The following is a 144,179-nucleotide window of genomic DNA, read 5'->3' on the forward strand; positions in this document are numbered from 1 at the left end:
CGTTGGGCCAGTAACCGAAATATTTCTCGATCGAATCCCCGAGCTGGCAAGATACAAATATGTCGTTTTGAACAAGGCAGTTAATTGACTTGCCTAGTTAAATAAACAAAAACATGTTATTGAACAGACCGTGGGGTACTTTTGGTGGGTGTGGCGGACTGGCTTGAGGCAATGCGTGACGTCTTTAAAGGCCAGTGGCCATGCTGACAGCGTTCCCAACCCATAAACCAAACCCTACCGCTCTTCAACTGGTCGTTCAGTACAGCATCGTTTCCGTTCAATTGAGCATTCCAGAACTCAAAAACATACAAAACGCAGGTCACGTCAAAAATGTATTATATTATACATATATACATTTTTAAATCAACACAGATCACCACTGTTCATCATGTATTCAACACGCTGCGACGCAACTACTGTATTCTTACAGCAGAGGGTGGCATATCTTACTACAGATTTGAGAGAGAGATAAGGATGTACACATTTTTTGGTGCAAGAGTTTATTAATTCCTTGATCAAACAAAACTATTATTACCAATCCCAAGGATTGGACGCAACATTTCTTGTTTACTGTTATTATGTTGGTAACTAGTTTATAATAGAAATAAGGCACCCCAGCCGTGACCTGGAGTCCCATAGGGCAGCACACAATTGTCCCAAGTGGCACAGCAGTCTAAGGCACTGCATCTCAGTACTACAGACACCCTGTTTCAAATCCAGGCTGTATCACAACTGGCTGTGATTGGGAGTCCCATAGGGTGGTGCAGCATTGTTGAGTTTGGCCAATTTAGGCCGTCATTGTAAATAAGAGTGAGATCTTAACTGACTTACCTAGTTAAATCAAGTTTACACATTTTTACGTGGCTCTAGCGACTCCTTGTGGCAGGCCGGGTGCCTGCAGGCTGACTTCAGTTTTCAGTTGAACGTGTTTCCTCCGACACATTGGTTAAACACATTGGTTAAACGAGCGGCTTTTAAAAGAAGGGATTTAAAAAAAGAATAATAATAAGGCACCTGTATCCAGGCACTCCTCATTGTGTCATGCATTTTTTAAACCTTTATTTAACTAGGCAAGTCAGTTAAGAGAAAACTGCAAGACTCAATAGAAGACAAAACAAGGAACAAACCAAAAAAGACAGGCTTTTGAAAAATTTACTATTTTTCATAAAATTGTACAGTTATCTTAGCTAGCTGAATTGCTAGCAGAATTGTTTACTTGTTGCTAAGCAGTTGCTAGGGACTCTCCTGGAAGAAGCTAGCTAGCTTACAAAGAATAACAACAAAAATATCTAGTTAACAGAAGAAAGGAAGACAAAATAAGGACAAAAGAAGGACAGAAGAAAAAGGAAAAGAAAGAGGACTACAAAGTGAAACAGTCAGCACTTCTATTGCAACTTCGTATTTCGTCGTCCTAACGTAGTCTACACTGCTATCTGCCCAGCAGCTAGCCAGCTAGCAAACGTCCACCGTCTACCGAATAGCAGCACTGTAGAAACTATTACACTCAACTGAACGACTTGATTAGTGTAGTGTTAGCTAGCTACATAGTTGTCTTTGCTGTCTTCGTATCCAAGATAATTGTGTAGTTTAGAGCGTGTAGTCTTAGAGTGATTATCTTAATTTACCGAGGTTAGCTAGCCAGCTATTTGTCGTCCTTAACGTAGGAGACACTGCTAGCTAGCCAACAGCTAGCCAACGTCTACTGAATATAACTTCCGCACTCAACAACCCGGTCGCATTCCGCTTCGCTCCACAGGTCTCCACAGGTCTTCTCCAGAACATTTCCGGAGACCTTCTCCCTTACCTCACCTCGCTCATCAAATCATTCCTGACCGCTGGCTACGTCCCTTCCGTCTTCAAGAGAGCGAGAGTTGCACCCTTCTGAAAAAACCTACACTCGATCCCTTCGATGTCAACAACTACAGACCAGTATCCCTTCTTTCTTTTCTCTCCAAAACTCTTGAACGTGCCGTCCTTGGCCAGCTCTCCCGCTATCTCTCTCAGAATGACCTTCTTGATCCAAATCAGTCAGGTTTCAAGACTAGTCATTCAACTGAGACTGCTCTTCTCTGTATCACGGCGGCGCTCCGCACTGCTAAAGCTAACTCTCTCTCCTCTGCTCTCATCCTTCTAGACCTATCGGCTGCCTTCGATACTGTGAACCATCAGATCCTCCTCTCCACCCTCTCCGAGTTGGGCATCTCCGGCGCGGCCCACGCTTGATTGCGTCCTACCTGACAGGTCGCTCCTACCAGGTGGCGTGGCGAGAATCTGTCTCCTCACCACGCTCTCACCACTGGTGTCCCCCAGGGCTCTGTTCTAGGCTCTGTTCTAGGCCCTCTCCTATTCTCGCTATACACCAAGTCACTTGGCTCTGTCATAACCTCACATGGTCTCTCCTATCATTGCTATGCAGACGACACACAATTAATCTTCTCCTTTCCCCTTCTGATGACCAGGTGGCGAATCGCATCTCTGCAATTGTGTGGATGACGGATCACCACCTCAAGCTGAACCTCGGCAAGACGGAGCTGCTCTTCCTTCCGGGGAAGGACTGCCCGTTCCATGATCTTGCCATCACGGTTGACAACTCCATTGTGTCCTCCTCCCAGAGCGCTAAGAACCTTGGCGTGATCCTGGACAACACCCTGTCGTTCTCAACTAACATCAAGGCGGTGGCCCGTTCCTGTAGGTTCATGCTCTACAACATCCGCAGAGTACGACCCTGCCTCACACAGGAAGCGGCGCAGGTCCTAATCCAGGCACTTGTCATCTCCCGTCTGGATTACTGCAACTCGCTGTTGGCTGGGCTCCCTGCCTGTGCCATTAAACCCCTACAACTCATCCAGAACGCCGCAGCCCGTCTGGTGTTCAACCTTCCCAAGTTCTCTCACGTCACCCCGCTCCTCCGCTCTCTCCACTGGCTTCCAGTTGAAGCTCGCATCCGCTACAAGACCATGGTGCTTGCCTACGGAGCTGTGAGGGGAACGGCACCTCAGTACCTCCAGGCTCTGATCAGGCCCTACACCCAAACAAGGGCACTGCGTTCATCCACCTCTGGCCTGCTCGCCTCCCTACCACTGAGGAAGTACAGTTCCCGCTCAGCCCAGTCAAAACTGTTCGCTGCTCTGGCTCCCCAATGGTGGAACAAACTCCCTCACGACGCCAGGACAGCGGAGTCAATCACCACCTTCCGGAGACACCTGAAACCCCACCTCTTTAAGGAATACCTAGGATAGGATAAAGTAATCCTTCTCACCCCCCTTAAAAGATTTAGATGCACTATTGTAAAGTGGCTGTTCCACTGGATGTCATAAGGTGAATGCACCAATTTGTAAGTCGCTCTGGATAAGAGCGTCTGCTAAATGACTTAAATGTAAATGTAAAATGTAGTTAAGAACAAATTCTCATTTTCAATGACAGCCTAGGAACAGTGGGTTAAATGCCTTGTTCAGGGACAGAATGACAGATTTTTACCTTGTCAGCTCGGGGAGTTGATCTTGCAGCCTTTCGGTTATAAGTCCAACACTCTAACCACTAGGCTCCCTGCATAGGAACATCCCTTATTAATGGTATATTGGCCATATACCACACCTCCTCGAGTATTTTAGCTTAAATACACCACGGATAGGGGCTGTTCGTATGCTGCCTTCATAACCTTCATTCATAGACGGTATTAGGAAAAATCATGAACGCCCCTCTTACTGGTAATCCCTGAGCTCCGACTTCTTCCACATGCATATACTTATACATTTTTAAATTTGTTGGTATTTTGATCCAGTAATATTATTTTAATTAATTTTATCCACTTTAAAATGGATATACCTCAATAATTTCAAATCTCACTACATTAAATCACACAGCATTTAACATCCCAATTCATAGAGAGTGTTACAAACTGGACTATATTTAGTAACTTTGAAGAGATGGTGATTAGGTCTAAATAGGCGTTTGGCGTTTGTTAGTCTAAATTCAGTGTATTTGTCTTTAACTGCCATTTCCTGAAAGGCAGACTCTTCCCACACGCCAACTCATTTTTTCTCAGCTTCAGAAGCATCTGCATTCATACAATTTTTTTATGGTTGATATGATGTAAATTGTTTATTGTAAATAACACTTTCTTTGTAAAAATACAGCAAAATTGCATTTGACTTTTTATGTCTTTAGTATTTTACAGATGGAAATTTGAAAAAATTATTTATCCACAATCTGCTCTGGACAAGTCCGGTCCTGGAGTGTCTCAACAAATTGAAATCAAAATATTTAGGCTGACTTCATTCAGTGTCCAGAAAAATGGATTTGCACGATATGCATATATTTAATGAGATTTCACCTCATTTGCATATTTTAATAAAGTGTTTACTTGAATGTGTAATATAAAATAGTCTTATATTTGTGTCTACATTCAACTGGTAAAAGTTGATTATGATATGATTAAGGTTGAAAAAATTACCCTATGAATTAAATGCAACAAAACTTGATTTATAAAAAGCAATCCATTAAATTATGTGAGCATGATAGCTGTAATTTTAGTTTATTGTTGACCCAGCTTGTTTGCCATGAGCTAATCAGCATTTCTCAACAAGTTCAAAGCGCATGAATTCATTCAACTCATATTTCCTACTTCACAACTGGAAATGACCAACTTCCCACTTGGTTATGAATATGAATGCAGCATTAGGCAGAACGCAAAGTTGGCAAGTGCATCTCAGTCTTGGCCTTAGTTCACTCCAGCTATACCGGCTCTCCTGAAGTAGAAGGATGGTCTGGGTGGCCCATGGCCTGGGTGGCTGAGGAGAAGATATTCTCTTTCGAGTTCTCATTTTTAGCACACAAATCTGAGGGACCAACATCACTATACTGAGAGTATTTCAATTTTTAAAATGACATATTTGGGTATTTTTGGAGCATTTGTTCATGTTTTTTCAGAGCCCCCGTACTGCACGATGAGGATGAGGAAGTGAATTGCCGGTTGGGGTAAGTGTCTCAAAAATAAGTGAAATCACCAAAAAAAGTGGTCTTCTTGGGTCCAAAAAGTTGGACCTGGACCCAAACAGACCCGATCATCAACAAAAAAAAAGGAGGACGTTGACCGGAGAAAATCCGACCTGAACCCGAATAGACCCGACGACAACCAGACCTAGACTCGACCTGAACCTGTATCTAACGGGTTCCGGGTCTAGACCAGAACCGATTGGAACCGAGTGACCCAAAAATCAGCCAAGTTGCTATTTTTGTTAATAAATATGTATTTATATGTTAATAAATATGTCAATAAATTCACCATATTAGCGTAACATAAATATGCTATAGGCTATACAAAGCTGTGGTCAGGTCCATTCGGTTCCACTCGGGTCTATCAGCTATAGTTACATAGACCCAAGACCCAATGACAAACAAACAGGACCCGACCCAGACCCGATGGAGAAGATAGAGTTTTGGACCCATACCCACTCGGTTCCCGGGCCAGGTCTCTGGTATTCGGGTTCAGTCAGAATAGTGAAGACCTCTAGTCTGGACACTTCTATAACATTCCATTTAAATCAAAAATGTTGATTTGGTTGTAAAAAAAGCTAAATTCTCCTTTAATGAAATGGCACATTATGGCATGATTATTATTCTGTGCACAATAATAGCCCTCGTTCTGCACATTCAGCTATCTGTATGATCATCTAAGACATCCAGCTTACATGGAGTCACCTCAGGACACTTCTTATCAGCTCCAACACACACACAGCCTGCTAGTCAAGCCCACTTCTTCCAACAATAGCTAGTCATCGCTCTTCACTGTCCCATTTATCAATGTGTGCCTGCAGCTTCTGTGTCTCCTCGTGGTAGTGGACAGCTGGAGATAGGGAGGGAGAATGGCATCTATATTTACCATACACACCTCTGGGCACAATGGTTGCACCATGTCCTGCTATTAGATACCACTTTTCAATTGCTGTGTGGATCTCCATTTTGTTCACTACAATACATTCTGTTCGTGAGTTTCGCTGCACCACAATACTGACCAATATGGACAATGAAAGTCCATTTCTATAGGATACTGCAGGCTATTGTGTTTTCTCTGAAGAACATTTTCCTCCACCTCATCCATCCATGGATGAACCTATCTATTCAGGATCTTCATGAATTACTCGTGTTGACTCGAGCAATCCATAAGTCCTCATAGAAAATGAATGAACACACAAAACCCTACTATGTTTACCTCAATTGGCACCTTGGTACCCGGGTTGTCGCATCCGCTCTTGTGCAGATAAAAAACTACATGGCAACGGAAGGACGCTTGGAGATAGAATGAGGGGAGGGTACTATGGTCCCACGTGTCCTCATCACCGCAGACCCAACGCAATTCTGTTCATTTTCTATCTACCATTTCCACATACCGCAGATTCGCATACACTCATGCATACATACAGCTTACACACACACAATCATGTAGGATGTATGCATACGTGCACTCAAATCTCCCCATTTGACCTATTCTACATAATCTAGGCTAATTTGACAATTCCAATATTGATCGGCTCTGGCATAGGCTATTAGGCCTGTATTTTTTCTTCATTTGGTGATAGGCTATTTAATTCCATTGCCTGATATCGGTGAGACTGTATGCTACGAGTTGAATGGGGAGATGAGAGGACGAGCGTCAGCTGTCCACCAGATTCATTCGGTGTTTTTTCTCTCTCGCCATAATCGTTTGAGCATCGGTTTTCTTTTTATCTGCGCCTGTTACATTGTAACGCACTCGATGTTAATTCGGGGGAATATGTGAACATCATGCTGGCGGTGTGGTGCTTGGTCTTTGCTGCAGTGGGTGAGAGGCTTTCCGTGTCAGGTAAGAGGGATGACGGGAGAGGGAGGAAGCACCCTTTTCATTTCCAAGTTTACCCCTGCCCGATGTAGGCTTTCCCCAATTTTTGCATCTGCAATCACTTCTTCCTCTGTAGACTAGTCTACAATAGTGTGTGTGGGGGTAGCGCGCAGCTGGAGATAGTTGCCCCTGTGCCAAGAACGTAGTGTTTTTAATAAGATCCCTCTCCTTCAGTTCTACGGATGCGGTAGATTTGCTGCATCAACACATTTTCACCGCAGCGCTGTCGCCTTTTATATCAAGGGCTTGCACGTACTGTAGAACCAGCGCCTGACGCGGTGCCTTATCAGCCTATTTATGTCAAATGTCATTTAAAAAAAATATATATCGTTTTTCTGTGTGATAAACCGTGTGTGGTTTAAAGTTGGCAGTTATCAGGTCTCCTGCGTTACAGGCGACGGCAGGTCGACTTTGCTGCGGGATGCGAGTTTGTGGGATTGGTTCTCGCCAGAGGAGCGGGGAGACCGTAACGACATTGCGGTCGAAGTCGCCTATCCAAAGCGGCTGGTGCAGCAGATGGAGTCGGAGGAAGAAATGTCCCACGGCTATTTGGATACTCGCATGAAGAATACCACGGGAGGTACCCCCGTAAGTATAGACCACTGTCCGCAATGGAGAAGTGGGTGTGGCAACCCGTTCTTATTGGGGTGTTATTTATTCGTTTTCGTTCTCTCTCTTGCATTAAATTCCCAGTTCATTGTTGACACTGTCATGGTTTCTCCCCACCCAAATTACTTGTGCGAACCCTGTCTTGCCTGTTTTGGCCTGTCTCTTGTTTTCAAGTGTATCATAAGATCCATCCCAAACTGCACAAGTCTATCATCAGTCCCATAATGCCATAACTTCAACTCTGTGACTGGCAGGTGTGCTGTTCTTACTCTGAACCTCCAGGTGTCTTCAGCTTGCTTGTATATACACTGAACAAAAATGTAAGCGCAACATGTGTGTTGGTCCCATGTTTCATGAGCTGAAATAAAAGAACCCAGAAATGTTCCATACACACAAGTAGTTTATTTCTCTCAAAATTTGCGCACACATTTGTTTATATCCCTGTTAGTGAGCATTTCTCCTTTGCCAAGATAATCTATCCACTTGACAGGTGTGGCATATCAAGAAGCTGATTAAACAGCATGATCATTACACCTTGTGCTGGGTACAAGAAAGGCCACTCTAAAATGTGCAGTTTTGTCACACAACACAATGCCACAGATGTCTTAAGTTTAGAGGGAGCGTGCAATTCACATGCTGACTACAGGAATGTCCACCAGAGCTGTTGCCAGAGAATTTAATGTTAATTTCTCTACCATAAGCCGCCTCCAATGTCATTCTTAGAGAATTTGGTTGTACGTTCAACTGGCTTGACAACCGCAGTATGTGCGTTGTGTGGGTGAGTGGTTTGCTGTTATGAACAGAGTGCACCATGGTGGTGGTGGGGTGATGGTATGGGCAGGTATAAGTAACGTACAGGCAACAAACACAATTGCGTTTTATCGATGGCAATTGGAATGCACAGAGATACCGCGATGAGATCCTGATGCCCATTGTCGTGACATTCATCTGCTTCTGGAAGCTGAAAATGTCCCAGTTCTTTCATGGCCAACATACTCACCAGACATGTCACCCATTGAGCATGTTTGGGATGCTCTGGTGTCTGGATCAATGTGTACAACAGCGTGTTCCAGTTCCCGCCAATATCCAGCAACTTCACACAGGCATTGAAGAGGAGTGGGACTACATTCCACAGGCCACAGTCAATAGCCTGATCAACTCTATGCGAAGGAGATGTTTTGCATTGCATGACGCAAATGGTACTGGCTGGTTTTCTGATCCACGCCTCTTACCTTTTTTAAAAATATATATCTGTGGCCAACAGATACATATCTGTAAGCTGTCTTAACAACCGCTCCACAGGTGCATGTTCATTAATTGTTTATGGTTCATTGAACAAGCATGGTAAACAGTGTTTAAACCTTTTGCAATGAATATCTGTGAAGTTATTTGGATTTTTACGAATTATCTTTGAAAGACAGGGTCCTGAAAAAGGGACATTTATTTTTTCACTGAGTTTATGTCCCCATCAGTGATTCAACAGGCCTGTGTGAGAAGTGCTACTTGGGCTAAAATCTCCACTGGTACAAAATCCCCCTCTTTTTTCCCCTTTTATCTCTACCTCACCCTCCAATCCCTTTCTTTAAAGAAAGAAATCATACACCCACTCTCTTTCTCTGAAGAGGAAGTTGTAAGTGGGATTGAGGGTGTGATTCTATGTAGGTCTATATCTATCAGTGGGACACCAGAGATCAATGAGTTAACAAGATAACTCACCTAAATATTCGGAAATAACTTTGTTTTAAGGATAAGCTTGAAATGAGTATGGTCGAAGTGATTCAACAACCAAAAACACATTTCTAAGTTAAGCTCTTAAAGAATCAGAAAATCAATAGCTATTTCTGGTTGTTCATCAATGTTACCTGGCTAACTTATTGATCCTGCTTTGTAATATACCCTTCTGGTGGGTTGAGTGTTGAGTTGAGTTGGTTGAGAGAATCATTACACTCATCTGGAGATAAATCTGTCTCTCATTACGCTGCTTGGTTTAACCTACCGTGGGATGTGATTGAAATATTTAAAGAGGCTCAAGGGTATTTGGATGGGGATCGTGTAAAAGCCCGGTGCTGTTGTTTTTGGAGATGTTTTTGACAAGTGGTTTAATTGGTAAAGGGTGATATTTTTACTTAATTAGGAGGGTTCTGTTGGTTACAAGTAATACTTTTTTTAACCTTACTTCAATTTTTTTTAAGTGATACTTTTCTTCTTTATTTCTTTTTTTTTTTACAGAGGATTCTAAATAAGTTTAGATGGAATTTTCCTAGCTGTCATTCTGACTCATGAATTGATCAACTTTTCCATAGGTACATTTTGATTCCAAGTTGTACAGCCTACTGTTTCCTCAGATGTCTTTATTTAATCAATGGACTGGAAGTGAAGATACCTCTGTTTCTACAGCATGTTTCAGATTGATTTTACAATCACTGGTTGTTACTGAGTAATGAACCTGCTATCCCAAGGTTCCCGGAGGACTGACTGGCATAAGAACAGTATCAAGATGCCTTGATGTTACAGACAAGGGTGCTGTTGGTTGCCACCTAAATATCCTGAGGGATGTTATGATTCAGGGCTGGTAAATACTGATCGATTCAAACAAATCTACTGATCTATTGATTGACCAAAATAAACCGTCTTGATTTCTTCACACATTAAAACGTTACAGAACTCCTTGGATTGATATCCATGACACCACATTTGAATCCTTCCTTTAGCCAAGCAGAACTGCCCTCGCCCTGCTCCAGCTGAAGTTGAGTGGTGTGGAATCATTGGAGGGAATGGTTTCCGAATGGGAGTCTTGTCTCAGTGAAAGTCCAACGATTCACTGCAGCCTGTATCCTGCAGACAGAATTACAGTGGGTTGGGATTGAATGCTGGCACTGTTTGGGCTTTTGGCGACACTGTGTTTTGACTGCTATAAATCTCTGGCAGCCAGTAAAGCTCCTCATTGCCTTCTCCTTACCTCTCCATTTATTTTGGCAGCCGACAGTAGGAACACATTGGCTTCACACCAACTTAATGTAGATGGAAATGTACAGCTTTCTCCTTTCCCGTAAACCCTCTTCCCGTCCATCTCTATCGCTGAATACAAATGCACTTCCTGGATGGCTTCCGTACTGCCTATTGGAATGGATTCAGTCCAGCCAAATCAATGGACACTTTATCAATCCGACTATGTTAGCTGCTAAAGTGCTTTTGATACATATGCAGTATTGCGCTGGCAGAAATGCATTTGTACAGTACATATGTTGGTTTGTGATACTTCTTACAGAATGAAAGCTTTCATTGTGACTCACCAAATGGGCGAACCGCTATTAGAGTGGTTTACTTTTAAGTGGTTCTTCCTGTAATGTCTCTCTCTCTCTCTCTCTCTCTTTCGATCCTCATCTCACCTTCTCCCTATTTAAGCCAGTCCATTTGGCCCAGAGTTGTTTCCAGGTGGAAACCTTCGGACACACCTTCACCCTGGACATGGAGTTAAACCAGTGAGTACATTTGATTTGTCAACTTGATTGACGTATTCGCCACACCCCATTTCCATCAGTCTGTATTTCCTTAATCGCCACAATCATCAACGTTGGCATTTCCATAACTGCTACTGTTAGCAAATACACTTTTCTCCTTCCATGTATGACACATGATCAAATGCTTAGTGGAGCGTCAGGGACACAGAGACCCCGAGAGCTCCTTCAATACAGCTACCCACCCTAGAGAGAGAGAAGAGAGAGAGAGACGGAAGACAGAAACAGAGAAAGAGGGGAATGGGGGAACAGAGAGAGAGGAGACAGAAGACAGAAAGAGAGAAAGAGGGGGATGGGGGGACAGAGAGAGAGAGAGGAGACAGGAGACAGAAAGAGAGAAAGAGGGGGATAGGGGGACAGAGAGAGAGAGGGGAGACAGGAGACAGAAAGAGAGAAAGAGGGGATGGGGAACAGAGAGAGGAGACAGGAGACAGAAAGAGAGAAAGAGGGGATGGGGGGACAGAGAGAGAGAGGAGACAGGAGACAGAAAGAGAGAAAGAGGGGGATGGGGGGACAGAGAGAGAGAGAGGAGACATGAGACAGAAAGAGAGAAAGAGGGGATGGGGGACAGAGAGAGAGAGGAGACAGAAAGAGGGGGATGGGGGAACAGAGAGAGAGGAGACAGGAGACAGAAAGAGAGAAAGAGGGGATGGGGGGACAGAGAGAGAGAGGGGAGACAGGAGACAGAAACAGAGAAAGAGGGGAATGGGGGAACAGAGAGAGAGGAGACAGGAGACAGAAACAGAGAAAGAGGGGATGGGGGGACAGAGAGAGAGACAGGAGACAGGAGACAGAAAGAGGGGGATGGGGGGACAGAGAGAGCGAGAGGAGACAGGAGACAGAAACAGAGAAAGAGGGGATGGGGGACAGAGAGAGAGAGAGAGAGAGAGAGAGAGAGAGAGAGAGAGAGAGAGAGAGAGAGAGAGAGAGTGAGAGGAGGAGACAGAGAGAGAGAGAAAGAGAGAGAGGGGGAGAGAGAGAGAGAGACAGAGACAGAAAGAGAGAGAAAGAGGGGGGGGGCGAAGAGAGAGGAGCCAGGAGACAGAAACAGAGAAAGAGGGGGATGGGGGACAGAGAGAGAGAGGAGAGAGAGAGAGAAAGAGAGGGGATGGGGGGGAGAGAGAGGAGACAGGAGACAGAGAGAGAGAGAGAGAGAGAGGGATGGGGGACAGAGACAGAAAGACAGAAAGGGGGATGGGGGACAGAGAGAGAGAGAGAGGAGACAGAAAGAGAGAAAAGAGGGGGATGGGGACAGAGAGAGGAGACAGGAGACAGAAAGAGAGAAAAAGAGGGGATGGGGGACAGAGACAGAGAGAGGAGACAGAAAGAGAGGGGGATGGGGGACAGAGAGAGAGAGGAGACAGGAGACAGAAAGAGAGAAAGAGGGGGATGGGGGAACAGAGAGAGAGGAGACAGGAGACAGAAAAGAGAAAGAGGGGATGGGGGACAGAGAGAGAGAGGAGGCAGAAAAGAGAGAAAGAGGGGGATGGGGGACAGAGAGAGAGAGAGGAGACAGGAGACAGAAACAGAGAAAGAGGGGGATGGGGGGAGAGAGAGAGAGAGAGGGAGACAGGAGACAGAAAAAGAGAAAAAAGAGGGGATGGGGGACAGAGAGAGGAGAGAGGAGACAGAAAGAGAGAAAGAGGGGGATGGGGGACAGAGAGGAGACAGGAGACAGAAAGAGAGAAAAGGGGGATAGGGGGACAGAGAGAGAGAGACAGGAGACAGGAGACAGAAAGAGAGAAAGAGGGGATGGGGACAGAGAGAGGGGAGACAGAGACAGAAAGAGAGAAAGAGGGGATGGGGGGACAGAGAGAGACAGAAAGAGGGGATGGGGGACAGAGAGAGAGGAGAGACATAGGAGACAGAAAAGAGAGAAAAAGAGGGGATGGGGGACAGAGAGAGGAGAGAGGAGACAGAGACAGAAAAGAAGAAAGAGGGGATGGGGGACAGAGAGAGAGGAGACAGGAGACAGAGACAGAAAAGAGGGGATGGGGGGACAGAGAGAGAGAGGAGACAGGAGACAGAAAGAGAGAGAAAGGGGAGAGGGGATGAGGGGGGGACAGAGAGAGAGAGAGACAGGAGACAGAAGAGAGAGAAAGAGGGGATGGGGGGACAGAGAGAGAGAGAGACAGGAGACAGAAACATAGAAAGAGGGGGGATGGGGGACAGAGAGAGAGAGAGAGGAGACAGAAGAGAGAAAAGAGGGGGATGGGGGACAGAGAGAGAGAGAGAGAGGAGACAGGAGACAGAAAGAGAAAAAGAGGGGATGGGGGACAGAGAGAGGAGACAGGAGACAGAAAGAGAGAAAAGAGGGGATGGGGGACAGAGACAGAGAGAGGAGACAGAAAGAGGGGGATGGGGGACAGAGAGAGAGAGAGGAGACAGGAGACAGAAAGAGAGAAAGAGGGGGATGGGGGAACAGAGAGAGAGGAGACAGGAGACAGAAAGAGAGAAAGAGGGGATAGGGGACAGAGAGAGAGAGAGGAGGCAGAAAGAGAGAAAGAGGGGGATGGGGGGGACAGAGAGAGAGAGAGAGGAGACAAGAGACAGAAACAGAGAAAGAGGGGGATGGGGGGCAGAGAGAGAGAGAGAGGAGACAGGAGACAGAAAGAGAGAAAGAGGGGGATGGGGGACAGAGAGAGAGAGAGGAGACAGAAAGAGAGAAAGAGGGGGATGGGGGACAGAGAGAGAGAGAGGAGACAGGAGACAGAAAGAGGGGGATGGGGGCAGAGAGAGGGAGGAGACAGAAAAAGAGAAAGATGGGGATGGGGGAACAGAGAGAGAGAGAGAGGAGACAGGAGACAGAAAGAGAGAAAGAGGGGGATGGGGGACAGAGAGAGAGAGAGGAGACAGAAAGAGAGAAAGAGGGGGATGGGGGACAGAGAGAGAGAGAGGAGACAGGAGACAGAAAGAGGGGGATGGGGGCAGAGAGAGGGAGGAGACAGAAAAAGAGAAAGATGGGGATGGGGGAACAGAGAGAGAGAGGAGACAGGAGACAGAAACAGAGAAAGAGGGGATGGGGACAGAGTGAGAGAGAGAGGAGACAGAAAGAGAGAAAGAGGGGATGGGGGACAGAGAGGAGACAGGAGACAGAAAAAAAGAGAAAAAAGAGGGGGATGGGGGACAGAGAGAGAGAGGGAGACAGGAGACAGAAAGAGAGAAAGAGGGGGATGGGGAACAGAGAGAGAGGAGACAGGAGACAGAAAGAGAGAAAGAGGGGATGGGGGACAGAGAGAGAGAGAGGAGACAGAAAGACAGAAAGAGGGGATGGGGAACAGAGCGAGAGGAGACAGGAGACAGAAACAGAGAAAGAGGGGGATGGGGGACAGAGAGAGAGACAGGAGACAGAAAGAGAGAAAGAGGGGATGGGGGGCAGAGAGAGAGAGAGGAGACAGAAGACAGAAAAGAGAGAAAGAGAGGGATGGGGGACAGAGAGAGAGGAGACAGAAAAAGAGAGAAAGAGAGGGATGGGGGACAGAGAGAGAGGAGGAGACAGAAAGAGAGAAAGAGGGGATGGGGGGAGAGAGAGAGAGAGAGAGAGAGAGAGAGAGAGAGAGAGACAGGAGAGAGAGAAAGAGAGAAAGAGGGGATGGGGACAGAGAGAGAGAGGAGACAGAAAGAGAGAAAAGAGGGGGATGGGGGGACAGAGAGAGAGAGGAGACAGGAGACAGAAAGAGGGGATGGGGGCAGAGAGAGGAGGAGACAGAAAAAAGAAAGATGGGGATGGGGGAACAGAGAGAGAGAGAGAGGAGACAGGAGACAGAAAGAGAGAAAGAGGGGGATGGGGGACAGAGAGAGAGAGAGGAGACAGAAAGAGAGAAAAGGGGGATGGGGGACAGAGAGAGAGAGAGAGGAGACAGGAGACAGAAAGAGGGGATGGGGGCAGAGAGAGAGGAGGAGACAGAAAAAAAAGAGAAAGATGGGGATGGGGGAACAGAGAGAGAGAGAGGAGACAGGAGACAGAAACAGAGAAAGAGGGGGATGGGGACAGAGTGAGAGAGAGAGGAGACAGAAAGAGAGAAAGAGGGGGATGGGGGGACAGAGAGAGGAGACAGGAGACAGAAAAAGAGAAAGAGGGGGATGGGGGGACAGAGAGAGAGAGGGGAGACAGGAGACAGAAAGAGAGAAAGAGGGGGATGGGGGAACAGAGAGAGAGGAGACAGGAGACAGAAAGAGAGAAAGAGGGGATGGGGGACAGAGAGAGAGAGAGGAGACAGAAAGACAGAAAGAGGGGGATGGGGGAACAGAGCGAGAGGAGACAGGAGACAGAAACAGAGAAAGAGGGGGATGGGGGGGACAGAGAGAGAGACAGGAGACAGAAAGAGAGAAAGAGGGGATGGGGCAGAGAGAGAGAGAGGAGACAGAAGACAGAAAGAGAGAGAAAGAGAGGGATGGGGGACAGAGAGAGAGGAGACAGAAAGAGAGAAAGAGAGGGATGGGGACAGAGAGAGAGGAGACAGAAAGAGAGAAAGAGGGGGATGGGGGACAGAGAGAGAGAGAGAGAGGAGAGAGAGAGAGAGAGAGAGAGAGAGAGAGAGAGAGAGAGAGAGAGAGAGAGAGAGAGAGAGAGAGAGAGAGAGAGAGAGAGAGGAGCCAGGAGACAGAAAAGAGGGGGATGGGGGGGCAGAGAGAGGGAGGAGACAGAAAAGAGAAAGATGGGGATGGGGGAACAGAGAGAGAGGAGACAGGAGACAGAAAGAGAGAAAGAGGGGATGGGGGACAGAGAGAGAGAGAGAGAGGAGACAGAAAGAGAGAAAGAGGGGATGGGGGACAGAGAGAGAGAGAGGAGACAGAAAGACAGAAAGAGGGGATGGGGAACAGAGCGAGAGGAGACAGGAGACAGAAACAGAGAAAGAGGGGGATGGGGGGGACAGAGAGAGAGACAGGAGACAGAAAGAGAGAAAGAGGGGATGGGGGGCAGAGAGAGAGAGAGGAGACAGAAGACAGAAAGAGAGAAAGAGAGGGATGGGGGACAGAGAGAGAGGAGACAGAAAGAGAGAAAGAGAGGGATGGGGGACAGAGAGAGAGGAGACAGAAAGAGAGAAAGAGGGGATGGGGGACAGAGAGAGAGAGAGAGAGAGAGAGAGAGAGAGAGAGAGAGAGAGAGAGAGAGAGAGAGAGAGAGAGAGAGAGAGAGAGAGAGGAGCCAGGAGACAGAAAGAGGGGGATGGGGGGGGCCAGAGAGAGGGAGGAGACAGAAAGAGAGAAAGATGGGGATGGGGGAACAGAGAGAGAGGAGACAGGAGACAGAAAGAGAGAAAGAGGGGATGGGGGACAGAGAAAGAGAGAGAGGGGAGACAGAAAGAGAGAAAGAGGAGGATGGGGGGACAGAGAGAGGGGAGACAGAAAGAGAGAAAGAGAGGAGACAGGAGACAGAAAGAGAGAAAGAGAAGGATGGGGGGGACAGAGAGAGAGATGAGACAGAAAGAGAGAAAGGGGGGGATGGGGGAGACAGAGAAAGAGAGAGAGAGAGTGGCCCGGATTGTCATGACTTTATTATTAATGTGCTTAATGTACTGTAACTCCCCTACAGCACAGTAAAGGAGTCAACACAGCAGCCAGACCACCGCTACTCTGTTACGGCTACTGCCTGGCTACGATAACGTCATAAATCACATCCATATGCTGTACGCTACAGCCATGCATTACACAACGCCCTCATGCATGAACTCTGAAATGGAATTCCGTTTAAGAACGGACCATATTCGTACAGACTGCGTATCTATTCCCAAGCAGAATAGATATGCAGAGAACGAGGATAAATCATAAACATGACGGATGCGCCTCGTTGTCTTAGACGTAGCGTAGAGCTCGGCTTGCGGTATAGTTTGTGAGAGAGGTGTCTGTTCATAATAACAGAGGTGTCTCTGTGTTTTCTCTCTGCAGCAACCTCCTGTCCTCAGACTACGTGGAGCGGCACTTCCACCAAGACGGCAAACCCTCGCAGTCTATGGTAGTGTGCGTGTGTGTGTGTGTGTGTGTGTGTGTGTGTGTGTGTGTGTGTGTGTGTGTGTGTGTGTGTGTGTGTGGGGGGTATTTGTGTGTGTGTGTTATAATTAGGGCCCTGTATTTTGCACAATCATTTGATATGCCTGGATTTAAACCGTTGTTTAAAGCTTTTTCAACAAACTGTACCATTTTCTTTTTATGTCAAATCCATCCTCAGACAACTGCTTTCATTTTTGGTAGAAATCATTTTTGGATAAGGCTTAAAATAAAGGATAAATTCTTGCTATGTAACATGACTGTGCGAAACACATGGCCTTAGTTATAATGGAAGTTCTAACCATACCTCTGAAAAAGGTACTGTGTTTTCTGCATACTGTAGACATACTGTAGACATACTGTAGATGTACTGTAGACATACTGTAGACATACTGTAGACGTACAGTAGACATACTGTAGACATACTGTAGACGTACTGCTGACATACTGCTGACATACTGTAGACGTACTGTAGACATACTGCTGACATACTGTAGACGTACTGTAGACATACGGTTGACATACTGTAGACGTACTGTAGACGTACTGTAGACGTACTGTAGACATACGGTTGACATACTGTAGACATACTGTAGACGTACTGTAGACATACTGTAGACATACTGTTGACATACTGTAGACATACGGTTGACATACTGTAGACGTACTGTAGACGTACTGTAGACGTACTGTAGACATACGGTTGACATACTGTAGACATACTGTAGACGTACTGTAGACATACTGTAGACATACTGTAGACATACGGTTGACATACTGTAGACGTACTGTAGACGTACTGTAGACATACGGTTGACATACTGTAGACATACTGTAGACGTACTGTAGACGTACTGTAGACATACTGTAGACATACTGTAGACATACGGTTGACATACTCTAGACGTACTGTAGACGTACTGTAGACATACTGTAGACATACTGTAGACATACGGTTGACATACTGTAGACATACTGTAGACGTACTGTTGACATACTGTAGACATACGGTTGACGTACTGTAGACATACGGTTGACATACTGTAGACGTACTGTAGATGTACTGTATACATACTGTAGACATACTGTAGACATACGGTTGACATACTCTAGACGTACTGTAGACGTACTGTAGACATACTGTAGACATACTGTAGACATACAGTTGACATACTGTAGACATACTGTAGACGTACTGTAGACATACTGTAGACATACGGTTGCATACTGTAGACATACTGTAGACGTACTGTTGACATACTGTAGACATACGGTTGACGTACTGTAGACATACTGTAGACATACTGTTGACGTACTGTTGACGTACTGTAGACATACGGTAGACATACTGTAGACATACGGTTGACGTACTGTAGACGTACTGTAGACGTACTGTTGACGTACTGTAGACATACGGTTGACATACTGTTGACATACTGTTGACGTACTGTAGACGTACTGTAGACGTACTGTAGACATACTGTAGACGTACTGTAGACGTACTGTAGACGTACTGTTGATGTACTGTAGACGTACTGTAGACATACTGGAGACATGCGGTTGACATACTGTAGACATACTATAGACATACTGTTGACATACTGTAGACATACGGTTGACATACTGTAGACATACTGTAGACGTACTGTAGACATACTGTAGACATACGGTTGACATACTGTAGACGTACTGTAGACGTACTGTTGACGTACTGTTGAAGTACTGTAGACATACTGTTGACATACTGTAGACATACGGTTGACATACTGTAGACATACGGTTGACGTACTGTAGACGTACTGTAGACGTACTGTTGACGTACTGTGGACATACGGTTGACATACAGTAGACATACTGTTGACGTACTGTAGGCATACTGTAGACGTACTGTAGACATACTGTAGACGTACTATAGACGTACTGTAGACGTACTGTTGATGTACTGTAGACGTACTGTAGACATACTGGAGACATACAGTTGACATACTGTAGACATACTGTAGACATACGGTTGACGTACTGTAGACATACTGTAGACATACTGTTGACATACTGTTGACGTACTATTGACGTACTGTAGATGTACTGTAGACGTACTGTTGACATACTGTTGACATACTGTAGACGTACTGTAGACGTACTTTAGACGTACTGTAGACATACGGTTCACATACTGTAGACATATTGTAGACGTACTGTAGACGTACTGTACACATACTGTAGACATTCTGTAGACGTACTGTAGACGCACTGTAGACATACGGTTGACATACTGTAGACGTACTGTAGACGTACTGTAGACATACTGTTGACATACTATGGACATACTGTAGACATATGGTTGACATTCTGTTGACATACTGTAGACGTACTGTAGGCGTACTGTAGACATACTGTAGACATACGGTTGACGTACTGTAGACATACTGTAGACATACTGTTGACGTACTGTTGACATACTGTAGACGTACTGTAGACGTACTGCAGACATACGGTTGACTTACTGTAGACATACGGTTGACGTACTGTAGACGTACTGTAGACATCCTGTTGACGTACTGTAGACATGCTGTAGACATACTGTAGACGTACTGTAGACGTACTGTAGACATACGGTTGACATACTGTAGACATGCTGTAGACATACGGTTGACGTACTGTAGACGTACTGTAGACGTACTGTGGACATACTGTAGACATCCTCTTGACATACTGTTGACGTACTGTAGACGTACTGTTGACGTACTGTAGATGTACTGTAGACATACTGTTGACATACTGTAGACATACGGTTGACATACTGTAGACATACGGTTGACGTACTGTAGACGTACTGTAGACGTACTGTTGACGTACTGTGGACATACGGTTGACATACAGTAGACATACTGTTGACGTACTGTAGGCATACTGTAGACGTACTGTAGACATACTGTAGACGTACTATAGACGTACTGTAGACGTACTGTTGATGTACTGTAGACGTACTGTAGACATACTGGAGACATACAGTTGACATACTGTAGACATACTGTAGACATACGGTTGACGTACTGTAGACATACTGTAGACATACTGTTGACATACTGTTGACGTACTATTGACGTACTGTAGATGTACTGTAGACGTACTGTTGACATACTGTTGACATACTGTAGACGTACTGTAGACGTACTTTAGACGTACTGTAGACATACGGTTCACATACTGTAGACATATTGTAGACGTACTGTAGACGTACTGTACACATACTGTAGACATTCTGTAGACGTACTGTAGACGCACTGTAGACATACGGTTGACATACTGTAGACGTACTGTAGACGTACTGTAGACATACTGTTGACATACTATGGACATACTGTAGACATATGGTTGACATTCTGTTGACATACTGTAGACGTACTGTAGGCGTACTGTAGACATACTGTAGACATACGGTTGACGTACTGTAGACATACTGTAGACATACTGTAGACATACGGTTGACATACTGTAGACGTACTGTAGACGTACTGTAGACATACTGTTGACATACTATGGACATACTGTAGACATATGGTTGACATTCTGTTGACATACTGTAGACGTACTGTAGGCGTACTGTAGACATACTGTAGACATACGGTTGACGTACTGTAGACATACTGTAGACATACTGTTGACGTACTGTTGACATACTGTAGACGTACTGTAGACGTACTGCAGACATACGGTTGACTTACTGTAGACATACGGTTGACGTACTGTAGACGTACTGTAGACATCCTGTTGACGTACTGTAGACATGCTGTAGACATACTGTAGACGTACTGTAGACGTACTGTAGACATACGGTTGACATACTGTAGACATGCTGTAGACATACGGTTGACGTACTGTAGACGTACTGTAGACGTACTGTGGACATACTGTAGACATCCTGTTGACATACTGTTGACGTACTGTAGACGTACTGTTGACGTACTGTAGATGTACTATAGACATACTGTTGACATACTGTAGACATACGGTTGACATACTGTAGACATACGGTTGACGTACTGTAGACGTACTGTAGACGTACTGTTGACATACTGTAGGCATACTGTAGACGTACTGTAGACATACTGTAGACGTACTATAGACGTACTGTAGACGTACTGTTGATGTACTGTAGACGTACTGTAGACATACTGGAGACATACAGTTGACATACTGTAGACATACTGTAGACATACGGTTGACGTACTGTAGACATACTGTAGACATACTGTTGACATACTGTTGACGTACTATTGACGTACTGTAGATGTACTGTAGACGTACTGTTGACATACTGTTGACATACTGTAGACGTACTGTAGACGTACTTTAGACGTACTGTAGACATACGGTTCACATACTGTAGACATATTGTAGACGTACTGTAGACGTACTGTACACATACTGTAGACATTCTGTAGACGTACTGTAGACGCACTGTAGACATACGGTTGACATACTGTAGACGTACTGTAGACGTACTGTAGACATACTGTTGACATACTATGGACATACTGTAGACATATGGTTGACATTCTGTTGACATACTGTAGACGTACTGTAGGCGTACTGTAGACATACTGTAGACATACGGTTGACGTACTGTAGACATACTGTAGACATACTGTTGACGTACTGTTGACATACTGTAGACGTACTGTAGACGTACTGCAGACATACGGTTGACTTACTGTAGACATACGGTTGACGTACTGTAGATGTACTGTAGACATCCTGTTGAGGTACTGTAGACATGCTGTAGACATACTGTAGACGTACTGTAGACGTACTGTAGACATACGGTTGACATACTGTAGACATGCTGTAGACATACGGTTGACGTACTGTAGACGTACTGTAGACGTACTGTGGACATACTGTAGACATCCTGTTGACATACTGTTGACGTACTGTAGACGTACTGTTGACGTACTGTAGATGTACTGTAGACATACTGTAGACATACGGTTGACATACTGTAGACATAGTGTAGACATACTGTTGACATACTGTAGACATACTGTAGACATACAGTTGACATACTGTAGACATACGGTTGACGTACTGTAGACGTACTGTAGACATACTGTAGACATACTGTAGACATTCTGTAGACGTACTTTAGATGTACTGTTGACATCCTGTAGACATACGGTTGACATACTGTAGACAGGGTGTAGACATACGGTTGACATACTGTAGACATGCTGGAGACATACGGTTGACATACTGTAGACATACTGTAGACATCCTGTTGACATAATGTTGACATTGTATGCTATTGTCCAGTAGGCTACAGAGATCTGTTTAGGGTCTTACTGAAATCAGATACGTCCATCCTGTTGGCGGCACTTATCAGATTGAAATGGCATTAGTATTGACCACCGTCTCACCAAAATGAATGAATGCTACAGTGATTGAGTGGCTTGTAGACTACTACAGGAATGTCAGTGCCTCTAGAAAACTGTAGACATACGGTTGACATACTGTAGACATACTGTTGACGTACTGTAGACATACTGTAGACGTACTGTAGACATACTGTAGACGTACTGTTGATGTACTGTAGACATACTATTGACGTACTGTAGACGTACTGTTGACATACTGTTGACATACGGTTGACATACTGTAGACATACTGTAGACATACGGTTAACGTACTGTTTACATACTGTTGACATACTGTAGACGTACTGTAGACATACTTTAGACGTACTGTAGACGTACTGTAGACATACTGTAGACGTACTGTAGACATACTGTAGACGTACTGTAGACGTACTGTTGACGTACTGTAGACGTACTGTTGACGTACTGTAGACGTACTGTAGACATACTGTAGACATACGGTTGACATACTGTAGACATACTGTAGACATACTGTAGACATACTGTAGGCATACTGTTGACATACTGTAGACATATGGTTGACATACTGTAGACGTACTGTAGACATACTGTAGACGTACTGTAGACATACGGTTGACGTACTGTAGACATACTGTTGACATACTGTAGACGTACTTTAGACGTACTGTAGACGTACTGTTGACGTACTGTAGACGTACTGTAGACGTACGGTTGACATACTGTAGACGTACTGTAGACGTACTGTAGACGTACGGTTGACATACTGTAGACGTACTGTAGACGTACTGTAGACGTACTGTTGACATACTGTAGACGTACTGTAGACGTACTGTAGACAAACGGTTGACGTACTGTAGACGTACTGTAGACATACTGTAGACATACGGTTGACGTACTGGAGACATACTGTAGACATACTGTTGACGTACTGTTGACATACTGTAGACGTACTGTCGACATACTGTAGACATACTGTAGACATACTGTTGACGTACTGTAGACGTACTGTAGACGTACTGTAGACGTACTGTTGACATACTATAGACGTACTGTAGACGTACTGTAGACGTACAGTAGACATCCTGTTGAGGTACTGTAGACATGCTGTAGACATACTGTAGACGTACTGTAGACGTACTGTAGACATACTGTGGACATACTGTAGACATCCTGTTGACATACTGTTGACGTACTGTAGACGTACTGTAGACGTACTGTAGATGTACTGTAGACATACTGTAGACATACGGTTGACATACTGTAGACATAGTGTAGACATACTGTTGACATACTGTAGACATACTGTAGACATACAGTTGACATACTGTAGACATACGGTTGACGTACTGTAGACGTACTGTAGACATACTGTAGACATACTGTAGACATTCTGTAGACGTACTTTAGATGTACTGTTGACATCCTGTAGACATACGGTTGACATACTGTAGACAGGGTGTAGACATACGGTTGACATACTGTAGACATGCTGGAGACATACGGTTGACATACTGTAGACATACTGTAGACATCCTGTTGACATAATGTTGACATTGTATGCTATTGTCCAGTAGGCTACAGAGATCTGTTTAGGGTCTTACTGAAATCAGATACGTCCATCCTGTTGGCGGCACTTATCAGATTGAAATGGCATTAGTATTGACCACCGTCTCACCAAAATGAATGAATGCTACAGTGTGATTGAGTGGCTTGTAGACTACTACAGGAATGTCAGTGCCTCTAGAAAACTGTAGACATACGGTTGACATACTGTAGACATACTGTTGACGTACTGTAGACATACTGTAGACGTACTGTATACATACTGTAGACGTACTGTTGATGTACTGTAGACATACTATTGACGTACTGTAGACGTACTGTTGACATACTGTTGACATACGGTTGACATACTGTAGACATACTGTAGACATACGGTTAACGTACTGTTTACATACTGTTGACATACTGTAGACGTACTGTAGACATACTTTAGACGTACTGTAGACGTACTGTAGACATACTGTAGACGTACTGTAGACATACTGTAGACATACTGTAGACGTACTGTTGACGTACTGTAGACGTACTGTTGACGTACTGTAGACGTACTGTAGACATACTGTAGACATACGGTTGACATACTGTAGACATACTGTAGACATACTGTAGACATACTGTAGGCATACTGTTGACATACTGTAGACATATGGTTGACATACTGTAGACGTACTGTAGACATACTGTAGACGTACTGTAGACATACGGTTGACGTACTGTAGACATACTGTTGACATACTGTAGACGTACTTTAGACGTACTGTAGACGTACTGTTGACGTACTGTAGACGTACTGTAGACGTACGGTTGACATACTGTAGACGTACTGTAGACGTACTGTAGACGTACGGTTGACATACTGTAGACGTACTGTAGACGTACTGTAGACGTACTGTTGACATACTGTAGACGTACTGTAGACGTACTGTAGACGTACTGTAGACAAACGGTTGACGTACTGTAGACGTACTGTAGACATACTGTAGACATACGGTTGACGTACTGGAGACATACTGTAGACATACTGTTGACGTACTGTTGACATACTGTAGACGTACTGTCGACATACGGTTGACATACTGTAGACATACTGTTGACGTACTGTAGACGTACTGTAGACGTACTGTAGACGTACTGTTGACATACTATAGACGTACTGTAGACGTACAGTAGACGTACTGTAGACGTACTGTAGACATACGGTTGACATACTGTAGACATACTGTTGACGTACTGTAGACGTACTGTAGACGTACTGTAGACGTACTGTTGACATACTATAGACGTACTGTAGACGTACTGTAGACGTACTGTAGACGTACTGTAGACATACGGTTGACGTACTGGAGACATACTGTAGACATACTGTTGACGTACTGTTGACGTACTGTAGACATACTGTTGACATACTGTAGACGTACTGTAGACGTACTGTAGACGTACTGTTTACGTACTGTAGACGTACTGTAGACGTACTGTCGACATACGGTTGACATACTGTAGACATACTGTAGACATACTGTAGACATCCTGTTGACATACTGTAGATGTACTGTAGACGTACTGGAGACATACGGTTGACATACTGTAGACATGCTGTAGATATACGGTTGACATACTGTAGACATACTGTAGACATCCTGTTGACATAATGTTGACATTGTATGCTATTGTCCAGTAGGCTACAGAGATCTGTTTAGTGTCTTACTGAAATCAGATACGTCCATCCTGTTGGCGGCACTTATCAGATTGAAATGACATTAGTATTGACCACCATCTCACCAAAATGAATGAATGCTACAGTGTGATTGAGTGGCTTGTAGACTACTACAGGAATGTCAGTGCCTCTAGAAAACTGTAGACATACGGTTGACATACTGTAAACATACTGTAGACATACTGTAGACGTACTGTTGACATACTGTTGACATACTGTAGACATACTATTGACGTACTGTAGACGTACTGTAGACGTACTGTAGACGTACTGTTGACATACTGTTGACGTACTGTAGACGTACTGTTGACGTACTGTAGATGTACTGTAGACATACGGTTGACATACTGTAGACATAGTGTAGACATACTGTTGACATACGGTTGACATACTGTCGACATACTGTAGACGTACTGTAGACGTACTTTAGACGTACTGTAGACATACGGTTGACATACTGTAGACATACTGTAGACGTACTGTAGACATACTTTAGACGTACTGTAGACGTACTGTAGACGTACTGTAGACGTACTGTAGACGTACTGTAGACGTACTGTAGACATACTGTAGACATACGGTTGACATACTGTAGACATACGGTTGACATACTGTAGACGTACTGTAGACGTACTGTAGACATACTGTAGACATACTGTAGACATTCTGTAGACGTACTTTAGATGTACTGTTGACATCCTGTAGACATACGGTTGACATACTGTAGACGTACTGTAGACATACGGTTTACATACTGTAGACATGCTGTAGACATACGGTTGACGTACTGTAGACGTACTGTAGACGTACTGTGGACATACTGTAGACATCCTGTTGACATAATGTTGACGTACTGTAGACGTACTGTAGACGTACGGTTGACATACTGTAGACGTACTGTAGACGTACTGTAGACGTACGGTTGACTTACTGTAGACGTACTGTAGACGTACTGTAGACGTACTGTTGACATACTGTAGACGTACTGTAGACGTACTGTAGACGTACTGTAGACAAACGGTTGACATACTGTAGACACGCTGTAGACATACGGTTGACATACTGTAGACGTACTGTAGACATACTGTATACATCCTGTTGACATACTGTAGATGTACTGTAGACATACTGTAGACATACGGTTGACATACTGTAGACATGCTGTAGACATACGGTTGACGTACTGTAGACGTACTGTAGACGTACTGTAGACGTACTGTAGACATACTGTAGACATCCTGTTGACATACTGTAGATGTACTGTAGACGTACTGGAGACCTACGGTTGACATACTGTAGACATGCTGTAGATATACGGTTGACATACTGTAGACATACTGTAGACATCCTGTTGACATAATGTTGACATTGTATGCTATTGTCCAGTAGGCTACAGAGATCTGTTTAGTGTCTTACTGAAATCAGATACGTCCATCCTGTTGGCGGCACTTATCAGATTGAAATGACATTAGTATTGACCACCGTCTCACCAAAATGAATGAATGCTACAGTGTGATTGAGTGGCTTGTAGACTACTACAGGAATGTCAGTGCCTCTAGAAAACTGTACACATACGGTTGACATACTGTAGACATACTGTTGACGTACTGTTGACATACTGTAGACATACTGTAGACGTACTGTTGACATACTGTTGACATACTGTAGACATACTATTGACGTACTGTAGACGTACTGTAGACGTACTGTAGACGTACTGTTGACGTACTGTAGACGTACTGTAGACATACTGTAGACATATGGTTGACATACTGTAGACATATGGTTGACATACTGTAGACGTACTGTAGACGTACTGTAGACATACTGTAGACATACTGTAGACATTCTGTAGACGTACTTTAGATGTACTGTTGACATCCTGTAGACATACGGTTGACATACTGTAGACGTACTGTAGACATACGGTTTACATACTGTAGACATGCTGTAGACATACGGTTGACGTACTGTAGACATACTGTAGACGTACTGTGGACATACTGTAGACATCCTGTTGACATACTGTTGACGTACTGTAGACGTACTGTAGACGTACGGTTGACATACTGTAGACGTACTGTAGACGTACTGTAGAAGTACGGTTGACATACTGTAGACGTACTGTAGACGTCCTGTAGACGTACTGTTGACATACTGTAGACGTACTGTAGACGTACTGTAGACGTACTGTAGACAAACGGTTGACATACTGTAGACACGCTGTAGACATACGGTTGACATACTGTAGACGTACTGTAGACATACTGTATACATCCTGTTGACATACTGTAGATGTACTGTAGACGTACTGTAGACATACGGTTGACATACTGTAGACATGCTGTAGACATACGTTGACGTACTGTAGACGTACTGTAGACGTACTGTAGACATACTGTAGACATCCTGTTGACATACTGTGGATGTACTGTAGACGTACTGGAGACATGCTGTAGATATACGGTTGACATACTGTAGACATACTGTAGACATCCTGTTGACATAATGTTGACATTGTATGCTATTGTCCAGTAGGCTACAGAGATCTGTTTAGTGTCTTACTGAAATCAGATACGTCCATCCTGTTGGCGGCACTTATCAGATTGAAATGACATTAGTATTGACCACCGTCTCACCAAAATGAATGAATGCTACAGTGTGATTGAGTGGCTTGTAGACTACTACAGGAATGTCAGTGCCTCTAGAAAACTGTAGACATACAGTTGACATACTGTAGACATACTGTTGACGTACTGTAGACATACTGTAGACGTACTGTAGACGTACTGTAGACGTACTGTTGATGTACTGTAGACATACTATTGACGTACTGTAGACGTACTGTAGACGTACTGTTGACATACCGTAGACATACTATTGACGTACTGTAGATGTACTGTAGACGTACTGTTGACATACTGTTGACATACGGTTGACATACTGTAGACATACTGTAGACATACGGTTAACGTACTGTTTACATACTGTTGACATACTGTAGACGTACTGTAGACATACTTTAGACGTACTGTAGACGTACTGTAGACATACTGTAGACGTGCTGTAGACATACTGTAGACGTACTGTAGACGTACTGTTGACGTACTGTAGACGTACTGTTGACGTACTGTAGACGTACTGTAGACATACTGTAGACATACTGTTGACATACTGTAGGCATACTGTTGACATACTGTAGACATACTGTAGACATATGGTTGACATACTGTAGACGTACTGTAGACATACTGTAGACGTACTGTAGACATACGGTTGACATACTGTTGACATACTGTAGACGTACTTTAGACGTACTGTAGACGTACTGTTGACGTACTGTAGACGTACTGTTGACGTACTGTAGACGTACTGTAGACGTACGGTTGACATACTGTAGACGTACTGTAGACGTACTGTAGACGTACGGTTGACATACTGTAGACGTACTGTAGACGTACTGTAGACGTACTGTTGACATACTGTAGACGTACTGTAGACGTACTGTAGACGTACTGTAGACAAACGGTTGACGTACTGTAGACGTACTGTAGACATACTGGAGACATACGGTTGACGTACTGGAGACATACTGTAGACATACTGTTGACGTACTGTTGACATACTGTAGACATACTGTTGACGTACTGTAGACGTACTGTAGACATACTGTAGACGTACTGTAGACGTACTGTCGACATACGGTTGACATACTGTAGACATACTGTTGACGTACTGTAGACGTACTGTAGACGTACTGTAGACGTACTGTTGACATACTATAGACGTACTGTAGACCTACTGTAGACGTACTGTAGACGTACTGTAGACATACTGTAGACATACGGTTGACGTACTGTTGACGTACTGTAGACATACTGTTGACATACTGTAGACGTACTGTAGACGTACTGTAGACGTACTGTTTACGTACTGTAGACGTACTGTAGACGTACTGTCGACATACGGTTGACATACTGTAGACATACTGTTGACATACTGTAGACGTACTGTGGACGTACTGTTGATGTACTGTAGACCTACTGTAGACGTACTGTTGACATTCTGTAGACATACTGTAGACATACTGTTGACATACTTTTGACATACTGTAGACATACTATTGACGTACTGTAGACGTACTGTAGATGTACTGTTGACATACTGTTGACATACCTTAGACGTAATGTAGACATACTTTAGATGTACTGTAGACGTACTGTAGACATACTGTAGACATACTGTAGACGTAATGTAGATGTACTGTTGACGTACTGTAGACGTACTGTTGACGTACTGTAGATGTACTGTAGACGTACTGTAGACATACGGTTGACATACTGTAGACATGAAGTAGACATACGGTTGACATACTGTAGACGTACTGTAGACATACTGTAGACATCCTGTTGACATACTGTAGATGTACTGTAGACGTACTGGAGACATACGGTTGACATACTGTAGACATGCTGTAGATATACGGTTGACATACTGTAGACATACTGTAGACATCCTGTTGACATAATGTTGACATTGTATGCTATTGTCCAGTAGGCTACAGAGATCTGTTTAGTGTCTTACTGAAATCAGATACGTCCATCCTGTTGGCGGCACTTATCAGATTGCAATGACATTAGTATTGACCACCGTCTCACCAAAATGAATGAATGCTACAGTGTGATTGAGTGGCTTGTAGACTACTACAGGAATGTCAGTGCCTCTAGAAAACTGTAGACATACGGTTGACATACTGTAGACATACTGTTGACGTACTGTAGACATACTGTAGACGTACTGTAGACGTACTGTTGATGTACTGTAGACATACTGTAGACATACGGTTGACATACTGTAGACATACTGTAGACATACTGTAGACATACGGTTAACGTACTGTTTACATACTGTTGACATACTGTAGACGTACTGTAGACATACTTTAGAGGTACTGTAGACGTACTGTAGACGTACTGTAGACATACTGTAGACATACTGTAGACGTACTGTTGACGTACTGTAGACGTACTGTTGACGTACTGTAGACGTACTGTAGACATACTGTAGACATACGGTTGACATACTGTAGACATACTGTAGACATACTGTTGACATACTGTAGGCATACTGTTGACATACTGTAGACATACTGTAGACATACGGTTGACATACTGTAGACATACTGTAGACGTACTGTAGACATACTGTAGACGTACTGTAGACATACGGTTAACGTACTGTTTACATACTGTTGACATACTGTAGACGTACTGTAGACATACTTTAGACGTACTGTAGACATACTGTAGACATACTGTAGACGTACTGTAGACATACTGTAGACATACTGTAGACGTACTGTTGACGTACTGTAGACGTACTGTTGACGTACTTTAGACGTACTGTAGACATACTGTAGACATACGGTTGACATACTGTAGACATACTGTAGACATACTGTAGACATACTGTTGACATACTGTAGGCATACTGTTGACATACTGTAGACATACTGTAGACATATGGTTGACATACTGTAGACGTACTGTAGACATACTGAAGACGTACTGTAGACATACGGTTGACGTACTGTAGACATACTGTTGACATACTGTAGACGTACTTTAGACGTACTGTAGACGTACTGTTGACGTACTGTAGACGTACTGTAGACGTACGGTTGACATACTGTAGACGTACTGTAGACGTACTGTAGACGTACGGTTGACATACTGTAGACGTACTGTAGGCGTACTGTAGGCGTACTGTTGACATACTGTAGACGTACTGTAGACGTACTGTAGACGTACTGTAGACATACTGTAGACATACGGTTGACGTACTGGAGACATACTGTAGACATAATGTTGACGTACTGTTGACATACTGTAGACATACTGTTGACGTACTGTAGACGTACTGTAGACGTACTGTAGACGTACTGTCGACATACGGTTGACATACTGTAGACATACTGTTGACGTACTGTAGACGTACTGTAGGTAGACATACTGTAGACGTACTGTTGACATACTATAGACGTACTGTAGACGTACTGTAGACGTACTGTAGACGTACTGTAGACATACTGTAGACATACGGTTGACGTACTGGAGACATACTGTAGACATACTGTTGACGTACTGTTGACATACTGTAGACATACTGTTGACGTACTGTAGACGTACTGTAGACGTACTGTAGACGTACTGTCGACATACGGTTGACATACTGTAGACATACTGTTGACGTACTGTAGACGTACTGTAGACGTACTGTAGACGTACTGTTGACATACTATAGACGTACTGTAGACGTACTGTAGACGTACTGTAGACGTACTGTAGACATACTGTAGACATACGGTTGACGTACTGGAGACATACTGTAGACATACTGTTGACGTACTGTTGACGTACTGTAGACATACTGTTGACATACTGTAGACGTACTGTAGACGTACTGTAGACGTACTGTTTACGTACTGTAGACGTACTGTAGACGTACTGTTGACATACTATAGACGTACTGTAGACGTACTGTAGACGTACTGTAGACGTACTGTAGACATACGGTTGACGTACTGTTGACGTACTGTAGACATACTGTAGACATACTGTTGACATACTGTAGACGTACTGTAGACGTACTGTAGACGTACTGTTTACGTACTGTAGACGTACTGTAGACGTACTGTCGACATACGGTTGACATACTGTAGACATACTGTTGACATACTGTAGACGTACTGTGGACGTACTGTTGATGTACTGTAGACCTACTGTAGACGTACTGTTGACATTCTGTAGACATACTGTAGACATACTGTTGACATACTTTTGACATACTGTAGACATACTATTGACGTACTGTAGACGTACTGTAGACGTACTGTAGACATACTGTAGACGTACTGTAGACATACGGTTAACGTACTGTTTACATACTGTTGACATACTGTAGACGTACTGTAGACATACTTTAGACGTACTGTAGACATACTGTAGACATACTGTAGACGTACTGTAGACATACTGTAGACATACTGTAGACGTACTGTTGACGTACTGTAGACGTACTGTTGACGTACTTTAGACGTACTGTAGACATACTGTAGACATACGGTTGACATACTGTAGACATACTGTAGACATACTGTAGACATACTGTTGACATACTGTAGGCATACTGTTGACATACTGTAGACATACTGTAGACATATGGTTGACATACTGTAGACGTACTGTAGACATACTGAAGACGTACTGTAGACATACGGTTGACGTACTGTAGACATACTGTTGACATACTGTAGACGTACTTTAGACGTACTGTAGACGTACTGTTGACGTACTGTAGACGTACTGTAGACGTACGGTTGACATACTGTAGACGTACTGTAGACGTACTGTAGACGTACGGTTGACATACTGTAGACGTACTGTAGACGTACTGTAGACGTACTGTTGACATACTGTAGACGTACTGTAGACGTACTGTAGACGTACTGTAGACAAACGGTTGACGTACTGTAGACGTACTGTAGACATACTGTAGACATACGGTTGACGTACTGGAGACATACTGTAGACATAATGTTGACGTACTGTTGACATACTGTAGACATACTGTTGACGTACTGTAGACGTACTGTAGACGTACTGTAGACGTACTGTCGACATACGGTTGACATACTGTAGACATACTGTTGACGTACTGTAGACGTACTGTAGACGTACTGTAGACGTACTGTTGACATACTATAGACGTACTGTAGACGTACTGTAGACGTACTGTAGACGTACTGTAGACATACTGTAGACATACGGTTGACGTACTGGAGACATACTGTAGACATACTGTTGACGTACTGTTGACGTACTGTAGACATACTGTTGACATACTGTAGACGTACTGTAGACGTACTGTAGACGTACTGTTTACGTACTGTAGACGTACTGTAGACGTACTGTTGACATACTATAGACGTACTGTAGACGTACTGTAGACGTACTGTAGACGTACTGTAGACATACGGTTGACGTACTGTTGACGTACTGTAGACATACTGTAGACATACTGTTGACATACTGTAGACGTACTGTAGACGTACTGTAGACGTACTGTTGACGTACTGTAGACGTACTGTAGACGTACTGTCGACATACGGTTGACATACTGTAGACATACTGTTGACATACTGTAGACGTACTGTGGACGTACTGTTGATGTACTGTAGACCTACTGTAGACGTACTGTTGACATTCTGTAGACATACTGTAGACATACTGTTGACATACTTTTGACATACTGTAGACATACTATTGACGTACTGTAGACGTACTGTAGATGTACTGTTGACATACTGTTGACATACCTTAGACGTAATGTAGACATACTTTAGATGTACTGTAGACGTACTGTAGACATACTGTAGACATACTGTAGACGTAATGTAGACGTACTGTTGACGTACTGTAGACGTACTGTTGACGTACTGTAGATGTACTGTAGACGTACTGTAGACATACGGTTGACATACTGTAGACATGAAGTAGACATACGGTTGACATACTGTAGACGTACTGTAGACGTACTGTAGACATACTGTAGACATCCTGTTGACATACTGTAGATGTACTGTAGACGTACTGGAGACATACGGTTGACATACTGTAGACATGCTGTAGATATACGGTTGACATACTGTAGACATACTGTAGACATCCTGTTGACATAATGTTGACATTGTATGCTATTGTCCAGTAGGCTACAGAGATCTGTTTAGTGTCTTACTGAAATCAGATATGTCCATCCTGTTGGCGGCACTTATCAGATTGCAATGACATTAGTATTGACCACCGTCTCACCAAAATGAATGAATGCTACAGTGTGATTGAGTGGCTTGTAGACTACTACAGGAATGTCAGTGCCTCTAGAAAACTGTAGACATACGGTTGACATACTGTAGACATACTGTTGACGTACTGTAGACATACTGTAGACGTACTGTAGACGTACTGTTGATGTACTGTAGACGTACTGTAGACATACGGTTGACATACTGTAGACATACTGTAGACATACTGTAGACATACGGTTAACGTACTGTTTACATACTGTTGACATACTGTAGACGTACTATAGACATACTTTAGAGGTACTGTAGACGTACTGTAGACGTACTGTAGACATACTGTAGACATACTGTAGACGTACTGTTGACGTACTGTAGACGTACTGTAGACGTACTGTAGACATACTGTAGACATACTGTAGACGTACTGTTGACGTACTGTAGACATACTGTAGACGTACTGTTGACGTACTGTAGACGTACTGTAGACATACTGTAGACATACGGTTGACATACTGTAGACATACTGTAGACGTACTGTAGACATACTGTAGACGTACTGTAGACATACGGTTAACGTACTGTTTACATACTGTTGACATACTGTAGACGTACTGTAGACATACTTTAGACGTACTGTAGACATACTGTAGACATACTGTAGACGTACTGTAGACATACTGTAGACATACTGTAGACGTACTGTTGACGTACTGTAGACGTACTGTTGACGTACTTTAGACGTACTGTAGACATACTGTAGACATACGGTTGACATACTGTAGACATACTGTAGACATACTGTAGACATACTGTTGACATACTGTAGGCATACTGTTGACATACTGTAGACATACTGTAGACATATGGTTGACATACTGTAGACGTACTGTAGACATACTGTAGACGTACTGTAGACATACGGTTGACGTACTGTAGACATACTGTTGACATACTGTAGACGTACTTTAGACGTACTGTAGACGTACTGTTGACGTACTGTAGACGTACTGTAGACGTACGGTTGACATACTATAGACGTACTGTAGACGTACTGTAGACGACGGTTGACATACTGTAGACGTACTGTAGACGTACTGTAGACGTACTGTTGACATACTGTAGACGTACTGTAGACGTACTGTAGACGTACTGTAGACAAACGGTTGACGTACTGTAGACGTACTGTAGACATACTGTAGACATACGGTTGACGTACTGGAGACATACTGTAGACATAATGTTGACGTACTGTTGACATACTGTAGACATACTGTTGACGTACTGTAGACGTACTGTAGACGTACTGTAGACGTACTGTAGACGTACTGTCGACATACGGTTGACATACTGTAGACATACTGTTGACGTACTGTAGACATACTGTAGACGTACTGTAGACGTACTGTTGACATACTATAGACGTACTGTAGACGTACTGTAGACGTCCTGTAGACGTACTGTAGACATACTGTAGACATACGGTTGACGTACTGGAGACATACTGTAGACATACTGTTGACGTACTGTTGACGTACTGTAGACATACTGTTGACATACTGTAGACGTACTGTAGACGTACTGTAGACATACTGTTTACGTACTGTAGACGTACTGTAGACGTACTGTCGACATACGGTTGACATACTGTAGACATACTGTTGACATACTGTAGACGTACTGTAGACGTACTGTTGATGTACTGTAGACCTACTGTAGACGTACTGTTGACATTCTGTAGACATACTGTAGACATACTGTTGACATACTTTTGACATACTGTAGACATACTATTGACGTACTGTAGACGTACTGTAGATGTACTGTTGACGTACTGTAGACATACTGTAGACGTACTGTAGACATACTGTAGACATACTGTAGACGTACTGTTGACGTACTGTAGACATACGGTTGACGTACTGTAGACATACTGTTGATATACTGTAGACGTACTTTAGACGTACTGTAGACGTACTGTAGACGTACTGTAGACGTACGGTTGACATACTGTAGACGTACTGTAGACGTACTGTAGACGTACGGTTGACATACTGTAGACGTACTGTAGACGTACTGTAGACGCACTGTTGACGTACTGTAGACGTACTGTAGACGTACTGTAGACAAACGGTTGACATACTGTAGACGTACTGTAGACGTACTGTAGACATACTGTAGACATACGGTTGACGTACTGGAGACATACTGTAGACATACTGTTGACGTACTGTTGACGTACTGTAGACATACTGTTGACGTACTGTAGACGTACTGTAGACGTACTGTAGACGTACTGTTTACGTACTGTAGACATACTGTTGACATACTGTAGACATACTGTAGACATATGGTTGACATTCTGTAGACATACTGCAGACGTACTGTAGACATACGGTTGACATACTGGAGACTTACTGGAGACGTACTGTAGACATACTGTAGACATACTGTTGACGTACTGTTGACATACTATAGACGTACTGTAGACGTACTGTAGAAGTACTGTAGACGTACTGTAGACGTACGGTTGACATACTGTAGACGTACTGTAGACGTACTGTCGACATACGGTTGACGTACTGTAGACACGCTGTAGACATATGGTTGACGTACTGTAGACGTACTGTAGACATACTGTATACATCCTGTTGACATACTGTAGATGTACTGTAGACGTACAGTAGACATACGGTTGACATACTGTAGACATGCTGTAGACATACGGTTGACGTACTGTAGACGTACTGTAGACATACTGTCGACATCCTGTTGACATACTGTAGATGTACTGTAGACGTACTGTCGAAATACGGTTGACATACTGTAGACATACGGTTGACGTACTGGAGACATACTGTAGACATACTGTTGACGTACTGTAGACATACTGTTGACATACTGTAGACGTACTGTAGACGTACTGTTTACGTACTGTAGACGTACTGTAGACTTACTGTCGACATACGGTTGACATACTGTAGACATACGGGTGACGTAATGTAGACATACGTTTGACGTACTGTAGACGTACTGTAGACATACTGTAGACATACGGTTGACGTACTGTAGACATACTGTAGACATACTGTAGACACACTGTTGACATACTGTAGGCATACTGTTGACATACTGTAGACATACTGTAGACATACGGTTGACATACTGTAGACATACTGTAGACGTACTGTAGACATACTGTAGACGTACTGTAGACATACGGTTGACGTACTGTAGACATACTGTTGACATACTGTAGACGTACTTTAGACGTACTGTAGACGTACTGTAGACGTACTGTTGACGTACTGTAGATGTACGGTTGACATACTGTAGACGTACTGTAGACGTACTGTAGACATACTGTTGACGTACTGTAGACGTACTGTAGACGTACTGTAGACGTACTGTTGACGTACTGTAGACGTACTGTAGACATACGGTTGACATACTGTAGACATACTGTAGACATACTGTTGACATACTGTAGACATACTGTAGACATATGGTTGACATTCTGTAGACATACTGTAGACGTACTGTAGACGTACTGTAGAAATACGGTTGACATACTGTAGACGTATTGTAGACGTACTGTAGACATGCTGTAGATATACGGTTGACATACTGTAGACATACTGTAGACATCCTGTTGACCTAATGTTGACATTGTATGCTATTGTCCAGTAGGCTACAGAGATCTGTTTAGTGTCTTACTGAAATCAGATACGTCCATCCTGTTGGCGGCACTAATCAGATTGAAATGACATTAGTATTGACCACCGTCTCACCAAAATGAATGAATGCTACAGTGTGATTGAGTGGCTTGTAGACTACTACAGGAATGTCAGTGCCTCTAGAAAACTGTAGACATACGGTTGACATACTGTAGACATACTGTTGATGTACTGTAGACGTACTGTAGACATACGGTTGACATACTGTAGACATACTGTAGACATACTGTAGACATACGGTTAACGTACTGTTTACATACTGTTGACATACTGTAGACGTACTGTAGACGTACTGTAGACGTACTGTAGACGTACTGTTGATGTACTGTAGACGTACTGTAGACATACGGTTGACATACTGTAGACATACTGTAGACATACTGTAGACATACGGTTAACGTACTGTTTACATACTGTTGACATACTGTAGACGTACTGTAGACATACTTTAGATGTACTGTAGACGTACTGTAGACGTACTGTAGACGTACTGTAGACGTACTGTTGACGTACTGTAGACGTACTGTAGACATACTGTAGACATACGGTTAACGTACTGTTTACATACTGTTGACATACTGTAGACGTACTGTAGACATACTTTAGATGTACTGTAGACGTACTGTAGACGTACTGTAGACATACTGTAGACGTACTGTTGACGTACTGTAGACGTACTGTTGACGTACTGTAGACGTACTGTAGACATACGGTTAACGTACTGTTTACATACTGTTGACATACTGTAGACGTACTGTAGACATACTTTAGATGTACTGTAGACGTACTGTAGACGTACTGTAGACATACTGTAGACGTACTGTTGACGTACTGTAGACGTACTGTTGACGTACTGTAGACGTACTGTAGACATACTGTAGACATACGGTTAACGTACTGTTTACATACTGTTGACATACTGTAGACGTACTGTAGACATACTTTAGATGTACTGTAGACGTACTGTAGACGTACTGTAGACGTACTGTAGACATACTGTTGACGTACTGTAGACGTACTGTAGACATACTGTAGACATACGGTTGACATACTGTAGACATACTGTAGACATACTGTTGACATACTGTAGGCATACTGTTGACATACTGTAGACATACTGTAGACATACGGTTGACATACTGTAGACATACTGTAGACGTACTGTAGACATACTGTAGACGTACTGTAGACATACGGTTGACGTACTGTAGACATACTGTTGATATACTGTAGACGTACTTTACACGTACTGTAGACGTACTGTAGACGTACTGTAGACGTACGGTTGACATACTGTAGACGTACTGTAGACGTACTGTAGACGTACGGTTGACATACTGTAGACGTACTGTAGACGTACTGTAGACGCACTGTTGACGTACTGTAGACGTACTGTAGACGTACTGTAGACATACGGTTGACGTACTGGAGACATACTGTAGACATACTGTTGACGTACTGTTGACGTACTGTAGACATACTGTTGACGTACTGTAGACGTACTGTAGACGTACTGTAGACGTACTGTTTACGTACTGTAGACATACTGTTGACATACTGTAGACATACTGTAGACATATGGTTGACATTCTGTAGACATACTGCAGACGTACTGTAGACATACGGTTGACATACTGGAGACTTACTGGAGACGTACTGTAGACATACTGTAGACATACTGTTGACGTACTGTTGACATACTATAGACGTACTGTAGACGTACTGTAGACGTACTGTAGAAGTACTGTAGACGTACTGTCGACATACGGTTGACGTACTGTAGACACGCTGTAGACATATGGTTGACGTACTGTAGACGTACTGTAGACATACTGTATACATCCTGTTGACATACTGTAGATGTACTGTAGACGTACAGTAGACATACGGTTGACATACTGTAGACATGCTGTAGACATACGGTTGACGTACTGTAGACGTACTGTAGACATACTGTCGACGTCCTGTTGACATACTGTAGATGTACTGTAGACGTACTGTCGAAATACGGTTGACATACTGTAGACATACGGTTGACGTACTGGAGACATACTGTAGACATACTGTTGACGTACTGTAGACATACTGTTGACATACTGTAGACGTACTGTAGACGTACTGTTTACGTACTGTAGACGTACTGTAGACTTACTGTCGACATACGGTTGACATACTGTAGACATACGGGTGACGTAATGTAGACATACGTTTGACGTACTGTAGACGTACTGTAGACATACTGTAGACATACGGTTGACGTACTGTAGACATACTGTAGACATACTGTAGACACACTGTTGACATACTGTAGGCATACTGTTGACATACTGTAGACATACTGTAGACATACGGTTGACATACTGTAGACATACTGTAGACGTACTGTAGACATACTGTAGACGTACTGTAGACATACGGTTGACGTACTGTAGACATACTGTTGACATACTGTAGACGTACTTTATACGTACTGTAGACGTACTGTAGACGTACTGTTGACGTACTGTAGATGTACGGTTGACATACTGTAGACGTACTGTAGACGTACTGTAGACGTACTGTTGACGTACTGTAGACGTACTGTAGACGTACTGTAGACGTACTGTTGACGTACTATAGACGTACTGTAGACATACGGTTGACATACTGTAGACATACTGTAGACATACTGTTGACATACTGTAGACATACTGTAGACATATGGTTGACATTCTGTAGACATACTGTAGACGTACTGTAGACGTACTGTAGAAATACGGTTGACATACTGTAGACGTACTGTAGACGTACTGTAGACATGCTGTAGATATACGGTTGACATACTGTAGACATACTGTAGACATCCTGTTGACATAATGTTGACATTGTATGCTATTGTCCAGTAGGCTACAGAGATCTGTTTAGTGTCTTACTGAAATCAGATACGTCCATCCTGTTGGCGGCACTAATCAGATTGAAATGACATTAGTATTGACCACCGTCTCACCAAAATGAATGAATGCTACAGTGTGATTGAGTGGCTTGTAGACTACTACAGGAATGTCAGTGCCTCTAGAAAACTGTAGACATACGGTTGACATACTGTAGACATACTGTTGACGTACTGTAGACATACTGTAGACGTACTGTAGACGTACTGTAGATGTACTGTTGATGTACTGTAGACGTACTGTAGACATACGGTTAACGTACTGTTTACATACTGTTGACATACTGTAGACGTACTGTAGACGTACTGTAGACAAACGGTTGACATACTGTAGACGTACTGTAGACATACTGTAGACATACTGTAGACATACGGTTGACGTACTGGAGACATACTGTAGACATACTGTTGACGTACTGTAGACATACTGTAGACATATGGTTGACATTCTGTAGACATACTGTAGACGTACTGTAGACGTACTGTAGAAATACGGTTGACATACTGTAGACGTACTGTAGACGTACTGTAGACATGCTGTAGATATACGGTTGACATACTGTAGACATACTGTAGACATCCTGTTGACATAATGTTGACATTGTATGCTATTGTCCAGTAGGCTACAGAGATCTGTTTAGTGTCTTACTGAAATCAGATACGTCCATCCTGTTGGCGGCACTAATCAGATTGAAATGACATTAGTATTGACCACCGTCTCACCAAAATGAATGAATGCTACAGTGTGATTGAGTGGCTTGTAGACTACTACAGGAATGTCAGTGCCTCTAGAAAACTGTAGACATACGGTTGACATACTGTAGACATACTGTTGACGTACTGTAGACATACTGTAGACGTACTGTAGACGTACTGTAGATGTACTGTTGATGTACTGTAGACGTACTGTAGACATACGGTTGACATACGGTTGACATACTGGAGACATACTGTAGACATACTGTTGACGTACTGTTGACGTACTGTAGACATACTGTTGACGTACTGTAGACGTACTGTAGACGTACTGTAGACGTACCGTCGACATACGGTTGACATACTGTAGACACGCTGTAGACATTTGGTTGACGTACTGTAGACGTACTGTTGACATACTGTATACATCCTGTTGACATACTGTAGATGTACTGTAGACGTACAGTAGACATACGGTTGACATACTGTAGACATGCTGTAGACATACGTTTGACATACTGTAGACGTACTGTAGACGTACGGTTGACATACTGTAGATGTACTGTAGACGTACTGTCGACATACGGTTGACATACTGTAGACATACGGTTGACGTACTGGAGACATACTGTAGACATACTGTTGACGTACTGTAGACATACTGTTGACATACTGTAGACGTACTGTAGACGTACTGTTTACGTACTGTAGACGTACTGTAGACTTACTGTCGACATACGGTTGACATACTGTAGACATACGGGTGACGTAATGTAGACATACGGTTGACATGCTGTAGACATACGGTTGACGTACTGTAGACGTACTGTAGACGTACTGTAGACGTACTCTAGACATACTGTAGACGTTCGGTTGACATACTGTAGATGTACTGTAGACGTACTGTAGGCATACGGTTGACATACTGTAGACATGCTGTAGACATACGGTTGACGTACTGTAGAAATACTGTAGACATACGGTTGACGTACTGTAGACGTACTGTAGACATACGGTTGACATACTGTAGACATACTGTTGACATACTGTAGACGTACTGTAGACGTACTGTAGACATACGGTTGACATACTGTAGACATACGGTTGACGTACTGTAGACATACTGTTGACATACTGTAGACGTACATACTGTAGAGACGTACTGTAGACATACGGTTGACATACTGTAGACATACTGTAGACATACGTTTGACGTACTGTAGACATACTGTAGACGTCCTGGTTGACATACTGTAGATGTACTGTAGACATACTGTAGACATACGGTTGACATACTGTAGACATACGGCTGACGTACTGAGACATACTGTAGACATACTGTTGACGTACTGTAGACATACTGTTGACATACTGTAGACGTACTGTCGACATACGGTTGACATACGTACTGTAGACATACTGTTTACGTACTGTAGACATACTGTAGACTTACTGTCGACATACGGTTGACATACTGTAGACATACGGGTGACGTAATGTAGACATACGGTTGACATGCTGTAGACATACGGTTGACGTACTGTAGACGTACTGTAGACGTACTGTAGACGTACTGTTGACGTACTCTAGACATACTGTAGACATACGTTTGACATACTGTAGACGTACTGTAGACATACTGTAGACATACGGTTGACATACTGTAGACATACTGTAGACACACTGTTGACATACTGTAGGCATACTGTAGACATACTGTAGACATACTGTAGACATACGGTTGACATACTGTAAACATACTGTAGACGTACTGTAGACATACTGTTGACGTACTGTAGACATACTGTTGACGTACTGTAGACATACTGTTGACATACTGTAGACATACTGTAGACGTACTGTTACTGTAGACGTACTGTAGACGTACTGTAGATGTACTGTAGACATACGGTTGACATACTGTAGACATACTGTAGACATACTGTTGACATACTGTAGACATACTGTAGACGTACTTTAGACGTACTGTAGACATACTGTAGATGTACTGTAGACATACTGTAGACATACTGTAGACGTACTGTAGACGTACTGTAGACGTACTGTTGACATACTGTGACATACTGTAGACATACTGTAGACATACTGTTGACATACTGTAGACATACTGTAGACATATGGTTGACATTCTGTAGACATACTGTAGACGTACTGTAGACATACTGTAGACATACGGTTGACATACTGTAGACATACTGTAGACGTACTGTAGACATACTGTAGACATACGGTTGACGTACTGCAGACATACTGTAGACATACTGTTGACATACTGTAGACATGCTGTAGACATACGGTTGACGTACTGTAGACGTACTGTAGACGTACTGTAGACATACTGTAGACGTACTGTAGACTTACTGTCGACATACGGTTGACATACTGTAGACATACTGTTGACGTAATGTAGACGTACTGTAGACATACTGTTGACCTACTGTAGACGTACTACTGTAGACATACTGTAGACGTACTGTAGACATACTGTTGACATACTGTAGACGTACTGTAGACGTACAGTAGACGTACTGTTGACGTACTGTAGACGTACTGTTGACACTGTAGACATACGGTTGACATGCTGTAGACATACGGTTGACGTACTGTAGACGTACTGTAGACGTACTGTAGACGTACTGTAGACATACTGTAGACGTACGGTTGACATACTGTAGATGTACTGTAGACGTACTGTAGGCATACGGTTGACATACTGTAGACATGCTGTAGACATACGGTTGACGTACTGTAGAAATACTGTAGACATACGGTTGACGTACTGTAGACGTACTGTAAACATACGGTTGACGTACTGTAGACATACTGTTGACATACTGTAGACGTACTGTAGACGTACTGTAGACATACTGTTGACATACTGTAGACATACGGTTGACGTACTGTAGACATACTGTTGACATACTGTAGACGTACTGTAGACGTACTGTAGACGTACTGTAGACATACGGTTGACATACTGTAGACATGCTGTAGGCATGCGTTTGACGTACTGTAGACATACTGTAGACGTATGGTTGACATACTGTAGATGTACTGTAGACGTACTGTCGACATACGGTTGACATACTGTAGACATACGGCTGACGTACTGGAGACATACTGTAGACATACTGTTGACGTACTGTAGACATACTGTTGACATACTGTAGACGTACTGTAGACGTACTGTTTACGTACTGTAGACGTACTGTAGACTTACTGTAGACATACGGTTGACATACTGTAGACATACGGGTGACGTAATGTAGACATACGGTTGACATGCTGTAGACATACGGTTGACGTACTGTAGACATACTGTAGACGTACTGTAGACGTACTGTTGACGTACTCTAGACATACTGTAGACATACGTTTGACGTACTGTAGACGTACTGTAGACATACTGTAGACATACGGTTGACATACTGTAGACATACTGTAGACACACTGTTGACATACTATAGGCATACTGTTCACATACTGTAGACATACTGTAGACATACGGTTGACATACTGTAAACATACTGTAGACGTACTGTAGACATACTGTAGACGTACTGTAGACATACGGTTGACGTACTGTAGACATACTGTTGACATACTGTAGACGTACTGTAGACGTACTGTAGACGTACTGTAGACGTACTGTAGATGTACTGTAGACGTACGGTTGACATACTGTAGACGTACTGTAGACATACTGTTGACATACTGTAGACATACTGTAGACGTACTTTAGACGTACTGTAGACGTACTGTAGATGTACTGTAGACATACTGTAGACGTACTTTAGACGTACTGTAGACGTACTGTAGACGTACTGTAGACATACGGTTGACATACTGTAGACATACTGTTGACGTACTGTAGACATACTGTTGACATACTGTAGACGTACAGTAGACGTACTGTTGACGTACTGTAGACGTACTGTTGACGTACTGTAGACATACGGTTGACATGCTGTAGACATACGGTTGACGTACTGTAGACGTACTGTAGACGTACTGTAGACGTACTCTAGACATACTGTAGACGTTCGGTTGACATACTGTAGATGTACTGTAGACGTACTGTAGACATACGGTTGACATACTGTAGACATACGGTTGACGTACTGTAGACGTACTGTAGACATACGGTTGACGTACTGTAGACATACTGTAGACGTACTGTAGACGCACTGTTGACGTACTGTAGACGTACTGTAGAAATACTGTAGACATACGGTTGACGTACTGTAGACGTACTGTAGACAAACGGTTGACATACTGTAGACGTACTGTAGACGTACTGTAGACATACTGTAGACATACGGTTGACGTACTGGAGACATACTGTAGACATACTGTTGACGTACTGTTGACGTACTGTAGACATACTGTTGACGTACTGTAGACGTACTGTAGACGTACTGTAGACTTACTGTAGAAGTACTGTAGACATACTGTTGACATACTGTAGACATACTGTAGACATATGGTTGACATTCTGTAGACATACTGTAGACGTACTGTAGACATACGGTTGACATACTGGAGACTTACTGTAGACGTACTGTAGACATACTGTAGACATACTGTTGACGTACTGTTGACATACTATAGACGTACTGTAGACGTACTGTAAACGTACTGTAGAAGTACTGTAGACGTACTGTAGACGTACGGTTGACATACTGTAGACGTACTGTAGACGTACTGTCGACATACGGTTGACGTACTGTAGACACGCTGTAGACATACGGTTGATGTACTGTAGACGTACTGTAGACGTACTGTAGACATACTGTAGACGTACTGTAGACTTACTGTCAACATACGGTTGACATACTGTAGACATACGGTTGACGTAATGTAGACGTACTGTAGACATACTGTTGACCTACTGTAGACGTACTGTAGACGTACTGTAGACGTACTGTAGACATACTGTTGACATACTGTAGACGTACTGTAGACGTACAGTAGACGTACTGTTGACGTACTGTAGACGTACTGTTGACGTACTGTAGACATACGGTTGACATGCTGTAGACATACGGTTGACGTACTGTAGACGTACTGTAGACGTACTGTAGACATACTCTAGACATACTGTAGACGTTCGGTTGACATACTGTAGATGTACTGTAGACGTACTGTAGGCATACGGTTGACATACTGTAGACATGCTGTAGACATACGGTTGACGTACTGTAGAAATACTGTAGACATACGGTTGACGTACTGTAGACGTACTGTAAACATACGGTTGACGTACTGTAGACATACTGTTGACATACTGTAGACGTACTGTAGACGTACTGTAGACATGCGGTTGACATACTGTAGACATACGGTTGACGTACTGTAGACATACTGTTGACATACTGTAGACGTACTGTAGACGTACTGTAGACGTACTGTCGACATACGGTTGACATACTGTAGACACGCTGTAGACATATGGTTGACGTACTGTAGACGTACTGTTGACATACTGTATACATCCTGTTGACATACTGTAGATGTACTGTAGACGTACAGTAGACATACGGTTGACATACTGTAGACATGCTGTAGGCATGCGTTTGACGTACTGTAGACATACTGTAGACGTATGGTTGACATACTGTAGATGTACTGTAGACGTACTGTCGACATACGGTTGACATACTGTAGACATACGGCTGACGTACTGGAGACATACTGTAGACATACTGTTGACGTACTGTAGACATACTGTTGACATACTGTAGACGTACTGTAGACGTACTGTTTACGTACTGTAGACGTACTGTAGACTTACTGTCGACATACGGTTGACATACTGTAGACATACGGGTGACGTAATGTAGACATACGGTTGACATGCTGTAGACATACGGTTGACGTACTGTAGACGTACTGTAGACGTACTGTAGACGTACTGTTGACGTACTCTAGACATACTGTAGACATACGTTTGACGTACTGTAGACGTACTGTAGACATACTGTAGACATACGGTTGACATACTGTAGACATACTGTAGACACACTGTTGACATACTATAGGCATACTGTTCACATACTGTAGACATACTGTAGACATACGGTTGACATACTGTAAACATACTGTAGACGTACTGTAGACATACTGTAGACGTACTGTCGACATACGGTTGACGTACTGTAGACACGCTGTAGACATATGGTTGACGTACTGTAGACGTACTGTAGACGTACTGTTGACATACTGTAGACATGCTGTAGACATACGGTTGATGTACTGTAGACGTACTGTAGACGTACTGTAGACATACTGTAGACGTACTGTAGACTTACTGTCAACATACGGTTGACATACTGTAGACATACGGTTGACGTAATGTAGACGTACTGTAGACATACTGTTGACCTACTGTAGACGTACTGTAGACGTACTGTAGACGTACTGTAGACATACTGTTGACATACTGTAGACGTACTGTAGACGTACAGTAGACGTACTGTTGACGTACTGTAGACGTACTGTTGACGTACTGTAGACATACGGTTGACATGCTGTAGACATACGGTTGACGTACTGTAGACGTACTGTAGACGTACTGTAGACGTACTCTAGACATACTGTAGACGTTCGGTTGACATACTGTAGATGTACTGTAGACGTACTGTAGGCATACGGTTGACATACTGTAGACATGCTGTAGACATACGGTTGACGTACTGTAGAAATACTGTAGACATACGGTTGACGTACTGTAGACGTACTGTAAACATACGGTTGACGTACTGTAGACATACTGTTGACATACTGTAGACGTACTGTAGACGTACTGTAGACATACGGTTGACATACTGTAGACATACGGTTGACGTACTGTAGACATACTGTTGACATACTGTAGACGTACTGTAGACGTACTGTAGACGTACTGTCGACATACGGTTGACATACTGTAGACATGCTGTAGGCATGCGTTTGACGTACTGTAGACATACTGTAGACGTATGGTTGACATACTGTAGATGTACTGTAGACGTGCTGTACTGTCGACATACGGTTGACATACTGTAGACATACGGCTGACGTACTGGAGACATACTGTAGACATACTGTTGACGTACTGTAGACATACTGTTGACATACTGTAGACGTACTGTAGACGTACTGTTTACGTACTGTAGACGTACTGTAGACTTACTGTCGACATACGGTTGACATACTGTAGACATACGGGTGACGTAATGTAGACATACGGTTGACATGCTGTAGACATACGGTTGACGTACTGTAGACGTACTGTAGACGTACTGTAGACGTACTGTTGACGTACTCTAGACATACTGTAGACATACGTTTGACGTACTGTAGACGTACTGTAGACATACTGTAGACATACGGTTGACATACTGTAGACATACTGTAGACACACTGTTGACATACTATAGGCATACTGTTCACATACTGTAGACATACTGTAGACATACGGTTGACATACTGTAAACATACTGTAGACGTACTGTAGACATACTGTAGACGTACTGTAGACATACGGTTGACGTACTGTAGACATACTGTTGACATACTGTAGACATACTGTAGACGTACTTTAGACGTACTGTAGACGTACTGTAGATGTACTGTAGACGTACGGTTGACATACTGTAGACGTACTGTAGACATACTGTTGACATACTGTAGACATACTGTAGACGTACTTTAGACGTACTGTAGACATACTGTAGATGTACTGTAGACATACTGTAGACGTACTTTAGACGTACTGTAGACGTACTGTAGACGTACTGTAGACATACGGTTGACATACTGTAGACATACTGTAGACATACTGTTGACATACTGTAGACATACTGTAGACATATGGTTGACATTCTGTAGACATACTGTAGACGTACTGTAGACGTACTGTAGACATACGGTTGACATACTGTAGACGTACTGTAGACGTACTGTAGACATACTGTAGACATACGGTTGACGTACTGCAGACATACTGTAGACATACTGTTGACATACTGTAGACATGCTGTAGACATACGGTTGACGTACTGTAGACGTACTGTAGACGTACTGTAGACATACTGTAGACGTACTGTAGACTTACTGTCGACATACGGTTGACATACTGTAGACATACGGTTGACGTAATGTAGACGTACTGTAGACATACTGTTGACCTACTGTAGACGTACTGTAGACGTACTGTAGACGTACTGTAGACATACTGTTGACATACTGTAGACGTACTGCAGAGGCGTACAGTAGACGTACTGTTGACGTACTGTAGACGTACTGTTGACGTACTGTAGACATACGGTTGACATGCTGTAGACATACGGTTGACGTACTGTAGACGTACTGTAGACGTACTGTAGACGTACTCTAGACATACTGTAGACGTTCGGTTGACATACTGTAGATGTACTGTAGACGTACTGTAGGCATACGGTTGACATACTGTAGACATGCTGTAGACATACGGTTGACGTACTGTAGAAATACTGTAGACATACGGTTGACGTACTGTAGACGTACTGTAAACATACGGTTGACGTACTGTAGACATACTGTTGACATACTGTAGACGTACTGTAGACGTACTGTAGACATACGGTTGACATACTGTAGACATACGGTTGACGTACTGTAGACATACTGTTGACATACTGTAGACGTACTGTAGACGTACTGTAGACGTACTGTCGACATACGGTTGACATACTGTAGACATGCTGTAGGCATGCGTTTGACGTACTGTAGACATACTGTAGACGTATGGTTGACATACTGTAGATGTACTGTAGACGTACTGTCGACATACGGTTGACATACTGTAGACATACGGCTGACGTACTGGAGACATACTGTAGACATACTGTTGACGTACTGTAGACATACTGTTGACATACTGTAGACGTACTGTAGACGTACTGTTTACGTACTGTAGACGTACTGTAGACTTACTGTCGACATACGGTTGACATACTGTAGACATACGGGTGACGTAATGTAGACATACGGTTGACATGCTGTAGACATACGGTTGACGTACTGTAGACGTACTGTAGACGTACTGTAGACGTACTGTTGACGTACTCTAGACATACTGTAGACATACGTTTGACGTACTGTAGACGTACTGTAGACATACTGTAGACATACGGTTGACATACTGTAGACATACTGTAGACACACTGTTGACATACTATAGGCATACTGTTCACATACTGTAGACATACTGTAGACATACGGTTGACATACTGTAAACATACTGTAGACGTACTGTAGACATACTGTAGACGTACTGTAGACATACGGTTGACGTACTGTAGACATACTGTTGACATACTGTAGACATACTGTAGACGTACTTTAGACGTACTGTAGACGTACTGTAGATGTACTGTAGACGTACGGTTGACATACTGTAGACGTACTGTAGACATACTGTTGACATACTGTAGACATACTGTAGACGTACTTTAGACGTACTGTAGACATACTGTAGATGTACTGTAGACATACTGTAGACGTACTTTAGACGTACTGTAGACGTACTGTAGACGTACTGTAGACATACGGTTGACATACTGTAGACATACTGTAGACATACTGTTGACATACTGTAGACATACTGTAGACATATGGTTGACATTCTGTAGACATACTGTAGACGTACTGTAGACGTACTGTAGACATACGGTTGACATACTGTAGACGTACTGTAGACGTACTGTAGACATACTGTAGACATACGGTTGACGTACTGCAGACATACTGTAGACATACTGTTGACATACTGTAGACATGCTGTAGACATACGGTTGACGTACTGTAGACGTACTGTAGACGTACTGTAGACATACTGTAGACGTACTGTAGACTTACTGTCGACATACGGTTGACATACTGTAGACATACGGTTGACGTAATGTAGACGTACTGTAGACATACTGTTGACCTACTGTAGACGTACTGTAGACATACTGTAGACGTACTGTAGACATACTGTTGACATACTGTAGACGTACTGTAGACGTACAGTAGACGTACTGTTGACGTACTGTAGACGTACTGTTGACGTACTGTAGACATACGGTTGACATGCTGTAGACATACGGTTGACGTACTGTAGACGTACTGTAGACGTACTGTAGACGTACTCTAGACATACTGTAGACGTTCGGTTGACATACTGTAGATGTACTGTAGACGTACTGTAGACATACGGTTGACATACTGTAGACATGCTGTAGACATACGGTTGACGTACTGTAGACGTACTGTAGAAATACTGTAGACATACGGTTGACGTACTGTAGACATACTGTTGACATACTGTAGACGTACTGTAGACGTACTGTAGACATACGGTTGACATACTGTAGACATACGGTTGACGTATTGTAGACATACTGTTGACATACTGTAGCCATACGGTTGACGTACTGTAGACGTACTGTAGACATACTGTAGACATACGGTTGACGTACTGTAGACATACGGTTGACATACTGTAGACATGCTGTAGACATACGGTTGACGTACTGTAGACGTACTGTAGACGTACTGTAGACGTACTGTAGACGTACTGTTTACGTACTGTAGACGTACGGTTGACATACTGTAGATGTACTGTAGACGTACTGTAGACATACGGTTGACATACTGTAGACATACGGTTGACGTACTGTAGATGTACTGTAGACATACTGTAGACATACGGTTGACATACTGTAGACATACGGTTGACGTACTGTAGACATACTGTTGACATACTGTAGACGCACTGTAGACGTACTGTAGACGTACTGTAGACATACGGTTGACATACTGTAGACATACTGTCAACGTACTGTAGACGTACTGTAGACGTACTGTAGACGTACTGTTGACGTACTGTAGACGTACTGTAGACGTACGGTTGACATACTGTAGATGTACTGTAGACGTACTGTAGACATACGGTTGACATACTGTAGACATGCTGTAGCCATACGGTTGACGTACTGTAGACGTACTGTAGACATACTGTAGACATACGGTTGACGTACTGTAGACATACGGTTGACATACTGTAGACATGCTGTAGACATACGGTTGACGTACTGTAGACGTACTGTAGACGTACTGTAGACGTACTGTAGACATACTGTTTACGTACTGTAGACGTACGGTTGACATACTGTAGATGTACTGTAGACGTACTGTAGACATACGGTTGACATACTGTAGACATACGGTTGACGTACTGTAGATGTACTGTAGACATACTGTAGACATACGGTTGACGTACTGTAGACGTACTGTAGACATACGGTTGACATACTGTAGACATGCTGTAGACATACGGTTGACGTACTGTAGACATACGGTTGACGTACTGTAGACGTACTGTAGACGTACTGTTGACGTACTGGTGACGTACTGTAGACGTACTGTAGACAAACGGTTGACATACTGTAGACGTACTGTAGACGTACTGTAGACATACTGTAGACATACGGTTGACGTACTGGAGACATACTGTAGACATACTGTTGACGTACTGTTGACGTACTGTAGACGTACTGTAGACGTACTGTTGACGTACTGTAGACATACTGTTGACGTACTGTAGACGTACTGTAGACGTACTGTAGACGTACTGTTTACGTACTGTAGACGTACGGTTGACATACTGTAGATGTACTGTAGACGTACTGTAGACATACGGTTGACATACTGTAGACATACGGTTGACGTACTGTAGATGTACTGTAGACATACTGTAGACATACGGTTGACGTACTGTAGACGTGCTGTAGACATACGGTTGACGTACTGTAGACATACGGTTGACGTACTGTAGACGTACTGTAGACGTACTGTTGACGTACTGTAGACATACTGTCAACGTACTGTAGACGTACTGTAGACGTACTGTAGACGTACTGTTGACGTACTGTAGACGTACTGTAGACATACGGTTGACATACTGTAGACATGCTGTAGCCATACGGTTGACGTACTGTAGACGTACTGTAGACATACTGTAGACATACGGTTGACGTACTGTAGACATACGGTTGACATACTGTAGACATGCTGTAGACATACGGTTGACGTACTGTAGACGTACTGTAGACGTACTGTAGACGTACTGTAGACGTACTGTTTACGTACTGTAGACGTACGGTTGACATACTGTAGATGTACTGTAGACGTACTGTAGACATACGGTTGACATACTGTAGACATACGGTTGACGTACTGTAGATGTACTGTAGACATACTGTAGACATACGGTTGACGTACTGTAGACGTACTGTAGACATACGGTTGACATACTGTAGACATGCTGTAGACATACGGTTGACGTACTGTAGACGTACTGTAGACATACTGTAGACATACGGTTGACGTACTGTAGACGTACTGTAGACATACGGTTGACATACTGTAGACATGCTGTAGACATACGGTTGACGTACTGTAGACGTACTGTAGACGTACTGTAGACATACTGTAAACATCCTGTTGACATAATGTTGACATTGTATGCTATTGTCCAGTAGGCTACAGAGATCTGTTTAGGGCCTTACTGAAATCAGATACGTCCATCCTGTTGGCGGCACTTATCAGATTGAAATGACATAAGGTGAATGCACCAATTTGTAAGTCGCTCTGGATAAGAGCGTCTGCTAAATGACTTAAATGTAAATGTAATTAGTATTGACCACCGTCTCACCAAAATGAATGAATGCTACAGTGTGATTGAGTGGCTTGTAGACTACTACAGGAATTTCAGTGCCTCTAGAAAACCATTGAGGAAAAGTAGTGTTTTATCTATTTGGTTCATTGTACTACACACGTTACTAACTGCCCCTCGCCCCCCAGCCTCAGCAAGAGCCTCCCTCTCATCCCCACCCACTCTCATTCCCAACTCTCCCTCTGCCCTCACTAGCCAATCAGGAACTTGTTCCCATGGCAACAAGTCAGCTCTGCAGTGTCATTAAGTTCTTGGCAGAGAGGAGAATGAAAGAAGACAGAGAGAGACAGGGAGACAAAGAAAGAGAGAGAGAGAGAGAGAGAGAGAGAGAGAGAGAGAGAGAGAGAGAGAGAGAGAGAGAGAGAGAGAGAGAGAGAGAGAGAGAGAGAGAGAGAGAGAGAGAGAGAGGTGGAGAAGTGGAGAAGGAAGAGGAACAATTTGAGTTCAAGGCCAGTGAATACAATGGCAGGATGGGTGATGGTATCAGAGAGAGTCCTTCTGTGTGTGTGTGTGTGTGTGTTTGCAGACAGTTGGTTCCTTTAGAGAGCAGTGGTGTGGGTGGGAGGTACAGTACAGTACGCCTGCAGGGATGGAGCAACATACTCACACTCCCAGACCAGGCAGAGCGCTTGACTCTATGCCAGCTGTGGTTGCTGTGTCTCTATCTCTGCTTTTATTAGAGTGGTTTTGTATTCCTGCTATCCCAATCTCATACTCATTAGTGGCTCAATGACTACTTTAGATCAGCCATTACGGGAAAGGTTTTCTAATCTTTTGAATGAGACTAATTGTGAAGGAGAGGCCTTCACCTGGGCTTGAGATTATACTCAGTGGCCACCCCGTTCATGAAAATGGTTCGCTCCTACAGACAGTGAGTCGCGTGGCCGTCGTTGCTATATAAAGTAGGCAGACAGGCATCAAGTCATTCAGTTACTGTTCAATTGAAAGTTAGAATGAGCAAAATGAGAGACCTAAGCTACTTTGAGTGGTATGATCGCCGGTGCCAGGAATGCCAGTTCCAGTATCTCAGAGACGTCCGACCTCCTGGGCTTTTAAGGCACGACAGTGTCTAGGGTATACCGAGAATGGTGCGAAAAACAAAAAACATCCAGTCAGCGTCAGTGCTGTGGGCGAAATCAGCCCGTTGATGAGAGGTCGAAGGAGAATGGCTAGCTAACAGATGGGTCACAAACAGGCAAATAACGGCTGAGTACAACAGTGGTGTGCAGAACGGACAACTGCGGAGTGAAAAAACATGGCCTGGGCCGATGAATCCCAGTTCCTGTGACGTTATGCTGATGGCAGAGTCAGGACTTGGTGTAAGCAGTGTCCATGGCCGCATAGTGCCTGGTGTCAACGGTACAGGCTGGTGGCGGTGGTGTAATGGTGTGGGGAATGTTTTCCTGGCACACGTTAGGTCCCTTGATACCAATTGAGCAACGTTTCCATGCCCCGAAGAATCTGGGCTGTTCTGGAGGGAAAAGGGTGGTCCGACCTATTACTAGATGGGTGTACCTAATAAACAGACCACCGAGTGTATAACTGTCCAAGCATGTAGCCTAATATGCTTGTCTTTGTATTGCTGTTTATTTGCCATTCAATTCAAACATTCCATAGCGTGTCCTGATTACTGGCTGCACACACCCCAACTGCTAATTGTCTTGTTAATTGTTACTGTGTTTAATTGTTACTGTGTTTAATTGTTACTGTGCTTTCTAACCATGTGTAATAAGTGTTTGGGTAGTTCTCCAACCAAGGGGATGTTTTTACTGCCGATAGTTTTATTTGCTCTGCAGTTTTAAAAGTCATTGTTTTAAACATTTTAAGTATTACAGTCGGCCAGCTCTTTCACACCAATGAAGGATGGGGCTCAGGTGGTTGCAGGCAAGGTCGATGTTTTACTCAGAATGAGCAATTAGTGTTGTAGCTGGATGCCCTCCTCCTCATCTGTGTTGAGGTCTCGTGTGTGTGGTCCTCCTCTTCCACACTGACATCCACTGCTCAATTTTGCATTTTAAACATTTAAACCTTTTTGAACCTTTATTTAACTAGGCAAGTCACTTAAGAACAAATTCTTATTTACAATGGCGGCCTACACCGGCCAGACGACGCTGGGCCAATTGTTTCGCCGCCCTGTGGGACTCCCAATCACGGCCGTTTGGGATACAGGTTTATTCTTAGCCAGCCCAATGCATTCTCGCTCCATGTTGTTCCTTCCAAGCTGTTCCCACTGTGGGGCAACATAATGTTGGATTTATTTATAAACTCCCTGCACAGAAGACCCCTCAATTGTCAGACCGGTAGCTAAAGTAGAGTGGAATAGAGTAGAGTGGAATAGAGTAGAGTGGAATAGAGTAGAGTGGAATAGAGTGGATTGGAATAGAGTAGAGTGGAATAGAGTAGAGTGGAGTGGAATATATTAGAGTGGAATAGAGTAGAGTGGAATAGAGTAGAGTGGAATAGAGTAGAGTGGAATAGATTAGAGTGGAATAGAGTGGATTGGAATAGATTAGAGAGGAGTAGAGTGGAATAGAGTAGAGTGGAATAGAGTAGAGTGGAATAGAGTAGAGTGGAATAGAGTGGAGTGGAATAGAGTAGAGTGGAATAGAGTAGAGTGGAATAGAGTAGAGTGGAATAGAGTAGAGTGGAAGGACAAGTAGGTCGCGTATAGTACATACAGCAAGCAGTATAATGGAGGGAGGGAGGAAGAGAGGGACAGAGAGAGAGAGAGAGAAAGAGAGAGAGAGCGACAGAGAGAGAATAGAAGTAGAAACTGTTTGAAGCACAACTCCTGGGGACTCCATGTTGTTTTTTAGGGGACTGTGAAATGAGCATCACCGTCCTCCTCAGTCAGTGTGTGGAACGCTGCAATCCAATGTACCACTACACAGTCAACTTACTTGAGCATGTGACTGTATATTAACAATGGTATGATCTTTGTGTCCACAGGGAGGGGAGCACTGCTACTACCAAGGGAGGTTGAGGGGCTTACCAGAGTCCTGGGCAGCTCTCTCCACCTGTCTTGGCCTATGGTGAGATTCTCCCCATAGCTATAAACTGTCTGTCAATGGCCTTGCCTCACCACACTGACTCGGTACATTACTGGCACTATGGCTTTGATAAGCTATATGGTATCTTTGATCTTCATGTACTAATATTATTGCTATACAATGGGAGTCTTACAGATATATAATGAATGTGTTCCCTCCCTCTCTCTCTCTCTCTCTCTCTCTCTCTCTCTCTCTCTCTCTCTCTCTCTCTCTCTCTCTCTCTCGTTCTCTCAGTGGTATGTTTTCTGATGGGATGTTCTCTTATGGGATTGAGCCTCTTTTCGACAGGACCAATCAGGTGAGTGTGTGGTGGCTGGGAGACAGCGGTATAGGTAGCCCTGTGGAGTAGTGCTGATGTTATTCATTCATTCATTCATAGTAACATGGATACAGATGAGGAATATGGAGCAACGTAGTAAAGATGGTATTGTTTTCTCCTGGTGTCTCATTGACTCCTCTCCAGACTGAGGGGGCCCACCTAGTGCGTAGGATGCCTGATGTCAGACTATCCTCAGACTGTCAAGGTACTGGCAACATCCTACATCCTCTCTCCTTTATACAATCATTCATGTTCATACCTACCAATGAGAAGACACATTGATATTGGTCGACCCATGCTCTTTGATGTCATTTCTCAGTCCTCCGTGTTATATTGTGTCCAGACTGCACACACGACAGTGGGGGGGATAGAGCCAGAGGTAATGGTGATGAGCAGATGAAGGATCCCCGGGTCAGTGAGGTGCTGAGGCGCTCTAAGAGACAGCTGCCGCGCAGGCCCACCGTGCAGTCAGAGACCAAATACATCGAGCTGATGGTGGTCAACGACTACGAAATGGTGAGTTGGCCATTTCTGAAAAGAACTGATGTGTGTGAGTCCGTGCGTGTGTGTGACGCGCACACACACTGTACCTAACGTTTGCTGTCTGTCTGCAGTTTGTGCAGCTGCGACGCTCCACTACCCAGGCCAGGAACTTTGCCAAAGCAGTGGTCAATATGGCTGATGCAGTAAGAGCTCTGTCACTTCATACTTACCTTTTGTACTGATTACCCATCGTCGTTTATGATGATATTGTTATGTTGAAGTTAAAGCCATATCAATAATCATAGGCTAAGTTGTAGCCTATAAGAACAATCGCACATAAACTCAGCAAAAAAAAATAAACGTCAACCGTCAACATCGTTTATTTTCAGGAAATTTAACTTGTAAATATTTGTATGAACATAACAAGATTCAACAACTGAGACATAAACTGAACAAGTTCCACAGACATGTGACTAACAGAAATGGAATAATGTGTCCCTGAACAAAGCGGGGGGGGGGTCAAAATCAAAAGTAACAGTCAGTATCTGGTGTGGCCACCAGCTGCATTAAGTACTGCAGTGCATCTCTTCCTCATGGACTGCACCAGATTTGCCAGTTCTTTCTGTAAGATGTTACTCGTCAGAGAAGAGCACTTTTTGCCAGTCCTGTCTGGTCCAACAACGGTGGGTTTGTGCCCATAGGCGACGTTGTAGCCGGTGATGTCTGGTGAGGACCTCCCTTACAACAGGTCTACAAGCCCTCAGTCCAGCCTCTCTCAGCCTATTGCGGACAGTCTGAGCACTGATGGAGGGATTCTGTGTTCCTGGTGTAACTCAGGCAGTTGTTGTTGCCATCCTGTACCTGCCCTGCAGGTGTGATGTTCGGATGTACTGATCCTGTGCAGATGTTGTTACACGTGGTGTGCTACTGCGAGGACGATCAGCTGTCCTTCCTGTCTCCCTGTAGCGCTGTCTCACAGCGTCTCACAGTACGGACATTGGAATTTATTGCCCTGGCCACATCTGCAGTCCTCATGCCTCCTTGCAGAATGCCTAAGGCACATTCACGCAGATGAGCATGGACCCTGGGCATCTTTCTTTTTAGTGATTTTCAGAGCCTCTTTAGTGTCCTAAGTTTTCATAACTTTGACCTTAATTGCCTACCGTTTGTAAGCTGTTAGTGTCTTAACGACCGTTCCACAGATGCATGTTCATTAATTGTTTATGGTTCATTGAACAAGCATGGGAAACAGTGTTTAAACCCTTTACAATGAAGATCTGTGAAGTTATTATGTATTATGTAAATGTATGTATTTTTACGAATGATCTTTTAAAGACAGGGTCCTGAAAAAGGGACGTTTCTTTTTCGCTGAGTTTATCTTACTTATTATGTCCATGCTCCTAGATATGAATTTGTGTATACCAGCAGTGTATGTTTGGCCTGCAGATTTACAGGGAACAGCTGAACACACGCATTGTGCTGGTTGCCATGGAGACCTGGTCATCGGCCAACATGGTTCCCGTGGTGACCGACCCGTTGACGACGCTGCAGAACTTCATGAAGTACAGGAAGGACAGTATTAAGGAGCAAAGTGACACCGTGCACCTCTTCTCGTGAGCGCCTCCCTGTCTATGTCCCCCTGAAATTAAAAAAAGAGGAGGTTGATATGTTCCTGTATCTAACCTGGGTCAGTCTGTGGCTTGCGTCCCAAATGCCACACCATTCCCTCAATAATGCACTACGTTTGACCAGAGGGCTCTGGTGAAACGGAGTGCACTATAAAAGGAATAGGGTGCCATTTTGGACGAGATCAGTATTGTTGACTGGTTGCAGCCGGTTTATATATACTACAATATGTCCTGTGGTCCTTTAGTCCAGGTTTGACCCCTGTTCTCCTCCATCTGCTCCAGGGGGCGTACGTTCCAGAGCAGTCGCAGTGGGGCGGCCTACACCGGAGGGGTGTGCTCTCTCACCAGAGGAGGGGGCATCAACGAGGTAAGAGAGACCTGTGTGTTTCCTACTCAGCTTCAAAGGACTGTGACTCACAACAATGGGCTCATAGTCCAGGCTCATGGTTTAGGAACTGACACAACTGCTACATTTAAGAATGACTCTTCTTAGACTTCTTTGTTTCTTCAGTGAAGAATGTGAGGATCGTAACTTCAGTCAAAGAGAACGCCATTGATACAGGGTGGATGTGTGTGTTTGTGTTCCAGTATGGGAACGTGGGTCCTATGGCCATCACTCTGTGCCAGAGTCTGGGTCAGAACATTGGGATGAGGTGGAATAACATACGCAGCTCTGCGGGTAAGGATGGTCAAATCAGGGGGAGGGAGGGAGGAATAGTGTAAAGACTAAGGCGAGAGGCAGGGACAGGAGACAGGAGCCCATGGATTCAGTAAAAGGAGGGAGGAAGGGATGGATGGAAAGAATGGCACAGGCAGCGATGGATTGAGTTTATTTCAAACTTTACTTGTGAAATTATTTAAACAATTTCTCAAGGATTTACCTCATTAAATAAACGTAAGTTCCTTCTAGTCAAGATTAATGTCATTAACCATCTCGTTTTTTCCGCACAACTTTTCACTCCCTCTTTCACCCTCCTCGTTTCCCTTTCCCTCCCTCTCTCCATCTCTCTCAGGAGACTGCAGATGTCCTGATTCTTGGCTTGGTTGTATCATGGAAGACACTGGGTAAAGATTGACTTTAGGACTACATATACTTGTACATACAGTACATCAGTCGACAGAACACATAATGTTCTCACAAGCGTTTGGCTTCGGCTTATTTAATACCAGATGGTACAATTGTGATTTGATAAGCTATTGTCAAATCCATCTACTACAATTAGCAGGTTTTTTTTACCACAGATAGTAACATTTCAGTCAGATTGCAAAATTGCAGAAAAAAATGGTCACATTTGATTTGGCACTTAATTTTGGAAAAAACACTATCATTGGCTTTGACCATTTTATCTCTCTCTCTTCTCTCTCCCTCTCCCTGTGTATGCATCTGTGTATGTATGTGTGTGTGTGTGTGTGTGTGTGTGTGTGTGTGTGTGTGTGTGTGTGTGTGTGTGTGTGTGTGTGTGTGTGTGTGTGTGTGTGTGTGTGTGTGTGTGTGTGTGTGTGTGTGTGTGTGTGTGTGTGTGTGTGCTTGTTTTGTGTGTACAGATATTACCTTCCCAGAAAGTTCTCTCGCTGCAGTGTTGACGAGTACATCCAGTTCTTGCTCCAAGGGGGCGGGAGCTGCCTCTTCAACAAGCCCAACAAGGTGAGGCTGGTGTGGGTGAGGGATGTGGGAGGCTGGCCTAGCCTGATGGTCTAGTGGGGAGTGGCGTGTAAGCTGAAGGTCCCAGGAGTGGCGTTATATATAGCCTAATTAATTATCCCAATGTCCTCATTTCTCCATATTAGATATTTACATACAGCTCTGTGCCCACCCTTGATTATCTCTCTCTTCCTCTTCTTTACGACCTTCCCTTGTCCCTTCTACCCCTCTTTTCTTCCTCCCATCCTAATTGTCTACTGTCTCTCCCTCCGTCTGTTCTCGCCTGCCTCTATCCCCCCGTCTCTCTGTCAGCTGTTGGACCCTCCTGAGTGTGGGAACGGCTTCGTGGAGACAGGGGAGGAGTGTGACTGTGGGTCTCAGCTGGTGAGGGTCTCTTTAAGGAACTGTAACCCATACATGATGAGGGACCAGAACCCTCCAGCATGGATGGGACTACTGCCACAGCCCTATGGGCCCTGGTTAAAAGTAGGGCACTATAAAGGTACTAGGGTTCTGTTTGAGACAGACACTGTCACGGTGACACGAGAGGGTTAATGTTGGTAGGAGGAACAGTCTCAGTGACTGTGTGTGTTTGTCTGTAGGAGTGTGCCCGTAGTGGAGGAGCGTGCTGTAAGAAGTGTACCCTGACCCACGATGCCATGTGCAGTAGTGGACTGTGCTGCAGTGGATGCAGGGTGAGTCCTCTCTACTCCACTCCCACCACCGCCTCATTTACATATTACTCATCACACTAGCTAGTCCACTCTATGGAGGCCGGTGCCTCTTCAGTATTTAACTCGTTCATTACCAAACATTTCATTGCCAAACCTTTTTATGAAGAAGTTTTAATAATAAAAGCATCCGATCTTGAGTATTACGGGTCTGTTGGTGCTACTACGTGGCCCACCTCTCGTGACAGTAAGAGGTCATGTGTGTCTGATGTTGTTCTTGTGTGTCAGTATGAGCTGAGAGGAGCGGTGTGCAGACAGGCTGTGAATGACTGTGACATCCCAGAGAGCTGCACTGGAGACTCCAGCCAGGTACGACGCTACACGATCTCCCTGGTGCATGCTGGGAGATGGAGTCTTTGGGAGCATGAGTTGGTCTGAGGTAAACCATACTGTATGTAATTTTCTTCTGTTGCAGTGCCCACATAATGTGCACAAGCTGGATGGATACATGTGTGGCAGTAGTCAGGTAAGGCACACCTTTGTTTGAATGGGGTTTTGCTCTGCAGTCAGTGTGTTGTTGAGATATGCCTGTCCTGCTGTTATCCTTTGTTTTCATCCTCTCTCTCTCTCTCTCTCTCTCTCTCTCTCTCCCAGGGTCGTTGTTATAGTGGTAGGTGCAGGACTCTCGATGGCCAGTGTAAGGGACTGTGGGGCTACAGTAAGTAGTAATGATTAATTCATTTCTTGAATGTCTTTCACACCCCTGATTTATTCACTTGACAGTAGTAATGTCTTGGTACTGTTTCTACGGCTATGCCCATGCCCATGACAGTCCTATGCCATCTTGTGGACTGATATGGAACTTCATCTGAGTTACAGACGGCGGTGATATGGATCTAATGTGTGTTGTGTTGTGTGTGGGTGCTGTCTCAGATTCAGCAGACCGCTTCTGCTATGAGAAGCTGAATGCAGAGGGCACAGAGAAGGGCAACTGTGGGCCGAGTCCTGAGGGCCAGGGATGGCTGCAGTGCAACAAGCCGTGAGCCTTCTATCACATCAGTGATAAGTCATTATTACACAATAGACATGACCAGAGTTGTATTATTCTGATTGTTTTTCTCCCCCATCTTCTTTCCTCTCCCTCTCCCTCTCTCTCTCTCCCTCTCTCTCTCTCCCTTCTCCCTCTCTCCCTTCCTCTCCCCTCTCTTTTTCACTCCCCTCTCATTCTCTCTCCCCTTCTCTCTCTTTCTCTCCCCTTCTCTATCTCTCTCTCCCTCTCCCTCTCTCCCTCTCTCTCTCTCTCTCTCTCTCTCTCTCTCTCTCTCTCTCTCTCTCTCTCTCTCTCTCTCTCTCTCTCTCTCTTTCTCGTTCTCTCAGGGATGTGCTGTGTGGTTTCCTGTTCTGTGCCAATATGACGTTGAAGCCAAAGTTTGGGGATCTGGAGGGGGAAGTGACCAGCCATACAATATACCACCAGAACAAGTACCTGGACTGCCGGTGAGTTGTACCTTTCTTCCCCTTTAATGTTTTATGTTCGGGAGACTCTTATAGATTGATATTTTATCCCTCGTCGCCTCTCCCCCTTCTCTCAACTACTCCTCTTTCTCCTCCTCTCCCTCCTCCTCCTCCTCTCCCTCCTCCTCTTTTCTCCTCTCTTTTTTTTATCATCTCCTCTCTACTCTTCCTCCTCTCCCATCTGTGTGTCTGTGTGTCCAGAGGGGGGCATGTCCTGCTGGAGGATGGGTCAGACCTGGGCTATGTAGAGGATGGTACGCCGTGCGGCCCCAACATGATGTGTCTGGAGCGCCGCTGTCTCCCCGTGGCAGCCTTCAACCTCAGCACCTGCTCCGGCTCCACGCTGGGACGCACCTGCTTTGACCACGGGGTGAGGAGACAGACAGGGACCACCCCACCGCACATGCTTGCATTTAAATAAAGGGATATTACCTTGTTGGGTTTGTGCTTTCAAAAGTAAACGTTGATTACTGTTACAATTAGTGTCTCCTTTGTTTTAATATTCCTGTTTCTCTCTCTCTCTCTCTCTCTCTCTCTCTCTCTCTCTCTCTCAGACATGCAGTAACGAGGTGAAGTGTATCTGTGACAGGGACTACACCGGGAAGGACTGCAGTGTCTTTGACCCCATCCCTGACCCCACGCCGCCTGCCAGCACAGAGAAGAAAGGTCCAAAGCTCCTCTGTTTGTCTGTCTGTTCTCATCTTATCCCTCTCATTGTCTGTCTACCACCACGTTATCTCTTTGTGTACATATATGGAGTGTAGGTTAGCTATAGTCTAACTTTTCAGATAGCTATCGCCTTAGTCCTGTTTTGGATGAAAGGGCAGTGGAGTAAAGTAAGGGGAACTGACTGACTTTGTCTCTACATGTGTGCGTATACTGTATGCGTGTGTCTGTGTGTTTGAGTGGGTGTTTCTATAAGTTACAGGCACCTGGCTTCTATCTTCAAGTGTCTTCCTTCCTACCTTACAGTCTGTATCTGATTCAGAGGGGTCGGGTTAAATGCAGAACGCACATTTCGGTTGAATGCATTCAGTTGTACAACTGACTAGATATCCCCCTTTCCCTTTCCATTGACACAGGGCTCATAGGCTCTCATAGGCCACAAAAACCAAATCCACCCTAAGCAAGAGGGGGATGAGAAAGAAGTAATAAAAACACCCTTCTTTTTTTTTAAACTCTCGTCTCCCTGATCTCCCCTCGCTCTCCCACGCGCTCCCCCTTTCCTCCACCCCACTTCCTTTCTTATTCTCTCTTTCTTTGGGTACCCTTTCTCTCTCTCTCTCTCTCTCTCTCCTTCTCTCTCTCCTTCTCTCTCGTTCCGGATGTTGTTGATGTACAGTGTCGATGCTGTCCTCTGACGTGTGGTTTTGGTGGTGTTGTTTTTGTTCCCCCTCCGCACCCTTTCCTCCCCCCTCCTTCCTCTGCGCAGGTCCCAGTGGCACCAATATCATAATAGGGTCCATCGCAGGTGCTATTCTTCTGGCAGCTATAGTCCTAGGGGGGACAGGATGGGGATTTAAGTAAGAGTTCTGGCATGCCTCTGTGTACCTGTCTGCTTCTCCCCACGGCCCCCACTCACACCCCTCCAAAAAACCCGACTTCACCCACTTTGCAACTCATTGCCCCACCGACGGTGGGGTCACATGGGTCGAGTTCCCCATCCAATTGCTTGGAAACATATGGACATATTTAGTATGTGTATCGGCCTGGTACCTCTGATACTTCACTTTGTAAGATCTGGTAGAATTGAACCCTGACCTCCTCCATACATCTCTCCAGCAAGAGAAAGAGATGCCTCCCCTGCACACCTTCCGACTGGCTCCAACCCAGCTCTCCTGCCAGGTTACAGGAGTGGACAGTTCCCCTGTAGTCTCCTGTGAAGTTCCCAAACTGTTGTGGTTCTCTTTGAAGCCTCCTTGTGTAGTGTTCATTCTATGATACCTCTCCTTGGTGCAGCTCCTCAGTTGGAGTGTCTTTAAAGTAGTGACCACTCAGTAGTGCCCTAACCAAAGTGCCCTCGCTGCAGTGGCTGTCTCTGTAGAGCCCTAGCTGTGTGCATGCCTGGCCTGCTAATGCCTGTTCACTCCTTAGTCTCTGAGCCAAAAGGATTACATCACTTCCCTGTCATCACTTGCATCAAGAATGATCAGATTTGTGTTATATTTCTTTGTCTGGTTCATCAAACTTAATTTCTCCAAATAGTTCATATTTTGCTGGGAATAATGAGTAATCCTTTTGGGGGCAGGGGTAACTGTGTGTGCATGTGTGCATGATCTGTGTCAATATTAATGTGGTCGGTTAAATATCTTCTGCAATATCTTCTTGTCGTAGTAAGCCTTACGCTCATTTGAACCAACAAGAACATTGTTTATTGGGGTGGCAGCGTAGCCTAGTGGTTAGAGCGTTGGACTAGTAACCGGAAGGTTGCAAGTTCAAACCCCTGAGCTGACAAGGTACAAATCTGTCGTTCTGCCCCTGAACAGGCAGTTAACCCACTGTTCCCAGGCCGTCATTGAAAATAAGAATATGTTCTTAACTGACTTGCCTGGTTAAATAAAGGTAAAAAATTTAAAATAATAAATAAATAAAAATACTACTATGGCTGTGACGGTTATTAGTCAGCCAAATGACCGGGGTTTGTTCCACACATACACACAAAACATTTTTGTTATGACGGTTATTTCATTTCATGGTGGCCTTCATCCATAATCGCCAGTTACATGATTATACGGTAATTGTGCCAGCCCTAATTACAACACAATTCGTTTGGGTATGAAAACAAGTGTCAAAAATCTGGACTTCTTGTAGTCTTGGAGTGAGCAGTGGGAGAACACTGTCTACTACACATCACTCTGAATAGGCTTTATAAAGTGCCTTGCAAAACTATTCAGACCCCTTGAATTTCATCAAACGTTATTGTGTTACAAAGTGGTTTTAAAATGGATTTGATTGTCATTTTTGGTCATCAACCTACTCAAAATACTCTAATGTCAAAGTGGAATAAAAAAAATAAGAAACATGATTTATAGAAATGTGATAAAATATAGTTCTTGCCTAAGTATTCAGCCCCTTTGTTTAGACAAGCCGAAATGAGTTCAGGAGTAAACTGTGGCTTAACAAATCACACAAGTTACATGGACTCACTCTGTGTGAAATAACAGGGGTTGATATGATTTTTAAATTACTAACCCTTCCTCTGTCCCCCATACATACCACACATGTAAGGTCCCTCAGTCAAGAACTGAATTTCAAGCACAGATTCAACTACAAAGACCAGGGAGCTTTTCAAACGCCTCATAAAGAAGGGCAGTGATTGGTAGATGGGTAACAATAACAAATCAGACATTGAATATATCTCTTTAAGCATGGCCAAGTTAATAATTATGCTGTGGGGGATGTATTTTTACACCACCCAGACACAAAGATACAGTCGTCCTTCTGAACTGAGCAGCAGGACAGGAATGAAACTGCACAGGGATGTTACCATGAGGCCATTGGTGATTTTAAAACAGTTACAAAGTCCAATGGCAGTGATGGGAGAAAACTGAAGATGGGTTAACAACATTGTAGTGACTCTGCAATACTAACCTAAACAACAGAGTGAAAAGAAGAATACAAATATTATGAATAAAAATATTCCAAAACATGCATTGTGTATGCAACAAGGCACTAAAGTAATACTGCAAAGAAACACGACAAAGGAATGCACTTTTTTCAAGCATGGTGGTGGCTGCATCATGGTATGGATACTGGTGAGTTTTTCAGGATAAAAAGAAACGGGATGGAGCTAAGCACAGACTAAATCCTAGAGGAAAACCAGATTCAGTCTGCTTTACACCAGAAGAGGAATTCACCTTTCAGCAGGACAATAACCTACAACACAAGGCCAAATATACTGGAGTTGATTACGAAGAAGACAGGGAATTTTCCTGAGTGGCCAGGAATCTTGACAATTGCTGTCTAGCCATGATCCCCAACACCTTGACAGAGCTTGAAGAAATATGAAAAGAATAAATGGGCTGATCTTTCACAATCCAGGTGTGTAAAGACTCACAGCTGTAATCTCTGCCAACGGTGTTTCTAACATGTATTGCCCAGGGAGCTGAATACTTACACATCGACCATATTTGAGTTATTACATTTTTCTATGAACCTTTTACAATGTGAACTATTTTTTGCACTTTGACATCACGGAGTATTTTGTATAGATTGTTGACCAAAACAACGACAGTTAAATCCATTTTAAGGGTTTGAATACTTTTGCAAGGCACTGTACCACGATTTTGAAATGCTTTTGTCATCACTACACAGTATTTACTGTTGTTAAGCCTACTTTGTCTCCTACTGTCACTGATGTTTCTCCTCTCCTCGTGTCTCTTCTCCCAATGTGTTGCTCCTCATCTTTCTGATTGAAGGAATATCCGAAGAGGAAGGTATGGCCTAGCCCCTGACACTGCAGGGTGACATCCTTCACCCCCCTCATCCCATAGCTCTTCACAGCATGACCTCAGACCCCATCAGACCCCATCTCATTCACAGTTGACCTCTGACATCATCCCACCTCTGACCTTAAACCTCATTCCTCCACTGACCTAATTTCACAGCTGATTTCATCCTCTGACCTAATCCCATATAGCACAGCAAAACTCCAGCGTCAGTCTCAGCCTTTGTCTTCTCCACCTCATGAATCTATTCCACCCAGAATGCAGTTTTCTTTCAGTTCCATTTCATGTCTTGTTTACTCTCCTCACACCAAGTCCTTACAATCACCTTCTGTCAACTGCTCAACTTGTTTACAACCTTACAACTTTTAGTCTCTTACTCGGTTTCCTTTCTTTCCAGATCTGGTGGAGGATAAGATGTCTGTCCGTCTGTCTGTCTGCTCCTGTCTTTCTCTCACTCTGTGATGTTTCCAAGTCGGAGAAGAGGGAAAAAGAACAAGTCTTCCACTCCTGTCCCGAACCTCTCCAGACCTCTTCTGTTAACATCTCCTCTCCTGTCCACTTCCTGTCTGTCCACCTGTCCATCTCCGGCCCCTCCGGGCAAGTGTAGCACCTCCCACATTGCATACCAGCCAATTATATTATCCAATCGGGATAAAGTCTTTGCCATGGACAGAATGAGAAGGTTGTTGTTGGTCCCTAGAGGGGCGTCAGGGTCTTCCTCCTTTCCAGCGACTAAGTATTCTGCACTTCGGTGTCTGCGTACTGTAGTTCCCTTTCCTTCCGCTTACGACAGTCCAATGAAGAACATGTCAACAGTGGACAAATTCAGTATGAGACATGTCTTTCCAATGCTTGTCTGGAAACACACTTCTGGCCGCTGTTTGAGAATGCTGGACTGGCCCAGACCTGCCATCTGAAAAACGATTTCAATCATAGGATGTTGTCAAGGAAACACAGAAAAACAAACATTGATCAAAGACTCAAGTGGCCATTGGATCCGTTGAACTGCCCCTTTCAGAGAGGCCATGTCAGGTGACTGGATGACAACCCAGATTCAGACATGATCTAGTTACAACAACACGGATGTGATCCAAGAAGAGTCCTGTATGGGACGTGTTGTGTACAGGCCATTTCCAAAGAAGGAAGAGCAACTTATTGTGAGAATGACTATGAGACAAAAGCAGTAGACCGTTCAAAACATCATGGACTGATGTAGTTTTATGTAGATTGTTAATTCTTTGTTCCTGTCTGTTGAGATGTGTTGAAATGTAGGAAGGGGGAGTTAGACCCGATGGTTTTGGGATCATATTTAAAATGCAGCAGAGACCGTAACTCAGTGTTTTCAACTGTAGATCTACCAACACAACATTCCACATAGTGTTAGTTAACAGAGCCTGTCTGTATGTGTCTGTATTCTATTCGCCACCTTCTTAAGAGGCCCAAAGTGTGTATGGTAAAGGAGGTCGAAACTGTGTGTGTGTGTGTGTGTGTGTGTGTGTGTGTGTGTGTGTGTGTGTGTGTGTGTGTGTGTGTGTGTGTGTGTGTGTGTGTGTGTGTGTGTGTGTGTGTGTGTGTGTGTGTGTGTGTGTGTGTGTGTGTGTGTGTGTGTGTGTGTGTGTGTGTGTGTGTGAGCGTAGGGTACCAAAATTCCGGTTACTATCCCAATATTTCCAAGTTTTCTGGAAATCCTGGTTGGAAGATTCTCGGAATTGTGAAGGAATGAGCAGGGAAATATGGAATCCTCCAACCAGGATTCCTGGAAAACCAGGGAATGTTGAGAAAGTTACTGGAATTTTGTGTGTGCGTGTGTGAGAGAGATTACGCGAGGAAGAGAGCAGGTGAATGAGAAAGGTACGTGTTGTGTTTGGGACAGTTATGCCCTTGTTCACCGTGACACTCCTGCCAACAAAACACTGGTAGATAGTTTATAGATTTTTACTTCTAGAAAAAGTTATCTTTCTGTTGCCTGGCTTTGTGCTCGGGAGCCAATGGCAGCACACTAACAAACAAATGGTTTGTATTGAATATGTAACGACCAACTTAAACGAGCACTAGCCTACAGAATGTGGGAACACATATGCACATCTATTTGTATATACAGTATTTACAAGAAGATAATACTGAATGTTGAATACAATGTATGAGATTGTTTTAAAATGCAATGCTAATATTGATTCGTTTGATCTGTTTCAACTAAGTATCTATCTGTCTCCTGCCATACAACTGTCCATCTCCTTTAAGCCATTCCTAGCTGTCCATCTATCTGTCTACCTGGCACACTGCCTAGTAAGCTGGCAATCTGGCCATCTATCTATTATTGCAGCTGTCAATCTAAATGCCATGTAAATATTGGACACTTATTGATAGGCTCTGAGCCTTACGCTGATGATGCTTCAACACAGTGAGTTTGAAATGACCCCAGGACTCTTCCTCGGTGGAAAAGTGATGAGATGAGGTGCATTGCTATTGACCAGGGCTATTGCCGTAGTGCACTGCTGGTGAAAAGTAGTGCACTATAAGGTAATTAGGTACCATTTGGGACACAACCTGGGGTCTGGTACACTATGTGTATGGAGAGGTCTGTTTGATTCAGCTGAGTGTCTGCACTATGGCAGATGCACTATAGTTCTTCACCATATGTACAGAATGTGTACAATCTTTGGATGGTGGCCAGTTTGCTTGCGTTTTGAATTTAGGAAGCAGAGAAAACGCATCATATCCCATATTTTTAAACACTATCTTTTTAAGTAGACTATTGAAATAAACAATGTAGATGAATTGAAATGAAGGGGAAATAAAAGATTAAAGTCAAAAGTATTTCTTTCCTCTGGTTCCATTGCGTGAATATAGCTGGGTTGCTATGACAATGGTGTCATTACTTGCGGCCAAGATTTATGTACTTTGCTCAATGTGTTTAATTGTTGTTTAGTCGTTCAGTAACTACTTCCTAAATGTGATTCACTATATAAGACTCTTAAAGGGACACTTCAAGAGACTAGGAAAACGTGTACATTGCCTTGTATTCTATGTTCTTGAACTTGGCCAACGATAATACTGTACATTTACATTTTTTGACACCTTTTTCTTTTCCGTAGATGTATTTCTAGTTTCCGACTTCATTGCACCTCATTGAATGTTCTCTTAAATGATGATGAGGAATGGCAGTGGTCCACACTCCTCTCTGCAAGCCTGCACACTCCCAAGACCTCTCCATCACGGTTCACAGCTCCTCTCTGCAAGCCTGCACACTCCCAAGACCTCTCCATCACGGTTCACAGCTCCTCTCTGCAAGCCTGCACACTCCCAAGACCTCTCCATCACGGTTCACAGCTCCTCTCTGCAAGCCTGCACACTCCCAAGACCTCTCCATCACGGTTCGCAGCTCCTCTCTACAAGCCTGCACACTCCCAAGACCTCTCCATCACGGTTCACAGCTCCTCTCTGCAAGCCTGCACACTCCCAAGACCTCTCCATCACGGTTCACAGCTCCTCTCTGCAAGCCTGCACACTCCCAAGACCTCTCCATCACGGTTCACAGCTCCTCTCTGCAAGCCTGCACACTCCCAAGACCTCTCCATCACGGTTCGCAGCTCCTCTCTACAAGCCTGCACACTCCCAAGACCTCTCCATCACGGTTCACAGCTCCTCTCTGCAAGCCTGCACACTCCCAAGACCTCTCCATCACGGTTCACAGCTCCTCTCTGCAAGCCTGCACACTCCCAAGACCTCTCCATCACGGTTCACAGCTCCTCTCTGCAAGCCTGCACACTCCCAAGACCTCTCCATCACGGTTCACAGCTCCTCTCTGCAAGCCTGCACACTCCCAAGACCTCTCCATCACGGTTCACAGCTCCTCTCTGCAAGCCTGCACACTCCCAAGACCTCTCCATCACGGTTCACAGCTCCTCTCTGCAAGCCTGCACACTCCCAAGACCTCTCCATCACGGTTCACAGCTCCTCTCTGAAAGCCTGCACACTCCCAAGACCTCTCCATCACGGTTCACAGCTCCTCTCTGCAAGCCTGCACACTCCCAAGACCTCTCCATCACGGTTCACAGCTCCCAGCTTGTGCCATCAAACCCCTGCAACTTATCCAGAACACTGCACCCAGCCTGGTGTTCAACCGTCCCAAATTCTCCCCATGTCACCCTTGCTCCTCCACACACTCCACTGGTTTCCAGTCAAAGGTCGCATCCACTGCAAGACCATGGTAGTTGCCTACGGAGCAGCAAGAGGAACTGCCCCTCCCTACCGGCAGGCTACGCTCAAACCCTACACCCCAAAACCGAGTTGGGGTCTGAACACAACGTCTCAAACCCTACCTCCTTAGAGTATCTCAGATAATCCCACCAATAATTGGGCATAAGATCAGCATTGGGCTGCCTGTGTAAACACATCCTAAGGATGCCATCAATACGTTTCCACTATACTGTATGTCTGTACTGCAATGGAGGTGCTGAAAGAGACAAGAACAGAGATGTACTAAAATAATACGTCACTTTATTCCACACTTTCTGCTGTTGTTCACTTAGAATTTTGTGTGGATTTTTATCTTACCGCTGGGCAGACGAAATACACCTCCAATAGGTCAGAATTCAACATCAACCATCCTAGATATTGACAGAAGGCATAGATCAGTGCCATACTACCAGGGCTATGGCACAAAGGCAAATCATTTCATGAAATAAGAAAGGCAACAATAACAGTCATACAGTATTAACATTTATAGTACACCTTTCGAGGGGTTGGGTTAAATGCGGAAGAGACACATTTCAGTTGAAGGCATTCAGTTGTACAACTGACGAGGTGTCCCCCCCTTTCCCTTACTTTTCCCTCTCCTTATGCCAAAAGCAGATGCACCATTTAGTTTTCAGTTACGACATGGACAAGCTCTGACCTTCAATAAGTCCTGTGTGGGTGTTTGTGTGATCTTGCTAATGGTGGAACTGTGTGCAACTGGCAATGTATATTCTCCCTTTTGCGTTCCTTAAGCTGTGAAATGATGTGTCTGTGTGTGTTTGTATATAAACCAATTTAATGTGTGGGGTGTACTAAATATAGTAACCTGGCATTTCTGGATGGGTCTGGCTCTGTAGGGCTGTCCATATTCTTTGAGAGGGGATTTGAGAAGTGTTCTGTTTGGGGGAGGGGTTGTGTTCATGGTGGAGTTGGTGTTTGGGGTCAGGCTGCAGGTTCCCCAGCGTCCCCCTTGGTTTTGGGTTCCTGCCACCAGTCTGCTACGAAGGACTCCTCGTAATCTCCTATCCCCTCAAACTCAGCGTCAGGGGGGGCCGAGGGAGCAGCCACCTCCTCTGGACTCACCACATCCTGCCAAGGAACACAACGCTGAGTTACAGACATACAACAACACATCTACACTTCAAGATGAGGCTTGATTTCACTTGGCAGACATCTCAGGGACATAATGCTAACACATGTTGTCATCGTTCTCACACTTTCTTTGCCTTTTCTCTTGGCTCTTATTTTCTTTCCCTATGAATCTCTCACTACTAGTGCATGCTGTAATTTCCTCTCCCTCCCTCCCGTTCTCCTTCTCGGTCCTCCTCTCCCCTCTCAGGTCTAAGCTGAGGCTGTGTGGTTAGCTGGGAGGGGCTGACCAGAGAAAAACACATGTGGCAGTGTCTGACACCTCCCAGCTACATACCACACTCCACTGTCGGAAAATACAACGCCCCCCTCTCTCCCTATCAATCTCAATCTCTCTCTCTCCATTTCTCTCTCTTCCAGCTACTGACCCTCTTTCAACCTCTGTCCATCCCACTCTCTCTACAGTAGTCTCCCTCGTACATCCCCTGTAGTCAGAATCAGAATCAAAGTAAACACTGTGATTGACTGGTCCCCCCACACTTCTTTCCATGAAGTTCATTCAAACACTTTGCCGGCCATTTTTCAGTCACCTCGCGCAAAACAAAGTAGCATACTAGCTATTATACCCGGAAATTGTTCTGCACTTTGGAAATATTCTCGGCAACCCAAAATCAAAATCTCGCCAGATTTGAAACGAACCAGACAATTTATTACAGTTGATTACTTCTGAGTTTAGTGCTTCTGTCCAGAATTTGTCCTGCACATAAAAACGGGTTTCCTCTGTTACTTCCATCTCCACCCCTTTGCAGGCAAGCCTTACCTCATCATCTGTCTGTAGGTAGTTCAGTGCAAACTCCAGCATCTCCCTCTGCTTGGTCGTTTGGTTAAAGTACCTCAGTGCCTCCTGCGCAACAAACGTGGCGCGTCAATATCATTGGTTGACACAAGAAGCAAGGAGAACACAAAGCTACAACCCCCCCCAAAAAAAAAAAAAAATGTATTTGCGCTAGTTGTTTCACTTTATTTGAATGCTCCTTTTCCCTCCAGTTAGCATACCATGAAGTATCTGCAGCACTTGAATGCAGCACTCCATTTGAATGATCACAGTTTAAAAAAGGCCCATATGTTTCAGGGAGCTTTGTTGGTTTTATTTAATTATATATATATTTTTAATTGATGGCGTTGCTGCTGCTGTACTGGTAGGGCATAACCAAGAAATCATAGGACCTAAACCTTTTCAATTTGAATATCAAATATTTTAATTGCCACCTTTGTAGGGAGTTGGTGTTCACACCATAGCTATATGTCACAGCTTTCCTTTTCTTGGTTTGTGTGGAGCTGTGGTGCTCCATAGCATATTTTAGTAAGGAAACAACAGCTAGGCCATACCCAAAAACCTGAAACTATTACACACTTGTTTGGAATCAGGTTCAGGAATGAGGTTAATCTGGGTAAAGTTTATTACCATAATTCTAAATCAGTGGTATTCAAACGTTTTCAGCCAGAGCCCCATTTTTTTCCCGGCAGAATTTATGGGGATCCCACCCCAAAATCGATCCATTTTTATTTTTACATGAACAAATAACCTTTAATTCATTGCATTTTCATCTCTCATCAAAATGAAAAGAAACCAATAAATACATTTACTCAGTATTTTTTGGGGGGTCCCTTCAGATGATCTTTCGCCAAAACGTTTGTGTACTGTCCCATACAACAACAACAAAAATTGCCCATCCCACTGCGGTTCTCAGGGTCGCGACCCTGACTTTGAATACTAACAACATGTTCTAGATGATGGTTCGTATTAATCAGAAATGACACGTTCAGTCTTGACAGGGCACATCGGGATGCTGAGTTAGGCGCGAAGGTTATATAAAGCTAACGGGTTACTCACCGGGCGAGGCAGGAAGTGCGTCTCCTCCAGGCCCCACTGTTCTCGGTAGAAGCGGTAGTACACCATGTTCTGCTGCATCACCTGGTCGTTAGCGTCGAACAGCATGTAGCTGGCTGCACACGGAGCCGCGTTACGCACGTCGTTCACTGCACACAGGGAGGGAGGGTCATCTGACAACTGCATGACAACTTTCTACTCAAGTAATGTAACTACACAGTGTTATTACATTGAATAGTTGCTGTACTATTTTGGGTCATGAAATGCAAGTGCAGTAGAGTTCGGAGCTCTATCGAGGTGTGACACTTTCATGCCCTTACGTTTATAGTAGGCAAACTGGAGGTAATGGTACATGGTAGCCACAAACTTTTCCACAAAGAAACCACCGACGTTGGGCTTCAGGTTCTCCTCACACTTCACTTTACACTTCAGAACTTCCGTGTAGAGATCTGAGAGAGAGAGAGAGAGAGAGAGAGAGAGAGAGAGAGAGAGAGAGAGAGAGAGAGAGAGAGAGAGAGAGAGAGAGAGAGAGAGAGAGAGAGAGAGAGAGAGAGAGAGAGAGAGAGAGAGAGAGAGAGAGAGAGAGAGGGAAAGAGAGGGAAAGAGAGGGAAAGAGAGAGAGAGATTATACTGCTATGACTCGAGTCTCTGCCCTCTCAATTGGGACCATGAGTAGATGGGGGTTTGTCAGACACTCACCTGCCAGTGTAGGGTAGAAGTCTTTGTACTCTGTGACCTCATATGACCCTTCGCAGCCTGCCAGGCAGAGGTCGTACATTTTGAGGTACTCCTTAGTGGCCTGCTCCATCTCCCGAGTACTGGCGCTGAAATCTCCAGAGTTATACAGTTTCACAGCCTTCAGGAACACAGGCTGGAGTACAGAAAGGTCAAATCAAAGTGTTAGACACTAGACATGGGCTGAAAGGACAACAGCCAGGGCTCAGAAAGGACAGCACAGTTAGAGACAGTAGATATGTGCTGAAAGGACAGGATAGGAGGGATGCAAAGAAGGAGGACTGGGGGAAACATAGCACGCAGTTGCAGAACAACAACCAACATTTGAATAGAATTCGAACCTTCATTCTATTCAGAGACTTTTTGCTAACAGTTGTGAAAAAATACTATAGTATTTCTCAGCCATTCTTGTTTAGATTGAGAAAGCCATCGATAACATACTAGCCAACACATATTTTCAATGAATAGTTTGAGTACTGTGTTCAGGTGGACCTTCGCGCTTCAGCAAAGAAAGGAAAGGAGGGGTGTTCAACAACAATGGCAAAAATCATGAGAATAGCTTACCAAGAAAAACTTCCAAAAGGACTAATTCGAGGTGTAAAAAAAAAAGGGAGTTGAAGCACTCGGAAGAAAAGGCAGAGATTAATTTCGTTTTGCTGACTTGAATCCATTGTACAGCCTTTTTTTGTAAAGTACTCCAACTCCTTTTAATCTCGAATTAGTCCTTATGGAAGTTTTTCTTGGACAGCCATTCGTTCTAGTACCGTGCCAGGTGACGGGTATCAGAGCTAGTTGTGATGTGTATGGGGACTGGTTGTGAGCTGACCTCACACTGACCTCGTAGGGCCGCTCCTCGTGGTCGATGAGGTACTCGTCCAGCTCAAACAGGGTCTTGTAGTAGTTCATGTTCTTGGAGATGAAGGGGTCTTCTGGGTTCTTCTGGAGGAACGTGTGGGCCGCTGACACGGCCCTCTCTATGTTGTTTAACTGTGGGAGAGAGGAGATACAGAATGTATCATCATTATTGTTATGGGTCATATAGGGTCCAGTTGTCTGATTGGTCGGTCTTGGCTCCCAGGTACTTAGTGTCATCGTTGGATGACTTCTACGGACACTATCTCTCGTTCTAACGAATGCCTAGCTGAAGCAAGGGGTTCTCTACATGCAGCAGGTCTTGCTAACACTAGTTAGTCCTCAGAATAGCATGGCTTCTAACCTCAAATCACCTCACCAACTGCTAGGAGGTGTGCTTCAGCCACTGACTCAATATGGCTTTAAGGCATGTGCTGAAATGATCAACTGTCAATCAACACTTTTGGCAGTAAGGAGAACACTGTATGCCTATATTCAATGATTACTATGTGGTAGCTAAGCCTGGCAATTGTCAAGAGCCCATGCTGTGTAGATTCAAACAGTGTTCTTGGTCTGTTTTATGGAGGATGGTTTTTGGAATACTGCCGTATATCTGAACAAGTGAAGAAACAGAGCCATGAGATCACCAGTTTGGCTGACACACGCACCTGGAACACCTATGAGAACGTCTGGATGTGAATAGAGGCAGATGCTTATCTGAGAAGATGCTCTCCTATGGAGGAGTGGGCTTGCCTGAGGAAACATTCCGATTATAACACTCACGTGTGCGCACAGGCCGTAGAAATGGTTGTACACGTATATTTTACGCACATTCCAATGGCACGCGTTTGGCTTACTTTCACTTTAAAAGTAAATTCTCTTTATTTTTGCAGGGGGGACGCTGTTGATTTGCCTGCTTGGTATTCTACCTCATGTGGTGTTTGCTTTGGTAGAAAATAATAAGGCGATTGTTCTGACTGTTTACGGGGCGCTGTTAGAGAGACGTGGCATGTGTGTTCAACTCCTGAGTTTGCAGCATTCTAAACAGGTGGGCTGAGGAAAGTCTAGGAAAAACTTGATTGTTTCACGCTTGTGTCACAGTCTTGCTCATGGAAAACAAGCTACTTAACAGTTGACATTTCATTCGAAGTATCAGGCTATGACATTAGCCTATGTAAATATCGGACTATTACGTATTCGTTTTACGCATAACGGTGTAATAGGTGTGTCAGGACAGGTTGTTACAATTTGATGATAATATTATAATGAAGATTGTATTCCACATATCCTAAGATTCTTACAATTATGCCTATTATCTACTAAAGGGGAACCCACGGTGACCATCAGTATTATAGACATGTAGACATTTGTAAACCGTTATTTGGGTATCTTACCCTGAATGTATTTAATATCCACCCATCCAGCAGAATAACTATTTGATCTCACCTGGTAGTAAGCATATTGTATGTACCGGTAGGGTACCCTCTTCTCAAAGGCTTCCAGAACGTCTCTCTTTGGGTAGACTACTGTAAACACTGGTAATGTTGTTTTGCACTTTTTAAGGCATGAAGCCCGGAGTAAGAAATGCCGCATGATGCGGAGACTGCTGTCCGCGAAGAGGGTATCATTGTCCCGACTGACAGTGCTACAGTTCTGGCTGCAAAACGCTTCGCTGTCTTTCAGGAGCCGGTGAAGACGCAAACTCAATTCCAGGTACTTGATGCTGTCCCTCCAGTTCTGCGCTGCATACTGGTCCAGAGCATGTCCATACGCAGATTCAAGTGGCATTAGGTCGTTCTGTGGGAAACTCTTAAAGCTATATTTCTCATACTGGGCTTCGACCAGAACCGGAGCGACCAAAACTACACAGAAACAAAATGAAAGCCAGGTATCTTTAACGTTTGTAGGGGCCATTGTGCTTATTCTTTATTATGCCCTCCGTTTCTCCAACCAAATACGATTTCGGGATAATTTCTCCAGGGGTTTCTTCACCAGTGAATGGTCATGTCTGTTTACACGTGCAGAGCCTTGGCACGGCTTGGAGAGACGGAGAGGAGGGGACAGAAAAGTCAGGGTTTCCCTGCAGAAGTTTCACAAGGAGTCAGTCGGAGGCAGTGATTTCGGGGTGAGGTTAGTCCCTGGGTCATAACGCCCTCAACATTTTTGGAATTAACATTGACCAAGTTACAGTAGAATACAACAAAAAACTTTATTGATTGGCCGATGGTAGGCCCTACATTATATTATATATATATATATGGAGCAAAATAACACACTGGAAAAAAGTGCATAACATATGTAAATTGGGCCTGTGTGGTGGTCTAATAAGGAATATGCTATTATTGCCATATTTAAACATCTAAAGCAAATACTTTTTCACAGATTCCACAACTCTTCAATGTTGTCTTTGCATGGGTAGGTTTGTTGGATCTAACGAACATTCCAGCGAGCATGTTGGAACATGGAATGCCAGATGAGATGGTCACGGAGAGGGGTGTGCTTTTTATTCTTTATTTTTAACAGTGAAAATATGAGCAGCAAATTAACATAGGTCTATTTGGAAACGTTAGATACATAACAGTTAATATTTAAATAGAGAAACTGTCCAAAGGTTGGAATTTAGGACCTGCGAGAGCGTCATTCTGGGCCTTTCTTTTTCCCGACTCAGCCAGATGGGCGCCTCCCGGTTAAATGAGCTTCTCTATAGAAACGGGTGTTGTATTCCCACACAGTGCAAATAACTTTCACTCACTGTCTGGTATGTTCGATAGGCATACAAATAATAAGGCTTTGTAAACAGTATATCACAAACGTTATTACATAGTAGGCCTACGCTAAATAACGCTTTATTATAGGCGTAGGCTATGCTTTAAATCCTTTCCTTCGGCTTGCGCTCGAGTCATATACCTAGGCCTGTTATATATGGCGGAGGGTGACTTTACACGTTTACAGAATTCCTCTAAAAAGGAGGGAGTGAATTGGATTCAAACCTCCCCTTTCTGAATGAGCTGAAGCTACGTCCGCACTTCTCTCTCTCTCCATCCATAGACGGTAACCAACGGAGAAGTCATCTGTCAATTTGTCATACTTTAACAAAACACCAAAGAATAGGTTTATAATGGAGTCAATATTTGCGTTATTTTTGCTCTGTGTAACGGGAACCCATGTAAGCTGTAGCCCGGGCCCGTTAGAAGACGTGGTTATTGATCGGTATGACATTCCAAGAGTTTGTCCCAGAGAAGTGCAAACGGGAGATTTCGTCCGTTATCATTACAACGGTACCTTCACCGACGGCAAGAAGTTCGATTCAAGGTAAGATACGACGCACGACTAGCTTGTATAGGTCTATTGACATAGTGCAGAAGAGCATCAAAGTTATCTGATTCCTGTGCAAATAAATTATGTGTCGGCTGGAGGACATTTTTTGTTCGTTTGACTATATGGTCTCACGCAGTTTGCCTGTTGCAGACGTGTCCGGGCTCGAAATTTGCAGCACCTCGAAGCAACCATTTTGAAACGTTGAAGACCCTGTGATTCACATATACATTGCAACTTTGCCCCTGCGCTGTGTATTTCTGCACAGATACTTTGCAGCTGCCGTGTGCGTTAGTGCCTCCCCGATCGAGACCTATGTGGCGCTCTCCACAATATCGTTCAATATGGGGTTTACTATTGCGACATGCCACGCACACTCAATGCAGGCGAACAGCTGCATTCAGTTCGTTGACAGGCTAGGCCTAGGCGACATCTTAAAATGCATTATTTAGGCCTATTCAGTTATTTTACGATGGCCTACTTTTGTATTTTGATCATTACTTATTTCATTATTTGCACATAACCCATTCAGATATGGCTAGATACATGGTTTACAACCAGTTAACATTAATATAATAATAGGAATAGAATAACTGTAGTAGACCCAGCCTACCATTGAAATAAGTATAATATGTGTACTCTTGAGGAATGTCACTTATTTTCTCTCTCCCCCTCTCTTCTACCCATCCCCCCCTCTTCAGTCATGAACGTGGTGCACCCTTCAGTGGCCAGGTGGGACTGGGGCGTCTCATCACTGGTCTGGACAGGGGAGTTCAGGGCATGTGTGTCAATGAGCGCAGAAAAGTTACCGTCCCCCCACACCTTGCCTATGGAAGCATAGGAGCAGGTAACAACTCATTTCATTCACATATATGACCTTTACATATTTCCTGGCGACAGGTCGTGTGCCCTGTACAAACTCAATTCCACAAGTAGTTATCCTCTGATGTTGGCCCCAATCGTATATTCCAGTGGCACACAAATGATTTCCCAACCTGTCTCTCTCTCCTAGGTGATGTGATCCCTGCTGACACTGTGTTGGTGTTTGACGTGGTTCTGCTCGACATCTGGAACACAGAAGACAAGGTCCAGACACGCAGCCTCAGCAAACCTGAGAGCTGCAAGCGCCTCGTGGAGGCTACTGACTTCATCCGTTATCACTACAACGGCACCCTGCTGAACGGCGTGCCCTTCGACTCCAGGTGGGGCCCATATCTACTCTGGAAGACCAGTCATGCTGTGTGTGTGTGTGTGTGTGTGTGTGTGTGTGTGTGTGTGTGTGTGTGTGTGTGTGTGTGTTAACCGTTCTGTCCATGTCTCTTTCAGCCACTCTAGGAACGGCACCTATGACACGTACGTGGGCATGGGCTACCTCATTAAGGGCATGGACGAGGGTCTGATCGGCATGTGTGTGGGAGAGACACGCACCATCATCATTCCACCCTTCCTGGCCTATGAGGAGAAGGGATATGGTAACTACTAGTAACCACTGTTTATAACCCCGAGCCTATAAGCTATGTTGAAGATTACAAGGTTAAGACAACAGGGTTCTAATTTCCCATAAGTCTTCGCAATTAATGGGACCAGCATTGCTAGTTAGCAACAGCTCTAGTCGTTATCAATTACTGGTCCCATGAATTAGTTCATTTTCGAAAGCTTCCGCATGGAATTATTACATTGTCTTTTTTAACCTAGCCTATGATGAGAAGGGATATGGTAACTACTAGTAACAACTGTTTATAATCCCTAGCCTATGATGAGAAGGGATATGGTAACTACTAGTAACCACTGTTTATAATCCCTAGCCTATGATGAGAAGGGATATGGTAACTACTAGTAACCACTGTTTATAATCCCTAGCCTATGATGAGAAGGGATATGGTAACTACTAGTAACCACTGTTTATAATCCCTAGCCTATGATGAGAAGGGATATGGTAACTACTAGTAACCACTGTTTATAATCCCTAGCCTATGATGAGAAGGGATATGGTAACTACTAGTAACCACTGTTTATAATCCCTAGCCTATGATGAGAAGGGATATGGTAACTACTAGTAACCACTGTTTATAATCCCTAGCCTATGATGAGAAGGGATATGGTAACTACTAGTAACAACTGTTTATAATCCCTAGCCTATGATGAGAAGGGATATGGTAACTACTAGTAACCACTGTTTATAATCCCTAGCCTATGATGAGAAGGGATATGGTAACTACTAGTAACCACTGTTTATAATCCCTAGCCTATGATGAGAAGGGATATGGTAACTACTAGTAACCACTGTTTATAATCCCTAGCCTATGATGAGAAGGGATATGGTAACTACTAGTAACCACTGTTTATAATCCCTAGCCTATGATGAGAAGGGATATGGTAACTACTAGTAACCACTGTTTATAATCCCTAGCCTATGATGAGAAGGGATATGGTAACTACTAGTAACCACTGTTTATAATCCCTAGCCTATGATGAGAAGGGATATGGTAACTACTAGTAACCACTGTTTATAATCCCTAGCCTATGATGAGAAGGGATATGGTAACTACTAGTAACAACTGTTTATAATCCCTAGCCTATGATGAGAAGGGATATGGTAACTACTAGTAACCACTGTTTATAATCCCTAGCCTATGATGAGAAGGGATATGGTAACTACTAGTAACAACTGTTTATAATCCCTAGCCTATGATGAGAAGGGATATGGTAACTACTAGTAACAACTGTTTATAATCCCTAGCCTATGATGAGAAGGGATATGGTAACTACTAGTAACAACTGTTTATAATCCCTAGCCTATGATGAGAAGGGATATGGTAACTACTAGTAACAACTGTTTATAATCCCTAGCCTATGATGAGAAGGGATATGGTAACTACTAGTAACAACTGTTTATAATCCCTAGCCTATGATGAGAAGGGATATGGTAACTACTAGTAACCACTGTTTATAATCCCTAGCCTATGATGAGAAGGGATATGGTAACTACTAGTAACCACTGTTTATAATCCCTAGCCTATGGTAACTACTAGTAACCACTGTTTATAATCCCTAGCCTATGGTAACTACTAGTAACCACTGTTTATAATCCCTAGCCTATGATGAGAAGGGATATGGTAACTACTAGTAACCACTGTTTATAATCCCTAGCCTATGATGAGAAGGGATATGGTAACTACTAGTAACCACTGTTTATAATCCCTAGTTTATGATGAGAAGGGATATGGTAACTACTAGTAACCACTGTTTATAATCCCTAGCCTATGATGAGAAGGGATATGGTAATTACTAGTAACCACTGTTTATAATCCCTAGCCTATGATGAGAAGGGATATGGTAACTACTAGTAACCACTGTTTATAATCCCTAGTTTATGATGAGAAGGGATATGGTAACTACTAGTAACCACTGTTTATAATCCCTAGCCTATGATGAGAAGGGATATGGTAATTACTAGTAACCACTGTTTATAATCCCTAGCCTATGATAACTACTAGTAACCACTGTTTATAATCCCTAGCCTATGATAACTACTAGTAACCACTGTTTATAATCCCTAGCCTATGATAACTACTAGTAACAACTGTTTATAATCCCTAGCCTATCAAATCAAATGTATTTATATAAAGCCCTTCTTACATCAGCTGATATCTCAAAGTGCTCTACAGAAACCCAGCAAGCAATGCAGGTGTAGAAGCACGGTGGCTAGGAAAACCTTCCTAGAAAGGCCAAAACCTAGGAAGAAACCAGGCTATGAGGGGTGGCCAGACCTCTTCTGGCTGTGCCAGGTGGAGATTAGAAACCTAGAGAGGAACCAGGCTCTGAAGGGTGGCCAGTCCTCTTCTGGCTGTGCTGGGTAGAGATGAAACAGAACATGGCCAAGATGTTTATAATACCTACCTTATTTTACACTTATTTAACTTGGCATGTTAGTTAAGAACAAATTCTTATTTTCAATGACGGCCTAGGAACAGTGCCTTGTTCAGTGGCAGAATAACATATTTTTACCTGGTCAGCTCGGGGATTCGATCTTGCAAGTCCAACGCTCTAACCACCAGGCTACCTGCCACCCCTATGATGAGAAGGGAACTACTAGTAACCACGGTTTATATTCCCTAGCCTATGAGAAGAAGGGATATGGTAAACACTATTTATAACCCCTAGCCTGGGCCCTTAACAGCTGATAAAAACAGGAAGTGTAGAGTAGGCTACATAGAGTTTAGAGTCTAGAAATGTTTATTCAAGTGTCACTCCACAACAACAGTTGCCGAGACATATTACAGATGGAAAACTATGTTGTGGACCAACCCCTCTGAGGAAGTAAGATTTGCATTGGGCTGTGTACAGATAATATAACGGACTCCAAACACCCATCCTCCTCTTCCAGGCACCGTGATTCCATCCCAGGCCACCCTGGTGTTTGAGGTCTTCATGATCGACCTGTTCAACCCTAAGGATGACATTGCCGTGGTGGTCAAGGAGGTGCCTAAGACCTGCACCCGTAAAACCGTGGTGGGAGACTACATCCGTTACCACTACAACGGCACCTTCCAGGATGGCTCTGGCTTTGACACCAGGTAGGAACGTGTTAGGTACATCTACTGTCTGTCAAACCAAGACTTGTGTGAGTCAATAGTGACTCTAATTTGCATTTGCTATGTTTCCTCTTCCTGCAGCTACCAGCGCAACAGCACATACAACACCTACATTGGCATGGGCTATGTGATCCAGGGCATGGACAAGGCCCTCCAGGGGTTGTGTATTGGAGAGAAGAGGCGTGTCATCCTTCCTCCTCACTTGGCCTATGGGGAGAAGGGAACTGGTGAGTATGTGGCTCTGTGGCATTGGTCATAGGATTTGGGGTGGGAGGAGTCAGAGTCGCATTTACACATTACTGTCCAGTGCCCACGATGAGTCATGTCCCTACTCCTATTCAAATTCCTTTCTTCTTCTTCTTTCTCCCCCCACTCTAGGAGACATCATCCCTGGCTCGGCCGTGCTGGTCTTCGACATCCACGTTATCGACTTCCACAACCCTAAGGACCTCATTGAGATCAAGGTGACCAGCAAGCCCGAGAAGTGCAACCTGACCAGTGAGGTGGACGACCTGATCCAGTACCGTTACAACTGCTCCCTGATGGACGGCACCTTGCTCTACTCCTCGTGAGTAGGAGCGCCTCCTGTCCATCGCACCGCCATACTGCAACGCCACACCGCAACGCCTGATCCAGTCATGTAATCTAATCACCCCTGGCTACTTGTCTGACTGATATCACTAGGCCTCCACGCCAACAGACATGAAGACTTATCGGCTACGTATGTTGTGTAGAAATTCAAATATAACCAAGATATAGAAACCAGCCATATCTATAACTATATACAGTATCTTACATATTATATACATCTTAATGTAGGAAGTATAGGGCTACATACTTAATTCCTACTGACTGATCGCACGTTGGAGCATCGTCCAGGGCCTTGATCAATATCTCCCTCCTCTTCCAGGGACCACTATGAGAAATCCCCCATCACCACCCTGGGAGCCAACAAAGTGATTGAGGGTCTGGACGAGGGCCTGAGGGGCATGTGTGTGGGAGAGAAGAGGGTGGTGATCGTCCCACCCCACCTGGGACATGGAGAAAATGGAGGTGAGTGAACGGACAAGTCATGGATCACTTTCATCTTGAAACCCAGAACCAAATGCTGCATGGAGATATCTTGCATTTGGACAAGACATTATTCAGACACTGTCTCAATGTCTCTCATCGTGCTCTCCTTTCCATGTCCCTGCAGCCAAGGGCGTTCCCAGCAGTGCCGTGCTGCACTTTGAGCTGGAGCTGTTGGACCTGCAGAAGGGAGTGCCTGACGGCTACATGTTTGTGTGGCTGGGGGACAGCCCAGATCCCCTGTTCCCTGCCATGGACCTCAACAAAGATCTATCTGTCCCTCTGGAGGAGGTAAGATAACACACGCCAGACATTTAGCATGATCCATCAATCAAAGTCAGGATTCACCCGATACATTCTGCCCTTTGCTTGGTAAGGCGCTGGTGCTGGTAGCATCCTTGTGTAGGTCAGGACAACAAGTCAGGTGACCATCTAAACCTGCAAATATTCTTCAAGTGGTGTCGCTCTTGAAAGGACAACTCTTCATATTTCTCTCTGCTCTCCCTCTCTCTAGTTCACAGCCTTCATAAACATCCAGGTGGCAGAGGGCACAGGTCGCCTGAGGCCAGGGATGGATGCCGGCGGCATCATCAAGGACATGTTCAACAACCAGGACCGCAACAGGGATGGCAAGATAGTGGCTGAGGAGCTCAAACTGAAGGTGGAGGAGGATTCTGACAGGGCCAGACATGAGGAGTTGTGAGGGGGTACTGTCGAGCCGGGCGGAAGGGTGCGGGGGGCGGAGAGAGACACAACAGACTGACAGACAGAATCTATGCAATTAGGGGGTTGCTAACTAGCGGAGCTCTTAAATACATTTTATTATGTATAAAACACAGGAGGTTGGTGGCGTCTTAATTGGGGAGGACAGGCTCGTGGTTACGGCTGGAACGGACTAAGTTCAATGGTATCAAATACATCAAACACATGGTTCGATGCCATTCCATTCGCTCCGTTCCAGACGTTATTATGAGCCGTTCTCCCCTCAGCAGCCTCCACTGGTTGAATATAACCCAAAATGGTCCATACTTATTTAAACAAACGACTGCTTCCATATGTGTTGTAAATTGCCTTATGAAAATGTGGTTCATCTGTACTTTTTATAAATAACTTATTCTCATCAGCCCCATTATGTTTGACTCTGAGACACATTTTGCTAAAAGCACTTTCATTGAACTACCTTGTCAGCCATTTGGGATGGTCCTTCTTCCCAGGATGCAATGCAGTTGGCTTCAAAATGGCTGATAGGAATAAACAGCCGTCTCCCACTCCTCCCCTTCTTCCCAGATATGAAAATGATTTTAAGACTGTAGGTTGTATATTTTAAGAGTGGATATTTTGTGCAATACAATATTTTGTAAGTGCCTTGCATTGTAAAACATACATCACAAAAAACATCTGTTTTCTAATAATAAAAAAACAATAAAAAATGCATTGTTTCCTGTGTTTGGGATCCATGTCCATTGTCTAGGGATTGTGTAGGCTGGGAATAACATTAGTATAGAGTTCCCTGGGAATGGCATTAGTGGTGATTACAAAATTGGATTTTGGCATGTTTTACAAAAAGGAAATAGACCTAGATGAAATGAAACGAGGGTTCCGTGGCCACATTTTATTTACAGTTGTGGAGAGGATATCCTGTTATGCCTACATATCTCATACAGGCAAAAAAATACAATCTAGTGACACTCAGTAGAGGTTGTAGTTGACACTGTCCCCTCAGTAACACACGTCACAAGAGAAATGTATGACCTGATTCTTGCGCACTGTACCAGTGACATCACCATTTAATATGAATGGAGTTCCACTTCAAATCTTTAAACATGTAACTGGGTGAAACTATAATTTGGCTAAACATACTAATAATAGCAATAGAATCAGATGCCATGGCTTTACCAAGAACTAAAAACCTCTGTTTATGTGGCAATGAAATGTTTTGCCATCATACAAAAAAATTAAAAGTACTAAATATTCAGATGTTCTTCACCATAGACCAAATTGGTCAACCATTGCTTTCACAGGACTCGAAAAAAAGGCAACTATTGGCCTCTAAAAGATCAAACATAATCAAAACGACACTGTTTTACAGAAAGTGATGGCATTTCAGAGAAAATACAAACACGCCAAATATTCAAGGACTCATGTACTTTCAATGTATTAAGGCTGAAGGTGGATGGATTGTTTGAGACCAGCATGGAGTGATACTGTAAATGTCAATATATACACATGGCTCGAATTACTATTACTTTGACCACATGGTGGCACTGTGGCGCCAAAAAAGTCCATTGTAAAACGTAGCCACGCACACAAACCTATGCCATAATACCGAGGCACAGTATCATCAGATTCCATACTGATGACATCCACATAAAACAGTAGTTTGTTATTAAGATCCGAAAGTAAATAAGCGTCTATCATGAACATAATTTACTGTAGTCACTCTCATAGAATAGACACTTTTCAAGAAAAAAAGGGAGAACAAAGTCTTACGAAACAAAAAAAAAGACAGTGTGTATAGAACACTGAGATAAGACACTGGCGTGGCGTTTCAAACTGACAAGGTAAAAGTACAGTTAGATTTGACCTTTATCCTGTCTTCTTTCCCTTTATATAACAAAGATATGTCCCACAAGACAAACAAACTGTAACTCCTTCACCTTTCATCTATAAAGAGAAGACAACAACATCTAGATCCATACAACAGTTTGGACACAGTGAAGACATCAAAACTATGAAATAACACATGGAATCATGTATTAACCAAATCAAAATATATTTTATATTTGAGATTCTGCATAGTAGCCACCTTTTGCCTTGATGACAGCTTTGCACACTCTTGGCATTCTCTCAACCAGCTTCATGAGGTAGTCACCTGGAATGCATTTCAATTAACAGGTGTGCTTTGTTAAAAGTTCATTTGTGGCATTTCTTTCCTTCTTAATGCGTTTGAGCCAATCAGTTGTGTTGTGACAAGGTAGGGGTGGTATACAGAATATAGACCTATTTGGTAAAAGACCAAGTCCATATTATGGCAAGAACAGCTCAAATAAGCAAAGAGAAATGACAATCCATTATTGTTTTAAAATATGAAGATGATGAAATATCAAGAACCTTGAAAGTTTCTTCAAGTGCAGTCCCAAAAAGCATCAAGCGCTATGATGAAACTGGCTCTCATGAGGACCGCCACAGGAGAGGAAAACCAAGAGTTACCTCTGCTGCAGAGGATAAGTTCTTTAGAGTTACCAGCCTCAGAAATTGCAGCCCAAATAAATACTTCCCAGAGTTCAAGTAACACACATCTCAACATCAACTGCATGAATCAGGAGGAGGAGACTGCATGGTCGAATTGCTGCAAAGATACACTACTAAAGGACACCAATAAGAAGAGATTTGCTTTGGACCAAAAACACGAGCAATTAGGCTGTCTTTGTGAGAACAGATGATCTCTGTATGTGTGGTTCCCACCGTGAAGCATGGAGGAGGTGGTGTGATGGTGTTTTGGTGTCTGTGATTTATTTAGAATTCAAGGGACACTTAACCAGCATGGCTACCACAGCATTCTGCAGCGATACGTCATCCCATCTGGTTTGCGCTATCATGTATTTATCAACAGGAAAATGACCCAACACACCTCCAGGCTGTCTAAGGACTATTTGACCAAAAAGGAGAGTGACGGAGTGCTGCATCAGATGACCTGGCCTCCACAATCACCCAACCTCAACTCCATTGAGATGGTTTGGGATGAGTTGGTCCTCAGAGTAAAGGAAAAGCAGCCAACAAGTGCTCAGCATATGTGGAACTCCTTCAAGACTGTTGGAAAAGCATTCCAGGTGAAGCAGGTTGAGAGAATGCCAAGAGTGTGCAAAGCTGTCATCAAGGCAAAGGGTGGCTACTTTGAAGAATCTCAAATCTATTTTGATTTGTTTAACACTTTTTTGGTTACTACATGATTCCAAATGTGTTATTTCATAGTTTGAATGTCTTCACTATTATTCTAAAATGTAGAACATAGTAAAAATAAAGAAAAACCCATGAATGTGTAGGTGTGTCCAAACTTTTGACTGCTACTGCATATTCCTCATATGTAGACATATCACCAGTAACATTTCTCTCCCGACGAACCCAATACACATTTACCAGATGGGGAAGTCACCTAGTTTTCCTGTCCCATTTCAGTTGGACTATTGGCGGTTCATAAACAATTCAGAATGTGACAGTAGGGTTGTCGAGTAAATCGAATCAAATTGTAGGACTGTAAAGGATGTTGCTCTCAAGTTGTAAGTGTTCAACAAGGATTCAACTGGAGGAGCGTGGAAGGGAGACTCCAAAACACAGTCTGGGATCCATCCCAGCGGCCCACACAAACAGCCATTAGTAAAAGACAAACAAAAAACAATACCATTCTGACTTGACTCATGGTATCTGACTACTGGCACTTCCTGAGCAAGAGCTTCCTAAACCAGTACGACATACTTCCTGTAGCGTCGGAAGGCTCGTTACTGATTGGCCAGTGAGATGAAGTTCATGGTCAGGTCACTTGGTGCTGGTGAGGTGGAGCAGCAGGGCGTTCAGCACTTCCATGGTCTCATCCTTCACCAGCACGATGTCATAAGCATTCAGGTAGGACGTCTTCCTCTCCTCCACCTGGGAAAGATCATGACGAGGGGGAACGGTTAGCAAGCGGCCAATGTCCAACGACATTTAAACAGCGCTTGAATAAGCTGACTGTGCATTAAAACAAGCACTCAATTGCCTTAAAACAATACAACTTCAGAGTAAAAACAAAAACATTTCTTTTTTGCGTGGTTGAGGGTTTATTAGGGTGTGAAAGAGAGAGCTTTGGTGTACGTGTAGCCAGTACTACCGTACCTTGTCGTTGAGGAAGCCGATCTTGAGGATGTTCTCCATGCTGTGCACCCCATCAGCCATGGTCAGGTCCCCCAGAGAGTCTCCCAACAGCAGGACGTTGTGGCGTGACTTGAGCTCCTGGAAGTGGCCCGTGTTCAGCAGAGCTCCCTCCCTCTTGTTATAGATGTGGATCAGCTCCCCTTTGAACGCCTTCAGCACTCCCTGAGAATGAGGGACACCAATGGGTTAAATCCTCATTCAAACCACTAACCTTTCACCCAGTCTTTGCGTGGTCACTAGCATAGGAAAAGCGCATTTAATGCAATGAAACTAAGCGTTTTCATGACAACCCCCTCTCCTCACTCAATTCCATAGAGGCTACCTGTATCGTATATACTGTGGTTTGTGTGTGAGCGATAGCCTACTCACAGTCTCATCAAAGTCCATGTAGTTGGAGAAGACCTTGACGTTGGGGTGAAAGACCCCGGCCTGGCGGATCACCTCCTCCAGCACGTCTCCTAGCCCAGCAGAGAAGATGAGCAGAGGGATGCTGTGCTCCTGCAGGTGGTCAAAGAACAGCTGGTAGCCCTCCCTGGGGAGACAGCGGCATAGATAGCCCTGTAATCACTACCATTACAGTCATCATCCTGGTCGTCATTAACATTACTGACTTGATAAGGCTTCATCATGTGGTACCATACTGTGCTATCGATGACTGTACCCTACTAAACAGACATAATTGTGGCTTGGCAACAGTAGCAGGGTCTTCTCACCTGAGCATAGCATCGGACTCCTTCACCACATCCTGCAGCAGGTCTTTCCTGATGCGCTGCTGCACCAGAAGAGTATGGGCTTTAGTCCACCTACGGGATGAACGGCACAAGGGGATTGGTTAACCCGATCAGTCCCGAGACCCCAGCAAAAATCGTCTTTTCATTTATCTGACTTTCATTTATCTGCATGTCCAGCCCTTATATTTAGCCTCACAATGAAGTGCTTTTCCATTTTATTTTCAGGACAACCAGGGCTACAAGTAGAACACAGAACAACTTGACATAAACAGTTCCATTCATGAGTTTATTGACACATGTCAAAAAGAAAAGAAGGTCTGCTGAAGCAAAAAGAAAACTGATCAAAATGAATTAATATGAATGCTGTAGAGAAATAGTTTGCTCTGTGGGAATGAATATCCAAACGGTCAATGACAACTGTGTGAGCTTATTACAGTATTATAGACACTATGTCCTAGGATTTCCTATGACCTTCTGTGTAGAAGAACCCCTTACATTCGCGCCATAGAGCAAAACGTGTGTGTTCCGTGAGAGTCTCAGCTTTTCACACGGACTAATGGTTGGATGCAGAAGAATAAGACGAATCCGATTGGTACAACCCAGAAGTCAAACCCAGAAGTCAAAAAACGCGGCAGGATTACAGTGGGACTTCATTGGGTAAATGAGACCGCAGGGAGGTGCCTATGTCTGATGTAGAACAGAGGGTATTGGTCAGTTTGACAGCAAAGTGATGCGTTCCTGGTCTAGAGGGGCAGTGATTGGCTCAGAGAGAGCTTTGTGACTCACCACTCCACCATGAGGGGCAGCTTCTCCTCCGCTGTCCGTTTGGAATCGATCTCTATGGGGTAATATGTGTTGAGCAGGTCCTTCAGCTGAACGGAGGGAGAATGGACAACACTCAGAAAGGGAAAAACTGGCTAGTACGCATCTAGAAAATACACAGTTATATGTAAAGCAATGAATCTTGTGTCATCGTTTTTCTAAACTACACAAATGTATCTGCCAAATCAGAATAGGTTCTGTGGTCTAGTTGTTTTTCTGATGACATTTTAAATATACCTGTGCTTTGCACTCCTCACTGATGAGCTTGCTGTTGTCCAGGATATCTATAAAAATAATACTGATGCATTCATCATCATTCTCGTGGGCTTGTCGAAAAAAACATCAGTGACAAGATATGGACCCCTTAACCCTGCGTACACATTGGTCTCTTCTCCGTACAATCTATCCCAGCATTTGTACTTACTGTGACTGGTAGGGCACCGCTTCCCATTGTAGGCAAACCGTGTGAGGGTCATGTCAAAGTCTGAAATGACCTGAAAAAGCAAGAGACATTGTCAGCATATTTTCAAGCAAACCTCTCAGGATGGAACTAGGAGAATACATCGAAACACGTGGGTGTGGTACCCATAGGATGACGTATACAATCCCAATTGAATAGGATCTCTGTGGTGGTACCTGAATCTTGCTGGTGCCAGCCTTCTGCATGGTCTTGATGATCTCCTCCACCCTGGGAGGGTCCTTCATACACACTGAGGGACTGGACAGCTCTGGGATCTATGGAGGAGGGAGACAAGTAGTGAGGAGAGAGAAAAACAGAATAACTAAATATTACAGCACTATATATTTTTTTACATTTTAGCAGACACTCCTATCCAGGGTGACATACAGGAGCAATTAAGCTTGGGTACCTTGCTCAAGGGCACATTTTTTCACAGATTTACCACAGAGCAGCACGGCTCTGTGAATCGAACCAGCAACCTTTGGATTACTGACCCGACGCACTTAACCACTAGGCTACCTGCCGCCCCTAAACACTTCTGTGACGATAAACCCTAAAGGCCACTGTGCTTGCTCCTGTTTACAGCGTTGACCATATACAGACCACAAATTGATTTGCCAGCAGCGTAGCTTTGGGACACAACATCAGGAGTCTTGTGTATTGGTTGGACTGTACTGTGGAGCTGTAGCCTACAAACCTATTCACATATCTATTGCATGTCATCGCCTCATTTGCAGCTGTCGTCACAGTTAGGACTTTAATTAATGGAATCTTACACTAGGATAAACTAACACCCCAATCACATACTTAACAAGCATTTTCCTTTTTGGGATTGTAATGTTATGTCACTGTCTAACAATAGGCATAGCCATTCTACTCTGAGAAATTAGGCAGCTAACGTAGTTTGTAATAACTAACGTTAACGTTACGTTTGATAGCTAGCTAGCCATCAGTCATTCGTTCAGTGGCAACCAGGAAAATAAAGTACACGTACCATGTTTCTAGAGAGATGTTGTTTAATTCAAGAAAAGATCAAAGAGCCAAACGATGGACCTAGCTAGAAATGCAATCAATAAGTTATATAGCTAGCTAGTCAGCTATGCTGCAATAACCAGTCTATACTGAGGGCACGCATTTACTTGCATAAATTGAGGAAGTAAGTGTGTGCTTTTAACATCTTCCCCAGTACCACAAAAGCAGTATTAAAATGTTCCTAATATAATTTATGTTCTGATAAAGCGGAAGAAAGTATTATGGCAAATTGTGTGCTTCTATGTATTCTTAATTCACGATTTCCCTCTCACTACATCTGAAATGGACTGTATTTAATCAACTGTATTACGTAGTGTCAAATATTAGTGTTAAATGACTAGTTACACATTCACTGTACGATCAGTAGGCATAACAGTCAGATATATCAAATTAAACACAAACCTTTTATGACAGGTGAGGCTGATGCTCTGATTCCATTTGCTCATCGCTGTGATGTAATAATGAACAATTCTGGAACATAATATAAGTGGAACATTCACAATTCACAATCCCTAGATGAACACAGCTGCTGTAGTAAACCAGCCAAATGTCTAAGCTGAAGAGCTAACAAAACCCCATTAAATATAGCAAGGAATGAATGAACTGGAAGAGACAGCCACCTCCACCAAATTTCAAAGATGCAACATGGAGAGGAAAATGAGTGCTATGACCTGTACAATCTTTAACGAGTTACGTCTGGAGGGAAAACTCTGTGATGTGGTCATCAAAGTCAATGGCATGGAGTTCAATGCCCACAAGAACATCCTGTGTGGATGCAGCTCATACTTCCGGTGAGTAGCTTCACTTGGTTTGGATAGGTTGGGTTGGGATGTGCTGGCCAGAGGACATTCCCATTCTGGCATCACTTGACTTTGAATGAGAATGCGAGAACATTGTAGATTTATGGTTACTCTGGCTTGGTCCAACTCTGTGATTATTAGCTACTTTTGGGGAGTCCTGAGGAACTTTGTTCAATTGAAATGCTGTAGTGAGAAGAATATTGAGACCTTGATGATGTTTCTTTCTCTCTGTGCTATTATACCCCTGACCCTTGACCCACAGTGCTCTCTTCACAAGTGGCTGGAACAACGTTGAGAAGCGGGTCTACAGCATTCCTGGTGTGAACCCAGACATGATGCGCCTGATCATTGAGTATGCCTACACACGTTCCGTGCCTGTGACTGCGGAGAATGTGGAACCGCTCCTGGCAGCTGCAGACCAGTTCTGCATCCTGGGGATCGTGAGGGCCTGCTGCGACTATCTGGAGGCCCAGCTCTGTCTGCAGAACTGCATCGGCATCTGCAAGTTTGCAGACTTCTACTCCTGCCCTGATCTGCGCCGCCGGGCCTACCTCTTCATCCTGCACCACTTTGAGATGGTGCGTTTCTCGGAGGAGTTCATGGAACTCTCTCTGGCACAGCTCTGTGACATCATCGAGAAGGACGACCTGAATGTGAAGCAGGAGGATGTTGTGTTTGAGGCGGTCCTACGCTGGATCAACCACTCGCCTCAGGACCGCAAGGCCCACGTGTCTGTGCTGCTGCCCAAGGTGAGAGGTGAACAATAGTGTCAATGTTTTACTGTTGGATAACTTTTGTAAGTTTGGGTGTCGTGCTAGTCAACTGCTAGCCACACGTCTGTCTGTCTGTGTCTGTGTGCTTAGGTCCGCATGGCCTTGATGACAGCCGACTACTTCATGAACAATGTGAAGAACAATACCTTGGTGAAGGACAATGATGACTGCAAGCCTATCATCATCAGTGCCCTGAAGGCCATGTACGACCTGAACATGAACGGGCCCTCCAATACTGACTTCCGCAACCCTCTGACCCGCCCACGCCTGCCTTATGCCATCCTATTGGCCATAGGTGGCTGGAGTGGTGGCAGCCCCACCAATGGCATTGAGGCGTACGATGCGCGGGCTGACCGGTGGGTGAATGTGACCCAGGAGGAGAGCCCTCGAGCCTACCATGGAGCTGCTTACCTAAATGGCTTTGTCTACTGTGTGGGTGGCTTTGACAGCGTTGACTACTTTAACAGTGTACGTAAGTTCAACCCTGTCACACGGACCTGGCACCAGGTGGCCCCCATGCACTCTCGGCGCTGCTACGTCAGTGTGGCGGTGCTGGATGGCTGTATCTATGCTATGGGTGGCTTTGACGGCTACGTACGACTGAACACCGCTGAGTGCTATGAGCCTGAGACTAACCAGTGGACCCTGATTGCACCCATGCATGAGCAGAGGAGTGATGCCAGTGCTACCACACTACATGGCAAGGTGAGTGGAACAGAGGGACCTGGGAGAGAACTTCATGATGGATAATGACTTTTGATTATAAAATGTTGGCATGATCTTTTCTCTAGGTGTACATCTGCGGTGGCTTCAATGGGAATGAGTGCTTGTTCACAGCAGAGAGCTATAGCCCCCAGACCAACCAGTGGACTCTGACCGCCCCCATGAGAAGCAGGCGCAGCGGTGTGGGGGTCATTGCTTATGCGGAGCAGGTCTATGCGGTGAGCAGAACATCCATATGCAGTACATGCACAATGCACTTCAACGCCTTATTCAGTAAGAGCTGAAAGTTAAGAAATATTTGACTCAAGTTTCCTTTGTCCTCTCCCAGGTGGGCGGCTTCGATGGGGCTAACCGCCTGCGTAACGCTGAGGCCTACAACCCGCTGACCAACACATGGCGCACGGTGCCCACCATGTTCAACCCGCGCAGCAACTTTGGCATCGAGGTGGTGGACGACCTCCTGTTCGTGGTGGGGGGCTTCAACGGCTTCACCACTACCTTCAACGTGGAGTGCTATGACGAGAAAACAGAGGAGTGGTACGACGCCCACGACATGGGCATCTTCCGCAGTGCCCTCAGCTGCTGCGTGGTGCACGGGCTTCCCAACGTGGCCCAGTATGCAGCCCCCCGGGACTCCCTCCAGTCCCCCCGGGAAGAGCTGAAGCTCTCCGCTTCTAACAGCATCCTGTCTGTGTGACGTCCCCTCGCTCCTATCCCCCACCCTGACCCCTTACTGCCCACCGTATCCCACCTACCACTGGCATTTATCATGAGCAAATAAATCCACTACTGTATGTCCCAGAAGAAATCCCATATGCATATATACATTTCTATATTTCTTATTGCATCTGCAAGGGTGATTGTACTATTATTTTCCTACTGTGTTAGAAGGGAAGATTGACTGTACTGAATGTGTTACTGTAATTGGCTCATGCCCAATGACTCTGTGCATAGTACTCAGCATTGTTTGATGGCCACGTGTATGTATGTAGCTTAGTTCCATAGAAAATGATAGAGACCTCTAGTGGCCAAAAGACTGTTTTAGCATTGGCAGCAACATTGAGGGCTTCCAACATTTTAATGTTGTCAACTGGGTGGGACTTCCAACTTTATTGGCTGATCCCTCATGGTCATCAGGAGGGATCAGCCAATTGTGAAGAAGAAAATGGACTACTTCAAAATGGAGAATGCCTCAATGACACTGCCCATGCTCTCACAGATGCCATAATCGGAACTATATAGGGATGCTCTCTATCATTCTCTATGCTTTGTAAAAAATAAAAAAATAAATAAAAGGAGGTTGTCACATTGGAGGAGAAAATTCCACCCAAGAAAAAGACAGATGTTTATAGAGCTAGTCTTGAAAACTGCCCAATAATATTGGCCAAAATGACATTCAGAATTTAGATAACCCCTTACACAAGATGGATAGTAAACAAAGGTCATATAAAAAAAATTGGACATTTTAATTGCAAGTGATGACATCGGCATTTTTTTTTTACATCCAATATATTGACACAATGCCAGACTGCCACATGCAAAGCAAAATATATATTGCCAACATATGTCAATACAATTATTTCAAATGCTATGCAAGAGAAACAAAACTGAGGAAATACACTTGCATTGCATTCTCAAAATCATAGTGCTTTATGTTATAAATGAGCTTCAGGGATAGTGCTTATAACAATCAATGAACTCTTGAACTCAACACATTCACCTTGATATGATCATTCCGCTCAGTAACATAAGGATACCATCTAGTCTATACCAGTGGTTCACAACCTTTTTTGGTTACCGTACCACCAACTGAATTTTGCTCTGCCTGGAGTACCCCTGAAATAACCCCCCCAACTGTCTTTGGAGGGTGAGGAGAACATGTAACAATGTGGCCGGATCTCTCAGATGAACCCCTGAATAAGCCCTGAGGTACAGCAACAGGGCTGCCTCACACTTCACATCACATTCATTTTGGATTACTAAGCAAATCACTGTAGTGTACATATTTTCTCACATGGGAACAGAATAGATTATCGGCTGAAGTTGGATTAAATGATAAATACAAAAATAAAAATTGGCCAAATATAACAGGTAAACCCACTCGGACATAAATATTACTAACTGATTAAGGGTAGAAGTGCACTACTAGGCATGCTTTTCACCAGCTTTGCCAAGCATTCTTACCGTACTCAAGACACACACATTATCAAGTCCTCCATCAGAACTACACCCTCCAGCCGTTAAACTCAATAAAACCAATGCAGACAAAAATAAAAAGAGAAACATTCACTCACAAACTCCCACCTAGGGCCTTCCACACAATGTTTCCTACCAACAGGAATGTGACGAGCAGAAGACTGAAGAATAATTCAACGCAATGGTTGATGGAATGTTACCATGTTAAAGACTGTTTCCTTGAGGGGCCTCCCAGGTGGTGCTGTGGTCTAAGGCACTGCATCGCAGTGCTAGCTGTGCCACTAGAGATTCTGGGTTCGAGTCCAGGCTCTGTCACAAGTTGACCGCTCTTGGACAGTAGATCTGGAATGAGACTATTCTCCTGCCATTCATTTTGAGCTCCTGTATCAAAGCTATAATAACAAGAAGCAGAGCCATTCAGATGAAGCTAATATAAAGCAAAGCCATCGGGCATTGGTAAGGGTTTGGTCCAACTGACTGGTAGGGCCAGCATGACACCAGTAATCGCAATACTTTTCCCATGTAAAATGTAAAATATTTGTGGAAAAATAAATGTGACTCTGGATGAAAACATTAAATGTTTGTTTTCCTAAAGACGTTAAATATGCTTTGTGTTACGTTCACTTGCCACAGCAGCAACGAGCATCGCGATACTGGTATTGTCCCGACCCTACAGCTGCACAGAGTGTGATCGAGTCCTACACACACTCTGTGCAGCTGTAGGGTCGGGACAATACCAGTATCGCGATGCTCGTATGTAAGTGTGTGTGATATTTGCACGGAGAGACTTACAGTGTGGAATGTCATAGAGAACGACTGACTTCACTAAGCACATTGGATTGGAGGAATGTAGATTCTGCCGTACTTAAGTGTCACATTGACTACATCATATAAGCATAAAAGGGAGACACAAAATATTTATATATAATAAAAGTATACATATACAACTATATACTATATGCATGTATAAAAAGATAAACATCACCTGTGCCTGACGTACATACGTAGTGTAGTCCGATGTTGGTCACTGTACAACACTCTATTCACATTTGTAACATTCAGCCTGTCCTCCCCACATAGACAAACACCTGGCCAGCACAGAGTCACATCACTCCCACATCTCCCAGCCTTGAACACCACAGTCACTACTAACACCAATATCTCAACCTGATGATCTGGCACAGAGTTCTCTTGAAAATGAACCAACATGAGAGCAACAAAGGAGCCGCTGCTCCAGCAGGTTATGGGTGGGGGTTGATGACAATGGCTGCTAGGGGATGTTTGGGGCTTGGAGCTGGACTGGGCTGCTCCCCCACTGGGGTGGGTGTGATGGACAGACAGGGGTTGCGACAGCTCAGCACTCGATCTGAGACTGCAGCTGCCTGCGCAGGGTGAGGGTGCGCCGGTGTAGCTGCTGCATCTGCTGCATACGGTCCCGCTGGCGGGCCAGGTTCTGGGGCATGGGGTAGCGCTGGCAGCCGTACAGGAAGCGGTAGGGGATGCGTACGTGACAGGCGGTGGCGCGGCAGCGGGGCTGGGGCATGGGCGGCAGCAGCATCCAGCGCTTCCTTTCGGCAGAGTAGCGGTAGGCCTCTTTGCGGTACTGCTTGTCCACGTCATCGCTGTTCTTCCAGCCGCCGATCACAAACACGTCCTCGTCGAAGTGGCAGATGGCGGCGCCCTCGATGCTGGTGACCTCGGGCGGCAAGCTCTCCAGGATCTCGTCTGAGATGTGGCCGCTGATCTTCTGCTTAGCGGCCTCGTCCCGCACCGTGTAGCTCTTAGGGCAGCAGGAGGCCGTATGGTAGAAGTTGGTGGGGGCCACGGCCATCTGGAACACACAGTAGTTGTCTATGAGCGGCAGGGAGTCCACGTCCTGCCACTGGCGGCTCTCTGTGTCGTAACGTGTGGTGACCGTCTTCAGCCCGTCCTCGTTGTCTGTGTCCACCGGCGTGCGCGCCGTCACGTATACGTAGCGGTCCTCCACGCTCACCGCCTTCACGTCCCGCAGGATCTTGGGCGCTGACTCCAGGTTGTGCCACTTGTCCAGCTCAGGCTCGTACACGCTCACGTCCTTGAAGCCGGGGCTGAAGTTGCCATGGCCACCGATGCTATACAGGATGTCCTTGATACAGGTGAGACCAAAGGAGTGTTTACGTGTGGTCAGGTTACTCACCTGTTCCCAGGTGTTGCGGTTGGGGTTATAGCGCTCCACGGTCTTGGCGAAGCCCGGTTCCATGGATCCCGCTACGTAGATGTGGGACTCTGTGGTAGCGATGGCGTGGCCATCCAGGTGGTTGTGGATGTGGGGCAGGTTAACCCAGCGGTCCTCGTAGATGAAGTAACCCACACATTCACTCAGGTAGTCACCCCCCTCCGACACCCCGCCCACCACCATGATCACGTCCATGTTCTGGCCGAAGCGCGGCTGGAAGGAGGCCATGTAGGATGACCAGAACTCCAGGTCAGCTGACTTGAGGTTCTCACAGCGGATGGCGTGGCCCTCCACGGCATCGGACACCAGGCGGAGACAGGCCTCGTTGGCCGCCACCAGTGCCTCGTTCTTCACCACGCGCGTCAGATAGGTGGGCTTAATCTGGGGTAGCCGGAGGAGACGGAACAACTCCTCAAAGTACCTCCCCCGCTGTTCTGTGTTCCTCTGGACCCACTTCACCACAGCCTCAAACAGCACCTCTTCCGCGTCCACGGTGATCTCTGCGTCAGACAGCCAGTCCCTCACCAGGTGGAAGGGCAGGGTGTAGAACTCCTCGTCCTGGATGACCTTGTGGAAATTGCGTCGGATCATGTCTGCGGCCCGCAGAGCCAGCTGGTCCAGGGTGTACATGTGGGCCAGACTGTGCACCGCCACACAGTTGGCCAGGCTCAGCTTCTTCTTCAAGAACTCCCCACAGAACTCCTTCAGGTGCAGCAGCAGGAACCTGCAGGCGACACACACAATCAATAACAGAACATGAGAAACAAACATGGGCAAGGCCATTTATGACACCCATGAACTCACCACACTCAAATTCAGGTTTGACAGGTTACAGGATGGTCAGTGCTATCCGGGATCCATGGGACGTCCCGACCATAAACATTAACCGTGCCAATATGCTTCAGTGACACCTCCAGTAAAAGCCTAAACAACATTGTTATGTCACTGAACTACATACAAATAATCAAGTACTAGCAGGTGGCAATTAAATGGATTATGTACATTAAAAGGAACACTAATTAAATTGTAAACAAACCTGTCAGCAAGCTCTAACACTTCATGCACATTGCAGGTGCTAACACGTATTTCTCCCGTGTACATGTACTGAATGACACTCTCCACCGTCTCCGGGTCTGGTCCCAATTCAGCGCTCCATTCCTTCATCTCAACCCGACCCGAAAGCGACTCGGAGAACTGCCCTCCCAGCAACGGCGTGAAATAGTCCGTAGCCGCGGCCAGTACAGAACGGTGAGCGGAAAACTCACAGCTCTGAACATTCCCGGTTGCCGCCCCACTGCTGAAGGCCAGCGTCACGTCGCAGAACAATCCCTGCTTCCTCTGTTCGTTCTGCCGCCGAGACAGCTCTGTGCAGTGGGAGGAGGAGGTGAAATCCTCGGTCTCTTCCGTGTCCCCGTCCCCAACAAGGACACTGGGCGTGCTGCTACCGCTACTACCCCGACTAGAGTCGTCTGGGTTCGGGGGTGCAGCTGCCATTCTGGCGGTGGTTGTGAGAATTCGGAATTGCAGTAAACTCGTGTGGGAAAAAACACACACGCAGACACACATACATAAACTCAAAACACAGACGGAATTACTGACATGCGCAGTGGACGCAAGGCGTGACGGTTCGGTGTGTGACGTAAAGCCCCTCCCACTCACTTGTGGCTGACAGGAGAAGCTTTTGTGCTACTTCAACCTCCGCTTTCTCTGCGGAAGCAGGGTATCATCAATTCACTTTCTCTGAGTGGGTGTATTTGAATGACCTGAATGGAAGCTACACATGGATGTTTCCTTTCATTTCATGTGCTGGATGTTGTTTCATACAAGGGCACGGTCAATACATAGTCCCGCTCCGTTACATAAGTGAGTAGAATCACTTTGCCATGCATGTACAGAAATGACACCCCCGGAGCATAGAACAGGTGGACTGAGGTCTGAAGAACGAGCTCTAAAGTCGTCTAGTAGACCCTCATATGCACTGGCTGTTTGAGAAAACGAAGATAGCTCCTAGTAGGCCACTACATCCTCTGTTGCTCTTGGATATGATATCATAAATGTATCTGTTTTAAAACCAATGATTTCGTAAACTGATGGATGAATCATGACACAGTGAAACAATTACAATTATAGCACATTTATTTTATGATCCGCGACACCGGAAAAACCAGACAGAGCTGTGTTCCAATGGGTCATCTTTAATATATTCAGTCACAACGTTCTGAAAATATATTACAACACATCTCTACAGAGGCACGTTCAGTTCACTAATCACATTAAATCAAACAAATTGTGTTGACATGACAACACAAATAGTACAGGCAGATAGACACATCTTACGAGAAATAGCCGGTCACAATGGAGCTAGTCTAGCTAGTGACGTACAGATAAATAATGCTGCATTCTATGGTACCTTTGCCATCCTGGGCACCGTCCTATTTGGGACACAGGATGAGCTTTTCACTGTATTTACAGCCCAATGTGCTCGGTCAGCTGCATATCTTACGGTCTTAAACACAACAGTTTTGTGGGCATTTACAGTACATCAAAACAATGTATGCTAATACTATCTATTACATGTATTTACTCAGCTGTTAAAACATCTATACATAAATAAAGTTATAATCTATATAACTGTAAAGCAGTAGCTAGTATTATTGCACTACGGCTCACCCCTGATAGAAAGCGTATGATTTTAATATGGCACCGACACACTTAATAAGAAAGAGAACTGCACAGCGACACACAGGAAGTCTGTGATACACAGACACATGCTTGGTTTACGGAGAGAGATGATAGTGGGAGATAGTCTCATCAACGTACTTCACTGTAGGCATAGGTGTAGTACAGAAGTTGTAGTAGTAGTAGTAGTAGTAGTAGTAGTAGTAGTATTGGCAGTAAATAGGAAGACAATCATCTGTATCCCTACTGGTAATCTTGGGAAGAGAATTGCATTAACTGCACTCCCACACTATTAAGGGTCAACCAACGAATGAGCCTCATTTCACACTCTGCAGCTTGCTTGATCTCTCTAGCAGACACAGACTGAGAGCGGCTTCACAGTTTTGCAGGCCTTGCTATTATTAACGGGGTTGCAGCATGTTTGATCAGCCAACTGATAAAAAAAAACTGAAACTGTATACATTTAAAAAGGGTTGTCCTTATTACTGTTGCAAAGACACATCTATAATAATATCAGTCCTCATCGTTGCTCTCCCACCACTTGGGGCTGACCGAACACAGCACAGGTGGGGGTGGAGGTTAGGGTACAGTGGTGGGGTAACTGGGGGGGGTGGGGGGGTCCATGGCCTGGTTTCCGTGGTTACATGGACATATGTTCGGGGAGAACGTAGGAGATGTCGTCCCAAGGGTGACGGTACAGACCCTGTTTAAGCCTCTTCTGATCCAGGTAGTGTCCTGAGGGAGAAGTAGAAACGTAGGTAAGGTTCTAATTTTAGCAATATCATATTGCGTATCCTCCGCTCCTTACACCATGGCCCCTTTCCCATTACCATTTCTAAGGGTCAAACTCAACAGGGTCATGACCCCTGACCCCCAACTCACCAATGAAGCCCATGCTCCGCCCCAGGACAAAGATTCCATTCAGCGCTCCGATCTCCACAAACTCATCAGCCTCGTCCCTGAGGGGGAAGACAAACACCAGAGGGCAATGATGAGTTGATGCAACACTGAATGTAGGCGAAGGCCAACAAAAAGATACAGCCAGATGACCCAGACACAGTAGTATAGTTGCATTGTGTAGAATGTAATTGACTGGAGTTAAATAGCATAGGATTTACCGTGTAAATCCACCACAGTTCCTGAGCAGGTCCACAAAGGCTACTCCGATGAAACCGTCCACATTCAGGATCAGGTTGGGTTTCTGAAACCGCAGCAGAGAGGAGAAGACATGGTTTAGAACAGATGATCCCAGTGGGGTGATCCAGGGTGCAGGAGAGGATGACAGGGTTAGTACCTTGGCGGTGGTGATCTTCTCTACATCCATGGCGTAGTCCAACAGCTGGGTGGAGGGGAAGTTCTTCTTCACAAAGTCCTTCAGGATCTGCACCCGCATGTCTGGGTTGTTGATCTGACACACACACACACACACACACACACACACACACACACACAGTAAAAAATATGAAAGACACATGACATCCAAACAGAGACACAGGGACGGTGCTCACCGACTTGACCCGGTGTCCGATGCCCATGATCAGGTTGCCCTCCTTCTTCATCTTATTGACAAACTCCATGGGCAGCATGCCGCTGTCAAACGCCTTGCTGAACTGCTTGGCTGCAGCGTCCAGGGCCCCTCCGAACCGGTCCCCCTGGAAATCACACACACGAAAATAAAACACTCAAAGAGACACTACCAAAGCTCAATTAATGAATTATTTAAACAGAGGCATTGTCTTCAGAGGAGGCAACTCTGCTGGTTTTAAGTGGGCATAAGAATGTCGAGGTTGACTCGACTATGGTCGTACGATGGTGAGCAGGCCAGAGGTGAGACTAGAGATGAGGTCTTTGCCAGCACGGGCACACACGATGGTGTTGTGGGCACCGGAGACGGCAGGACCATGGTCAGCAGTCACCATCAGACACATCTCAATGAACTTGGCAGCATAACTGGGCAGCCTTGGGGCAAGGAGGAGGGAGGACACAGAGACATAGAATTGTATTCAAATTCAATTATGATAGTGTATGTTTAATGTTTTATGTGAACAATGGCAGTATTTGTATTATTGACCGTTTCCCGGTTTCATGTTTTGGGGGACAGAAGCGTACCTCCTCTGGAACCAGAGCAGTCCCAGGGTTCCTCCCAGGCCCATCTCCGACTTGAACACCTCAGTGATGGGCATTCCAGCGTAGATGAGCTCCTGGCCCCTCTCATCACAGATACTGGTCATAAAGGAGGCTGGCTTACGGATCAGACCCAGCTCCTACAGCACAGAGGGAAAGGGAGGGAGAGAGAGAGTCACCACACCCTCCCATTGCTCTCCATCTGTTTCAGTTTAACAGTCTGATGTGGTTCGTGAAGTTAGCCTTATATGGAAGTCAATAGCATTGTCCAGAGCCAATAAGATATCCTGATTCAGCGCTAACTCATAGCTACTGTTTACAGGCCTCCTAGGCCATATAGAGTGTTCCTCACTGAGTTCCTATCAGACATTGTAGTCATGGCAGATAAGATTCTAATTTTTGGTGACTTTAATATTCACATGGCAAAGTCCACAGAACTTTGGGCTTTCGGAGCAATCATCGGCTCAGTGGGTTTTGTCCAACATGTCTCCGGACCTACTCACTGCCACAGTCATACTCTGGACCTAGTTTTGTCCCGTGGAATAAATATTGTGGATCTTAATGTTTTTCCCTCATAATCCTGGACTATCAGACCACCATTTTATTATGTTTGCAATCGCAACAATCTGCTCAGACCCCAAACAAGGATCATCAAAAGTCGTGCTATAAATTCACAGACAACACAAAGATTCCTAGATGCCCTTCCAGACTCCCTCCTCCTACCCAAGGATGTCAGAGTACAAAAATTGGTTAACCACCTAACTGAGGAACTAAATTTAACCTTGTGTAATAACCTAGATGCAGTCGCACCCCTAAAAACTAAAAAACATTTGTCATAAGAAACTATCTCCCTGGTTTTCAGAAAATACCCGAGCTCTGAAGCAAGCTTAAAGAAAATTGGAACGGAATTGGCTCTACACCAAACTGGAAGTCTTCTGACAAGCCTGGAAAGACAGTACCGTGCAGTATCGAAGAGCTCTCACTGCTACTCGATCATCCTATTTTTCCAACTTAATTGAGAAGAATAAGAACAATCCCAAATGTATTTTTGATACAATCGCAAAGAGAACTAAAAAGCAGCATTCTACAAGAGAGGATGGCTTTCACTTCAGCAGTGATAAATTCATGAACTTCTTTGACGAAAAGCTAATGATCATTAGAAAGCAAATTACGGACTTTTTAAATCTGCGTATTTTTCCAAAGCGCAGTTGTCCTGAGTCTGCACAACACTGCCAGGACCTCGGATCAAAGGGAGACACTCAAGTTTCTTCATACTATATCTCTTGACACATTGATGAAAATAATCTCGGCCTCTAAACCTTCAAGCTGCATACTGGACCCTATCGATCACCACATTCTTTTGGAGAGATTGGAAACCCAAATTGTTCTACACGGACAAGTTCTGGCCTGGTTTAAATCTTATCTGTCGGAAAGATATCAGTTTGTCTCTGTGAATGGTTTGTCTTCTGACAAATCAACTGTACATGTCGGTGTTCCTACATCTACTTTGTGCATGACACAAGTCATTTTTTCAACAATTGTTTACAGACAGATTATTTCACTTATAATTCCCTGTATCACAATTCCAGTGGGTCAGAAGTTCACATACACTAAGTTGACTGTGCCATTAAACAGCTTGGAAAATTCCAGAAAATGATGTCATGGCTTTAGAAGCTTCTGATTGACTCAAATGATGTCAATTAGCCTATTGGAGGTGTACCTGTGGATATACTTCAAGGCCTACCTTCAAACTCAGTGCTTCTTTGCTTGACATCATGGGAAAATCAAAAGAAATCAGCCAAGACCTCCACAAGTCTGGTTCATCCTTGGGGGCAATTCCCAAACGCCTGAAGGTACCACGCTCATCTGTACAAACAATAGTACGCAAGTATAAACACAATGGGACCACGCAGCCGTCATACCGCTCAGGAAGGAGAGGCGTTCTCTCTCCTGGAGATTAACGTACTTTGGTGCAAAAAGTGCAAATCAATCCCAGAACAACAGCAAAGGACCTTGTGAAGATGCTGGAGGAAACGGGTACAAAGTATCTATATCCACAGTAAAACAAGTCCTATATCAACAACCTGAAAGGCCACTCAGCAAGGAAGAAGCCACTGCTCCAAAACCACCATAAAAAAGCCAGACTATGGTTTGCAACTGCAGATGGGGACAAAGATCGTACTTTTTGGAGAAATGTCCTCTGGTCAGATGAAACAATCATAGAACTGTTTGGCAATAATTACCATCATTATGTTTGGAGGAAAAAGGGGGAGGCCTGCAAGCCAAAGAACATAATCCCAACTGTGAAACGCAGGCAGCATCATGTTGTGGGGGTGCTTTGCTGCAGGTGGGACTGGTGCACTTCACAAAATAGATGACATCATGAGGGAGGAAAATTATGTGGATATATTGAAGCAACATCAAGACATCAGACAGGAAGTTAAAGCTTGGTCACAAATGGGTCTTCCAAATAGACAATGCCCCCAAGCATACTTCCAAAGTTGTGGCAAAATGGCTTAAGGACAACAAAGTCAAGGTATTGGAGTGGCCATCACAAAGCCCTGACCTCAATCCTATAGAGAATATGTGGGCAGAACTGAAAAAGCGTGTGCGAGCAAGGAGGCCTTATAAACCTGACTCAGTTACATCAGCTCTGTCAGGAGGAATGGGCAAAAATTTCCCCAATTTATTGTGGGAAGCTTGTGGAAGTCTACCTGAAATGTTTGACCCCTGACATTTCACATTCTTAAAATAAAGTGGTGATCCTAACTGACCTAAGACAGGGAATTTTTACTAGGATTAAATGTCAGGAATTGTGAAAAACTAAGTTTGAATGTATTTGGTGTATGTAAGGTAAGGTGTATGTAAACTTTGACTTCAACTAAGTGGATGGCGGCAAATGTTTTACTTTTAAACTCGGACAAAACAGAGATGCTAGTTCTAGGTCCCAAGAAACAAAGAGATCTGCTGTTGGATCTGACAATTAATCTTGATGGATGTACAGTCATCTCAAATAAAATTGAAAGACCTCTGCGTTACTCTGGAGCCTGAACTCTCTTTTGACGAACATATCAAGAATATTTCAAGGACAGCTTTTTTCCATCTACGTAACATTGCAAAAATCATAAACTTTGTCCAAAAATGAAGCAGAAAAATGTATCCATGCTTTTGTCACTTCTAGATTAGACTTCTGCAATGCTCTACTTTCCGGCTACCCGGATAAGGCACTAAATAAACGTCAGTTAGTGCTAAACACGGCTGCTAGAATCTTGACTAGAACCAAAACATTCGATCATATTACTCCAGTGCTTGGCTCTCTACACTGGCTTCCTGTTAAGGCTAGGGCTGATTTCAAGGTTTTACCGCTAACCTACAAAGCATTACATGGGCTTGCTCCTACCCATCTTTCCGATTTGGTCCTGCCGTACATACCTACACGAGGCCTACGTCTTGTAACCATAGCGTACAAGACGTAGGCCTCCTAGAATTTCCAAGCAAACAGCTGAAGGCAGGACTTTCTCCTATAGAGCTCCATTTTTATGGAATGGTCAACCTACCCATGTGAGAGATGCAGACACGGTCTTGACCGTCAGGTCTTTATTGAAGACTCATCTCTTCAGTAGGTCCTATGACTGAGTGTAGTCAGGCCCAGGAGTATGAAGGGGAACGGAAAGGCACTGGAGCGACGAACCGCCCTTGCTGTCTCTGCCTGGCCGGTTACCCTCTCTCCACTGGGATTCTCTGCCTCTAACCCTATTATAGGGGCTGAGTCACTGGCTTACTGGTGCTCTTCCATGCCATCCCTAGGAGGGGTGCATCACCTGAGTCACTGAAGTGATCTTCCTGTGCTGGTTGGCGCTCCCCTCGGGTTTGTGCCCTGGGGGAGATCTTTGTTAGCTATACTCGGACTTGTCTCAGGGTAGCAGGCTGGTGGTTGAAGATATCCATCTTGTGGTATGGGGCTGTGCATTGGCAAAGTGGGTGGGGTTATACCCTGCCTGTTTGGCCCTGTCCGGGGGTATCGTCGGATGGGGCCACAGTGTCTCCTGACCCCTCCTGTCTCAGCCTCCAATAGTTTGCTAGTGTCAGTCTGTTATACCTGGATTATTTTGCCTGTGCGAAGTGAATGAATTGATCTCTCTCTAACTCTGAATGATCGGCTATGAAAAGCCAACTGACATTTACTCCTGAGGTGCTGACCTGTTGCACTCTCTACAACCACTGTGATTATTATTATCTGACCCAGATTTGGCATGGGTCCTCAAATCCTCAAAAGGTTCTACAGCTGCACCATCGAGAGCATCCTGACTGGTTGCATCACTTCCTGGTATGGCAACTGAGCGGCCTCCGACCGCAAGGTACTACAGAGGGAACTGTGAACGGCCCAGTACATCACTGTGGCCAAGCTTCCTGCCATCCCGGACTTCCAAACCAGGCTGTGTCAGAGGAAGGCCCTAAGAATTGTCAAAGACTCCAGCCACCCTAGTCATAGACTGTTCTCTCTGCTACCACACGGCAAGCGGTACCGGAGCGCCAAATCTAGGTCCAAGGAGCTTCTAAACATCTTCAACCCCCAAGCCATAAGACTCCTGAACATCTAGTCAAATGGCTACCCAGACTATTTGCATTGTAAATAGTTGTATTTGGCACATGTGACTAATAACATTGTATTTGATTTTGCTGGTCATCTATGAACGTTTGAACATCTTGGCCATGTACTGTTATAATCTCCACCCGGCACAGCCAGAAGAAGACTGGCCACCCCTCGGAGCCTGGTTCCTCTCTAGGTTTCTTCCTAGGTTCCTGCCTTTCTAGAGAGTTTTTTTTTCTAGCCACCGTACTTCTACATCTGCATTGCTTGCAGCTTGGGGTTTTAGGCTGGGTTTCTGTACAGCACGTTGTGACATCGGCTGATGTAATCAGGGCTTCATAAATACATTTGATTGATGGGATTGATTGAGGAGACATGAGCCAGCGTGGCACTAACTGTTTGTGATTACTCACCCGGGCCCAAGAGTAGTCCATTGGTACCGTGGGAGGGGGCACCTCCATAGCTGGAACGATGACTCCTTTGCCAACGAGGTCATCATACACCGATCTGTACATGAGGGTGGGAAACTTCAATTTCACAACAGTGCTTTTGTACATTTATTAAAACGGTCAATTTTACGTTGTGGCTTGGATGTATGTTTTTCGAAATCATATAAGTGTGTGATTTTCTGCACTGACTTGATGACATCTCCCAGCTCGTCAAAGCTCTTGGGTACGAAGGCTCCGGCCTCCTTCAGAGCCAGGTTCTTGGCCACGGCTGTCTCTGAGGCCTGGTTGGCACACGCTCCAGCATGACCAAACTGGACCTACAGGAGACAGGTGACATCATAGGAAACAGTCACCAATCCCATAACCAGACCCTTTCTTCCAGTATGCCTACCCTGTAAGTCTCTGTGATATCAATCCAATGACCTTTAACCCCTCCTTCCCAAACGCTTCCCGCTGCACATCACACTCACCTCTGAGGAGAACATGGTGGCACAGGTCCCGATGCACCAGCTCACCACAGGCTTGGTGATCCTGCCTGACTTGATGCCCTGGCAGATCGTATACTCCTCTGTGCCGCCAATCTAGATGGGAGACCAACAATGCTTTTAAAAGGAAGTCCACACTTGCAGAGGCGAGTATCCAAGCATGGAATTAGTCTGGTCATAGATGTCGACGATAATTAGCTATGCTTGATGAAAATAAATTAATTGTGTTAAAAGGATCAGCTTTATTTTTCTATGGTTAGTTTACACTCATTGGAGGGGGCCATTAGTAGCAATGATGTAGCCGTGTGTGTGTCTTTCAAATCCTCACCTCTCCCAGTATTACGATCATCTCTACCCCTGGGGTGTCCTGGTACCTCAGCACATGGTCTGTGTAGATTGAGCCTGGGTATCTAATGAAAAAATAAGCATTAATTATACACACACAGACATGCATCAGTAATCTTATCCACACCATTCACACACACACACAGCCACACTCTTACCGGTCTCCTCCAATGGCCACTCCCTCATAGACTCCGTCAGTGGTGCGGGAGATGATGTTGTTGAGCTCGTTGGACATGCCTCCAGAGCGGGACACGTAGGCCACACTGCCTGGACGGTACAGCTTAGAGGCCAGGATGTTATCCAGCATGCCCCCGGTGTTCCCGATCTTAAAACAGCCAGGCTTGATCCCTCCAACCTGGCCAAGGGCGCACACACAGAGTTAGATAAGACACTCTACACCTTTAAAAGCAGGCCTCACATACTGTAAGTGAGGGGTGTAGAGTAAGAGGGGTCTACCGTTGCCGGGCCGATGATAGTGATACCCTTCTCGTCCGCCCTCTTAATGATCTTCCTGGTCTGGGCTTCAGGGATGCCCTCGGCTATGATGGCGATGGTGTGGATCTGAAGGGGTGGGGATATGAAGCATTACAGTGGGTCAGATCTACTGCTCGCTCACCATTAGATGACACCCTCTGGATGGCACTACCAACCTGCGGGTACTGCATGGTCTCCATGGTGCTGTCGAAGGCAGAGCGGAGCGAGGCGAAGCTGATGAGCACGTCCACCTCCGGGTGTTTCTTCATGGCGTCGCCCATGTTCTTATAGACAGGCAACAGGATCTCCTTATGGCCCCAGTAGAACTTCTGCTTGTGGTCCCCACTGGAACACACACAGACAGTCACAACGTTAAGTATCGAAAGATGAACCAGACAAATAGATAAGCACGTGTGAACGCACAACCACACACACACACACAGCTTGTTATTTTCAACACCTCTCTGTGGTCTCGGGGCACGGCAGTTAGAGTGGTATACAGGAAGTAAAGAAAGAGACACCTACGTGAATGGGTAGACCATGGCAGACACAGAGGGCTCATCCCTGGAGCAGGTGTAGTCAAAGTCCAGCATGCCCTGCACGGCCCGAGTCTGCATGCCCCACACGATGGACTTGGTCTGCTTGCTGAAGAGAGTTGACGCCTTGACTGCAGGGACAGGAACACACAGGGGACAAGGAAGGGAGAGGGAAAGGAGGAAATATGGGAGGGAGAGAGAGAGATGGAGGGGAAGGTTAACTACAAAATGCAAAGTGACTCAGACAATGAAGAGAGGTTTGGCGTGCACACACACACCACACACACATTTACTCAGAGGGAGAAAAATAGCTTGATCTCCTTATTACCGCACCAGGAGAGAAAGGGCTTTTAACTCACTACAGAGAGGTACGAGCTTTAAAGAAGTCTCTTGCTCTGCTAAGAGGTGTGATAGAGCAGGGCACACAACATCAACAGAAGACACATGGCAGGGCAAACAGTTACTAGACAGTGAAGGAACCAAACACTGACAGCCAGCCGCTGACTGAGACATCACAACCGACAGGAAACCACAGGGGTTAGTGAGACAGAAGCTGAACCCGCAACCATCCAAAACAACATGTTAACACTGTATGTTTCTGGATGTCAGAAACTCCCCTCTAAGGACTACAAATGTGATCAGAAATGTAGTCGTCTATACGTCAATATTGTCTCAGTTGTTCCCCATGGATGAACCATTACAACACCACAGAAATAAAAGCCACTTCTAGCACAGGCACGTGAGAGAGACGAGAGGACACATGACCCAGCTCGAGGGCTTCACATGTGGGCTAGGAGGAGAGCCATGTCCCAGGCCCACCCTAGTCAGTCTGTCTGACAGGGGAGTGTCCTACCTCCTGGACTGTCTGACGTCGCCTGTCGCTCTGTGGCGCCACAACAATAAAATAAAAAAAATAAAAACAGAAACAATATAATCAATGTTATTACATTCAGAATTTGCGTAGATAATGCCCTCCGAAAGGGAAGGTTTTTCACAACAGATGCTGGGCTGATGTGGGCTGTGAGACCCCTAACGGCCACCAGGGGGAGCTGGGACACAGAAACTCACATATTATGAGAGCAGGGGCTCTCAAGGAAGCCTCTTGCTACCAGGGTTGGGGTCAATTCCATTTCAATTCAGGAAAATAAACAAAATTCCACATTTTCCTAATTAAAAAGCATTGAAGAGAATTTAAATGTCAGTGTACTTCCTGAATTGACTGGAATTTAAAATGGAATTGACCCCAACCCGGCTTGTAAAACTGCATTTCATTAAAACGTGGCAAGACTTTTACATAAATACATGAGAAGCATCATTCTTACATTTCATGTGTGTGTGTGTGTGTGTGTGTGTGGTCTCATCAAGGAACTCACCTGGAGGGGCCCCTGACTTGGCCTTCTTGGCAGCAGAGGCCCCGGTGCAAGCCTTGTTCTCAGAGAAGGAGGCTGTCCTGCTGGAGGCTGGGGTCTGGAGAGGACAGAGGAGAGAGGGAAGACAGAAGAAGGAAGAGTTACATTCCGTTGAAGAGCTAACCATGTTAACACCAGCTCTGATGCACACATGCCTTCCTAGAACAGCCTTGATTTCAACGACTTGCCTAAAAACGGTCATGTTTTATTTGCGACAGCACCACATTACCTTCAGAGAGAGAGAGAGAGAGAGCGAGAGAGTAACATGGTGCGAGCTTTACAATGAAGCTTTGTGTGATAAACCTGCAGTGATGCCAGCTGCACAGTAGAGCCCCTATGTACAGACTACGTCTGTGGCACAGTGGACTCGTGTTGAACCTGCTTTAAAAACAATCTACATGCTGGGCCCGCACACAGTTTAAATTCATTCAAATTCACTAAACGACATTCAGTTGAGCTGTGCTTAGAGTGAGATTTGCACCATTGGCACTTTAGCGAACCTGTGCAGGTGTATTTGCTGCTTTCATCTTTTCCCCCCCTTTTGCCCTGCCATCAGCCATCATTAAATGGAAGTGGGGCCCCCTTCCCAAAACACACGCATGACCACGGACGCATCTCTCTGAAAGCCCCGGTGCAGCACATTATTACTGGAGCCCTGCAGGCTACAGCACAGGCCTAGTGTATTGTCTCCTGGCTGCTATTTATAAACCACAGCAGCATACAAAGCCAGGCAATGCTCTACACACAAAGACACACCTCAGATGACCTCAACGTGCCAGCATGGGAAACACGTCCACCGTGAATCTCAGTGTTTGAAAATCACTGTTTTTAAAATGTTTACATTTTTTGAGGTCATCGGGTGTAACAGTCTTATTTTCATATCATCACTGTTTGTCTAATAAATCACTGTGTGTGTGTGTGTTTATTTCGTGAAAAGAACTAGAATTTAAAATGATAATTTATTTCCCTGAGCCTCCTTTTGCCATTAAAATGCGCTGTCTGATCGTGTGGGCGTGCTGAAACAAATGTTCATATATTTACATACAGTCCTTATTAGGAGATAGGATCATCTAGACTCTAGAACCCACCCCAATTGATTACCCCTTCAAAGTGGGAGGATACATATATGCAAATAAATGGTGACTGGTCATTGGTCAAAATAATCAGATCAGATCATCCCACCTGAACAGGCTGAAATTTCAGGCATTTTTGTTCTCCAAAATCTCTTACATTAGAAAATGATTATCATAATTTTCACAATTTCAGTGTTATTTTGGAAATATCCTAAAAAACAGCAACATCACATTTTTGACCGCATTGAAAAATGATAGAATTGCCCTGTAGCTAATTATAGGCCTAGTGTAACCTACTGATGAACTGGCACTGGAGTTGAGCAGGAAGTTGGCGGTGTGGGCGGCGACGGGAGGCTCTTTGGGTATTGGTCGGTGGCCCAGCGCCATGCCGACAATGGCAGTCATGTGAGTCTCTGTGCCGAAGACATGGATGGGGATGCCAGTAGTCTTACCTATGGAAACATGGCACACACACACACACACACACGTCTTCAGAAGGTCGAGTGTGTCAATCAAAGCTAAAGAAATAGCATTGGCTTGACATTTATCACAGAGGAAATTAGGAGAAATACAAGACCATGAACATCTCTTGCTAAAGGTACTTTTATTTATTGTGGAGCTACTCACCCACTTCGCCCATGACCCTGAGGCCTTCCTGGTAGTTGGGGCCCCCACGGCGGACAAATATGGTGATCTCATGCTCCTTTATGGGGCCCTGGTAGTCCCGAATGGCTCGGACAATGCCCTGGAACCCAGACAAGAGTGGATCTCAGAGTAGCCTAACGCTAGGGGAATCTAAATCACAATTGCTTCAGATATTGTGTTCAACTCTGTGGATGCATTTTTTAGATCTACCTTAAATGTGGCTGCAACGTTAGTGAAGTTTGCAATGCTTCCTCCGATGATCAGGACTTTTCCGTCGGGGTGTTTCTCCCGGGTCATCAGGGACAGGATGGTCTTGGCATAGTCATAGGTCTGCTGTTCGCTGGGCGCTCCTGAATACTCCCCGTAATTGGCCAGCTCGTCAACTCCACCCAGGTCACAGATAGTGTCACTGTGTAGGAGGGATCCCATTGGATAAAGCAAAACAAAAAAAACACAAACACAGGGGTGCAGGGGACAATACACACAATCACTTCAAGAAAACATCTACAGTATACTGTACATTCAGTAGAGTAGTGCATTGTGAAAGTTGAATTATATCAACAAAGTCTCTCTCTCCCAGTCTGTCAACACTGTTAAAACAATCTATACAGACACTAGTCCAATCCACAGAAGCATTCAGTCTCAGTAGGCGTGTCTGTGTACGTTACGCCTCATGCCCCTGACAGACGGAAGGCTCCTCATTCCTCCAGACTCTCGTTAAGAGGATCTCATTTAGCTCTCTGCAGAACAAGCAGCAGCGTCTGGTCTCGGCTGCGCCATCAATCTGACTGTTGCATCACTAGCTGGTGCACTCGCCTAGTGCCAAACCCAATTACAACCGAGGTAGCGTAGCCTAGGAGCCAGCCAGAAACTAAGCTAACAGGGCCATTAGCAACACCACAATGAAAGAATATGGGAGTGTTGAGAGAAACTCCAAACATGTTATTGGTAGCATTGTTTGGCATGCTGAGGTGAAGACGCATGGCTGAGATTGAGACATTGTGATTGGCGACTCTACCTGTAGACGACGGAAGCCCCTCCTCCTGCCACCATGGTCCAGATTCTTCCACGGGGGTTGAGCAGGGTGAGTTTGAGACTGGCACCACTCTTGGCATCCAGGTCTGCAATATAGGCCTCCTGCAAGAGCCAAAGGGGAGGTTTAGCTGAAGGTTCAGTGGGGGTAGTGGGAACGCACGGTTTCCTGACTGCAGCAGTGATCAGGCCCTCAGTTTGTGAGCACCACTTCATTAGGCTGTAATACCCCACTCACGTCGTTCCCTTTTCAAACTCATTTTTTCCTGGTTCAACGACAGAGGATAAACATCTCTGTTAGCCCAGGTCCACGCTTTCAAATATATGAGTGTTTCTCCTCAGATTAAAAAATAAATAATTATGTGCACCGGCTCATGTGGGATGTTCTTGTGTGGTGAAACACTCATTTCTGATACTATTGGATACTAAAATAAGATACATGGACATTTCCAGGCAGTAAAAACAGCCTGCTGCTAATCAGAGCTGGTTGTTTGTGACAGCGAGGGACACACCCAATCAAAGGCACCCGCTGGTACCGTGGCTCCACCCCAGACTGACAGCAGCCCAATTAAAACGGGCCTGTCTGGTGCCGACAGCACCCAGACAGACCCTCTGTCTCAAAGCAGCTCAGACCCGCCAGAGCCCCACACACACACAGAGAGAGACCATTAACCATACTGCCAAAAACAACTATCAAAGCACAAGCCAATTAAATCATCAAAAAAGACACAAAACACTGGTCTAACATTTTAAATCTAGACTGGGCCACAGAAACTGAGACAAATTACACAATATCTAGGTATAGAATCATAACGTCTAATGAGGTCACTACATCCCTGTTGTCCCTGTAGCCCTCCACCCTGACAACCGTCGCTACTGGGGTGTGCTATGGTATCGCCATGGAGATAAGGTACTAACTCAGTATGAGTCAAGGCTGATTATTCTCTGTGCTAGTCACTCCCCCAGTCCGTTTCCTGATCAACATCCCTCTCCGTAGCTGGGACAGCCAGAGGACTCATAAAATAGTCATGGAAGGAACGGAAACCTTGATCACTGTACAGGTGTGCATCTAGTCAGCAAAAGTAACTAATGAGGAACCCGATTCAGCATGTAGATCTGTGATTCTTCTGCAGATTAACTTAGGTGGAGGCTTATTTGAAAAGATATTTCAAGTCTTTATCAGGGTTGGGGTCAAATCCATTTCAATTCCAGAAGTACACTTGAAATTCAAATTCTCTGCCATGATTTTCAATGAGGAAAATGTTGAATTGATTGGATTTACTTTCTGAATTGACCCAAACTCTGGTCTTTACATGATACACAATTACTTGTAAAGCGATTGTATAATATGTTAGGACTTCCTTGAAACTGCCCTTATCCTTCTAGTTCCTTCTATGTAACAAAATGGACATAGCAGCCTCTGGCTAGCAGTCAGGTGATTGTCCTCACCTCAGGGTAGGCCTCCCTGCCAAAGGGTGGAGGGAACTCCACGTCGCCCCACTTGGCCTTACAGAGGTAGTCCGCCGTGGCATCGATCTTAGCCGCCATGTCCAGCACATACACGCCATCCTTCGTGACAACTGAGAGAAGGAAACAGAGAGAGAGAGACACACGACATGGAAGGCAAATAGAAGCATGTTAGCCCGGGGCATTGTAGGGTTAAATACAGAAGGAAAAGAACCACATCCTCTTATTGACATTCACTTGGCTTCTTCCACTCTGAATCAGAGTACTGTTCTCCATCTGTACCTCACTGCTTCTATCCTACCTAAGTGGATTTGTTCTGGGGTCAGGTATGGTTGGAAACGGCACGGTTTTGTTTAGATAAACACTGACACTGTGTTCGTTTGTTTAGTTTCCACAGAGACCTGCTGGTCTCCAGCGGTGCCACTGCATGGGTGATCTCTAAAATAGAACGCAGGGGAAATGAGAGAGGACCATGTACACCCCCAGGGGGCGTCCTAACCTCCCTAGTCCCTACTCACACTGCAGGAAGGGGAGATTGGAGAGGCAGGGGGTGTGGGGGAGACATCAAAGCAGGAGGGGAGGTCTCAGCAGCCCCAGTCCTCTCCCCTCCACAGGAACAGCTGCCACAAGGCATATAACCTGGTACTGATGACCAATTACACCCTGATAAAACACACTGCAGTCATCCAACAGCAGGAACATGAATTATTGAACCAGTTTCCCCCCTCAGAATTAGAATGTTGCAATGAACTTCTGCTCCTCTATATGTTTTCCTACAAGGAGATGATTTCAGATTCCGTCAGATCTTTATCCCCCCACCCCAAACGTCTTAATTCGATGACAAAATGATGAGGCTGTGAGTGTTTGTCTGGATGAGGGAGTTGTTCAGAGCATCATGTTTAGGCTGTGGTAGGAGGTTGGTAGGAGGGTTGGATGTGGTAGGATTGTATGACAGGACCTACCCAGTGGGTTGATCTCAAGGTAGGTGAAGTACAGGTCTTCATACAGGTTGAACAGTCCAACGATGAAACTGGCCAGAACCCTGCAGGAAGAAAGAACCAGCCAACAAAAACTGTTTTATAGCTACACCTTGACCTTTTAACTTTCCCTAAAACGCAGACAGACCCTTCCTCCTCCTTAGTATGTGCAGGGAAATAAATATGGTTCAGTGGAAGATCTGCCAACTGACTGTTCATTCTAATTCATTTCCCTTAGTCATAGAACTTTCCTTTCAAACAGTGAGTCATACCCTTTATATAACACTAAATCCATAAAAACCAGAGCCAACATTAATAAGGAAGAAGTGAGAGAAAGAGGGAGGGGTGGAGGCAGTGTTGGAGGAGGAGCCAGCTCTTTTCCACTGCACCTGTAAATTAGCCGGTGAGCGTCGCTTCAATGAAGGAAACATCTAATTTGGGTGGCTGTGGTGGGGGCAGTATTTCTTCCTCTCTCCCTGCCTGCCTGTCTGTCAGCTGTGCAGGCAGCTCTGTGGCCTTGTGACCACGTCAGTCTCCTGTCTGTCAGGAGGGCTACTCTAGCTAGCAGGAGAACCCTGGCCTCAGGGAGTGAGGGGGTCAGGCCCGACACATTGCACTCACAGTGACTAAGCTCCTCTCCTACTGACAGGTTCTGATGGGCCCACCACTCCGTTCGGGGATCCAAAGGAGGGGTGGGGGGGGGGGGGTGAACAGTGCAGAGCCATCTTCCTCAATGTCAGCCGAGACTGTGGTGAGCCCAGCCCCAGGCCCTGCCTGCCTTCACAGAGAGCATTTTGGAGCGAGGGGGGGCACTGTATCACGCCCATCAAAATAAACGTCAGGCTCCGGGAACGGGCTCAGAATAAGGCTAAGGGGGATGAAAGGAGGGGGATGATCGAAGAAAGGCGAGCTCGTAGTGGAGGGAGTTTGTCATTTCCCTAATGGAACTCACCCTCCTTCTCCCTCCAGCATTACTGCATTATCACAGAGTACCTCCCCATCGCTTTCCCCTGTCTGTTTTGTAGTGAGTGGTGCTTCCATTGCTTGCCAGCCAGCTTTAGTTTTATGCAACAACAACAGGTTCTCTCTAACCCTCCACTTCACTACCTCAGAATGAACAAGGTTCTCTCCCATAAACACACATTTCATTCATCTAGTATCCTGTTATTTCCGCGTGCAAATTCTCTCCCTCACAAAGTAGAAATCTGTTTTGAAATTAATGCACTGCCTTCGCGCCACTCACGCTCTTTTGTCCGCAGCGACATGGGTCAGGAGCTGTTTCCTCACTGCGTCTTCAGTCAGCTTCTCGTCCACTCCTACCAGAAGCTTCCTGGCCTTAGCGTCCACATCCCCCACGTCTACCCCTCCTTCATGGTGGAACAACACGTAGTCTCCCTCCCGCGTGGCGTAGATACACACGTAGAACTCCTCTTCCTGAGGGAGACACACACCGGTCAGTTATAGGCGACCAGAGACGTGTACACCATAGAAGCCAGTTGGGTAGTTCACTCCCAAAACTATCATCATCACCCGTTTTCGTTCTGTACTTAAAGTGCTCAATCCTGACAACTTGACTGCTGACGTGCATCACTGTTTGGGATGGAATTAACAGTGGACAAATGAATAAAATACTATAGTATTGTTTCTTTGGTGAACTATCCCTTTAAAAGTATCCCTTTAAGTATCCCTTTAAAAGTATCTCACACAACCTGCTCGGCTGCAGTCCTCTGTGAGGTAGCTAGACTAGAGAAATCGCATCACGTAGATAGTTCACCTGCTTGTGGGCTACGAATGGCTCGATGAGGAAGTTCTTCAGGATCCCCTTTGCTTTTCCCACCTGAGAAACACACACAGCACTTATTTAGAAGCTCACAGACAGACATTGTGTTGGGGAGAAATAGAGAATTGATGGAGCAAAAAGGCAGCTTTTAATTTGGCAAAACCATCATTGATTCCCACAGGAGATTACAATGCTATAATGACTATTACTCTGAGCAGTTTGAAGTGAGCCAGCTGTAGCGAGTCAGGAGGACCCATCATAACGCAACACTGCATTTGTTTACAGGTACGCCCTCAGGACTAATAGAGGGAGAGAAGCAGAGAGAGAGAAAACGAGAGAGGGAGGCTATAAAAAGCAGTATGAATGAACACACCGCAAGGCCCCAAAGTGAACACAATGTGGCCACAGAGCAGACACAAACTAAATATTCAGGCCACGGGACAAGAAAGTGTAGTTGAATAAAGCCTGAAAAAAGGGGATGCCCAAACGGACAGAGGATGACGTCCACACAGAGCAGCGGTCTAGTATAGTCCTAGGTGAAACAAGAGCTCATTTAGCTGGCTGTCACAATGCCTGTGTTAAAAAGGTCCCCAGGCATAAAACAACCAGGGACTGCCCAGGGAGAGCAGTCAGCCGACAGAAGAAAAAGAAAAAAGAAGGGAGAAAAAGGAGAAGGTTGACATTTCCGAGAGATGGAATAAAAAGGAGGGACGATGAAGGGAGAAAAGAGGCCATCTGATTAAAGACGAGCTGAGGCCAAACTAGCCTGAAATCATCTCCATACTGATTCTCTCACTGCTCCCTAGAGAACGAGGGAGGAGACGGCAGAAGAAAGGGGAGAAAAGGTTGGAGGAATATATTGATTAAGGAGCTCAAAAAGTTTTTTTTTTTTAAGTAGAAACATGATTGAAGTTTTACACAAACTTAAAGTAGGGACCAAAAATGGGTCAATTCAACTGATATGATGCATAATAACCACTGACAGTTTCACACCCATTCGCCTGGTAACACATGCACTATCCTGGTTACACCCTATCACTGAGGGACGCTATGTAGTCAAAGAGTATGGGGGAAATAGCCAGGCGAGGAGTCATCAACCTCTGGGAATAGTGATTTGATAAGATGGGGAGAAACAGAGTGATGGGTTGTGAGAGGAGAGCGAGAACAAAAAGTCGAGCTGACAGACTAAATTGTTCACAGTTACTGAACTCTACCCCACCTCTTCTCTCTTGTCCGGACACAACACCCTGTCTCTTTCACACACACACACACACACACACACACACACACACACACACACACACACACACACACACACACAGTAGCATAATACCCAGTACCACCCTCTAATCTCAATATCCAGCTACTGCACAAGCACCTACCTACACACACACACACACACACACACACACAGATTCTGTGTTGTAGATATGTGGTAGTAGAGTAGGGGTCTGAAAGAACACAATGTGTTGTGAAATCTGTTGTGAATGTATTGTACTGTTTAAAATTGTATAACTGCCTTCATTTTGCTGGACCCCAGGAAGAGTAGCTGCTGCTAAGAGGGATCCGTAATAAATACATTAACTATCCAATATACAGCTACCCAAAAACACGTCTAAGCGATGAAAACACACAACATATTGCGAAACATGTTCTATAACAGTAACAAGTTAACCAGATTCTAAAATAACAGCAACGGCTGTTCAAGCCAGTCGAAACGAAAGGACTAATCCAGATCGACACCATCTTAACGGTGAATTCATTTATTTCTTATTGATGGTCTCCAGCAGTGACTGACGTTTTCATCTAAAATGTCTGGCCAGTGATATATCCAGCAGCCCACAGCTGCCTACCTCTATAACGGCAAGCCCGCACACACTCACTCCCTCGCATAGCCCATGGTTTATGAAGCACACAAACATGTACGTGGCACACAGAGTGATGGACCTACTGTAGCGTGCTCGGCTTACACCGAAACCCGTTTTACTCACAGGCAGGACTCTCCGTTCTCGGCTGACTGGCTCGATTGACTAGCACCTGACCGAGAGACGATTAGCAACCTGTGCACCTCTGGAGGCAACGTTTAACATGCATCAAAAACAAACACACTTAACTTGGATGGGTAGTACTAGTGGGCATGGGAAAGAGGGGATGAAGAGAGAAATAAGAGAAGAGAGAGAGAGGGCTGAGTGGAACCAAATGATCTGCAGGAGACAGAGTAAACAGTGAGCAGAGTGAAAGAGTTCACTACAGTGCAGACTGAAGAGCCTTGTGGGAGGTGGGTTTCAATGTGCATGACCAGGAATGTGTGTGTGCGCGCACAATGACCTACCATGGTCTCTCTCATGAGGTGGGTCTTCAGCCACTCTCGGACACCTTTCAGGTCCAGGTTGACACCCACCAGTCCCAGCTTCCCCCGCCGCTTGATCAGCTGGTCTGGCTTCACTACCAGCCGCTAGGGACCAGACAACACGGGTCCAACTGTTAGCATCACAACACCAGGATAATGGACATAAAGTGACTGTGATTTAGTGATCATCCTTAGACTAGACTACCCATGACAGGATAATGTAGTTCGCCTCACATTAACACGTTGCTCATTTGTTGTTTATGATAACAGGTTATATGCCCACGATGACGTTTATGTGTGGCGCAAAACGGGCGAGTTCACTTCAGGTATCATTATATACTTCAAATCCTCAGCATTTGGTTTCCGGGTCCTCCCTCAAATCAAAGTGTATTGGGAGCGTACGCAGATTTGCAGATGCTTGTGTTTGTAGCTCCAGCAGAGCAGTAACACAAACATATTGCAAAAAAGTACAAATAAATAAATATCAGAACGAGTCTGGAATATTACATATAGTGCATCCGGGAAAGTATTCAGACCCCTTGACCTCTTCCACATTTTGTTACGTTACAGCCTTAATTCTAAAATTGATCAAATAAAAACATTTCCTAAATCAACATACAATAACCCTTAATGACAAAGTGAAAACAGGTATTTTGACATTTTTACAAATGTATAATTTTAAAAACACACAAATACCTTATTTACATAAGTATTCAGACTTCGCTATGAGACTCTAAATTTTGCTCAGGTGCATCCTGTCTCTATTGATCATCCTTGGGATGTTTCTAAAGCTTGATTGGAGTGTGGTAAATTCAATTGATTGGACATGATTTGGAAAGGAACACACACACACACACACACACACACACACACACACACACACACACACACACACACATAAAAAATAAATGTCCTTTCACTGTCAACTGCATTTATTTTCAGCAAACTTAACATGTGTAAATATTTGTATGAACATAACGAGATTCAACAACTGAGATATAAAACGGAACAAGTTCCACAGACAAGTGACTAACAGAAATTGAATAATGTGTCCCTGAACAAAGGGGGGGCAAAATCAAAAGTGTGGCCACCAGCTGCATTAAGTACTGCAGTGCATCTCTTCCTCATGGACTGCACCAGATTTGCCAGTTCTTGCTATGAGATGTTACCTCACACTTTCACCGAGACACCTGCAAGTTCCCGGACATTTCTGGGGGGGGGGGGGTGGCCCTTGCCCTCACCCTCCGATCAAACCGGTCCCAGACGTTCTCAATGAGATTGAGATCCGGGCTCTTCAATTGCCATGGCAGAACACTGACACTTCTGTCTTGCAGGAAATCACACACAGCAGAATAGATGGTGGCATTGTCATGTTGGAGGGTCATGTGGTACCCTTCCTGCAGGCTCATCCTGACATGAGGGAGGAGGATGTCTTCCCTGTAACGCACAGCTTTGAGATTGCCTGCAATGACAACAAGCTCAGTCCGACGATGCTGTGACACACCGCCCCAGACCATGACGGACCCTCCACCTCCAAATCGATCCCGCTCCAGAGTACAGGCCTCGGTGTAACAATCATTCCTTCGACGATAAACGCAAATCCGACCATCACCTCTGGTGAGACAAAACCGCGACTCGGTAGTAACCAAAAAAAAACCAATCAAAATCTATTTGAGATTCTTCAAAGTAGCCAAGAGTGTGCAAAGCTGTCATCAAGGCAAAGGGTGGCTACTTTGAAGAATCTGAAATATAAATATATTTAGATTTGTTTAACACCTTTTTGGTTACTACATCATTCCATATGTGTTATTTCATCGTTTTGAGGTCTTCACTATTATTCTACCACGTATAAAATAGTAAAATTGAAGAAAAACCCCTGAACGAATAGGTGTGTCCAAACTTTTGACTGGTACTGTATATATTTTTATTTAACTAGGCAAGTCAGTTAAGAACAAATTCTCATTTACAATGACGGCCTACCCTGGTCAAACCCTAACCCGGACGACGTTGGGCCAATTGTGCGCCTGTCTATGGGACTCCCAATCACAGCCGGTTGTGATACAGCCTGGAGTTGAACCAGGGTCTGTAGTGACGCCTCTAGTACTGAGATGCAGTGACTTAGACCGCTGTGCCACTCGGGAGCCCACTATATAGACAGTATATGAATAGAAAAGGTGTGTACAGCAGTAGTTATAGAAGATGAGCCATGACTAGAAAACAGTATATACATATGATGTAGGTAAAACAATATGTAAACATTATTGAAGTGACCAGTGTTCAATCAATCTATGTACATTGGGCAGGAGTCACTAAGTTGCAGGGTAGAGTACCGCGTGGTAACCGGCTAGTAACAGTGACTACACTGTTGGCCTGGAGATAGAAGCTGTTTATCAAAAGTCTCTCGGGTTCCTCCTTCCATTCCTCCATCCTCCCCCTGGCTGCTATCTCTCTTGGGTTAATCAGAGATGGAGAGAGAAGGGACTTTATGAGACTTGAGCCATTATCATCTGGAGTGCTGCCAGTAAAACCAGGCAGAGAGGGCCCAGAGAGAAAGTTAATGTAATTTCCTAATCAATCCTGTCACACCGGTTCATGTGTATCTGGGTCTACACCCGCCCTCCTCTATCCTTCTCCTCATCCTCCTCCACGCCCTAAAACAGCCTCCCAGCTGAGTGAGTGAGTGAGTGAGTGAGTGAGTGAGTGAGTGAGTGAGTGAGTGAGTGAGTGAGTGAGTGAGTGAGTGAGTGAGTGAGACAGTCAGACACAGGAGGAGAGAGAGAGATATATATTTTACCCTGGGAGATGAGTCATACTGTAATTCCATTAGACCCCTCTTTCTCCCAGACTCCTCCTCCTCCATCTCTGAGGCAATTATGACTGCTCTTAAAGAGAGTGTATCCTCCCATTGTGGATGTCATTTTTTTATTCCTCCTGATGCATTCCGATGACGATGCGGACATTCATTCTCCTCTATTCTATTCTCCTCTATTCTATTCTCCTCTCGACCTTGCTTCATGTACGTTTTTACAGCCAGAAGAGTGGCTGGAATGAAGATGGCCCTGCTTGCCAGGACGTTAGGGTTCTAACGAGAGCCAGGAGACCACTCTACTCTCTCTTCCATTAGCCTAAGTGATTGTGTCCGCAAACAAAATGTAGCATTTCACACAGGCTGCAGTCGGGGAAGGTGGCTGCTGTGATAAGTCATAGAGACAGATTTATGACTATAAATGTAGCCAAACTGAATCTACTGACTGCAAAGTAATGTAATCCTTGTTTTGAGCAAACATTTAACCTTGCGTGGGTCAGTCATCCTTATGAAGAAATAGGGGATGTCTGAAAAGACAGTCGTGCCATTGACCGTTGGTGATTGAATGACATAAGAGCTGCTGTTAAGACATAGGTACTAGGTCGGTATTTGGTTCTAAAGAAAAATGGGCCTTCGATGGGTCAGCTATTCCTTACCTCAGTGAGCAGCCAGGGGTGGTCCTGTGCCAGCCGGTCAAAGTCGGTCTCAGTCGTCACGTTGGCATAGCGGAACCGGTTCTGGACAGCTGCAGATGTACAGATATACTTATAGAGGAACTCCTTCCCCGTCTGCTCCGAGATGGCTTTGGCTGACATGGTAGATCAGAGAACAGTGGTCTGAGAGGAGAAAGGGAGAGAGAGAGAGAGAGACAGGTCAAAAGCGAGAGATTAGGTAAACCCGATTATAACCACAGGTGCATACCAGTACAGGGTGACTAGCTTATTAAGTCGAAGATATTCTAGTTATGTTCCCAAATATGACACATCAGAGAGGATAGGGCCAGCCTTTAACAGCAGTCTCTTACATGATAATTATGGTATATAGTGAGCTATTCATTTACACACAAACTGCAGATCGGAGGTCTCTATGTTGTAGGATCTGCCCTGTCATCTCTTCAGTATGCTATCCTTTATTGGCCCAGTTATAAAATAAAAAAACCTTGTCCAGGCAGGCAGTGATGCTGAGGCTAAGTTGATTAGCCCAGGTCTAGGATCTGCACTCTAATGGAGTAATGAGCCCTCATCTGGCTGCCACTCAAACAAAATCAGGTGAACCCCTAGACAGACACACAGCTTTAATCACCAGAGACAGCACAGAGAGGGGGCCTGGAGTTTGTGTAGAGGACAATAAACAGACACACACACACACACACACACACACACACACACACACACACACACACACACACACACACACACACACACACACACACACACACACACACACACACACACACACACACACACACACACACACACACACAATAAAACAACCTTCAGAGAGCCTGATGCATTGCTGTCTCAAAACAAACACAGAGAAACAATCACCCACACATAGACACACCTTGAACCTACTGCTATTGAATAAAGGGTGTAGTCAGTGTTTGTAGTGCTCGGGATAAACAGTTGGTAAAGGACATCACACCAGAAGGAGAGGACTCTCTACTATGAACTACACATTATGAGACGTGTCAGTGTCAGACGTGCAGCCTCATACACAAACAAGATAAGCCTGATGGCCCGATTGTCAGACTACGGTGATGTCATGGTCGCGTGTATAAACCCTGTAACGGGTAAAGGGTCGTCCTGGTATGACGTGGTGACCCGGAACTCCATACTTGAGATATTGAGGATATTCCCAAGAGACTATCAAAGGCAGCTGTCTGTCAACACACATGTATAAACATCAGACATGAGATATTTGGAGAGGGTCAGGACAAAGGATTTGATCATTCTTAAAATGAACATTTAATTATTATTCATTATACAGCAGAATGTGGTACTTGGATGTCCAGACTCACAGTACCAAACGTGACCAACCCCCATCCTCCACCACACCCCCTGCCCCCTCGTTATCCCCCAGCCCCCCTCCCTTTCCTTCCGCCAGCACAATGTGGCAATTCTGTTGTTATTGATTTGGCCTTGGTTTCCTGATACACTCACTAGGCAGAGCGTTATCATTGCTTTTACCACAGACCAGATGGATATCAATGATGACAAATGTGTCCCGTTACTGTGCTGATACAAACCCACTCAGGTCACTAGTCTCCGTACGATCACTACTAAGAAATTGACAATAAAACAACAAGTTGCTCTTCAGTATTCTTGCAGTGATGGACCACCCCAGTCAACTTGCCCTCTGTGTCCTTCATCAGATAAAGAGCCCTGTGGCGCAGTGTTGCAGCGTCACTACAGCCTGGGGTCCGATCCCAAGAGGGTGCTAAGAGGCATAGCTTGGGCGGGTCATGTTTCGGCAGACACATGACCCGACCTTCCCCTCTCCAGAGCCCGTTGGGGTGTTGCAGCAATAAGACAAGATGGTAATTGGAGAGCATTTGGAACTCAAGAAAAAGGGGGTAGAATTCAGATAAAGAGCCTGGTATCTACCAGAGAAGGCTTTGCTCTGGGCTGCTGCCCTGCTAGCCCTTGATTAGCCCTTGATTAGATAAATGAATGGAGGTGGTGTTGGAGCATCTTCAGTATCGATCCCTCTTCTCCCTGAGTCACTATAGCTCTGGTCCGAGGCCAATATAACACTGGATGGGAGGAGAGACAGACTCACTACAGTAGATCTGTCTATTTCCTCTCTGCTAGAAGCTTGTCAGCGCTATGAAATATCACCCCTCCTCGCCAACATAAATGATCCAGCACGGATAACATTGATCAAGTGTGGTTGAAGCACGCAAACACACACGGATGAAGGCACACACACACACCAGAAAATATGCATATCACACACACACTTATCAAAACCACTGACACCTACAGCAGAAACACAGGCTTCTTCTGATAAAAATCTGATTAAAAAAAAGCACTGTCTTTCACAGCACTGAAGTCAGAATGCAATTAACCTTAACCTGGCCTGGTCCCCTACACCTCCAGATTGCCTTCCCTTATACTACAATAACACCAAAACATCTGCACCTGGTTCTGACAGGTAGAAATTACAAAAATACTTCAGTCCTTCAAAAATGTAAAGAAGCATCTGTCTGCCTACTAGAGAAGACATCTGTTCTGGACTAATGAACTTGGGGAAAGCAAGGAAGTGCTTTCAAAAAAGCAAGAGCTGTGTTTTGAGAGTGGACTAATAATGCATGATGTGTCAATTAAGATTCTCTATGAATCAGATTCCAAGTTTATTAAAATGCATGATCACTTGAATATTCAGACTTAAAAAGAAAACCTAAGGCAAAGGTAGCTGAACTAAATGACTATGGCACTCACTTCTGTCATCATGAAGTGCTTTGAGAGACTAGTCAAGGATCATATCACCTCCACCCTACCTGACACCATAGACCCACTTCAATTTGCGTACTGCCCCAATAGGTCCACAGATGATGCAATCACCATCACACTGCCCTGTCCCATCTGGACAAGAAGAATACCTATGTAAGAATGATGTTCATTGACTACAGCTCAGCATTCAACACCATAATAGCCTCCAAACTCATCATTAAGCTTGAGTCCCTGGGTCTCAACCCCGCCCTGTGCAATTGGGTCCTGGACTTCCTGATGGGCGGCCCCCAGGTGGTGAAGGTAGGAAACAACATCTCCACTTCGTTGATCCTCAACACTGGGGCCCCACAAGGGTGCATGCTCAGCCACCTCTTGTACTCCCTGTTCACCCATGACTGTGTGGCCATGCACACCTCCAACTCAATCATCAAGTTTGCAGATGACACAACAGTAGTAGACTTGATTACCAACAACGATGAGACCGCCTACAGGGAGGAGGTGAGGGCACTCGGTGTGTGGTGTCAGGAAAACAACCTCTCACTCAACGTCAACAAAACAAAGGAGATGATTGTGGACTTCAGGAAACAGCAGAGGGAGCACCCCCCCCTATCCACATGGACGGGACAGAAGGCGAGGTCAGTACAGGTACATCAAAGCTGGGACCGAGAGACTGAAAAACAGATTATATCTCCAGGCCATCAGACTGTTAAACAGCCATCACTAACACAGAGAGGCTGCTGCCTACATACAGACTTGAAATCATTGGCCACTTTAATAAATTATCACTAGTCACTTTAATAATGTTTAAATATCTTGCATTACTCATCTCATATGTACATACTGTTTTTTTATACCATCTATTGCATCTTGCCGATGCCGCTCTGTCATTGCTCATCCATATATTTATATGTATATATTCTTATTCCATTCCTTTACTTAGATTTGTGTGTATTAGGTTTTGTTGTGGAATTGTTAGATTACATTTTAGATATTGCTGCACTGTTGGAACTAGAAGCACAAGCATTTCGCTACACTCGCAGTAACATCTGCTAACCATATGTATGTGACCAATCAAATTTGATTTGATTTAGTCAAAGACATAAAGTTAAATAAAGGTCAAATATAAATAAATTATTCATTCATTATGACTTCCATTCTAACAGAATGAAATAGGTGAAAATGATTAAATGGCAATAAATAACTACATTAAGGGTAAAACTGACATTTTCTAAACAAATAAACATGCCACAGACCATGAGTTGACACATACATTTAAAAAAAAACTATAGTAAGTTAAGCTGTGGCCACAACGCTTTCATAAGGTCTTCATTCTGTATGAAGTCAAGACTGGTACTGTTGATTGACCAGTTCAACTCGTCTTGTGTCTCTCTTTCTTTCCCTTACCAAGTGTCTCTCGCGCGCGCGCGCACACACACACACACACACACACACACACACACACACACACACACACACACACACACACACACACACACACACACACACACACACACACACACACACACACACACACACACACACACACACACACACACACACACACACACACACACACACACACACACACACACACACACACACACACACACACACACTTTATTTGTGTTAGCTTTTTTAATTTTATTTACTGCGCATGTTACACTACTTGATGTAACTTTCAAGTCAGCTTTCAATTACTCTTTGCAATCTGTAAACATCCAAATAAATCTAAATATAGATATATATCACCTTTATATCTTGAGAGTTGTGGAAAAGATCTCCCAGGTTTTCTGTTGAGAAGATTAGGATCGTTTGGGTTGAGAAACGATATGAGCCGGCAATGATCCCGCTAACTGCTCCTTCTATCTGTGGCTTCGCTGTCGGCGTGGACCACTGATTTCACTTCTGGGTTCTCAGTTTTCTCCCCTCTTCCTATCTGACGATAGACTTGGCTGATATCCCTGCTCTCTGATTGGGTCACACCACCCCATGGCTGTTGCTTCATAACGCTCACGCCCACCTGTCGTTGAAAGAAACGACTACGCTGTTCAACTGTAGGACACTGATTGGCTGGCATTGTCTGTTTAGTACTGTAGCCAATCAGAATGGAATAACGTCATCATATAAAAATAAAAAAAACTGTAAAATTGTCTCCATTTTTCAATTAGACTAAAGGTTTATAACATTCTGGCACCAGTGAACTGAAGTCCATCTACATTAAGGCTATTTATATTTTCCCGTTGCTCTTGGCCTTGACCATATATAGATACATACATAAACATGTAGCCAATGATTCACCAAAGGCATTTTCATTCAGTTGCCTTCAAGTAAATTGTACAAACTGCAGTAGTGTGCTTTTTTTAACACTGGTATTTTTATTTGTGTGAATCCCAAACGATTTGCTTTTGAGTTTGATTAATCAGGATAACATTTTTTTGTTTATTTTGTTCGAGTAATATTTGAAAGGGGGAGGTGCCTTTATGCACCTCAGAGTCTTTTGGGGTTTCGTGGAATCTGAGATCCTTGAGACGTCCAATAATGCATTTAAACCAAACCAAGGATTGCTGATGCTCTATCTTTGGCCATTGAGTGGCTTTGAAGCCGCCGGTCGGCCATATTGGCCCTCCCCAGTAGGAGCAGTCCTCCATAGGAATACATTGAATTCTATTTCAATTAAGTGTTCTAAAGGAAGAAAATAGAATGTATTTAAGTATATTTTTAGTTGTAGTGGGGACAGTAACATTAGTCATCTAAAAAAAGTATACTTTAAGGAAATGTTTATATATATATATATTAACGTTTAGCTCACATAATATAATTTAAAAGTATGCATTAAGGTGTCTTTAATATAATACATGTGGCAAAACGAGTGTAGACATTAATAAATGCATTTTATAGCTTCCAAAATATATTTTACAACGGTGGGGGTGTCAAGATGGAGGCAGGGTGGCTTCAACACAACGCCCAAATGAATCATCTACTGTATATATAAACCTGATTTTAGTTGAATTTGAAAATGGTTAAGGATTAAGGTTAGATAAGGTTTGTGGTTAGGGTAAGGGGTTAATGTTAGAGTTTAGGGTAGGGAAGTCCAAAGGATCCCAGGGAATAATCATTTTTTACCTATCCTGCACATGCACTTATCACTTGCTTTTTTAACTCTCGTCACATCGTTTTGTATTGTCTTGTGCACAAATAATGAAATTCCAAATAAAATAACGCTAACAACGTTTTTTTTATCAACACCAGCAGAATGGCTGTCTAACCAATGCAATATATTTTCTATGATAGATAGTACATTATAGTATGACAAACAGAACCAGGGTGATACATTCAAATGTGTAATAAAATCAGACCATTTCAAGGTGGAGCAATTTCATTTGGAAGGAGCAAGACTAGTTTGCATCATATTAGTCAGATGAGCCAAGTGCCCTGTACAGTCAGTGTGTGTAATCCTCAGTCTAGTGCAGCTGGCAGTACAGACCTTGGTAAGAGTTGCAAATTATTTCTCTCATACACACCGGTGTGTAAATGATTGATATCAAAACTTGCACAGTTGTGGTGCAATATGGTGCAATGGGAGGTGATGGCGCACCACTAGACAGTCTGACAATTGGGTCATTCAACTCAAAGCCGCTCCAGAATAAAATGTAACGAAGGTAGGATTGTGTGTGTTGTAGTGGGGTGTTCGAGAGCCTTTGGTCTTGGATACACTTCCTCAAAAGTGGATGCAACCAGTATGCCACTTCAGTTTTGGGAGATTCAAACATTGACTGGCCTGATGACAAATATACTTCAGGTCATGTTCTCTTCATACATTGTACTAATAGTATCCGGAGGCTGAGTGCCATCTGCTGGTCAACTTCTCCAGCTACAAACAAAATGGCTGAGTCTCACTGTACAGTGTCAATAGTCAATAGCTTCCTAACTGTTAAAATGGGTGTGCAGCATTGGCGACACGTCATTCAGGGCAGCCCCACATTTTTAGCACCATGGTCTCTTGCCTGTTTTGCATGTTATTTTGGCATTAATACATGTCACATATCAGTTTGCAAACAATGTAATAAAAAAATATATATATATCATTGAGTTAATAAAGCCGCATACAAACATGGTCTCTTTTTTGTTTTCTTGAGTAAGGCAGCTCCAAAATGCAGGTGTTTCAGCCAAGCTCAGTGCTTTCTCTGGTGGTGGGGCAAGCCAGCAGAAAATACAGTATACAGGCTCAGTATTCTGTCACTCATGTGGACACTACGTCACCGCCATGTCTAAGGGTTTAGCTCTAAAATTCTAGCCCCTTGGATGCTGCCATAGAGTTACATTAGAAGTGCCCATCCAAAAAGGCTCAAGCTCATTGGCCACAGATAAAATTATGTCAAATCCTGTTATATCTACAGTAGCTTTGATTGGACTGATCATCATTCAACATCATACTTTCAAAATCATAGCTGGCAGTCATCATGAATCAAGTCAACAATCTACTGGCTTAATCGTTGTCATATGAAGAGAAATAATGAAGATAAATTATAGATACAACGTATCGGTGCTCATCGGACATTGGACATAAATGGCCGATGGAAATCGCAAATTCAACAATGAGTGGTTTGGAAGGAATCAGTGGCTAACTGCAAGCATTGCAAAGCAATCATTCGGCTGCTATTCATTGGAGTGGCTGTAGTTGTGTGGTCCCAAGTCTAAGATTAAGGGTCTCTTCCTAGTTCAAAATTATAAACATTCAACATTGGCCATGCTGTCAATGAAGCATGATTTATGCCATGCTCAAAAGTGCAAAATCAGACTTTAGTGAGTTGAAGACAATTGGGAAATCTGGAAAAACTAGCTACGACTGGGAAAACATGTTTTGAATTTTCATCCAACTTGGAATTGTAAACCGGGAACTCGGGCCTCTTTCTAGAGCTACGACCTGAATACCACTGACGTCATCATGATTCAACTTTTTTTTCTTCCTCCCCCGAGTTCCCAGTTGTCTTGAAAGCACCATGAATCCAGAACGCCAGACTTTGATGACAAAATTAGCCCACGAAGGACCGCCACTCCACCTTCCTGTTCAAGTGAGCACAGCACAAGGTGAGTCCAAAAATGTGTGGTATGCTGCTGCATAAAAGGATGTAATATGCCAGGGAGATATGTATACTGTAGCTAAGAAAGTAATACTAAGTGTATGTTGTGTAGTAAGCTGTTAGTAGCCAATATGCCTCACCCTAATATTTGTCTATTTTCACCTCGTTCTGACTTGGTGCACATGTAGCCTATAACCTGTTGAGAAATGTAATCAAATATTGTAGAGCTTTCAAGCCATCTTTATGCTACAGTTCTGACTTGGTGTACAGGGAGAGCACTGTAAGAACGGCCCATGTTCTGAATTCTGTCACTGTACATTTCAAAAGTGCTGAACATATAGTTGACGTCAGTCCTAGCATGCTCATGCCTTTATCAAAATTACGGCTTGCCTCTAATCTTGTCGTCCCCTTATGCCGTAGTTTGTACATCTCAAATATCAGTAGAAACCACATTTGTTTATTAAGTCACTCATTACAGCAGTTGTGTTTAAGTTTTTTTTTTTTTTAAAGGCAGTAAATGAGGGTGAATGAACTGTTTCGCTGCCAGACAAGGCTCCGCTGAGAGCCAGGTGTAGCAGTGGTAAAGTGCAAAGAATGTATTGTTTAGTGTTGTGGCTTTGCTGGCATGGATCCCACTTGCCCCACCAAGATTTACATGACAAAAATCACGACTGCTGTACAGACAAGGGAACAGTCTTGAACCGGGTGCAACAGTACACATTGCATTAAGACAATATTTGGCGCAAAGCAAATTATTTTATTAAGTGTACAAAACATGTGCAAAAACAGTGACTCATTGGAAGAACTAAACAAGCATGGCTTTGCCCTAAGAAACCTACACATCAGTCATGAACAGACAGCGGATACATACAAGTTGACATGCAAAACCTAACTGTGGTTGACAGAAAGAGGGATGATCCCAGGCTGCAGTCTCCTATACTACAGAATTGTGGCCTTGGTTTCACAGCATTTGATAAGCACCAAGTAAGTGCCAGCTAATGAAACAAACTGCACATTCATCAGCATTCTCCCTTTGATTTCTGCAGCATCGTGCAAAAAAAAGAAGAAAGAGTTAATTAGGAATGGCCTCTATGAAGGACATTCACAGTTCAGCACATCAAATCAAGCACACAGACACCCTTTTTGGCCCATGAGCTACTTGTGAAATTACCCAAATCTTTCCTTCGTACCAAACATACAAACACATGGCTAAACTGACCAAACCACAGGAAATGACTGAAATAGATGTGCAACTTCTTTTGCGAACAATCTAAATCATGACTAGAACTACATCTGCTAAACCTGGCATGCAATGAAAACACTATGAGCCACTCACACAAAACATGAAAATATCTAAATGCTTAACACTGACATATGCGGAAGGTTTTTTTAAATATAGTGTTAGACATGAATTGAGTAGGGAAAATAGTGGTCAAACTGTGAGAAGCGGTACTAGGAGAAGCAGTACTACATCTGTCAAAACTGCAGCTGAGCCATGAAATCAGGCCTAGTCTTCAGAAATCCTATCCAATTGCAACTATGGCACTAAAAACGCATGACAAGACACTGAACAAGATGCTAAGCTTGACCTAAACTGTGGTATAAAGGCATCTTGGGTTGTGCAGCAAAGCAATAGAGAAAGGCACACAGCTTGTGAATTTGGGGTGGGATATCCAAGACGCCTCCCAAACCCCAAAAGTAGCACAAACACACAAACTTCCCCACAGACCAATCAGAACACTAGTACGCCACTCATCCAGAGCCATCCATTTCCACCTTCCCCCTCTCCTTTACAGTATGGTGCACTTTTGCTTCTTCTTCTTGTCCCCGTCTTTCTTGGTCGAGTCAGCCTTCTTGGGCCCGTAGAGGCTGGAGAAGCAGGCCTGGGCGGAGATGGGCTCCCTCAGACTGAGTAGCCACCTCCCCTTGCCGTAGTAGGCCAGGGAGCCGAGCTCCATCTCCTCCACCAGCTCTCCCTCCTGACCCTCTTGCTGCAGCGCTAGGATCTCCAGCAGGTCGAAGCCCGTCTGCTGTGGCTCAACGCCCTCCGCACAGCCCAGGGTGATGTGGGCACGGCTACCAGCGGGCAGGGTGGCAGCGGCCGGGACTACAGACACCACCTCCTCAGCATCGGCAGGCCACAGGGTCAACTGATCCTCAGAGAGTGAAACCCGGGCACCAACAGTGCGAGGTGTGACGAAGAGGGCACTGAGGGACAGCTCGAACGCAGAGCCATACAACTCTTTAACAGCCTAGAGTGGGAAAAGAGGGGTTATTTCAAAATGGATCCCCCGGAAAGTTAAAAATACATTATTTAAACAATGCACTGGTCATCAGATTTTAAATAAATAAAACAAGGCCAATATGAGCAGTGTGGTAAATAGGATGAGGTTGCATTTGACAAATAATTCCCATCACCAATAAACACACAAAAAAAAAAATGCAACATGCAAAGCCTGTCCCATGTTTCACGAGTTGAAATAAAAGATCCATATGCATTTTGCACAGATTATATCCCTGTTCATGAGCATGTCTCCTTTGCCAAGACAATCCATCCACCTGACAGGTGTGGCATATCAAGAAGCTGATGAAACAGCATGAGCATTACACAGGTGCACCTTGTGCTGGAGACAAAAGGCCACTATAATTTGCAGTTGTGTCACAACAATGTCAGATGTTTTGAGGGAGCATGCAATTGGCATGCCTACCAAGTGGGTGGGCCCACCACTGCCCAGTCATGTGAAATCCATAGATTAGGGCTTAAATTAATATATTTCAATTGAGTGATTGTCTTATATGAACTGTAACATCATTGAAATTGTTGCATGTTGACTTTATATTTTTGTTCAATATACGTTCAGACTTACTGGTTTGTCTGCATATTCCTTGGCTCCCTCAGCCTTGCCATAGTCACAGAATTTGGTAGTGCAATGAAGAACGCCATTGGCTTGGAAATACTGCTCCAGGTCCACCTCTTTCTCAGCCTCAACAGTGACTGAAAAAAAAAAAAAACAAAGCAAGCTCAGTTGTCGCAGTCAAGCTCAAGAGACTAAAATCAGAGTCAGATATAAACAATAGAAGTCTATCATAAGACTGCTGTGCTGTACTCACAGTCAGGCAAGTGCTTCTTGAAGGCCTCAAGCGTGTCCAGCGTCTTCAGGAAATCCATGGACGTGCACCTGACCTTGTCCTGGATGCCAGGGAGAAGGAACCAGCCAAAGAAAAGGGGCAGGGACGTCTCCTCAAGAGGTACTTTCATGGCCTGGATCTGGGCCTCCTCTAGCCCCCGCTGAGTTCTCTTGGCCAGCTGTGGCAAGTCTCTGCTCCACTCAGTGCGGGGCTCCAGAAACATGGCCACCAGCCGGTGCTGCTCTGCCACCTCCCCAAGACGGGCCAGCCGATCATGGGTATGGTTGGTGTCATCCACCACTATCACTTGAGCAGATGTTCCTACACTGCAGCAGGCTACCACAGCATCGTCAAAAGCCTTGTACCCATCTGTCGATGCTTCTGGACTCTCCGGTTTCACACCATGGTCATCAGCACAGCAGACCGTGCAGAGACCCTGGTAGTTATCTGCAATAGCACGTGCCAAGAGGCTCTTGCCGCTGCCGGGGAGTCCTCGGAGGATGATTAGAGTGCGAGAGGTGCGAAGTGTGGCTTTGGTCTGCTCATGCTCCAGGAAGGCAAAAGACAGGGTACCAGGAGCGGGAATCTGCTCGACAACGTCGGCCTTCTGCTGCTCCACTGCATCTGCCTCACCTGCTGCCCGTTTCTCGGACTCTACTTCTTTAACAATTTCAGCTTCTACCAGTTTCTCTTCCATCACAGCCACTGGTTTCTCCGCTTCCACTTTCTTCACAGCCTCAGCCTCTACTGGTTTCTCTGCTTCCACTTTCTTCACAGCCTCAGCCTCTACTGGTTTCTCTGCTTCCACTTGCTTCACAGCCTCTACTGGTTTCTCTGCTTCCACTTTCTTCACAGCCTCAGCTGGTTTCTCTGCTTCCACTTTCTTCACAGCCTCAGCTGGTTTCTCTGCTTCCACTTTCTTCACAGCCTCAGCTGGTTTCTCTGCTTCCACTTTCTTCACAGCCTCAGCTGGTTTCTCTGCTTCCACTTTCTTCACAGCCTCAGCTGGTTTCTCTGCTTCCACTTTCTTCACAGCCTCTACTGGTTTCTCTGCTTCCACTTTCTTCACAGCCTCAGCCTCTACTGGTTTCTCTGCTTCCACTTTCTTCACAGCCTCTACTGGTTTGTCTGCTTCCACTTTCTTCACAGCCTCAGCCTCTACTGGTTTCTCTGCTTCCACTTTCTTCACAGCCTCAGCCTCGACTGGTTTCTTTGGTTCCGGTACAATTTCAGCTTCGGTCTGTTTGTCTGCCTCCACTTCCTGTACAGTTTTAGGCTCCGCTGGCATCTCTGGCACCACCGCCAACACAACACCAGATTCTGCCTGCTTCTCAGATTCCCCAGGCTCTTTCTCTTGGAGCAGTTTCACGTCCTCAGATTCTGGCTGTGTGACAGGCTCGGGCGCTGCCTGCACAGACGGTTTAACAGCCTCTGGGATGGGTTCAGCCATTTTCTCTGGCGCAGTGTCAATGTTATTCTCTGCTAGAGGCTCATCTAAAGGCAGAGGCTCTGGTGTTTTCTCTGGCATTGGCTGCTTTTCAGGCACTGTGGTCTGTTTTTTGTCTGGTTCGAAGTAAAATGCTGTAGCTGACTCAGAGACCTCTGCGCTCTCTAGTTCTGGTTGTTTTTCTGGGTACTTCTCTGCTTTCGTTACAACTTCTGGAGATGTCTCTGGAACCTTCTCAGGAGATTCAGACATTTTCTTTGGTGATTTTTCTGCTTTAGGCACCATCTCTTGCACTTCTTCTGACATTCCTGACAAACGCTCCATTTCTTGCCCATTCACTGGAGATCCTGCAGGATTTATTGGAGAGTTGAGTTGTGACTGGGGGCAGTCTCCTGCTCCAGTCTCCTGTTGCTCTCGAGTCTCTGACGCGGTGTCCAACACCTGGTTCTGCTCAGCATCCATATCTGGGTTCCTCAAGGGACCTAATGATAAACACGGGTTTAGACAAAAGATTTGCACCCTGAAAATACATACAATAATAATGATGCAAATTAAACTCATACAAATGCAATACTTGAGAAAACAGGAACTTTATATTTGAAACTGTACAGCATAAACAATGAAATGGTGCTGGAATTCCTTTAAAACTTCCAAGCTGTAAAAAAAAATATATATATATAAATCTTCCCTTGTGCAAAGATTTGGGATACCACACTATCACTTTCTGAGGGAGTCAAATGATCTCTTCTGGTATTTCTAATAAGACTTATAGGGAGCAGCAGACTCTCCTTATATAATTACTGTATTGCAGCGGTTTCTCTGTAGAGTCCTGCCGAATCAGAGCTCGTTGTGGGCAAGGCCTTCACCGGTTTGCGTCCTGGACATCAGATTATTCCGAATAATAAATCAAAGTGATATAAGGCATTGATTGGGTGGTTGGCTTGGCTCTATCGACCTTGATTACTAAACGGTTTAAGCACAGCTGGCATCTTTGGAGTGGTATGTGAGACGTGGATGTGTGTGTAATGCATGCTTTCATGGGCTCTGAATTCTCAAAACATCCACATTATCGGCTTGAACTATTTACTGCCCGTTCTGCATTATACGTGTAGGTGGGAAACACGTAATTGGGAAACAAGCGTCAATTAGAATGCATTAACATTCATCCATAAAACCAATCATTTTTAAAAAATGCATCAGCAATTTGGTACTGAATTAGGTCGATTAATGAGCGAGGTTCAGATATAGGTTATGCAAAATCGCCGAACAAAAAGTAGCGGCGTGCGCTCAGCCTCCGGCGACTAGGCCGGGGTGATTATTAACACCTGCGACTGATTATACCAGCCTTGTGTGGACAAGGGCTCGTATATCCGCTTTTTTAAAAAAGCACTTGAATAAAAATACATTTTTTTTTTAAATCGCCAAGGAAAGTATGTAGAAGTTATATATTGTTTTGAGTAATAGACGGTCAGTAGCGCAATAGCCTACATGTTCGTGAAATAAGATTAATATATTTAAAAAAGCATGGTCATCCGCGTTACAGGCTAGACAAGTTCACCAAGAAACAAACGACATTCGAAACAGCACATCGAAGGCCAATATTTATGGTGAGTGAATCTTCTGTAAAAGATCAGATGAGAATGGTTTTAGTGCGACGGTGTAAACGCGGCTTCTACCGTGTAACAATGAAATGATGAAACGGGGAGTGGCTGCAATGCAATCACCACCCTAACAGACAAAACAAAATCAGCGTGGCAATGTCATGTCCAAACTCAAGATGCCACGTTTGAACAACAGCAATAGCCTATTTCAAAGCGAAAGAAATTAGATGTCTGAAAAGCCAGATTTTGATCACTTTGGTCAAGTTCCAAGATCGTACTATATGACGAGCAGCTTCTAATCGGGCTAACTATCATATTGACATGAATGGGACGAGATTACCGACGGCGTTTTCTTACCGTGCCTGTTGTGTCAGGAGTATGCCGCTGACTCTGCAATTTAGGCGTTTTCAAAGCTGGAAAGCAGAGGACAGTCGGCGCTGCGCGCAGAAATCTGCCCCAACACTAGGAAAGAAAACGGAAACTACGGGCTCTTGAGCACGCGCAAGGTTTAGTGCTCTTGAGGGTGGGGTGTTTTCTATCGTTTGCGCGCCCCCGCTCTTATCAACGCGAACGTCCCATCAATGAATGACAACGTAGACCTGGCTCCTGGCTGAGAAGAAAATTACATATGCGTTTTGTTGAATTTAAATTCCATAAACCATGGCAATAATGCCAGGGAGTCTGATAATTCATGGCATAAGTGACAACAATGATACATTTTGTATTTTGGCAGTTTGTGATTTTAGGTCCTCATCCACAACACAAACTCCTTGAAAAACAAAGCTCTGTGTACATTCTCCCCCCAGAAATGCATGTTCTGTAAAGGAAATTTGCTCAACAGTCTGTGGACTCTATGAGATCAGATGTGTCGGATCAATGTCTGGTCTGATAACATGGCAGGATTTCATAATACCCATATAAAGGGAATCAGCTGCTTAGTGAATCAAAGCATTGTCAGCATGCCAGTTTAAAACAATGTTATCAGAGTGCAGAAGTAAAGGGAACGAGTCTTGTAACCAGGTAGAAAAACACTACAGGGAAACGTGTACACAGTTCTAAAGAATTGTAGATGATCTTTGACTGGGTGCATTGTGCCAGTCAGTACATGTCTGTTGTTTTCATCTCCAATGGCCTGCTTACATGCACATTGGCACAGGCAATTAAACCCAAGTTACCCAACACCTGCTAACAGGCTCTGCTGAAAAATGTGCCAGATCAGCAAGATTTCACAAGTTTCATAAGGCAATCCAAACACATCTTAACCGTCTTTCTAACCTATATTTCCTTATATAAAGCTTCTGGGTTATTCTCTCTCTCTCTCTCTCTCTCTCTCTCTCTCTCTCTCAGATAGTTTTAATTAGATTACCAATAGCACGTGTGTCGAGTGCCAACGACTCAACACACAGTAATTGCTTTCTGGATCATTAGTCGGTGGCACGTTACACTGCAAACAAAGAGGACTCCAAAACAACTAGGCAAGGCTTAACAAATCGCTTTATTAATGAGACACTACAAAACATTACATTGGAAACGCGCATGTGTTGCAGTACTACAGGAAACACATCAATGAAAAGGAAGACATCAACTTATACTATACAGCTGTAGTGATTGAATTCCTGTGTAGACGAATAATACATTTTCAAAGTAATACATCATAGCATAATTCAATTTTGTTCCCACCCAAGTGAAGTCCTTTCCTCAGCTGTATCTCCTAAGTTTATTCTGTAAGGGGTATGTACATTTTGTATGTGTGCAATTGTTCTATACATAAATAAGCAAAGCAAATAAAAGTATACAACAAAAACTCAAGTGGAGGTCGGAGAAGCATGTTTAAAAGACCGTTTTTATTACATTGTCCTTGACCATGTCTGTGGCTACTCTTCAGCCATCTTCTGATGAGCGCTCATAAACATTGCCTTGTCTCACAGAGAGCTTAAATAAGGGCATCAAATATTGTATCAGTGAGCCATTGTGATTTGACAATAGGAAAGAAGTGACATGAATTGACAAGGATGCTCAGGTAACCTTCTGGATGGCATCCCTAGCAGGGTCATCCTGGAGAACCGTAGCCCTGTCCAAAGCTCTTTCAAAGTGCGCAACACCGGATTTAAAGTTGACAAGCTTCACTGGGAGGGGACACAGAATGAAAAGACTGTTAGGACCAGTTCAATGCTTTGACCAAGATCAAGTAGACAAAGACTAATCACAGTTTCCATGAAATCATCACTTGTGTCCCCAGGTTGTAATTCAAAAGAATCAGCATTGATATGCTGTCCACATCTGATCAGAATTGTATGGGCATGTTCCCATTCAATCCCATAAACGTCAATGGAAAAGGGATACCTAGTCAGTGGCACAACTGAAAGCATTCAGAGGTGCGGGGGGGGCTGCCTTAATCGATGTCCACGGCATCGGTGCCAAGTGAGCAGTTGTGGGAGTTTACTGCCTTGCTCAAGTGCAGAACGGCAGATTTTCCCACCTTGCCAGCTCGGGGATTCGAACAACACTGTCCCAACACTCTAACCTCTAGGCTACCTGCGAGTGAGCGAACGCCGTAGTCCCGGGCCGCCATTGGCCAGCGGGATCTTTTCCTCCCAGCTGAGAATGGAGAAGGAAATACACAAACAACAGTGAATAGAATACATACATTAGGAGTCCTTTGTATTAAACTATTTGCGTCATCACACAACCCAAACATAAAAACACAGATGTGCCATATACTTTGAGTTTCCACCGATGCATCAATAGCCTGTGGGAACTTTCCTATTCTGGCGTACACTTGGCCAACATTATCAAGTGCCCTTGACTTTGCGTCTGGGGGTTTGCTGTTGGACAACAAAGAAAGAGGAAAAAAACACTGTTAAAACAACAAGATGCAGTGTGTGAAAAGCACTTGATTTGAAATGTGGGACGTTAGAAAAATCACATACGCTCCCCTATGTGTTTATTTGGATAGTGAAGCTAAAACTCTTAATTTGGCTCTGTACTCCAGCATTTTGGACCTGAGATCAACTGCTTTATGAGCCGACAGTACAGAATGTCACCTTTTTATTTGAGGTTATTTTCATACATATCTGTTTTACCTTTTAGTTATAAATGCACTTTATATATCTAGTCCCCTCGTTTGAATGTGTCAAGTATTTGGACAAACTCACTTAGTGTATTAAATGGAGTCAAACGCGTAGTATTTGGTCCCATATTCATAGTACGCAATGACGACATCAAGCTTGTGACTCTACAGACTTGTTGGATGCATTTGCTGTTTGTTTTGGTTATGTTGTGCCCAATAGAAATGAATGGTAAATAATGTATTGTGTCATTTTGGAGTCACTGATTGTAAATAAGAACAGAATGTTTCTGAACACTCCTACATTAATATGAATGATACCAT

At 44.4% G+C, this 144,179-nt stretch overlaps 9 protein-coding genes across 43 annotated transcripts in view; 3 read left to right on the plus strand and 6 right to left on the minus strand.

Moving 5' to 3' along the window:
* The first annotated feature begins 6,350 nt into the window (after positions 1-6,350).
* Positions 6,351-69,844, plus strand: LOC118365776 (disintegrin and metalloproteinase domain-containing protein 11-like). 2 transcript variants are annotated; one of them, XM_052490845.1, is made up of 26 exons: positions 6,353-6,841; positions 7,272-7,465; positions 10,892-10,968; positions 16,894-16,960; positions 57,600-57,682; positions 57,935-57,998; positions 58,164-58,224; positions 58,363-58,535; positions 58,634-58,705; positions 59,949-60,115; positions 60,413-60,497; positions 60,719-60,809; positions 61,144-61,195; positions 61,676-61,775; positions 62,085-62,156; positions 62,375-62,467; positions 62,732-62,812; positions 62,919-62,969; positions 63,098-63,161; positions 63,377-63,482; positions 63,821-63,940; positions 64,160-64,328; positions 64,513-64,624; positions 65,391-65,481; positions 68,377-68,394; positions 68,804-69,844. In XM_052490845.1, exons 1-26 carry the CDS (start codon positions 6,784-6,786, stop codon positions 68,817-68,819), a joined length of 2,337 nt encoding a protein of 778 aa, XP_052346805.1. In that variant the 5' UTR covers positions 6,353-6,783; the 3' UTR covers positions 68,820-69,844. The 2 variants fall into 2 exon arrangements, with proteins under 2 accessions (XP_052346806.1, XP_052346805.1); XM_052490846.1 differs by lacking the exon at positions 65,391-65,481 and having other exon boundaries at positions 6,351-6,841.
* Positions 69,845-72,889: 3,045 nt separating this feature from the next.
* Positions 72,890-79,825, minus strand: LOC118365777 (endoplasmic reticulum protein SC65-like). Its single transcript, XM_052490847.1, has 7 exons — positions 78,659-79,825; positions 77,198-77,347; positions 76,325-76,496; positions 75,946-76,074; positions 75,629-75,774; positions 74,555-74,638; positions 72,890-73,734 (listed from the first exon to the last, which is right to left on the minus strand). Exons 1-7 carry the CDS (start codon positions 79,124-79,126, stop codon positions 73,588-73,590), a joined length of 1,296 nt encoding a protein of 431 aa, XP_052346807.1. The 5' UTR covers positions 79,127-79,825; the 3' UTR covers positions 72,890-73,587.
* A 357-nt stretch (positions 79,826-80,182) lies between these two features.
* LOC118365256 (peptidyl-prolyl cis-trans isomerase FKBP10-like) lies at positions 80,183-87,625 on the plus strand. The gene is made up of 10 exons (XM_035747322.2): positions 80,183-80,524; positions 81,229-81,374; positions 81,540-81,729; positions 81,854-81,999; positions 84,915-85,104; positions 85,204-85,349; positions 85,501-85,690; positions 86,033-86,175; positions 86,321-86,484; positions 86,708-87,625. Exons 1-10 carry the CDS (start codon positions 80,331-80,333, stop codon positions 86,894-86,896), a joined length of 1,698 nt encoding a protein of 565 aa, XP_035603215.2. The 5' UTR covers positions 80,183-80,330; the 3' UTR covers positions 86,897-87,625.
* A 149-nt stretch (positions 87,626-87,774) lies between these two features.
* Positions 87,775-94,279, minus strand: LOC118365257 (cytosolic 5'-nucleotidase 3-like). The gene is made up of 9 exons (XM_035747325.2): positions 94,109-94,279; positions 93,291-93,389; positions 93,079-93,148; positions 92,892-92,938; positions 92,619-92,704; positions 91,815-91,904; positions 91,471-91,633; positions 91,063-91,263; positions 87,775-90,837 (listed from the first exon to the last, which is right to left on the minus strand). Exons 1-9 carry the CDS (start codon positions 94,109-94,111, stop codon positions 90,727-90,729), a joined length of 870 nt encoding a protein of 289 aa, XP_035603218.1. The 5' UTR covers positions 94,112-94,279; the 3' UTR covers positions 87,775-90,726.
* Positions 94,280-94,472: 193 nt separating this feature from the next.
* Positions 94,473-97,770, plus strand: LOC118365259 (kelch-like protein 10). The gene is made up of 5 exons (XM_035747327.2): positions 94,473-94,937; positions 95,209-95,695; positions 95,810-96,424; positions 96,511-96,660; positions 96,771-97,770. The coding sequence occupies exons 1-5, from the start codon at positions 94,741-94,743 to the stop codon at positions 97,137-97,139; spliced, it is 1,818 nt and encodes a 605-aa protein (XP_035603220.1). The 5' UTR covers positions 94,473-94,740; the 3' UTR covers positions 97,140-97,770.
* Positions 97,771-97,884: 114 nt separating this feature from the next.
* Positions 97,885-102,500, minus strand: LOC118365258 (kelch-like protein 11). Its single transcript, XM_035747326.1, has 2 exons — positions 101,890-102,500; positions 97,885-101,577 (listed from the first exon to the last, which is right to left on the minus strand). Exons 1-2 carry the CDS (start codon positions 102,417-102,419, stop codon positions 99,993-99,995), a joined length of 2,115 nt encoding a protein of 704 aa, XP_035603219.1. The 5' UTR covers positions 102,420-102,500; the 3' UTR covers positions 97,885-99,992.
* A 528-nt stretch (positions 102,501-103,028) lies between these two features.
* LOC118365260 (ATP-citrate synthase) lies at positions 103,029-131,480 on the minus strand. 2 transcript variants are annotated; one of them, XM_035747328.2, is made up of 28 exons: positions 131,280-131,480; positions 126,732-126,911; positions 123,252-123,374; positions 120,914-120,976; positions 120,383-120,573; positions 119,125-119,204; positions 118,145-118,275; positions 116,682-116,800; positions 115,874-116,072; positions 115,646-115,763; positions 115,316-115,470; positions 113,910-114,003; positions 113,390-113,419; positions 112,526-112,667; positions 112,177-112,345; positions 111,983-112,087; positions 111,685-111,881; positions 111,510-111,591; positions 111,167-111,277; positions 110,886-111,013; positions 110,661-110,754; positions 105,642-105,796; positions 105,341-105,491; positions 105,041-105,184; positions 104,827-104,940; positions 104,651-104,733; positions 104,415-104,491; positions 103,029-104,267 (listed from the first exon to the last, which is right to left on the minus strand). In XM_035747328.2, the coding sequence occupies exons 2-28, from the start codon at positions 126,888-126,890 to the stop codon at positions 104,173-104,175; spliced, it is 3,309 nt and encodes a 1,102-aa protein (XP_035603221.1). In that variant the 5' UTR covers positions 126,891-126,911; positions 131,280-131,480; the 3' UTR covers positions 103,029-104,172. The 2 variants fall into 2 exon arrangements, with proteins under 2 accessions (XP_035603221.1, XP_035603222.1); XM_035747329.2 differs by lacking the exon at positions 113,390-113,419 and having other exon boundaries at positions 131,280-131,478.
* A 3,867-nt stretch (positions 131,481-135,347) lies between these two features.
* Positions 135,348-141,317, minus strand: LOC118365261 (2',3'-cyclic-nucleotide 3'-phosphodiesterase-like). Of its 28 annotated transcripts, none has more exons than XM_052490875.1 (6): positions 141,146-141,317; positions 138,891-139,669; positions 138,567-138,668; positions 137,723-138,482; positions 137,479-137,606; positions 135,348-136,863 (listed from the first exon to the last, which is right to left on the minus strand). In XM_052490875.1, exons 2-6 carry the CDS (start codon positions 139,647-139,649, stop codon positions 136,402-136,404), a joined length of 2,211 nt encoding a protein of 736 aa, XP_052346835.1. In that variant the 5' UTR covers positions 139,650-139,669; positions 141,146-141,317; the 3' UTR covers positions 135,348-136,401. The 28 variants fall into 28 exon arrangements, with proteins under 28 accessions (XP_052346835.1, XP_052346837.1, XP_052346833.1 ...); XM_052490877.1 differs by lacking the exon at positions 138,567-138,668 and adding an exon at positions 138,783-138,854; XM_052490873.1 differs by lacking the exon at positions 138,567-138,668 and adding an exon at positions 138,783-138,854 and having other exon boundaries at positions 137,723-138,524.
* Positions 141,318-142,264: 947 nt separating this feature from the next.
* LOC118365262 (outer dynein arm-docking complex subunit 4-like) overlaps positions 142,265-144,179 on the minus strand; it is a 4,048-nt gene continuing 2,133 nt past the window's right edge. For 2 of the 6 annotated variants that reach the window (XM_035747338.2, XM_035747337.2), the window contains one exon: positions 143,166-144,179. This exon is cut by the window's right edge. The gene's annotated coding sequence lies outside the window, so the exon portion shown is untranslated. Of the gene's footprint in view, positions 142,915-143,165 lie in introns of those variants that run through there. The other 4 variants (XR_008088538.1, XR_004821752.2, XR_008088536.1 and 1 more) reach the window with 4 other exon arrangements.

The sequence above is a fragment of the Oncorhynchus keta genome, chromosome 32 (genome assembly GCF_023373465.1).
Source record: "Oncorhynchus keta strain PuntledgeMale-10-30-2019 chromosome 32, Oket_V2, whole genome shotgun sequence".
Lineage (NCBI taxonomy): Eukaryota > Metazoa > Chordata > Actinopteri > Salmoniformes > Salmonidae > Oncorhynchus > Oncorhynchus keta.

What these genes read in the sequence shown, in the direction of transcription:
- LOC118365258 (XM_035747326.1), bottom strand. Translation starts at nt 102,419, where the DNA reads ATGTGTGTCTGCGTGTGTGTTTTTTCCCACACGAGTTTACTGCAATTC. An exon ending in GTGTTAGAGCTTGCTGACAG is followed by an intron (nt 101,578 to 101,889) that starts GTTTGTTTACAA and finishes TGTCGCCTGCAG; the next exon opens with GTTCCTGCTGCTGCACCTGA.
- LOC118365777 (XM_052490847.1), bottom strand. Translation starts at nt 79,126, where the DNA reads ATGGCCCCTACAAACGTTAAAGATACCTGGCTTTCATTTTGTTTCTGT. An exon ending in CGCACTTCCTGCCTCGCCCG is followed by an intron (nt 74,639 to 75,628) that starts GTGAGTAACCCG and finishes TTTGTTGCGCAG; the next exon opens with GAGGCACTGAGGTACTTTAA. An exon ending in ACCTACAGACAGATGATGAG is followed by an intron (nt 73,735 to 74,554) that starts GTAAGGCTTGCC and finishes GTTCCTTGGCAG; the next exon opens with GATGTGGTGAGTCCAGAGGA.
- LOC118365261 (XM_052490849.1), bottom strand. Translation starts at nt 139,649, where the DNA reads ATGGATGCTGAGCAGAACCAGGTGTTGGACACCGCGTCAGAGACTCGA. An exon ending in CAAGAAGCACTTGCCTGACT is followed by an intron (nt 137,607 to 137,722) that starts GTGAGTACAGCA and finishes TTTTTTTTTCAG; the next exon opens with TCACTGTTGAGGCTGAGAAA. An exon ending in AGGAATATGCAGACAAACCA is followed by an intron (nt 136,864 to 137,478) that starts GTAAGTCTGAAC and finishes TTCCCACTCTAG; the next exon opens with GCTGTTAAAGAGTTGTATGG.
- LOC118365257 (XM_035747325.2), bottom strand. An exon ending in GCGGTGCCCTACCAGTCACA is followed by an intron (nt 92,939 to 93,078) that starts GTAAGTACAAAT and finishes TTATTTTTATAG; the next exon opens with ATATCCTGGACAACAGCAAG. An exon ending in GTGAGGAGTGCAAAGCACAG is followed by an intron (nt 92,705 to 92,891) that starts GTATATTTAAAA and finishes CCCTCCGTTCAG; the next exon opens with CTGAAGGACCTGCTCAACAC.
- LOC118365256 (XM_035747322.2), top strand. Translation starts at nt 80,331, where the DNA reads ATGGAGTCAATATTTGCGTTATTTTTGCTCTGTGTAACGGGAACCCAT. An exon ending in CTATGGAAGCATAGGAGCAG is followed by an intron (nt 81,375 to 81,539) that starts GTAACAACTCAT and finishes TCTCTCTCCTAG; the next exon opens with GTGATGTGATCCCTGCTGAC. An exon ending in CTATGGGGAGAAGGGAACTG is followed by an intron (nt 85,350 to 85,500) that starts GTGAGTATGTGG and finishes CCCCCACTCTAG; the next exon opens with GAGACATCATCCCTGGCTCG.
- LOC118365776 (XM_052490845.1), top strand. Translation starts at nt 6,784, where the DNA reads ATGCTGGCGGTGTGGTGCTTGGTCTTTGCTGCAGTGGGTGAGAGGCTT. An exon ending in TTTTCGACAGGACCAATCAG is followed by an intron (nt 57,999 to 58,163) that starts GTGAGTGTGTGG and finishes ACTCCTCTCCAG; the next exon opens with ACTGAGGGGGCCCACCTAGT. An exon ending in TGGTCAATATGGCTGATGCA is followed by an intron (nt 58,706 to 59,948) that starts GTAAGAGCTCTG and finishes TTTGGCCTGCAG; the next exon opens with ATTTACAGGGAACAGCTGAA.
- LOC118365259 (XM_035747327.2), top strand. Translation starts at nt 94,741, where the DNA reads ATGAATGAACTGGAAGAGACAGCCACCTCCACCAAATTTCAAAGATGC. An exon ending in TGTCTGTGCTGCTGCCCAAG is followed by an intron (nt 95,696 to 95,809) that starts GTGAGAGGTGAA and finishes CTGTGTGCTTAG; the next exon opens with GTCCGCATGGCCTTGATGAC. An exon ending in CTACCACACTACATGGCAAG is followed by an intron (nt 96,425 to 96,510) that starts GTGAGTGGAACA and finishes TCTTTTCTCTAG; the next exon opens with GTGTACATCTGCGGTGGCTT.
- LOC118365260 (XM_035747328.2), bottom strand. Translation starts at nt 126,890, where the DNA reads ATGTCAGCCAAAGCCATCTCGGAGCAGACGGGGAAGGAGTTCCTCTAT. An exon ending in GAGCTGGGAGATGTCATCAA is followed by an intron (nt 110,755 to 110,885) that starts GTCAGTGCAGAA and finishes CCTCATGTACAG; the next exon opens with ATCGGTGTATGATGACCTCG. An exon ending in CTGCTCTGGTTCCAGAGGAG is followed by an intron (nt 105,492 to 105,641) that starts GTACGCTTCTGT and finishes CCTTGCCCCAAG; the next exon opens with GCTGCCCAGTTATGCTGCCA.